The sequence below is a fragment of the Salvelinus fontinalis genome, chromosome 9, assembly GCF_029448725.1.
Source record: "Salvelinus fontinalis isolate EN_2023a chromosome 9, ASM2944872v1, whole genome shotgun sequence".
NCBI lineage: Eukaryota > Metazoa > Chordata > Actinopteri > Salmoniformes > Salmonidae > Salvelinus > Salvelinus fontinalis.
The window spans coordinates 51,240,713-51,384,891 of NC_074673.1; the positions used below are offsets into that span (position 1 = coordinate 51,240,713).

At 43.8% G+C, this 144,179-nt stretch overlaps 2 protein-coding genes across 3 annotated transcripts in view; both read right to left on the reverse strand.

Moving 5' to 3' along the window:
* Window positions 1–19,784: 19,784 nt before the first annotated feature.
* Window positions 19,785–87,571, reverse strand: LOC129862811 (GRAM domain-containing protein 2A). Its single transcript, XM_055934814.1, has 12 exons — window positions 87,214–87,571; window positions 69,811–69,924; window positions 50,224–50,281; window positions 48,455–48,527; window positions 47,054–47,157; window positions 38,719–38,817; window positions 32,860–32,931; window positions 32,132–32,194; window positions 30,293–30,473; window positions 26,931–27,024; window positions 26,175–26,282; window positions 19,785–23,888 (listed from the first exon to the last, which is right to left on the reverse strand). The coding sequence occupies exons 2-12, from the start codon at window positions 69,915–69,917 to the stop codon at window positions 23,885–23,887; spliced, it is 963 nt and encodes a 320-aa protein (XP_055790789.1). The 5' UTR covers window positions 69,918–69,924; window positions 87,214–87,571; the 3' UTR covers window positions 19,785–23,884.
* A 23,916-nt stretch (window positions 87,572–111,487) lies between these two features.
* Window positions 111,488–144,179, reverse strand: part of znf609a (zinc finger protein 609a) — a 173,963-nt gene continuing 141,271 nt past the window's right edge. For both annotated transcript variants that reach the window (XM_055934815.1, XM_055934816.1), the window contains 7 exons: window positions 135,905–136,136; window positions 124,009–124,096; window positions 119,164–121,579; window positions 118,490–118,967; window positions 117,971–118,309; window positions 117,599–117,677; window positions 111,488–117,234 (listed from right to left, as the gene is read on the reverse strand). In XM_055934815.1, the coding sequence (XP_055790790.1) occupies window positions 117,604–117,677; window positions 117,971–118,309; window positions 118,490–118,967; window positions 119,164–121,579; window positions 124,009–124,096; window positions 135,905–136,136 (3,627 nt within the window). In that variant the 3' untranslated portion in view covers window positions 111,488–117,234; window positions 117,599–117,603. The remainder of the gene's footprint in view (window positions 117,235–117,598; window positions 117,678–117,970; window positions 118,310–118,489; window positions 118,968–119,163; window positions 121,580–124,008; window positions 124,097–135,904; window positions 136,137–144,179) is intronic.

The window sequence follows — 144,179 nt, forward strand, 5'->3', positions numbered from 1 at the left end:
GACGGGCCTTTCTCAATAGCAAGGCTATGCTCACTGATTCTGTACATGGTCAAAGATTTCCTTAATTTTGGGTCAGTCACATTATTTGGTGTTTTACGTTGTACAGTACATGGAGGATATTTTTGCATAACTCTGCATGCAGTCTCAATTTAGTGATTGTCCCATTTTGTGAATTATTGGTTGGTTAGCGGACCCCAGGGCAATGGGTTCTATAACTTTAAAGTATTTTTAGCCAGATCCTAATTGGTATGTCAAATTTTATTTTACTTTTGATGGCATAGAAGGCCCTTCTTGCCTTGTCTCTCAGATCGTTCACAGCTTTGTGGATGTTACCTGTGGCGCTGGTGTTTAGGCCGAGGTATGTATCGTTTTTTTGTGTGCTCTAGGGCAACGGTGTCTAGATGTAATTTGTATTTGTGGTCCTGGCAACTGGACCTTTTTTGGAACACCATTATTTTTGTCTTACTGAGATTTACTGTCAGGACCCAGTTCTGACAGAATCTGTGCAGAAGATTTAGGTGCTGCTGTAGGTCCTCCTTGGTTGGGGACAGAAGCACCAGATCATCAGCACACCTTAGACATTTGACTTCAGATTCTAGTAGGGTGAGGCCGGGTGCTACAGACTGTTCTAGTGCCCTCACCAATTCGTTGATATATATGTTGAAGAGGGTGGGCCTTAAGCTGCATCCCTGTCTCACCCCCCGGCCCTGTGGAAATAAATGTTTTTTCCAATTTTAACCGCACACTTGTTGTTTGTACATATGGATTTCATAATGCCGTATGTTTTCCCCCAACACCACGTTTCATCAATTTGTATAGTAGGCCCTCATGCCAAATTGAATCAAAAGCTTTTTTGAGATCAACAAAGCATGAGAAGAATTTGCCTTTGTTTTGGTTAGTTTGTTTGTCAATTAGGGTGTGCATTGTGAATACGTGGTCTGTCTTACGGTAATTTGGTAAAAAGCCAATTTTGACATTTGCTCTGTACATTGTTTTCGCTCAGGAAATGTACGAGTCTGCTGTTAATGATAATGCAGAAGATTTTCCCAAGGTTGCTGTTGACGCATATCCCACAGTAGTTATTGGGGTCAAATTTGTTCTAAATTTTGGGGAATATGCCAGAGCTGAGGATGATGTTAAAGAGTTTAAGTTTAACCAATTGTAATTTGTGGTCTGTATATTTTATCATTTAGGATACCATCAACCCCACAAGCCCTTTTGGGTTGGAGGGTTTGTATTTTGTCCTGTAGTTCATGCATTGTAATTGGAGAATCTAGTGGGTTGGGGTAGTTTTTAATTGTTGATTGTAATATTTGTATTTGATAATGTATATGTTTTGGCTGTTTGTTCTTTGTTAAAGAGCCAAAAAGATTGGAGAAGTGGTTTATCCATACATCTCCGTTTTGGATAGATAATTCTTCGTGTTGTTTGTTTAGAGTTTTCCAATTTTCCCAGAAGTGGTTAGATTCTATGGATTCTTCAATTACATTGAGCTGATTTCTGATGTGCTGCTCCTTTTTTTTCCTGTCGTGTATTTCTGTATTGTTTTAGCGATTCACCATAATGAAGGCGTAGACTCAGGTTTTCTGGGTCTCTATGCCTAGGTTTGATTGATTTCTCAATTTCTTTTGTAGGTTTTTGCATTCTTCATCCAACCATTTCTCATACATTTTCTTAGGTTGTCTGCTTGAAATGTTTAGATTTGATAAGGAAGCTGAGACGTCAAATATACTATCTAGGTTTTCTACTGCTAAGTTTACACCTTCACTACTACAGTGAAATATTTTGTCCAGGAAATTGTCTAGAAGGGATTGCATTTGTTGTTTCCTAATAGTTTTTTGGTACATCTCCACACTACTTTTCTTGCATCTATAGTATTTCTTAATAATATTCAGTTCCTTTGGCTTTGATGCCTTATGATTGAGCATAGCTTTGTTCAAGTAGTGTGTGATTTTGCTGTGATCTGATAGGGGTGTCAGTGGACTGACTGTGAACCCATTGGGTTGAGGTCAGTGATAAAGTACTCTTTTTTTATTTAACCAGGTAAGTTGACGGAGAACACATTCTCATTTACAGAAACAACCTGGGGAATAGTTACAGGGGAGAGATAAATGAGCCAATTGTAAGGATTAGGTGGCCATGAAGGTATGAATGCCAGAGTGGGAATTTAGCCAGGACACCGGGGTTAACACCCCTATTCTTAAGATAAGTGACATGGGATCTTTAGTGACCACAGAGAGTCAGAACACCCATTTAACGTCCCATCCGAAAGACGGCACCCTACAGTACACATGACAATATTCCGATTCACTTACCTGGGATATTTTATTCACACCAGAGGAAAGGGTGCATCTTACTGGCCCTCCAACACCACGTCCAGCAGCATCTGGTCTCCCATCCAGGGACTGACCAGAACCAACCCTGCTTAGCTTCAGAAGCAACCAGCAGTGGGATGCAGGCTGGTATACAGTACTAGTGCCATATTGTGTACCTACCAAAGGAGTCCCCTCGAAGCCTGCCATTAACTATGTACATACCCAGTGTCTGACAGAGCTGCAGGAGTTGTAACCCATTTCTGTTGGTTATGTTGTCGTAGTTGTGTCTAGGGGGGCATATGGGGGAGGGAATGTTGTCACCTCCAGGCAGGTGTTTGTCCCTCTGTGTGTTGAGGGTGTCAGGTTCTTGTCCAGTTCTAGCATTTAGGTTGCCACAGACTAGTACATGTCACTGGGCCTGGAAATGTTTGATCTCCCTTCTCGGATGGAGAAGCTGTCATCGTTAAAGTATGGGGATTCTATTGGTGTGATATAGGTAGCACACATGAGGATATTTCTCTCTGTTGAAGTCATTTCCTTATTAATTTCTAGCCAGATGTAAAATGTTCCTGTTTTGACTAATTTAATAGAGTGGGTTAGGTCTGCTCTATACCAAATTAGCATACCCCCTGAGTCTCTTCCCTGTTTCACACTTGGTAGATGTGACTACCAGCTCTCTGTAACCTAGAGGGCAACCAGTCTCCTTAATACCATGTTCTCTCTCTCTCTCTCTCTCTCTCTCTCTCTCTCTCTCTCTCTCTCTCTCTCTCTCTCTCTCTCTCTCTCTCTCTCTCTCTCTCTCTCTCTCTCTCTCTCTCTCTCTCTCTCTCTCTCTCTCTCTCTCTCTCTCTCTCTCTCTCATGTATGTGTGATATATATTAATATAATAAAGGAAACACTTTAGTAAATGAGAGATACAAAGTATATTGAAAGCAGGTGTGATTCCTGAGTTAATTAAGCTATTAGCATCCCGTCATGCATACATTTCTTTGGCTACCATGGCTAGAAAGAGGGCTCTCAAAGGAGCATAAGGGGTTTAAAGTGTGTGTGTGTCTCAGTCATTCACCAGATCTCAACCCAATTGAACACTTATGGGAGATTCTGCAACTACGTTTTCCACCACCATCAACAAAACACTAAATTATGGAATTTCTTGTGGAAGAAAATTGTCACATCCCTCCAACAGAGTTCCACTTGTAGAATCTATGCCAAGGCACATTGAAGCTGTTCTGGTGGCTCGTGGTGGCCCAACGCCCTATTAATTAAGAAGCTTTATGTTTGTCACGTAGCTACGAGTGGTGGGTGTGTAGTCAGGCGCAGAGAGCAGAGGTTTCGGGAAAACCGTATTTATTTCGGTAGTAATGGTCACGCCAAAAACAACAGGCGAAAATAATGACCGACCCAAAACAGGAAACCAAACAGTCCGGAAAATACACAACATCACCATCCACTAACAAAACAGAGAAACACGCCCGCACAAAAGCAGGCGGACATAAAAGGCTTAAATAGCCCTGAAACAACCCCCAAACAAGAAACAGGAGAAACCAATACAGACATAACCAACAAAAAAAAGAAAAGGGAAATCGGTGGCAGCTAGTAGACCGGTGACGACGACCGCCGAGAGCCGCCCGAACAGGAAGCGGAGCCACCTTCGGTGGAAGTCGTGACAATGTTGGTGTTTATTTTGGCAGTTACCAGTATATTTTAACATGTACAGTGGGGTCCAGAATTATTGGATCCCTTGATAAAGATGAGCAAAAAAAAACTGTATAAAACTGTATACATATTGAATGGTCAAAATGATATCAATTATACACTTTTATTGTAATACAATTGCTTGGAGAGATTTTGTTTAAATCACATACTAATGGTACCAACGGATGCAGAAGAAATAGACTAATCCAATGGTGTAACCCAAAAGTCTGTACCTCAAACACACAATGTTTAAAGGGGGTTAGAAGTCCAAATCGCACTGGCATCGTGGTGGGACTCATTGGCTTAATAAGGTAACACATTTAAATGTTACCCAGCAGCCTGTGCTTGTACATCCTGGTACTGAGCGCCACACCATGACTATACGTTACAGTTGTTGTCGAAACAAAAATACAAATAAATCGTTTTTGCAAGCTGATGTTCTATGAACGAGTGACTGGTCCATTGAGTAACATTAGCTACCTGTTGACACCCATTCTCGACTGACTCCACCTTGACAGGGGTGGTACTATGTAATGGAATTGCTATGAATTCTGGATATTGTGGTTTTCCTACAACCAGGAAATATAGATGGCCCGTTTCTACCGGTGAGATGCAGAAAGGCTTGTCTTTGAGTGTAGTGAGGAAATGTAAAAAAAATTATGATATACATTTATAATTATATTAATGACATGTACAGTGAAAGAGCAGCAGTGAAATTTCTCTTTAACAAAATTTGGCAATTAAATTATATGTAATACATACACAGTAAAATCGCAAGAGTTAATTCAACCCATATGGAGTCAAATGTAACACTATTTTGGGGTTTAGATGGTCCCACCCCCATTTTGTGTAAAAACTACTCTGGTCATGGTGTTGATATTTTTGGAGTTAAAACGATACTAAATGGAGTAAATATCCAACTCTAAGACGTACTTAAATTTAACTCAAATTATTATTATTTTTCTTCCTTTGAGTCTTATTTTAATATTTCTTAATGTGTCACATAATGGTAGTTTGCAATGTGACAAACAAATTAAAGCAATTTTTGTTTTTTCTAAAGTCTAGCAACCTTGCCAGTAGGCATGCCAGCTAAGACTTGATTGATAACCTGAAATGGTTTTGTAGCTATGAGGTTGGGTGATTGGGAATCTGTCTAGCTGGCTAGCTAAAGCCAACTTCATAAAATTGTTGGGTGGCTAGTATTACAGAGAAACAACAAAACATTTTAATAGTATTTATTCATCAAGAAGGAATCAATAAATTGATCAAATTCATTTACAAACACAACGCGAGTCCTGCCCGTCAACGGCGGCTAAAATCAAATGCTGTGCGTGTCACTTGACTCTCTCTCTCCTCCTCCACTGACAATACTGTCTATATACTACTAGAGTATCTAGCTTCCTGCTTGACGGAAGGTCGACGTGACATAAAATCAAATCGAAATCCCATGTATTATTCACTTTCACTTTCTTCCTGTAAACAAAGCAGCTACATACAGCGGTGGAGCTGGACCTCCTCTTCCTGGCTCCCAGCCAATCTCAGCCCAGGAGAACAATATGAGGATATGATTATTTGTGGTAATCCCAAGGTCAGTTTACCAAACAGAACAGGGGTTATTGTGTGGATAAAGCACAAGAGCCCCAAACACGGGCTGGTTATAAGGACATGAATAGGCTTTGGGTTTGATTTTGTTAAAGTAGGGCTGGAAAATACTCTCTTCTCTGGAATGCTTCTGAAGACGGCTGTTGTTCGATAACAAGGGTTTGTCAGGCACAGCCAGCGGAGACTGCTGAGGGGAAAACGGCTCATAATAATGTCCGGAGCAAATGGAATGGCTTCAAACACCTGGAAACCATGTGTTTGCTGTATTTGATAGCATTCCACTGAACCCGCTACACTCATTACCACGAGCCCCTTCTCCCCAATTAAGGTGCTACTAACCTTCTGTGGTCACAACGTGGCTGACCCTACACAACCATGGTTATGGGAACATGAAGCTGTGGGGTAATGTCAAAATAGTACTGGATTATGGAGCAAAAACGCCCTCTTCTCTACCACGTTCGGTGGTCTTCTCAATGTGACGATGGTGTTGTCTGGTAACAAGAGTTTGTGGGGCTCGAGATGGTTTGAGGACACGGCTGGCTTTCTAGCGTCATGTTCCGAGGACGCTATGAGCATCAACAAGCTGTCATGGTGTCTCTCTTCTCATGTCTGTTTCCTAGAAGACGAGGTGTAAACTAGGGGACTGGACCACTTTGACCTCTGGTGGTGGGGGTGTATAGTGCTATGAAAGGATAAGAAATCCCCCATAGGCCCAGAGTGACGTGTTCCTCTGGTGAGAGTTGTGATACTAATGGATTTTACTTGTAGCTTCACTTGTTTCATCATACCCAGCACTCAATATCACAACTGTGATATTTTAAACCCTAAACTCTACCGTGTCTACTGTTGCTGCTCCTTATTGACAATACCCAGCAGTGGAGGCTCCTCAGAGAAGGAAGGGAAGGACCATCCTTCTCAGTGAATTTCATAAAAATAAAACATGTAAAACATTGAAAAAGTTATCCTTTTAAACACGTTGTTTTGCAAATGTCTACAGTAGCCTTAATAGCACTCTGTAGGGTAGCACCATGGTGTAGCCGGAGGACAGCTAGCTTCCATCCTCCTTTTGATACACTGAATTCAATACAAAACCTAAGAGGCTCTTGGTTCTCACCCCCTTCCATAGACTTACACATTAATTATGACAACTTCTAATTTGGACGTCCTCCAACCTATCAGAGCGTTTGCAGCATGAACTGACATGTCCCCCACCCAATCAAAGGATCCGAGAATGAGTCTAGTACTGAAAGCATAAGCTACAGCTAGCTAGAACTGCAGTGCATAAAATGTGGAGAGTAGTTGACTCAAAAAGAGAGAAAGACAACAAATTAATTGCTGAGAGAGAGATTGTCTTTTTTCCCTTTTCAATTTCAATTGCTTAACTTACAAATGCAGCTCGCTAGTTTAGTCTACTGAAACACCCGGCTCAAACAGAGGGATGCTATGTTAGCTAGCTGGCTATGACTATCCAACACAACATGGGAACTCTTCCAAGTCAAGGTAAGCTTTTGGTTTTATTAATTAATTGCCACGGGGCCCGCCGGTCTAACTGCTTACTGACTATACACTGTAACGTTACTGCATGATTGTAGAGGGTTACTTTAGCTAATATGGGGACAACGACGTAGGCTGTGTGTAGCGGTTATGACATGGTTTGGCTTGGAAAGGTTTTTTCGCCTGGTCACATACAGCTGATGTGTTGTTCATTGAAGTCAACAAACAAAGGGAAAATGTGAGGAGTAGAGTGCATAGAGGCTAGAATGAATACAACGTGGCTGCTATGAAAATGAACTGTGTTTGCGTTATCAGGGGTGTATTCAATCCGCCGATTCTGTTGAAAAAACGTTTCTTAAACAGAAGCAAACTCTCGTTTGCAACTGTTGGACTAATGATTACACCTTAGATAAGCTAGAAGCAGGCAAGAGTGTGCAAGGCGGTATTGAATGTGTCACTGTCTGTCCATGTGTCACTGTCTGTCATCTCAAAAACATTCTTGACCTGTGTGCACCTACGTTGTAAACTTTCATTCATAGGCTAGGTTGTAGCAACCTCATGATGGGTATAGGGAAAATTGAGTGTCATATAGTAGCCTAAACCTATCGATGTTATATGAATGGAATATGAATGACAGTCATCCAACATGCTGTAATAGAAATAAGGCCATGCTCATGAGAAAAAAATGTGTCCTCTCTCATCATAAATGGCTCTGACCGCCACTGATGCCCAGCAATACCACAACCAAACTGCCACTGTAAGACCTCAAGGGTTTTGCTGCTTCACATTTGTGTATTTACTCTCCAGGCTAGGGAGCTAGAATACACCTGTTGTCCGCAGACAGACAGTGTGAGATATCCGGTATGAAAGAGACTGTCAGTAACTCTCCCAGAGCGCTAAGGGAAGCTGGATACAAAGGGATTAAGTCCTGTACTGGAGTTATGTTAATGACATTTACCACCTAAGTGAAGATTGACACTTATGATGGTGTGCTGGGAAACCAGTCTCCACACTTGAGGCTCAAACACAAAATCATAAGCCTCTTGCTGACATCCGTTAGGCTTCTCCTAAATGTGATGTACTTTTCCTGGAAGCCCGATTTAACCAAAGTCCTCCTTCCTTTGATGAGATCTGTAGTCTAGTAAACACACAACCAGCTTTGAACCACAGTGTGTAAATAATTGGCTCATTCCAAGAGACAAGAGACGTTACAATCAACTCCACATGTGTCACGGCTAATGGCTGAGCATCGTGGGAAGCCGTAATGTGGGTGAGACGACAGACCTTTCTCATCTGCAGACCTGTGTTCAAATACTTGAAGATTGTTCTAATGTTTTTAGCGTTTGCTTATGTCTGCCTGGAGTGCCAGATGGGCAGGGATTGCATATTTATTTTATTTAAAAAAAAAATTCTCCCCTTTTCTCCCCCAATTTTCGTGGTATCCAATCGCTAGTAATTACTATCTTGTCTCATCGCTACAACTCCCGTACGGGTTCGGGAGAGACGAAGGTCGAAAGCCATGCGTCCTCCGAAGCACAACCCAACCAAGCCGCACTGCTTCTTAACACAGCGCGCCTCCAACCCGGAGGCCAGCCGCACCAATGTGTCGGAGGAAACACCGTGCACCCGCCCCCCTTGGTTAGCGCGCACTGCGCCCGGTCCGCCACAGGAGTCGCTGGAGCGCGATGAGACAAGGATATCCCTACCGGCCAAACCCTCCCTAACCCGGACGACGCTAAGCCAATTGTGCGTCACCCCACGGACCTCCCAGTCTCGGCCTGGGCGCGAACCCAGAGACTCTGGTGGCCCCTCGGGGATTGCCCGGGAGGCCCCTCGGGGATTGCATATTTGCTACTATTCTATAGGTTCCATTGCGCCAGGAAAGCTCAATCAAGCCCAGCTCAAGTATTTGAAATTATTTTCGGGTCTGCTCCCTTGCTACACTCTGCCCTCTGCTAGCACCTTGTTCCTGTCAAACACACCCATGGAGGGGTGTTTATACAAAACAGGTGCCTTGGACTCGAGTCCAATGCACGAGGACATGGGTACTAATCGTAACCCCCTTTCCCTTTTCTTTGCCCCCCTCCGAAAAAAACATTGCCTGTCCAATCAACACCCTAATTAAAGACCCAACTGTCAACCCGTGCATAAATTCACAGCCCCCAACCTATTTTTAGGGATGCACGATATATCAGTGAACATATAGGAATCAGCCGGTATAGGTAGGTAGCGGTCCTGCTGCTGGGTTGTTGCCCTCCTACGGCCTCCTCCACGTCTTCTGATGTACTGGCCTGTCTCCTGGTAGCGCCTCCATGCTCTGGACACTACGCTGACAGACACAGCAAACCTTTTTGCCACAGCTCGCATTGATGTGCCATCCTGGATGAACTGCACTACCTGAGCCACTTGTGTGGGTTGTAGACTCTGTCTCATGCTACCACTAGAGTGAAAGCACCGCCAGCATTCAAAAGTGACCAAAACATCAGCCAGGAAGCATAGGAACTGAGAAGTGGTCTGTGGTCACCACCTGCAGAACCATTCCTTTTTTGGGGGTGTCTTACTAATTGCCTATAATTTCCACCTTTTGTCTATTCCATTTGCACAACAGCATGTGAAATTTATTGTCAATCAGTGTTGCTTCCTAAGTGGACAGTTTGATTTCACAGAAGTGTGATTGACTTGGAGTTACATTGTGTTGTTTAAGTGTTCCCTTTATTTTTTTGAGCAGTGTATATACAGTACCAACAAAAGTTTGGACACACCCACTCATTCAAGGGTTTTTCTTTATTTTTACTATTTTCTACATTGTAGAATAATGGTGAAGACATCAACGCTATGAAATAGCACATATGGAATCATGTAGCAACCAAATAAGGCTTAAACAAATCAAGATATATGTTATATTAGAGATTCTACAAAGTAGCCACCCTTTGCCTTGATGACAGCTTTGCACACTCTTGGTATTCTCTCAACTAGCTTCATGAGGTAGTCACCTGGAATGCATTTAGATTAACAGGTGTGCCTTGTTAAAAGTTAATTTGCAGAATTTCTTTCTTTCTTATTGCGTTTGAGCCAATCAGTTCTGTTGTGACAAGGTACAGGTGGTATAGAGAAGATAGCCCTATTTGGTAAAAGACCAAGTCCGTATTATGGCAAGAACAGCTCAAATAAGCAAAGAGAAACAACAGTCCATCATTACTTTATGATATGAAGGTCAGTCAATAGGGAACATTTCAGTGCAGTTGCAAAAACCATCAGGCGATATGATGAAACTGGCTCTCATGAGGACCGCCACAGGAAAGGAAGAGATATTTTGCATTTTCTTTCATTCAACTTGGATAATTTGGATTATGTGCGTATTGTTTTGTATTGTTGTTTTGTATTGTTTTGTATTGTATTATTACTGTCCTGTTGGCGCTAGAAACACAAGCATTTTGCTACACCTGCCATAACATCTGTAAATCTGTGTACCAATAAACTTTGATTTGAAATCTTCGGTTGGAGTCTGTACTGTGTTCGCTTCACTCTAAGATGGGTGGAAAGAATTTAATATATTCCAATGCCTTGAGCATATCTCATTTGCATTTTCTCATTTATACAAGAATATAGCACAGTACGTCTAGGCTAAAAAGGAAGGGAAATAACATTCAGAATTGCAACCAACCCAGCGTAGAGACAGAAATGACACACACACTGAGCTGTCTATGGTCATATGTAGTAACTATCACGAGTGTGATACAACATACCTCCATAGCACCCATGGGTCACTGCCTGAGGTAATTTGTTTAGGACATGTACTCCTCCGACACCTCTCTCTCACTCTCTCTCTCCAGCAGGTGGTGTTCATTAGCATGTGGTGACAGGCGACCAGGTGCTGCAGGTTCGAGTTCCCCTGTCTCTGTCGCCACTTGCGGCCTTGGCGCCTCCACAGTCTCAGGACGGGGGGGGGCGGGGGGGGATCTGTGGTGGAGGGATGTGGACTAGAGATCCCAAACGGCACCCTTTTACTTACATAGTGCACTTCATTTGACCAAGAGCCCTATGGACCCATTTGGGACACAGGCTAGAGGGTCTGTAGCGCTGAAAAAAGTAATGAATGCCCTCTGAAAGGTAGAGCTCTCTGCGGGTGAATGATGGTTAGAATTAGACAGCTTTAATATGAGGAAACAGTCCAGTTCCATGGCTGACGGCTTGTCGACTACCTCGCCAACCCCCCAACCCCCCAACCGTCTCTCCCCATTAGGCATATCGAAAGCAGCAGAAATGGGCCCCGCACACAGGCAAATGCACCTCAGCTATGATCAAGTGCCTTGAGGTCTGTGTGCGTGTTGAGTTGATGGAAGGCATGTTCTCTCCTAATTAATCGTTCTTCGTAACTTTATCACTCAATTTCACGCGTCCCAATCCCCCCTATGCCCCCCCCCCCCCCAACACACACACATACGCACACCTCAGCTATGATCGAGTGCCTTGAAGAGGTGTGTGTGTTGCTGCGCATTAGCACATGTGCGTGTGGACGCGTGTGTGCGCTGAGAGCGACGGGAGGCAAGGCATGTTCTCTCCTGACTTTATCACTCAACTTCACCCGTCCCGACATCTCCATGCCTGCCCTCTGGTTTTCCTAAGGCCTCGACCGGATTTAGAGATTGAGGAGCCCCACATTCAGCCACGTATCTGATGGAAAACACATTTCAGAGACCACGTGCCGACGCCATAGTCAATGGCTGAACACATGTGCACATGTGCTCCACATAACATCCACACATTAGAGGAACGTCTATTACGTAAACATGAGATCAGATTCATCATTTGAAGACTGCTGTTGGTCGTCGCATGCTTTTCATTCTCATGCTTCTGCTGCCAAGAAAAACCGAAAGGCCTTTTTTGTCCTTTGCTCCCGTAACTGAACAAGAGGCCCTATAAAATCAAACAGTTATGTTCCTGTTATGGTCCAGCTTGAGACATCCGATTGGTTAATTTATACTCACAGAACATAATACTGTGGACATAGGATGTACAACTGCTTTAAACACAAAGAAACTGCCCAAATATCCCGGAGGCACTATTTATTTTCAGGCATTCGACTGTAAGACAAGGCAACGCTTCGTTCTGGAGGATAGAGAGGTATCTTCTTGCTAGATTTACATTAGGAAATTAAATACGCCAGAAAAGACCAATGTTTATCATTGCGCTGAGGGAGGGGCGGTGTTTGCAGCTTTTAGGCTGCCCATAAGTGTCCCAGTGTCTGCAGTATACCTGGGGAAAATTATAGAGTAGAACAGGGTTCCCCAAACTGGTGATTTTTTTTATCCCCCGTCAAGTTTTCTGAGCAAAAAAACCCTGTAAAAACACTAGCAAATCAGCTCCAAGTGATTTTAATTTTGAAAATCTGTTCCAAAGTAGTTCCACGTATAACAGAGAGATATGGGATTGTATACAAATGTAAACAAGGTTTGAAATGATTATGTTTTAGTCAAACATTATATCTGTTTGGGCTTCTTGCGGTCAATTTGCAGTCTACAAATTATTTGTAATTATGTTCTGGCCCCCTGAACATCCGCTTAGGAAATAAATCTGCCCGGGGCTGAATCTAGTTGATGACCCTTGGAGTAGAAGAAACAGGGCATGACTCTGAAGCAGTCAGGGCTTTTACATCACCATGGGTCATTCTGTTATACAGAGAAACTCATAATTTGGATTTTATTTGATGTGTTTAGTAAAGGGCCCTGAAAGAATACCAGTAAGGAAATACTTTACGGTAAGCTTTGTGTGTGTCCATTACACTTGTGCGAATTGACTAACTTTATCGTTGTATATATATTTTATGGAGCACCCCCTGCTGGCCTGGTAGTCTTTAAGCTGACGGTCGACTGGCTTGTCAGTAAATCCTCCATTGCACAACTCTTCATTCAAAATGAGTTCAAGTGCCCCTGTAATACTGATCCTTGATCAGATGTATCACTTTGAGGCCAGTTTACAGGGGCCTAACCCTTTACACTTGTACCCATATACGGCTTGAAAATGGAGAGCAGTGCCTGTACAGTAACATGCTGTACATGACGTCAGAGCTCTGGCTCTGCGCTTCACAGCACTTTATGGGTTTTGACTTACAGCCGTTCTGAACTTGAGCACCTCATCCCACCCACTAACTGGGCAACTTTAGCACATTTTTGTTGTTGTCTGAGTGCGGGACATGTTGTAAATTAAGAGGACTCTATGTATTTTGAAAGATGAGGCATTGAGGATTATAAGAATTTCGCTACACCAGCAATAACATCTGCTAAACACATGTATGTAATAATAATAAAATTAGATTTGATGGGTTTTGATAATATATACCACATTGATGTCAATACCAGCAAGCCAAACACCCGTGAGTCCAAATGTGCACTTCACGTTTCCTTATAATAAAACTCATGTCATATACAGTGTCAATGTTTATGATCACTATGTTTGATGTACAGTTAGTTACGAGATGACATGACATCACACCATGGGTTGTTCTGAACAGAATGAGCTTATGTTTGTGTATTGTGAAGAACGTTTGCCACGGCACGCACACCTGAATGCACTCAGGACTCCTTTCTATGCACACCAAGCGTATCTGTTTCCTTGAATTGTATTGTGAAAGACTAACACTGTAATATTGTATTTTATAACTTAGCCAGTCATGTTGGAAATAGAACAGGCTTACAAATGATGCCCACCTGACCCAGATTGTGATTTATAATGGACCGTATTTGGACTGCGTAAACAACGACAGTAATTGTGTGAGGGCAGGGATGCAGGGTTTTGTTCCAAACAAAACAACTGCAAGTGTGCTTGTTCTAGTTCCTCAACGGCACAGGAAGGAGAGCTCAAAAAAACACCTTATAGTTGAAGACTCTTCTTTGAGTCATAAAAGTGCATTGAAATGACTTAGGATCAGTGCACTTTGGAGAGCTGTGCGGCCACTTGGAGACACCGGTTAGTCCTCTCACCAAAAACCTTTGTGATTTTTTGGGGTCTTATGTTGCATCTACCCGACATTGTCCAGGAATATTCTTATCATGTTACTGAATGTATCCAGAGTATTTTCAGATTTCGTTATAAAGAAAATGTGGTGAAAAGTACAGTAAATGTAAAATGCACATTACTTCTTGTTTAAAGGTGAACTGTTGTGTCCTCACCTTTGGTATAATAATTCCCCCGTGATATCCAAACTGTTCCCTTTCAATTGCTACCATGGTTATGCATATGCATTTCATAATTCTTCTGTAAAAAACATTTAAATGTAGCCCTATCCATATAAGCCAATTTCAGGGTCTGACAGGTGTATAAAATCGAGCACACAGCCATGCAATTTCCATAGAAATACACTGGCAGTAGAATGGCCTCACTGAAAAGCTCAGTGACTTTCAACATGGCACAGTCATAGGATGCCAGCTTTCCAACAAGTCAGTTTGTTACATTTCTGCCCTGCTAGAGCTGCTCCGGTCAACTGTAAGCGCTGTTATTGTAAAGTGGAAACGTCTAGGAGCAACAACTGCTCAGCCGTGAAGTGGTAGGCCACACAAGCTCAGAGAACGGGAACCGGCGAGTGCTGAAGCATGTAGCGCGTAAAAATCATCTGTCCTCGGTTGTAACACTCACTACAGACTTCCAAACTGTCTCTAAAAGCAACGTCAGCACAAGAACTGTTCGTCGGGAGCTTCATGAAATGGCTTTCCATGGCCAAGCAGCCACACACAAGCCTAAGTTCACCATGCGCAATGCCAAGCGTCGGCTGGAGTGGTGTAAAGCCCGTCACCATTGGACTCTGGAGCAGTGGAAACTCGTTCTCTGGAGGGATGAATCACGCTTCACCATCTGGCAGTCTGACGGACGAATCTGGGTTTGGCGGATGGCAGGAGAAAGCTACCTGCCCGAATGCTTAGTGCCAACTGTAAAGTTTGGTGGAGGAGGAATAATGGTCTGGGGAGGATTTTGATGGTTTGGGCTAGGCCCCTTAGTTCCAGTGAAAGGAAATCTTAACGCTACAGAATACAATTACATTCTAGTGTATTCTGTGCTTCCAACTTTGTGGCAACAGCTTGGGAAAAGCCATTTCCTTTCAGCATGACAATGCCCCCGTGCACAAAGCGAGGTCCATACAGAAATGGTTTGGTGAGATCGATGTGGAAGAACTTGACTGGCCTGCACAGAGCCCTGACCTCAACCCCATCGAACACCTTTGGGATGAATTGGAACGCAGACTGTGAACCAGGCCTAATCGCCCAACATCAGTGCCCAACCTCACTAATGCTCTTGTGGCTGACTGGTCCCCGCAGCAATGTTCCTACATCTAGTGGAAAGCCTTCCCAGAAGAGTGGAGGCTGTTATAGCAGCAAAGGGGGACAAACACCATATTAATGCCCATGATTTTGGAATTAGATGTTTGCCGAGCAGGTGTCCACATACTTTTGGTCATGTAGTGTATGTGCACTGATTTGGTTCATTCTGGTATATTGTTTCTTCACTGCTTGTTCTAAATGGAAGAGAAAGACTGAGACGGTGTCAGTCATTTCCTTTGTCATCCGCTGTCTCGCCCACGGCTGCCTCATCTCGTACAGACAGACTGAGCAGAGCAAAGGTCCCTGGAAGAACATTCCAGAGGCTGAAGGGACTCCGGGGAGAGCTAGAGGCCGAGTCGAGACTTCCATCTGCTCAGTCAGCACATTCCCCATTCCCGAGTCTCACTGTGTTGCCTCTATCCACTGATCCTGGAACCGCCAGGCCTCACACAGATACTAGTATGGCTTGACACAAACACAAAAATGGATCTCAGTTCAGGAAGTTTCTACATAGATACCATCATAGATAGACACAGACACAGATCCCATGTCAGACAGACTCCCTGCAAGGAAACAGACACTGTCAGGTCATGGATAGTTAACCCACAGACATGGTTGTCCTCCCTGGTTGTTTTCCCGTTTTATTGAATTTGTGGCACGTGCTGCCCCCCACACTGAGGTGTGTGTGTGTGACCCCTGGCTCTACAGCAAATTACACCCAAGGGCCACATTGGCTGCAGCATGCATGGTATTTTTTCCTTCGCTTCACTGTTTGCCTGGACAGCGGTGTTTGGAGCATATCTGGCCTAACCACTCTGGCCCCATGGTACTCAGCCCAAGGTCTAGACTCTCAACAGTGGTCAGTCCCCAAGAACACTAAGGTAACCTGCCTAAATGACTACCGCCCCGTAGCACTCACTTCCGTAGCCATGAAGTGCTTTGAAAGGCTGGTCATGGCTCACATCAACAGCATCATCCCAGATACCTTAGACCCACTCCAATTTGCATTCCGCCCAAACAGATCCACAGATGATGCAATCTCTATTGCACTCCACACTGCCCTTTCACACCTGGACAAAAGGAACGCCTATGTGAGAATGCTATTCATTGACTACAGCTCAGCGTTCAACAGCATAGTGCCCACAAAGCTCATCACTAAACTAAGGACCCTGGGACTAAACACCTCCCTCTGCAACTGGATCCTGGACTTCCTGAATGGCCGCCTCCCAGGTGGTGAGGGTAGGTAACAACACATCCGCCACGCTGATCCTCAACATTGGCGCCCCCTCAGGGGTGCACGCTCAGTCCAATCCTGTACTCCCAGTTCACTCATGACTGCATGGCCAGGCACGACTCCAACACCATCATCAAGTTTGCCGATGACACAACAATGGTAGGCCTGATCACCAACAACGATGAGACAGCCCTTAGGGAGGAAGTCAGAGACCTGGCCGTGTGGTGCCAGGACAACAACCTCTCCCTCAACATGATCAAGACAAAGGAGATTATTGTGGACTACAGGAAAAGCACGCCCCCATTCTCATCGATGGGGCTGCAGTGGAGCAGGTTGAGAGCTTCAAGTTCCTTGGCGTCCACATGACCAACAAACTATCATGGTCAAACACACTAAGACAGTCGTGAAGAGGGCACGACAAAGCCTATTCCCCCTCAGGAGACTGAAAAGATTTGGCATGGGTCCTCAGATCCTCAAACGGTTCTACAGCTGCACCATCGAGAGCATCCTGACTGATTGCATCACTGCCTGGTATGGCAACTGCTCGGCCTCCGACCGCAAGGCACCACAGAGGGTAGTGCATACGGCCCAGTACTTCACTGGGACCAAGCCTCCTGCCATCCAGGACCTCTATGCCACTCGGTGTCAGAGGAAGGCCCTAAAAATTGTCAAAGACTATAGCCACCCTAGTCATGGACTGTTCTTTATGCTACCGCACGGCAAGCAGTACCGGAGCACCAAGTCTAGGTCCAAAAGGCTTCTTAACAGCTTCTACCCCCAAGTCATACGACTCCTGAACAGCTAATCAAAGGGTTACCCAGACCCCTCTTTTACGCTGCTGCTACTCTCTGTTTATAATCTATGCATAGTCACTTTAACTCTAACTACATGTGCATATTACCTCAACTACCTTGATTAACTGGTGCCCCCGCACATTGACTCTGTACCGGACCCCCTGTATATGGCCTCGCTATTGTTATTTTACTGCTGCTGTTGAATTATTTGTTATTTCTATATTTTACATAACACTTTTTTTCTTAACTTCTTAAAGCGTTGTTGGTTAAGGGCTTGTAAGTAAGCATTTCACTGCAAGGTCTACACCTGTTGTATTCGGCGCATGTGACAAATCAAATTTGATTTGTCTAGTCGTTTGGTCAAGTCTTATGTAGAATGGAAAAAGAAGATTGAACACGGACACACACCCACCCAGACATTCTCCACCACGGATGGTTGGTTGCCCTCCACTTGCTCTGCTCTCCCCCCACCTCCCTGGGGAGAGGCTCATAAAAACTGTCCCCTGAACCCCAGCAGCCAATTGCCACCAGACAGGAATGTCCTAGTCAAACTCCCTCGCAGTGCATATTAACTGGAGAGGAGGAAGGAGGGGTATGGAACCCTATACTGTCCCCACCACCCACACACAGTCCCAGCCCCATTATACAGCTTCCCGCACATACACACATGCACGCACAGGAATGTCATGTTGACGTTTCTTCTGTTGATCATTGGACTAGCTACCCTCTGGTTCCTACCGAAAAGCTAAGGTGGATACAAATATTAAATCGTACAGACCCTTCTGACTGTACAGTCGCCTCAACCCACCTTGTCATTTCGATATTAGCAGTGTTCCTGGAGTTGCACAATCTCAAATCCAGCCCGAGAACCTATGCACCTATGAAGATATGAGAGGATTTGATGTGTGTAAGCAATATGGTAATACGTTTCACCATATTACTTAGAGCTGTCCCATCCCCTCCGGTATCCACAAGCGCATCAGGCGTAGGGCCTAGCGGTGAATTTGGAATTGGGGCAATGGGCTGTAGATTTATCAGCAGAGAAGCAGATATATGTTCATAACAGCATCTCCAGTTCCTCTCTCCGCAGAGATGTGTAGGTGTTGACCATGAGAAGAGGCCTCGAGTCTGGTAGACGGGAGACTAGTAATGTAGCATAAACATCACCATCCGTCATAATCTACCGCCGTGAACCTCAGCTTCACCTGTGCATATCTGAAAACATTTCTCACCGCAAGTGGGAGAGAATCCCAGAAGGTTTTTGACATCAAATTTGAAAAACAATGTATAAAACGTCGATGGTGGTAGGTCTATCATTCCACAAACCGTGCTCCATAATCATTCTTTATACACAAAAAGTGGCAGGTTACTGCGCGCGAGGTATCCTCTCGCTCACCTCCAAGAAAAATGACCTGTTGAATAGTTGTGTCACGCAGATAGTTAATAGGTAGGGAGAGTTATTGTTCACATTCCTTGATACTGCTCGGGCAACACAAGATCGGAGAAAGCACAAGAGAGCATAAAAACAAAAATGACAATTGATGGACACGGGGCATCTACTTATCTAAAACATAGATGAGTAGATATCCTTCTGGAGAAATGCTTTGAGGAGAACAAGATCTATTTTAGTGGGTCAATTTCGATTGGTCACTCCTCTAATTTCTGTGTAATTTCTTCTATGTGGATGGAAACAAATATGATCTCTTGCTTGAATGAAGTGGCCTCTACTGTACAATCCCACTACTTGAGCACTCACAGCGACTACCAGGTAGACTCCCTTCACAGGTATGCTTTAACTTAGCATGTAGTGTGTGCACAGGGTGAAGTTTATAAACAAAGACGGGTTTGACTGAATCCCGGCCATAGTGCGATTATTTTTGCTATGATAAGAGACACAAGCAACTTCACACACGTAGGCTGGAAATGTTTGCTCCAAATACTGTTGCTGCTTGCAGTATTACCAATGGACTGCAGACAGTAATTCACAAAACCCAGAGCTGTACTAGACTCCGGATGAATTTGCTACAGCTAGAAACCATAGAACAGCCAACAACCAAGTCTAGATTTACCACAAGCCCATAACAATAACTATCTATATCAACTATATCTTCTTAGTTTGAGTTTGGGTCTGTTTTTGCTGAATAATATAATAATATACGTCCACAGACAATAGGGATCGTATTTCCATTGGGTATGCAATGTTTTGTAACCAATAGCAAAACTCCAGCTATTTTCCCCCTACTTTGTCAGTGGTGCCTCTCCCAATGTGTAGCCAGTGTCATGGGTGTGTCAGCAAAACAAAACTTCTGTACATCCCCCATCAAAGGCTCCCATTGACTGAGGTGAAGATCACTTTTTATTGGTCATTGCATACAAGGTCCAACACGAAATTTAACTTCCACTTTTAACCCAACCCCTCCAAAAGACACGCACAATTTTTGGAGGGAGAGGTGCCCGCACTGGGCGACCTGGGAGCTGTTGTTGTGGGGGGGTTAAGTGCCTTGATCAAGGGCATAACGGCAGGCAATGGCATCTAGGATTTGATACCAGCAACCCTTTGATTGCCAGCTCACTTCCCAACCAATTTTTTCCAATTGTACCTGGGATTCGAAATGGCAACCCTCCTGTTGCTGGCTTGCCTCTTACCGCTAGGCTACCTGAGGGGTGGGGGGGTCATAATCCAATAGTCACACCAATTTGGCTCTTTAGCTGGGAGAAAAATAAATGTAGAGTAGAATCTGACACTGTTAATATCCAATAGGGTTTCTTGAAGTCCAACACAATCCAAAAACTCATGAGAGACCATCTGATTGTATGGAGTAAGTAACACGGCCTATGTGCCTCCCCTCATAGACAATCAGCTCTTTGTCTTATCCATAACTTATTGCTGAGTAACACAAACAGATTTCTGCATACAACGTTATAAACTCTACTTTAGTAATAGTAATGTGCAGTGCCTTGGGAAATAATTCAGACCCCTTGACTTTTCCCACATTTTGTTACGTTACAGCCGTATTCTAAAATGGACTAAATAAAAATGTTCCTCAGCAATCTACACACAATACCCCATAATGACAGAGCGAAAACAGGTTTATAGATTTTTTGCAAATGTATTAAAAACAGAAAAACTTATTTACATAAGTATTCAGACCCATTGCTATGAGACTCGAAACTGAGCTCAGGTGCATCCTGTTTCCATTGATCATCCTTGAGATGTTTCCAAACTTTATTGGAGTCCAACTGTGGTAAATTCAATTGATTGGACATGATTTGGAAAGGCACACATCTGTCTATATATGGTCCCACAGTTGACAGTGCATGTCAGAGCAAAAACCAAGCCATGAGGTACAAATAATTGTCCGCAGAGCTCTGAGACAGGATTGTGTCGAGGCACAGATCTGGGTAAGGGTACAAAAAATGTCTGCAGCATTGAGGGTCCCCAGGAACACAGTGGTCCCAATTATTCTTAAATGGAAGAAGTTTGGAACCACTCTTCCAAGAGCTGGCTGCCCGGCCAAACTGAGCAATCGGGGGAGAAGGGCCTTTGTCAGGGATGTGACCAAGAACCCAATGGCCACTCTGACAGAGCTCTAGAGTTCCTCTGTGGAGATGGGAGAATCTTCCAGAAGGACAACAATCTCTGCAGCACTCCACCAATCAGGCCTTTATGGTAGAGTGGCCAGACGGAAGCCACTCCTCAGTAAAAGGCACATGACAGCCCGCTTGTAGTTTGCCAAAAGGCACCTAAAGACTCTCAGACCATGAGAAAGAAGATTCTCTGGTCTGATGAAACCAAGATTGAACTCTTTGGCCTGAATGCCAAGCGTCACGTCTGGAGGAAACCTAGCAACATCCCTACGGTGAAGCATGGGGGTGGCAACATCATGCTGTGGGGATGTTTTTCAGCAGCAGGGACTGGGAGACTAGTCAAGATCGAGGCAAAGATTAACGGAGTAAAGTACAGAGAGGAGAGATCCTTGATGAAAACCTGCTCAGGACTCACTGGGGCGAAGGTTCACCTTCCAACAGGACAACGACCCTAAGCACAAAGCCAAGATAACACAGGTCTCTGAATGTCCTTGAGTGGCCCAGCCAGAGCCTGGACATGAACCCGATCAAACATCTCTGGAGAGACCTGAAAATAGCTGTGCAGCAACACTCCCCATTCAACCTGACAGAGCTTGAGAGGATCTGCAGAGAATGGGAGAAACTCCCCAAATACAGGTGAGCCAAGCTTGTAGTGTCATACCCAAGAAGACTCAAGGCTGTAATCGCTGCCAAATGTGCTTCAACAAAGTACTGAGTAAAGGGTCAAAATACTTATGTAATGTGATATTTCACTCTTTTACTTTTAATATGTTTGCAAAAATGTATAAAAACCTGTTTTTGCTATGTCATTATGGGGTATTGTGTGTAGATTGATGAGGGAAACATTTGTTTATAATCAATTTGAGAATAAGGTTGTTTCGTAACAAAATGTGGAAAAAGTCAAGGGGTCTGAATACTTTCCGAATGCACCGTAAGCATTAGAACACATCTGCAAACAATAAATACATACATTTAACCCTCCGATACATAAAAAGGGAGTGGACATTTCATCACTGTGTTTACCATAGCCTCTCCCAACTAAACTAACATCTCATACACTTGTAATAAAGTAACCCCCTGCACGGTAAATAGGCTGTAGGTCAGTAGGGGGAAGACCTAGTGTTGATGTTCCTCCATTATTTCTTCCAGATGTTTCCATTTCCAGTGTTGGGATCCAGTTATATGAGGTGGAAGGTCGCAAGAGGCACGGGCAAAGAAGTGTGTGCACAAGAGGTCAAAGGTCACAAGAGGCACAGGCAAGGAAGGCTGTTTATTAGTCACTGCTGTCTCACAGTTACGCATGGCACTGCTGTGACTCCAGCCCTACTGCAAGACAGGGTCGTGTTCATTAGGGCACGATTGGACAAATCCAAGTAGTTCATTTCAAATCAGCCCCCCCCCCCATTTTGTGCAAAATGAACACGACCCATGTCAGAAATACGTCAGTGAACAAACACCCACACCGACTCACTAAAAACAACATGCCTTTCTGACTCAGTACAAAATTGCACACAAATAAATACATACAGGCTCTAGTAGTAAATACACTCTAGTCTACACAATTCTCTCTGCCCAGCCTCGGATACGCTTTAAAAGGTGCACCTAGTAGCTGAAGTGGAGGCCATATTTTTCCACACCATGGATTACATAAATACATAATCTCCTATGAAATGCATGATTAGGTTTCAAGTACTGTACAATCTCTATAGTACACACCTCCACATGGAACATTAAAGAACAAGCGAACAGCAACGACATTCACTGTCAACCTGCGTCTCTCACAATACCTTCACTGCTTTACTCTGCGTTAGTCCCACTCCATCGATAACATCCATGCAACAGTGTCACAGACAATGGCTTTACAATTCAGTCAATATCTAGTATTACATTACATGCAGGCATCGTTTGTCAGGTGGAGAAGCTGCACGCTACCTTGAGATAGTCCTAGCCACTTGTTAAGTTGCACACATAATGTTGAAAACACTCATACACACATAAACACGCACCCACACTGACACACACACGCGCACCTTTCACCTCATGACTTGTCGACCTCACCTGACACACACGGTACCGTGTTTTCAGTTTGCATGGCAAGACCGCTATAATTCAGCCCTAACTCTAGCATATCATCTCACAATTCTGACAGACAGATAAAGTTCTAATAATGTCTATTGAAATAGTTTCTTCATTAGGGTACAGGAGAGTTCGTGCCTTAGTGACCGTGCTCAGTAAACATTGCCTTGTGGGCTGCGGTGGGAACTGTTTGACCAGGTCAGGTTGAGTTCCTGATCAGAATGGAATGCCTTGTCTTCAGTCTCTCTGGCAGCAACTCTCCACAAAAGTGTACACAAAAAGTGTTCCTGTTGAAAAAGTCTCTGGGAAAAAAAGACTCTAGTCTCTGAAATCCTGAATGCGAAAGTGTCTGATCAGTCGAGTGGAATTGTAATTCCTTGGCAGTAAAATAAGGACATTGAGGTCAAAGGTCAAAATCAGGTGAACTTGGTTGGCACGGCCCTATTGACATCTACTCTGTAGTCCTCTACTTCCAATCCTCCTCCATTCTCCTCATTCCATCCTAGTCTCCTGTCCGTGGGGTCCATAGTCTTTCTAAGGAATGACAAGAGGATTATTGACTCATTGGCACCACCTACTAGGCTGTCTGTTTAAGTGCAGTTTTTGCTTCAGGTCTTGGCTTTTCTCAAGTCATTGTCTTCTCATTGAACCAGCAGGGCACTCCTCCACACCTACATGGTGGGACAGGTAAATGAACCGAGTCTCTGTTTGCCCAATCATCAGGAGAACCTCCGTGACTGACAGGTCCAATGGGGACGCAGCATACAGCAAGTGTTACCTGGGAGGAGACAAACATGCACGTTGGCATAGCAATAACACTATCTGAACTTGAAGTGGGAATATAATGTTATATATGGTAAAATATGACTATGCAGCAAATATGACTTATCAAAGCATTCAGCACTCTTGAGATAGGAAATGAGCAAAGGGACTGGGGGACAAAGATTAGTTTTCCGTCTTCTGGGTACATTGACTTCAAATACAAAACCTAGGAGGTTCATGGTTCTCACCCCCTTCCATACACAGTAATTATGACGACTTCGAGAGGACGTTCTTCAATCTATCAAAAACTCTTGCAGTATGAATTAACAACTTGTCCATCCAAGGATAAGAGAATGAATCTAGTACTGAAAGCATAAGCTACAGCTAGTTAGCACTGCAGTGCATAAAGTGTGGTGAGTAGTTGACTCACAGATAGAGATAGACAATAGGTGAACAGTTTTCAACAAATTAATTTCTTGAAAAATGAAGGAAGGCAGCAGCGAGAGAGAAATGGTTACTAGTTTACCTTTCACTAACCTAATGTGGCAGGCGTAGAAAGACGCCTGAGCGGAGTTCCCACTTCCGTTTTTCAGGGGAAACAGAAGTTAGGTTGCAAATACTGTATCCCTGAAAAACGTATGTTAGCATTTTCTGGTGACTCCAGGAGAAGAAGCATAGTTTACCTTTCACATACTTAGCTAATGCAGCTAATTTAGCCTATTCAACAACCTGAATCAAACAGAGAGGAATGCTATCTATGTTAGCTAGCTGGCTAAGGCTATCCAACACTGCAACTCTTCCAAGTCAAGGTAAGCTTTTGGGTTGTATTTATTCCACTGATTCTGTCGCAAAACATTTCTGAACGAAAGGACCTAGGGCTGGGCGGCATACCGTATTTGACTATATACCGGTATTGATGCACGTACCAGTTTGGGTTTTTACTTTACCTTGTATTACGGTATTTCAATGTATGGTTTGTTTAATGTGTCCACCGGGTGTAATGACTGTTTTTTTTTTATCGTTTACTCATTTTGCTACTTGAGTCGTCTCTCTCCCGCTCTCCTTCCACACACGCCAAGCCCCACCCCCTGTCACCCAAGGAGAGCGCTCTACCACGAGTCACAGCCACTGCATGGTCAATGCTGCAGATGCAACAAGACGGTGACAGCGGCGCTGCTTTCCACTTCGCTTCTTAACATGCTGTAAATCCACAAGCCTTCTATGACGACACTATTAGTTTGTGCATCTTACTGTCTGCAAACAACTAGTTTGTCTTTTCTTAGCAAGTTGTGGCTAAAATCAATTGTATTAGCCACTAATGTTCATCGATAGTTAGCTGGCTAAATGTGCTTAGTCAGAGCAAATGTAGCTAGCTAGCTAGAAAATGCAGCCTGTCTTCAGCATGTCTTTTGTGCAACTCTATATTCTAAATCAGAGAGGAATAGGTAAAACATTAATATTTTAGCTACATCAGTAGAGACCTATAATGTAACCTCTAATTAGGGTCCACTGGGAAACACTGACCAGCACTTTGGTTCCAACACGGTTAAAATAACCCCTCCCTGGATTTTTCATTCGTTGTCATGTCAAACAACACTGTATCCAATATATTCCAACTTTTGGTTGAAGTTTGATTGAACAGTATAAAACAATCAGAATGTAGAAATCCCCATTAAAAACATTTCAAATGTATGTGTTGCCGCCACCCTAGGGTTATGCTTTACTCATGAACCATATTTAGAACTTGTATTATTCAAAAACCTAAAATACCGTCATATCGTAATAAATTGAACAAATATCGTGATATGATATTTTGGCCATATTGCATAGCCCTAGAGGGACCAACCTGAATTTGTCCAATAGAAGCTCTCCTTTTAGTTGCAACGGTTTGGACTAATGATGATACTCCAGATCAGCTAGACGCAAGCAAGAGTGTGCAAGGTGGTATTGAATGTGTGTCACTGTCTGTCACCTTGATTACTCCAGTTTGTCTCTCGACCTGCGTTATAAACTCATTTGTAGGCTAGGTTGTAGCAACCTCATGATGGGTATAGGGCAAATTCGAGTATCATGTAGTAGCCTAAACCTATCGATGTTACATTGAACTGGGTGAATGGAATATGAATGACAGGTATCCAATATGCTGTAATAGAAATAAGGCTAAGCTCACTCATCTTGAACGGCACCGACTGCCACTGCTGTATATGTGTGTTCAGTGTGTGTGTGTGTATAAGTGTGTGCCCATGCCTTTATGTGTGTGTGTTTGTGTGTGCTTGTGTGTGTGCCCATGCGTGTCCCTCACCTCTCTCTCATGTGCACTGTCGGGTGTGTATTGAGGAAGGACAGCTGCTGCTCCAGACTACACACACGGAAGGCCAGGTAGCAGGAGGACATGATGAGCAGAATGATACTGAGGGAGACAGGAGACATACACTTTCACCACACAATTACCACATTGTTTTCCACACGTGTACACTGACAGCTATAATAAAAGGCCTATGGATCATTATGTGAGTAACGTGCCATGAGCTTCAACATAGTTTTTCCCCCCAAGCATGCTATAAAATTCATAAAAATCTTAACAGCCATGAAAAATAACAGTGTAATGCCATTTACAAAAAAGACAAATGTCTCATGTAAAGAGATGCAAATGTAATATGTACAATAAGTGTCATATGAACTGGTTAGAATTACTATGACCAGCAGGTGGCAGTATGACAGCAAGGGAGAATCGCAATTGCATCGCCTTTGTCGTCACTCCCTGTGTTTGTCAATACCCATGGGAAGAGAAGGTCAGAGGGGGGGGGACCTCTGACCTTCTCATCCAATGGGTTTTGAGAAGCAGATGAGGAGTGGTGACACCAGGAAAGAAGGCAATGCAATTTATATTCTTCCTAAGTGTATAGTATTAGGACATTAGCCCTGTGTGTGATGTGGGTGCATTGTGGTCCGTCCGAAGCCTGGTCCCAGATCTGTTTGGGCTGCCTTGCCAACTCCTATGGTGATTGTCACGCAACGAGAACACAAACAGCACCTGGTTAGTTTGTCCAGTACTCACAGAAGGATGAAGAACTTGAGCAGCTGGTACTCCATGTGGCCCAGCTCTGGCACTGGCTCTGTCAGGAGGATCTTCTCTGTCTCCAGACTCCGCTCTGCACACAACACAACAGACCAAAATGGGTTAGCGTTAGTGTTGAGCAATTGCTTCTCTATAGACAACACCACAAGAGAGAGCAATGCTAATTAGCGTTAGCATTAAGCTATTCTGTCTCTAGAGACGAGTTGGCTGACAACGTCACAAAAAATGATGCGTGCACATCGATGAGGCAGAAGGCCGTTTGGCGTTGTGATTCTGAATGGTCAGATAGCTAGCAACAATGACAAGACGCTACCATGTGGGGAGTCATAGGTGGCTTGTTACAGCTATTTGTATCTTGTTATTGATACCTTGTCTTGTTTTGCTAATATGGTCAAAGAATTGCTAGCTAGCTAACCAACAACTGTAACAATATATTTGAGAGACAACAAGTGCTCACATATGTATTTATGTTTTCAATAAACATTGTGCAAGTGCCGGTTTTGTTACCAAACAACCAACCCGTCTATAGACAACACACCACAGCATAATGGCCTTAGTGTTATCATTGAGCTTTTCTTTCTCTATAGACCACACAGTCAACACAGCGCTGAGTATGTGGGTGGCTAACAGCTAAGCGCCACTGCCTGTCTCCTATCCCAAGTCTGACACCAATGCAGCAGGAATTACACTTGAAGGCAGACACGTTGGACTCAGGGGGTCCATTTACTCAGGGGGTCCATTTACAACCTTACTTAGCCTACACAAGACCCTTTAAACCATAACCGTTGCTTTGAAGTGGTGCTTCCACATAGAAAGTAACAATACTAGTCTTGGAGCTAGTTTTACAGTAGGATATATTTTGTAGATTTGTATGTGTTGATTGTGCTAACATTTCATTCTAGCCATCTTTTTGAACAGGGCTGGGGTTGGCCTCTACAGGGTCTTGTTCATTATGTCACGCTATGGAAATTGTTTCAAAATGTTTCGCAACGGCAAACAGAAAATGGGCGTTTCTTATTGGACAAGTCAAGGTAGTCCCTCCATTTTTCAGTCCACTTTCTTCCATTTGGTGCCTAATGAACAGGACCCTGCTAAAAACTCCACACAGCGGGGCTTTTAATGATCTGAGAGAAGGTACAATTATGTATGAAAGGAGCGGTCTGTGTTTTTCCCGCCACTCTGAGGGCACCTCTCATACTTCTAGAACTACAGGCATGCCATAAGTACAACCAGAGATACTGGAAATAATGATGAGATGCTTGTGTCTTCGCCCTAACAATGGGATTTGTTGTCCACAGAGCGGAACAGCGGGCTGTCAAGCTCCCGCCTATTCCTGTCTTTGGATTGATGGTTACATCTCGTTATGTGAATACTTTTTTGAACTCTTCGATGAGGGGTGTTGACGTCAACCGCCTGTATTCAATGGAGAGTGAGATGCTAAGCTAGCCTCATGAATATGTACAGAACGTCTCGAATTTCAACAGGGACAACTCCGATGTCAAGTGTTTTTTTCTCAAAGTCGCCGGGATGTCACGTGCATCACACTTATATCAGTACACTCGTAACAACCCAAGCATGATGTTCCTTCTATTAGAGTAAATATGCCTCACGTATCAAAATAGCAATAAAAGTTTATCTTGACAAAATTCGACAATGTCATTGCCCCCCATACAAAAACTCCTCACTGGCTTAATAATTAATGCTATAATCCTGCTATCCTACACATTTTGCCATGGGGCGGAGAGAATACTTTGCTATTTTATAACTAATTTCAAGCAATTCTTCTCATTTTGCCACGGGGCGGATCATTTTTTTTCTTCAGTTTTACAGCTAATTTGCTGCAATTCTACACATTTTGCCATAGGGTGGAGGCAAACGTTTGCAGTTTTTACTATCTAAACTGCTTACTAGAAGTTTAAATAGCTGGCCACTAGACTAATTTACCAATCTGCTGATGCACAACCAAATTTCGAAATTGCACTTTGTGTACTCTATTATTCTAACTCTCAAGGAAAAGTTTGTTGAGTTCCAAAAAAAATTAAATAAATCCTTTTATTAATTGGTCCGCAGGCCTAAAAAAATGGGGTGGGGGGCACCAGTTGCCCATCCCTGCTCTAGTCAGTAGAAGGGGAAAAAAAAAAAAAAAGTTGCGCTCATACAAAAATCAAGAGTTCAGGTAGTTTATTGGAGAACGTACGTGGCTCTACGCACGCTGGTTAAAAAAGACTATCAGCTGGGTAATTAGTAGCCATAGATCCCTACTTATCAGTGTGAGTCAATAGCGTGTGACTTTTGGCCCAAAAGGTGACATTAGCAACAGCTTGCGTGTGGAGGAAGGAAGAGATATCAGCTAATAGTCCTCTTTTCTGTCAAGAATTATCTCGGTACCTGTCTGTCATGAGAGACTATGTCAGGCATAGAGGACCAAAACAGAGCCTAGCTTACATTTAAATGTTAGTCATTAAGTATGTATTATTTAGTCATTTAGCTAAGTTAGCCTGTTTCTGTTTTAGTTAGCTTGTTGTTGCCCGTCTTGCCAAGGGTATGTTGTTGGATAAATAAAACAAATCAGTCAGTCAGGCACCCATGCAAGCTACAACTGAGCCGGGTCTATTCAGAGCCTGCCACTGCTGTGTGTGTGTGTGTGTGTGTGTGTGTGTGTGTGGGGGGGGGGGGGGGGGGGGGGGTGAGTGAGTGAGTGAGAGGGAAAGAAACATGACAGGCTGTTTGTGAGAGTGCTGACAGTGTGATGGATGAAAGGTTGCCTCTATGGATCAGATTACCATCATCCCAATCCTAAACTAGGCCATAAAAGGGCTGGAAAATATCTGACCTTGGACCAGTGGTTAGGTTATTGTCCACTGCTGTACAATTTAGGCTTTGAGCTCAGACCTGACAGAGGTCCTAAAACATGTTCACCATTTGTAGGACTTGACAACAGCAACCTTCCAGTTGCCTGCTCACTTCCTTTTAGATGTTCCCCATAAGACCCGGGATTCAAAGTTTCGAACTGGCAACCCTCTTGTCACCGGTTTACCTCTCTAACCTCTAGGGGAAAGCAACATCGAGGGTTTGAGGGCCACATAAGGATTGAAAAATTCAAAAGGAAGGTTGTGAATACTTTTGTTTGGACTGATTTGTTTGTCAAAATCTATTTGTGGACTGGAAAAAGGGCAGTTATTACCAAATAAATAGGTCCATTATAATTTCTACATACTTTCTATCAGGTTTTACGCGTTTATGTGCAGCCTGGAGTAATTTTTTTATCCAAAATAATCCTTTCCAACCCAAGAAATTACTATCTGTCGCCCCATGATGATTAATGATTGAGCGGGACTTACCTTTGATCTTACTCTTCAATATCAGTGGAACCTCAGTGGGTAGGTAGGGGGTGTCCACTGCACTCAGGCTGCTGGTGGAGTTTCCCAGGAGGTCTGGGAGAGAGGAGGACACGGACGGAATGGACGGCTTTCTCCTCCACTTCAACACTGGAGGGAAGTCATTGACCACAGGGAACTCATCCTGAATGAGGGAGGAGAGGAGCAAGGGGAAGAGAGGAGAGGCCGGCAGAGGAAGAGAGGAGATGGAGTTGAGAGAGGCTGAAATGAAAACGTATCTTTAATTAAGTTTAGGTGATATAATCACAATGTTTTGGTTGACACGTTAGGGATTGTATTGCCTAAGCTTTATTAAATGATCACGTTTGGGAGCAGCGAAACACTGAGTGGGCATTCTCTTTTTCTATATATTGGCCTTATTTTTTTCCCCAGCGGCTGTTATTAATTTGGATATGCGTTAAAAAAAAATGAATTGTAACCTACCATTATGCCAGTAAGTAAAAAGATCAAGAGGAGAAAAGGCAAGAAGGGCAGTTCGAGTTTGAGGTCCCTTTTAATCACTCACATCACTGAGTGGATTATTATTGCTTTAGCTCTAAAAAACATTTGACTTTCGCCTGAGTAAAATACCAGCACGCTAAGCTTCTTAACCCATGATGACGTCAACAATCACAAATGGGTCTACTAAAGGATTAAAAACAGCAGCAAAAAAACAGCAGTTTGAGGCACTCTGCTTATCTTATTCTTAAGAGGACTTACAATTTACAAGGAAGGCCAGAAGCATGCTTCAGTGTATATACACCGAACAAAAATATGTTTCATGAGCTGAAATAAAAAATCCCAGACATTTTCCATATGCACAAAAAGCTCATCGATCGACATTTTTTGGCACAAATTTGTTTACATCCCTGTTAGTGAGCATTTCTCCTTTGCCAAGATAATCTATCCACCTGAAAGGTGTGGCATATAAATAATCTGATTAAACAGCATGATCATTACACAGGTGCACCTTGTGCTGGGGACAATAAAAGGCCACAGGTGTCTCAAGTTGAGGGAGCGTGCAATTGGCATGCTGATTGCAGGAATGTTCACCAGAGCGGTTGCCAGAGAATTTAATGTTAATTTCTCTACCATAAACTGCCTCCATTGTCGAAATCCATAGATTAGGGCCTAATGAATGTATTTCAATTGACTGATTTCCTTATACAGTGTGAACTGTAACTCAGTAAAATCTTAGAAATGATTGAATGTTGCGTTTATATTTTTGTTCAGTATAGTAGTGCAATTTACTACTACGAGTTACGTTGAGTAATGTGTAGGGGCAAATTCAAAACACTTAAAGTAGCACTCCAGTCTCTGTGCAGTAGTGTCTACAAAAACCTATTTTGCGCAAAAAATTTTTTTACCATAAAGTGTGTGTACTTTACTGTGCTCATACTTGGGATATTGCTTTCCAACCGTAAAAGTTCAAAAATAGATGTCTTTAACAAATGCCTAACTCTGACTTGCATAATGCTAATGCTACACCCCATCTATCTCTTTGACCCTACACACACTTAAAGTACAGGGATTCTGTAAATTGCACATTGCCAAGTTCAATTTATGGTCTTTGGCAGCTGGTCAACAGTAGCAGATGGATCTAGACTGTTGTGTAAAGCAGGGTTGGTTGCACCACAACTGTATCCTGGGTAAGGGTCTGTGTTTGATCTCTTGCTAACTCCTTGTCACTCATGCCATGAAGTGTTTGTAAGAGACCAGAATCCGCTTGGCACCCAGGCTACCATATCTATCCTACTGTACTGCACCCAGAGTAGTGTAGTTTAGTGCACTGGCTAGGCTTACCATAGATAGTGAGCTAGGCTCCTCCAAGTACTGCTTCAGGCTAAGGCTTTTCTTCCCATTCACCTAAGGAGGAAAATAAGGTTACATTGTAACTACAGTAATTATTAGTTCTCTATTGTGTAACTACACTACAGTATTGATATCCACGATATCTGCTCAATCTTACAGACCATAGATGAGGTAAAGAGGTCAATGGATCTCGACCAAAACAATGGAAATGCCATGGAAACGGGTGGGGGGAAAGATCCCGAATCGCCTCATTGCCCCCAAGCAATATTAGCCCATTCAAGCTATTGTTTATGTGTATTTCACACTATGTTGAGGTAAAAATCGGTGTATAATGCTTGTGTGGATGTCAACCCCAATACATGTACATTACAGTAAAAAAAGTCTGACTGCCACCAACAATTTCTGTATGCTAGCTATGCCATCAGTTTATACGAACGGGAGCTAGCATTTAGCAACCACTTTTTCTAAACCTGAAAAGGGACAACTTTCTAAATGTTATGCACTGAAAACAGCCAAATGTATCCAAATGGGACTTTAGTAACCACATTGTGGGCCTGTTACAATACAGCAATCATGATGGATTTGGAAAATATCAACTTGGTGCCAATCCGGCAAACTTCTTCTCTCCCCCAAGGTTTGCGTTCCATTGACCTTTTTACCGCATCTATTGGTATACTAAAGTCCCTTTGATAATGGCATATTGTGAGGTTATTTCGCACCTGAAGGTGTGTACAGATCCTCCTGAGGACATCGTAGACACTGTCTCGGGACAGCAAGGACACAAACACATACTGCAAGAGAGAACAAAACACTTGTGTAAAAAAAACAACAACAAAAACACTTGAGCTCCACTATCTTTAATGGTCTATTACAGCAGATGTGAAGACGCACAGGTTATCAACAAAGTTAGATTTCTCACTTGTCAACTGACATCGTTATGACATGCAATGACTGAGTAGCTTCAGCCAATTCAGCTGTGCACTAGATAAACAAAACAGACAATAGGTGTATAGTAAGTGTTACCCATTCATTTTTTGCTTAGACCACTATTCCCAAAACACTATTCCCATTGAAGTTATCTGAGAGCGGTCTCTCCCACTCAGCTTCTTTAATTCATGAAAGACAAAACAAAGCCAGGTGGCAGCCAGCAGCTTTAGCCGTCATCACTAAGGATCATAAAACCCCATAAAAGGCGTTTGCTGTGTCAGGAGCCCTGTTACATCACACCACTAACTTGTACAAGAACGAGAACAGACTACTGAGTTACCGTTTGAAACAGAACACAAGCACCCTGATCGCTGTACATTCCTTTTTATGATCAAATGTTTATATTTATAATAATAACTGTTGGCAAACAAGAATATAGATACACAGAATGAAGTTACAACCTCCCCTCCCCAACTCAATCCCACCACACCGAGGACCCAATGGATCTAATTAAATACAGAAAAGCAAACAAAACAGAATGAAGTTACAATCCCCCCCTCCCCCAACCCCACCCCATTGAGGACCCAATGGATCTAATTAAATAAAGAAAAACAACCAAAACAAAAAAACTCAAAGCAATACATCACAAAGTGATTAAGTAGCAAGAAGCCATTGGGTCGTGTCTTCTTAAGCTCCATGAATGCGAGCTGTAGACTACTCCATATAAATCACATCCAAAAATATTAAGATCCATTGAGTGTGGAGGCTTCCATCATACAGAAATCATTTTCTTGATTAGGCCAGCAAGAAGAATGGGCGTCTGACACAGAGATAAATGAAGTACAGAAAAAGCTGTTCATTCCTTTACAAATAAACTACTCATATCCCCAAAGCAAACACCTCTGAAGAACTGTACATCGTCAGCAAGGTGAACATGGATGTGACCTTTGACCTTTCAAGGTCCAATAGCGACATTTTTATCTCAATATCAAATCATTTCTGAGTAACAATTAAGTACCTTACTGTGATTGTTTTCCATTAAAATAGTAAAAAAGGAACAAAAATAGCTTTGAGCAAAGAGCAATTTCTCAAGCAAGAATTTTGCTAGGACTGTCTGTGAGTGGTCAGCGGGGAGGGGAAAACTAGCTGTTATTGGCAGAGAGGTTTGGAACTCTTTCTTATTGGTATATTAACAAATGTAATGCCTGGTCACCAAAACTCCATCCCACAAAAACAGGCTGAAATTTCAGAAGTCCGCGTCTGCGGTGAAAGGTGACAGAGCTAGAGCGGTGTTTGTCAGAGCATGAGACATCCTGAAAATCGGACTTCTCACAAAATCGTCTGTAGTTTCTGAACGGCCTACATACTATTATGATGAGACTTACGAACAAGATGGTGTTCTCCATTTTGCTCTACGACCCCCACAAGCGTTTTGGGATTCGTCTGAAGTCGGCACAGCCGATTTGTCAACTTCTGTCTGCAGTGTCCGAACAGTTTGACCTACACACTATGACCTAGAGGTCGACCGATTAATCGGAACGGCCGATTTTTTATTATTATATATATATCTATATATTTTTTTTTTACACCTTTATTTAACTAGGCAAGTCAGTTAAGAACACATTCTTATTTTCAATGACGGCCTAGGAACGGTGGGTTAACTGCCTTGTTCAGGGGCAGAGCGACAGATTTTTACCTTGTTAGCTCGGGGATTCAATCTTGCAAACTTACGGTTAACTAGTCCAACGCTCTAACCACCTGCCTTACATTGCACTCCACGAGGAGCCTGCCTGTTACGCGAATGCAGTAAGAAGCCCAGGTAAGTTGCTAGCTAGCATTAAACGTATCTTATAAAAAACAATCAATCAATCATAATCACTAGTTAACTACACATGGTTGATGATATTACTAGTTTATCTAGCGTGTCCTGCGTTGCACTTAATCGATGCGGTGCGCATTCGCGAAAAAGGACTGTCGTTGCTCCAAAGTGTACCTAACCATAAACATCAATGCCTTTCTTAAAATCAATACACAAGTATATATTTTTAAACCTGCATATTTAGTTAATATTTCCTGCTAACATTAATTTCTTTTAACTAGGAAAATTGTGTCACTTCATTGCAAGAGTCAGGGTATATGCAGCAGTTTGGGCCGCCTGGCTTGTTGCGAACTGTGTGAAGACCATTTCTTCCTAACAAAGACAGCGAACTTGAAACGTCATGACCAGAGTTCTTATGTGTTGTGCTTGTTTTAGTGTTGGTCAGGACGTGAGCTGGGTGGGCATTCTATGTTGTGTGTCTAGTTTGTCTGTTTCTGTGTTCAGCCTAATATGGTTCTCAATCAGAGGCAGCTGTCAATCGTTGTCCCTGATTGAGAATCATATATATGTGGCTTCTTTTGTGTTGGGGATTTTGTGGGTGGTTGTCTCCTGTGTCAGTGTTTCTGCCACACGGGACTGTGACGGTTAGTACGTTTGTTGTTTTATATTCTTGTCTAGTTTTCATGTCATTAAATTATGGAAACTTACCACGCTGCACATTGGTCCTCCGATCCTTCTCGCCTCTCCTCGTCTGATGAGGAGGACGACTTAAACTGACGTTATTGATTTAACAAAAGCACATTTGTGAAAAAAGCACAATCGTTGCACGACCGTACCTAATCATAAACATCAATGCTTTTCTTAAAATCAATACACAGAAGTATATATTTTTAAACCTGCATATTTAACTAAAAGAAATCCAGGCTAGCAGGCAATATTAGCCAGGTGAAATTGTGTCACTTCTCTTGCGTTCATTGCACGCAGAGTCAGGGTATTTGCAACAGTTTGGGCCGCCTGGCTCGCTGCGAACTAATTTGCCAGAATTTTACGTAATTATGACATAACATTGAAGGTTGTGCAATGTAACAGGAATATTTAGACTTATGGATGCCACCCGTTAGATAAAATACAGAACGGTTCCGTATTTCACAGAAAGAATAAACGTTTTGTTTCGAGATGATAGTTTCCGGATTCGACCATATTAATGACCTAAGGCTCGTATTTCTGTGTGTTATTATGTTATAATTAAGTCTATGATTTGATAGAGCAGTCTGACTGAGCGATGGTAGGCACCAGCAGGCTCGTAAGCATTCATTCAAACAGCACTTTTGTGCGTTTTGCCAGCAGCTAAGCATTGCGCTGTTTATGACTTCAAGCCTATCAACTCCCGAGATTAGGCTGGTGTAACCGATGTGAAATGGCTAGCTAGTTAGCGGGGTGCGCTCTGATAGCGTTTCACTCGCTCTGAGACTTAGAGTAGTTGTTCCCCTTGCTCTGCATGGGTAATGCTGCTTCGAGGGTGGCTGTTGTCGATGTGTTCCTGGTTCGAGCCCAGGTAGGAGCGAGGAGAGAGACGGAAGCTATTTGGTTACACTGGCAATACTAAAGTGCCTATAAGAACATCCAATAGTCAAAGGTATATGAAATACAAATCGTATAGAGAGAAATAGTCCTATAATAACTACAACCTAAAACTTCTTACCTGGGAATATTGAAGACTCATGTTAAAAGGAACCAGCAGCTTTCATATGTTCTCATGTTCTGAGCAAGGAACTTGAACGTTAGCTTTCTTACATGGCACATATTCTACTTTTACTTTCATCTCCAACACTTTGTTTTTGCATTATTTAAACCAAATTGAACATGTTTCATTACTTATTTGAAGCTAAATTGATTTTATTGATGTATTATATTAAGTTAAAATAAGTGTTCATTCAGTATTGTTGTATTGTCATTATTACAAATATATATATTTTTTAAATCGACCGATTAATCGGTATCGGCTTTTTTGGTCCTCCAATAATCAGTATCGGTATCGGCGTTGAAAAATCATAATCGGTCGACCTCTACTATGACCCCTAGGTTATTTTGCTCTAGGATGCCCACAGGCCTCACAAGACTCGTCTGAAGGTCACTCGGTACCAGCAAAATAAAATTATGGAAGTACAGTACAAGTCAAAAGTTTGGACACCCCAACTCATTCAAGGGTCATTTCTACATTGTAGAATAATAGTGAAGACATAAACACTACGCAATAACACACATGGAATCACGCAGTAAACAAAAAAGTGTTAAACAAATCAAAATATATTTCAGATTTTAGATTCTTCAAAGTAGCCACCCTTTGCCTTGATGACAGCTTTGCAAACTCTTGGCATTCGCTCAACCAGCTTTATGAGGTAGTCACCTGGAATGCATTTCAATTAACAGGTGTGCCTTGTTAAGTTCATTTGTGGAGTTTCTTTCCTTCCTAATGCGTTTGAGCCAATCAGTTGTGTTGTGACAAGGTAGGGTTGGTATAGAGAAGATAGCCCTATTTGGTGAAAGACCAAGTCCATATTATGGCAAGCAATTTGACCATGAAGGCCTGATTCATGCAGTCTCCTCTGAACAGTTGATGTTGAGGTGTGTCTGTTGCTTGAACTCTGAATAATTTATTTGGGCTGGTAACTCTAATGAACTTATCCTCTGCAGCAGAGGTAACTCTGGGTCTTCTTTTCATGTGGCTGTCCTCATGAGAGACAGTTTCATCATAGCTCTTGATGTTTTTAGCGACAGCACGTGAAGAAACTTTCAAAGTTCTTGAAATGTTCCGTATTGACTGACCTTCATGTCTTAAAGTAATGATGGACTGTCATTTTTCTTTGCTTATTTGAGCTGTTCTTGCTATAATATGCATTTGGTCTTTACCAGATTGTGCCAAATACAATTTTTCCATTAAATCATTTTTGTATATATTTATTTTGATACTTCAAGGGGTCTTCAAATTCAAAATCAAATAGCTAAATGATCCTCGGTATGACCTTATAACACCATCCCGGAGTCACCTCTTCACTGTTGACTTTGAGACTGGTGTTTTGCGGGTACTATTTAATGAAGCTGCCAGTTGAGGACTTGTGAGGCATCTGTTTCTCGAACTAGACACTAATGTACTTGTTCTCTTGCTCAGTTGTGCACCGGGACCTCCCCCTTCTCTTTCTATTCTGGCTAGAGACAGTTTGCGCTGTTCTGTGAAGGGAGTAGTACACAGCGTTGTACGAGATCTTCAGTTTCTTGGCAATTTCTCGCATGGAATAGCCTTCATTTTTTAGAACAAGAATAGACTGACGAGTTTCAGAAGAAAGTTCTTTGTTTCTGGCCATTTTGAGCCTGTAATCGAACCCACAAATATTGATGCTCCAGATACTCAACTAGTCTAAAGGCCAGTTTTATTGCTTCTTTGATCAAGACAACAGTTTTCAGCTGTGCTAACATAATTGCAAAAGGGTTTTCTAATGATCAATTAGCCTTTTAAAATTATAAACTTGGATTAGCTAACACAACGTGCTATTGGAACACAGGAGTGATGGTTACTGATAATGGGCCTCTGTACGCCTATGTAGATATTCCATTAAAAAAAATCTGCCTAGTCATTTACAACATTTACAACACAATGTCTACACTGTATTTCTGATCAATTTGATGTTATTTTAAATGGACCGAAAATGTGCTTTTCTTTCAAAAACAAGGACATTTCTAAGTGACCCCAAACTTTTGAACGGTAGTTTATATACAGTATATATATTTTAGAGCCATATATTGCATTGTGCTGCTGTACTATGCTGAGCCATACCTTCTGGCTGGTGTCCACAGTGATGGCCAACCCGTTAGGTACTAGGCCTGCTGTCCTGTGTTTCTTCACCAGCCGTACTGACACCACCGGAATGGCCACCTGTAGAGGAAAAGCAAACATGGTTAGCACCCGCACTTCATAATAGCATAGCATCCCTTTACTCCCGCAGCACTAGGAGAGCCAAGAGCGTCATGTTGACTAAAAACAAGTTAACTTTTTAAATGACTCTGCCATTTTTAAAGTCCCCCCCTGTCCTTCACATTTCCTAAAAAATACTTTACCCCAAAAAATACTTGAATTCGCAACACTCAAAGCACAGTGATCTATTTAACTCAAAAACCATAGCGGCCGTCAACGGACTTTCTTATCTAACAATAATATTTGTGTCAATATCGCAAAATGTACTAACTAATAAACCTGTTGTCGTATTTGCGTGGCTATTGTCATCAAGCAGAAACCGGAAACGGTATTCTGTCATTTAAAATGGTATATATTTGGGGCAGAAAAGTGATGATGTCAAGGTGATTGAAATAAGTAAACAGCAGATATATGTTTGGTGTTGTCGATGTTTGATGCTGTGAAACTTGTGGATTCGTTCTCAGATTAGCAAGTCATGTCATTTAACTTGGTTGGTACAGGTGAGAGCATCAGCGGTGGAGCTCGAATAATTGCTCTCTGTCTCTTTGAAATAGTTACAGCCTTTAGCTGTATATACTGTAATTAGCTAACTAGCTGGCTGTTTTGTTTTGAAGAGGAACATGGAGGAAGAGCATGTGGAAAAGGGACAGGAGGAGGAAGCAGAGGTAGAGGAGGAACCAGAGTGAGAGAAGGAGGAAGAGCGAGAGCAAACCCGAGGGGAGCCTACGTTTCCATGGAGTTTGTCTGCCTGAAGTCACAACATTCACCCTTGTACCACACAGCATGTGCCTAAAGTGAAAGGCAGGGGGTTTGGAGTTGTTTTTAAAAGTGGGAGAAACGGCTATCTCTTCCAGACCTTATAATGGATTACAACAAGAAAATGAGGAGTGTGGTTGACCATCTTGACCAAATGAGAAGCTATTCCAGTGTTGGATCCACAGGCAAAAAATGGTGGAAGAATATGTTTTGGGGACCCTGCAAAGGCCCCTTCCCAGAAACCGCAGGTGCTGGTCCCTGAAGGCATTGAAAATGCAGCTTGTGCATTCACTTTGTGATATGACTACAGTGGAAGGAAGAGGGGAGCCAAGAGGGTGGCACCAGGGCGTGTGAACCGAGTTGGATCTCATCATTTAAAAGCAGGTGAAGTTTGAAGGGCTTTTTACTTTTTAAAATTGTCTCTGAACAGTTGTTTTGTATCTTGTCTCTACCTAATACTTGTTGCATTCACTGAATTTTTGTCAAAGTAGGCTACTATTTCTACATTTTGTGTCCAGCCTGGTCTGTCCTAAATCTTACTGAGAGAGGTTATCTGCATTTTGAAATAGTCTCTGAATAGTGTGACGACCCTCCCACTCTGTCTGCCGTATTCTCTCTTTGCTCTTGTTTCCTTATTAGGATGTCGGTGGGCCCGGTGTCTTCCAGGATAAAGGCACCACTTCCCCGTTCATGGAGGAGACTCTCTCCATGCAGACACCTTTATAGATTTTGTTGTGGTTTTTTGTGACATTTTGGTTGTTTGCTTTAGCACCTTTCAACACACCGCATTATCACATTCATGCATGCCAAAACACTCACTTACACTACTGATTACTGATTACACACACCATTGTTAATGGCATTTAGGTTACTTTATTTAATAAATATATTTTCTTACTCCTTATCTCCACGTTGTCTCCCTTTTGTTACGGGCTCTGAGCCGGTTCGTGACAATAGTTGTTTGCATTTTTACAGAAGTAGGAATAGTTGTTAATCAAATAGCTTACTTTGTGTGGGTTTTGAAATAGTTTCTGAATATTGTCCTCTGGTCACATTTTTTATATATTTTTAAATATGTATATGTAAATAATATGTATAAGTATAATATATTATACTTGGTACATTTTGAAGGAGCAATTTAGTCAAATTCACTACAATTTAAACACTCTAGGGATTTTTGTTGGGTTGTGTGTTAATCGTTTTTTGATAGTGAGCGTCTTTACACAATTGACAAAATGAGTCTTATTCCTATTGACATGAATGTGGTGTAATACTAAATAAGAGGTTGTGCTCTTTAAAACTAAGGTAACTTGTAATTGTCATTTGTTCTTTGTTTTTGAGCTGTGTCTGTTTGTTTGAAATGTGTGAGAAAATTTGCATTCTTTTGAAAATTCTCAATAATCTACAGCAGCATTCTAGAATTCTATTGGGGCCACACACACACAAACACACACCATCATCATGACACTATACTATATATATATTGTTTTATGAAGCCCTTAGTGGCCAGATTGTTTCCCAGTTCATAATGTTCATCAGACTGATGGATAATCAGACAGGAGAGAGTACACAAAAAAAGACGTTCATGAATATGTTCATAGATGGGTCAGATTATAAACATAAAGGCTATATAGGGTACATACTTCAATACCCATGGTCAGATGACTTTTCATAGATGGTGAGAGGTCAAAGTAAGTGGTACAGAGTTCGCCAATCTTAGCTGATTAGTTACGGAGCTGGGACAGATTCCAAATGAATTGCATCGGTAGAAACACAACAAAACAAGCAACTTGCTAGCTGGCTATGTAAACAAATATCACTGCAACTCAATATCATATGAGCTCAACTGCGCGGGCATCTACCTTAACGTGACAGGTAAGCTGTCAAATAGTAGGGCAAGTAGGCAATGTATATAGCCTATGAATATCTGTATCTAGCAAACATGACAAACCATGACATAAACCCAACAGATAAATGCGAATTACTCTGATCTCTATTTTGATGGCGAGTTAGCTGGTTGTCTGTAAGGCTAGCTAGTGAAAGTGACAGCTGAGGTTGACGCTTACCAAATTTACCGCCACACACAACTTTTCTTGCCTGACAGACTAGCTGGCTAGCTAGCTATAGCAAGCCGCTTGAGCCGTTTCCATATCAATTACATCAGTAGAAACAAGACTTAACAACAAATTAGTTAGCTGACTATATACAGCTAAACCACGCCACTGCCCCTTGTGCCCCCTACTGCTGGTCAGGTGTATTCATTTGAAGGATCGGTATGATGTGTAATTAATAGATTGTTTAAATGTGAAATTAATATGGTTGATTTTTAAGGTTAGGGAGAATTTTAGGATGTCAATATAAATTAATGTATTTATAGTTGTTTGTAATTTTGGCATTCTCTTTCCCAACAGTCTTGAAGGAGTTCCCACATATGCTGAACACTTATTGGCTGCTTTCCTTCACTCTGCGGTCCAACTTATCCCAAACCATCTCAATCGGTTTGAGGTCAGGTGATTGTGGAGGCCAGGTCATCTGATGCAGCACTCAATCACTCTGTTTCTTGGTCAAATAGCTCTTACACAGCCTGGAGGTGTGTTCGGTCATTGTCCTGTTGAAAAACAAATGATAGTTCCACTAAGCGCAAACCAGATGGGATGGCGTATCACTGCAGAATGCTGTGGTAGCCATGCTGGTTAAGTGTGCCTTGAATTCTAAATAAATCACAAGACAGTGTCACCAGCAAAGCACCCCCACACCATCACACCTCCTCCTCCATGCTTCACGGTGGGAACAACACATGCAGAGATCATCCGTTCCCCTACTCTGTGTCTCGCAAAGACACGGCAGTTGGAACCAAAAATCTCATCAGACCAAAGGACAGATTTCCACCGGTCTAATCAAATCAACTCATATTTGTCAAATCAAATTGTATTTGTCACATGCGCTGAATACAACAGGACACCTTACAGTGAAATGCTTACTTACAAGCCCTTAACCAACAATGCAGTTGAGAAAACACCTAAACAAAGTAAGCGATAAACATAGCAAATAATTAATGAGCAGCAGTAACATAACAATAGCGGGGCTATATACAGGGGGTACCGATACAGAGTTAATGTGCGGGGGCACCAGTGTCGAGGTAATTGAGGTAATATGTACATGTAGGTAGAGTTATTAAAGTGACTATGCATAGATAATAACAGAGAGTAGCAGCAGCGTAGAAGGGGGGCGTGGGGGGGGGGGAAATGCAAATAGTCTGGGTAGAAATTTGATTAGATGTTCAGGAGTCTTTTGGCTTGGGGGTAGAAGCTGTTTAGAAGCCTCTTGGACCAAAACTTCAACCTCCAGTACTGCTTGCCGTGAAGTAGCAGAGAGAAAATTCTATGACTAGGGTGGCTGGAGTCTGACAATTTTTAGGGCCTTCCTTCCTCTGACACCGCCTAGTATAGAGGTCCTGGATGGCAGGAAGCTTGGCCTCGGTGATGTACTGGGCCATACGCACTACCCTCTGTAGTGCCTTGCGGTCGGAGACCGAGCAGTTGCCATACCAGGCAGTGATACAACCAGTCAGGATGCTCTCAATGGTGCAGCTGTAAAACCTTTTGAGGATCTGAGGACCCATGCCAAATATTTTCAGTCTCCTAAGGGGGAATAGGTTTTGTCGTGCCCTCTTCACGGCTGTCTTGGTGTACCATCGATGAGAATGGGGGTGTGCTCAGTCCTCCTTTTCCTGTAGCTCCTTTGTTTTGATCACATTGAGGGAGAGGTTGTTGTCCTTGCACCACACGGTCAGGTCTCTGACCTCCTCCCTATAGGCTGTCTCATCGTTGTCGGTGATCAGGCCTACCACTGTTGTGTCATTGGCAAACTTAATAATGGTGTTGGAGTTGTGCCTGGCCGTGCAGTCATGAGTGAACAGGGAGTACAGGAGGGGACTGTGCACGCACCCCTGAGGGGCCCAGGTGTGGAGGATCAGCGTGGCAGATGTGTTGTTACCTACCCTTACCACCTGGGGGTGGCCTGTCAACATGTCCAGGATCCAGTTGCAGAGGGAGGTGTTTAGTCCCAGGGTCCTTACCTTAGTGATGAGCTTTGAGGGCACTATGGTGTTGAACGCTGAGCTGTAGTCAATGAATAGCATTCTCACATAGGTGTTCCTTTACTCCAGGTGGGAAAGGGCAGTGTGGAGTGCATCTGTGGATTTGTTGGAGCGGTATTCTAATTGAGTGGGTCTAGAGTTTCTGGGATAATGGTGTTGATGTGAGCCATGACCAGCCTTTCAAAGCATTTCATGGCTACAGACGTGAATGCGCTGAATACAACAGGTGTAGACCTTACAGTGAAATAACTACTTACAGGCCCTTAACCAACAATGCAGTTAAGAAAAAAAAAGTTCAAGTATTTACTAAAATAAACTGAAATAAAAAATATATGTCCATTGGTCGTGTTTCTTGGCCCAGGCAAGTCTCTTCTTCTTATTGGTGTCCTTTAGTAGTGTTTTCTTTGGAGCAATTCGACCATGAAGGCCTCCTCTGAACAGTTGATGTTGAGATGTGTCTGTTACTTGAACTCTGAAGCATTTATTCGGGCTGCAATCTGAGGTGCAGTTAACTTTAATGAACTTATCCTCTGCAGGAGAGGTAACTCTGGGTCTTCCTTTCCTGTGGCAGTCCTCATGAGAACCAGGTACATCATAGCGCTTGATTGTTTTAGCGACTGCACTTGAAAAAACGTTCAAAGTTCTTGACATTTTCTCCATTTACTGACCTTCATGTCTTAAAGTAATGATGGACTGTCACTTCTCTTTGCTTGTTTGAGCTGTTCTTGCCATTATATGGAATAGGTCTTTTACCAAATAGTGCTATCTTCTGTATACCACCCCTACCTTGTCACAACACAACTGATTGGCTCAAACGCATTAAGAACTAAAGAAATTCCACAAATGAACTTTTAACAAGGCACACCTGTTAATTGAAATGCATTCCAGGTGACTACCTCATGAAGTTGGTCGAGAGAATGCCAAGAGTGTGCAAAGCTTTCATCAAGTCAAAGGGTGGCTACTTTGAAGTATCTCAAATATAAAATATATTTTGATTTGTGTAACACTTTTTTTGGTTACTACATGATTCCATATGTGTTATTTCATAGTTTTGATGTCTTCAATATTATTCTACAATGTAGAAAATAGTACAAATTAAGAATAACCCTTGAATGAGTAGGTGTGTTTGAACTTTTGACTGGTACTGTATATGAAATGTATTTACTAGAATGTTGACGTTCAAAAGACACGTCATTGGCCCGAAGGGGGGTCCAATGAGGCCAGGCTTTTCTAGTGTTAAGCGTAGCATCCCTTCACTCCCTTAGTGATCAGTCAGTCAACGAGGACACATTAAGATAACTGTCACGCCCTGGCCATAGAGAGGCTTTTATTCTCTATTTTGGTTAGGCCAGGGTGTGACTAGGGTGGGCATTCTAGTTTCTTTATTTAAATGTTTTCTGTTTCTATGTTTTGGCCGGGTATGGTTCTCAATCAGGGACAGCTGTCTATCGTTGTCTCTGATTAGGAATCATACTTAGGCAGCCTGTTTTTCCACCTTAGTTGTGGGTAGTTGACTTTGTTAGTGGCCTGTATAGCCCTAGTAAGCTTCACGTTCATTTTTTTTTTGTTTCTTGTTTTTGTTGGTGACATTCAACATTAAAAGAAATGTACGCTCACCACGCTGCACCTTGGTCCGGTCATTTCCACCCTGACGACGTTCGTGACAGTAACATTGTTATTTGCACATTCTCATTGCAATGGCATTATTGCATTATTGTTGCATATTGTTGCATAACATGGACATTATATTCTACCCAATCCATTTATACATGGGGAATCTGAACCGGATGACTTGCAAACATTTCGAACAAGCATTTTATTCTGTACAGAACAGTGTTTGGGATGCCAGTAGCTTAGTTAAGAGTAGACACACGGCACATGACAAAAATGAGCTGTGTGACCTTTACGCTACATAACTATGCACCCCAATCTTGGGACTTTGTGCCCATTTAAAGAAAGGGGGAGCGGAACGGGTCAAAACAAACAGTGTGAGAAAAGGAACAAATAAAGGACTATTCCTGCGGGAGTGTACACACAGGGAGTGATTGATAGTTGGGTTCAGGGTGAGTTGACACCGTGCTTAATCTTCAGTCACTTCAAATGACTGGCTGGTTAATGGGTCTTTGAGCTTAAAATAGCCTTGTTAGGTTTATGCTTTATCAATTCAATAGAATTCTGTTATTTCACAGGAATACAATACAAATACCCTTTCCTCTTGAAACCATTTTTACACTTGACTGACCAACAATTGTATTATTCAGAACTTATTTTCCCTTTCACAACTACATTTTGTTGTTTCCGTGATGTCATGGAAAGTAATGATTTGTAAACAAGGAAATTGGTGCTCAACTCAATTTCCCTTTACTGTAAATGGACTCAACATCTTGTAAAACTGTTTGCTGTTCAATAAATAACCTGACTATCATGTCACTTTATTGTACTTATTTCAATACCTACATCAAACAGGCCATTTAATTTTTCAAGCTCAATTATCTGAACTAGGAAACATAGGTAAATAAGCAGTTTCAATGATGGACTTAATAGAGGGGAACCTGCATGCGGTGCCATTCATTTGAATGCCTTTTGTGTTCAGGTTGTTAAGTGCAGAGGATAAAAGTCTCCATCAGACATCCTTATTCTCTATTTCAAAGAGAGAAACCTTCAGCAATTGAACAGAGAAACATCCATTTATATTGAATGATCTCTAGTCAATGGAAAGTGTGGCGGTAAAAATGAGAACCTGTTATCAACGGGAATGATCAAACCAACAACGCTATATAAACGTTGATAGGTATGATGATAAGTCTATTACTTATTTTCAACACAGGTCTTCATATTTGGTGTGTTTGTAAATTAAATCTGGAGTGCCAGAGTGCGCTAGCAAGCTAATGTTGACTAGCTTGCTAGCTACTTCCAGACACAAATGAGAGAACACCTCAATCTAACCATTTTAATCGCCCGAGCAGAGCTGGTTAGGCTGTTTTCATGTTATCCAGAGCGTTGGTGACTGTAACTGTCCTGCTGGCAACAATTTAATTACACTTTTTTCCCAACGTTTACTGACACAGGCCATTACAACGGGCGGTGAGCGTTCATAAATTCATCAGTTATTTTGCGCTCTGGCACACTCAAACGAGAGTGCTCTGAAATCGGAGTAGATAGCCAGAGTGAATTTACGAACGCGCCCATTGTTAGAAGAGAGAAGCCATTTTGTGTCAAGGCTGAGGGCAGTTGCAATTCCTTCCCATTGTCGAACTAGGCAGCATCAGCGTAACTGCTAACCAGGGAAGACCCACTGGAGCCAATGATCCACCACATCACCTGTGGCTGTTTGACACTCACCTTGATGTCCTTCCCAAAGAGGTTGGCATAGAAACACAGCCAGTTGCGGGAGATGTAGAGGCGGCCCTGAAGTAGGATGTCTCGGAGAAGAGCGCAGGAATACACTGGGAATGACAGAAAAAAAAACACAAATAAGACTGGGAATACCATAGAGATACAGTATAATAATGTTCTATTTCATTCTGTGGGGAATACACACCGCAGAGGGAGAATGCACAGAGCTGGAGACTAGCGTGGGATATATACGAGTTGGCTTCAAAACTACACATTGTGGCAGTGGGATACAGCTGAAGTTTATGGGATTGTAGAACACCGTTGGCTAGTGATGATTTCCTTTAGTATAGAAACACAACTCTCCTTGCAATATCTTTATGCCATTTTCCCGTAAATATGTTCTTCAGGGAATGCATACTAACACGTCAATCTGTAGACGCCAGTAACACAAATTATGCAAGAACCAAAAATAAACTCAATTCTGTTCTAACGCAGATTATGAACTAACGTCACAAAATATGAGTCATGACCAAAACACAAACAAACAGTCCATAATGGCAACGTGTGATTGGAGAGGCTTTTGATCATGGCCTCATTATGGCCCCCGCACCTCTCTGATTCAGAGGGCTTTTGGCTTAAAGGCGGTTGAATACATTCAGTTGTCCAACTTCTATTTCCAGCTGAATGCAGCATGCTGGTACAGGGTTCCCCACAGAGAGGAGAAAAGGGAGAGAGGGAGAGTGGTCAAAAGAGAGAGAGAGAGACGGAAAGAGAGAGATGTAAAGAGAGAACAGTAATGAAAGAGAAAGAGAAGGGAGAGGAAGACACTGTGGAGTGGAAAGCAGATGGCTAGGAAGCACTGTGAAGCCTGACGTAAGGAGATGAGGACGTGATTCTAACAGCCAGCTGACAGTGATTTGCAACGAAAAAGGAATTGATTGACTCTGGCTCAAGTCACATAATCCCAAATGAATTTGTAACCTAAAAATACCACTTTGCCAGCTTTTTAGCGACTAGCGAGTTTGACGTGGTTTATGATAGTGTGAATGTCCATATGCGGCAGAAGAAGTAAGGCATTGCAAGTTATATGAATAGCCTACATCTCAACTGTTGTACTGTAGCTGCACAGCCATATCTAGTTTAGTGTCAAGTCAACCCTTGCACATTAGAGTGATGCAAACTTTATTCAAACAAAGTGCAGTTCAGCACTCCCAATTCAAATGGTATTTTCTTGCACTGTATTTGATCTTCCCACAAATTTCATGCACACATTCATCCCAAGCCATCAGATGGCATACCACCTTGTATGAAGCAATGTACTGGGCATGCATTCTAAGTACAAGAGTATTCTAGTATTATAGACTGAGTGTATGATGTGTAGACAGTGTTCAATTTCCCCTGACTGACCTTTCATGAGGATCTCCTCCTTGGGCACTGTCTGGAACAGCTTGTGGTACTGGGAATTGTACTTGCTGACGGTCTGTAAGGGGGAGACAGGAGTGAGACGGGGATAGACAGGGGTGAGACAAGGGGGAGACAAGTGGGAGGTGGGTGAGGTTCCTTTCAGAAAATGTCCACTCACTGTTTAACTTCTCCCAAACGGAATCTTGTAATAAAGTTGATGGCCATGTGACTATATCACCTAAGCTTTATTAACAGATTATGATTCAGCTCCTGTAATTATTTTGGACGTGCATAAAACCCCTTCCAATCAATTAGGTTCCTCTCAGCCATGTGATCCTGCCCTGTCCTTTCCCTATGGGGGCTGGAGCTTTGGCATGGTAGCCTACAGGATCATAAACACACACACACACACACACAAAAAAAATGCACTCTTCCGCACACACATTCACACACACGTGCACGCACAAACGCAGGCAAGCGCACAAAAACACACACACCTGTTCCCTTGGTGCTGGTCAATCACTATACACTAGTCCCACACCCTCTCTGTTACACTGTGTTGTTTTATAACTCAGACACACTTCCTATGTCACAATGTGTTCTGACCCAATTGTTTATCCTGCGTAACATCTAACAGTGTTCCCTTCCCTTCTCTGTTCCTCTGTAGTGGTGCCACAGACAATCCCTTCCCCTCTTTGCCTCAACCTGGGTTATAACTTATAATTGTCATGGTTCCACCTGTCACCAGAGGGCGGCAGAGACCGTCCTAGAGACATTAACAACACTCAGGTGTGTCCTATTTACTCATTATGATTTCCCTGTTAAAAGAGGCGTGTTTTCTATTTTCTATTGTCCTTTGCTGAAGCTTGAGTTATGTGCCGTGTGCGTTTGTCGCCTGAGTGAGTTTTCGAGACTTAGTGTTTGTTGGTTTCCCAGCGTTACTGTGATCCTTCTGTTACTGTTTCTCAGTAAACTCTTATGTTCCTACTTAACCACTGATTCCTCATCTGGTCTCTTCTCTGCACCCGGGTCCAACCTCACCATGTCACAATAATAGATAAAGACGGAAACTCCTTTGCTGGAAATGTCTGCGGGTTATATGTCCAAGGGATCGTTTTCGTCAGCCATTCTGAAGGGGAGTGATTTGTTTGAATCAGTTTGATTGCAGGTGTGCGTATAAGACTGGAGAGAAGGTCATTTAAATCAGAAGACGTACGGTCTGATCCATTCCGAACTTAATTTAACCCTCACATACTTTTTTAACCGTGTATGTGTGGCTTGCACTAGAAAACCTTAGACAATTATAAACATTTGAAATCTTTTCAAATGCATATCCCTGAAACTCATACTGTATGCGTACAATATTACGTGGACTTGTGAGCGTACTGTTACTGTGCTAAAATCATGTAAAATAATAAACACTTCATAAGATTTCAAATGCATTAGCTGACACTCATTCTACGCACATACACTATTCTGTGGACTGGTGAACTGACTGTTACCATGCTAAATAACTTGCCATAAATTCTTTCCTTTGTTTTTGACAAAATACCATGTCTTGCTTAGAATCGGGTAAAGACAGTATTTCTGTATGATAGTTCAAGTACAACTACACACATCCTTACTTTGTCTCCCCTTGGACTATACTTAATATTGTAGTGGGTAGGAAATTTTTGGCACATGAACAAAGCGCTCCATTACTTCCTTATGCTGACAATACCGTGTAAACGTCCACAAACAGTGGGAATCGGGACGCGGTAAAAACGACTCACCGAGCCCCTGTAGCATTTCTTGACATCTTCATAGGTCAGGTCATCAATCAGTTGCAGCCTGTAGAGGAGAGAGAAACACCGAGAAGTTTAGGAGTGGTGACACAGTTTCTATGGTTTGTCACCGTCAGAAAAAATAAATATGTAGAGAAAAAAAAGAATCATCTGACTGTTGTGCCATGTTCAGCTCAGTCCGGATAGTTAACAGAACATTTTTGTTTCTGCTATTTTGTTAATTAGTCCACTGTCCATACAATCTCCCCAAGTCTACAAGATACAGCACTTTCAGTACAGAGCAAAAGCTGTGATGATGATGATGCATTTGTTCTTAAATGTATTCTCCATATAGTGTTTAAGCAAAGGACGACTATGATAGCATGTACTGTTGAACTGCTAATGATGGACAAAATGAGCCTTATATTTGAGTGGCACACACAAGCTCAGTCTTCTCTCTCTCTCTCTCCTCTCTCTCCTCTCACTCACTCACTCACTCACTCACTCACTCACTCACTCACTCACTCACTCACTCACTCACTCACTCACTCACACCACCTAAACAGTCATTACAACCATTAATCAAAGACAGGGACATGCAAATGGACACACAGACAAACACACACACACACCTCAAACAGGTCATCGGTGTGAATGTAAATGCTTAGGTAATATGAAAAGTCTATTTATGTAAAGTCAGATTGTGAAAGTCAAGTAAAAGACAAACAGTTTAGCAGATGTCTCCATTGGCCAAGTCCTGACCCGACACACACACACACACACACACACACACACACACACACACACACACACACACACACACACACACACACACACACACACACACACACACACACACACACACACACACACACACCCCTAAAGTGGTTGATACTGAACTCAGACCACTAGAGCCCAAAGTAGACTCCCTCTAATATCCCTAAGGGCCTATTATAGCTTGGAGAAGCTACTTCCCATTCACAGCTCAAGCCTGGCATGTTGTACTGTTTGTGTTTTCGGTGCCCCAATACTACACAATGAGGACGAGGAAGTCATTTGCTGTTTGGGGTAAGTTTTTCAAAAATGTGAAATCACAGAAAAGGTGTCTGGACCCTTCTATAACATGCTATTTAAATCAAAAATAGAGATTTGGTTGTAAAAAAATTACTTCTCTTTTAAACCTATATTGGACAAATCCATAATAATAATTTCAGCTCTATAGATTTTGGACGGAGGTCAATGAGGGACAATAAAGCCTTCAGACCGGTTGTGACTGGTTTTCATTGATAGGCCACTGTGTCATTATCACTCTCTCCAGGTATTCTATTGTGGTTCAGGGGCTAGACTAGAGCGTCATAGTGACAATCTAATGTGACAGGCAACCCCCTACTGTATTGTCCATTTCATGGCAGTAGACTATACAAACAGAGAACGTGCTAAATGGTTTCTACATGATACCAAAACAAACTGCACAATAATTGGTTTTCACTAGATGTAGGCTACTATAGAAACAAACACTGTATACTTAAGCAATAAGGGCCGTGGTATATGGCTAATATAATATACCACGGCTAATATACCACGGCTAAAGATTGTTCATATGCACAACGCAACGCGGTGCCTTATTGCTATTATAAACTGGTTACTAACATAATTTGAGCGGTAGAAAGAAACGTTTTGTCATACCTGTAGTATGCGGTCTGATATTTTTTTATTTATTTATTTTTACCGTTATTTTACCAGGTAAGTTGACTGAGAACACGTTCTCATTTGCAGCAACGACCTGGGGAATAGTTACAGGGGAGAGGAGGGGGATGAATGAGCCAATTGTAAACTGGGGATTATTAGGTGACCATGATGGTTTGAGGGCCAGATTGGGAATTTAGCCAGGACACCGGGGTTAACACCCCTACTCTTACGATAAGTGCCATGGGATCTTTAATGACCTCAGAGAGTCAGGACACCCGTTTAACGTCCCATCCGAAAGACGGCACCCTACACAGGGCAGTGTCCCCAATCACTGCCCTGGGGCATTGGGATATTTTTTAGACCAGAGGAAAGAGTGCCTCCTACTGGCCCTCCAACACCACTTCCAGCAGCATCTGGTCTCCCATCCAGGGACTGACCAGGACCAACCCTGCTTAGCTTCAGAAGCAAGCCAGTAGTGGTATGCAGGGTGGTATGCTGCTGGCATAAATATGATATACCACGGCTGTCAGCCAATCAGCATTCAGGGCTCGAACCACCCAGTTTATAATATAATATATACTCTATTAAGGAAACAGCAGCACTATAGTATACCTAGATCTCTGCGTGTCCAGCTTTCCTTTCCCTATATGGCTAGTGTTGTGGTCTGATTCTGTCACTCCCCTTCACCACCGCAACAACTGAAGCCGTCCCCAAAATAGCCTCTTCTAAAGAGCAGTGACAGTGTTTTAACCCCATGTTGGGACAATCCTGTCTGTCACGTGCCATCGGATATCTGTCAGTCAGCTGGTGTCAGTCCACATGCACCCAGTCGGGTCATTCTCTCCATCTGTCTCTCTGTCAGCCAGGAGGTGAGGTGAGGCCCCTTCTACCACCAATGTGACAATGTATGTTGTAAGTGAGTCACTGTTGTAAGTGACTTTGGCTAAAAGCTAAAGTTTGCTAAATCGCATATACAGTATTATTATATTATTTTCAGAGGAGAGCGGAGAGAAAGAAATGAGGACAGGAGCCAAGGAACAGAGAGGACAGCAGGGGCTGTCTAACGAGGGGGGGGGGGGGGGGGGGGGGGGGTCAGACCACAACAGTAGCTGATTGACAACATAGTTAAGGTGACAGGTTGAGTCTACCTCTGACTGAAACCAAGAACACTGTATCTGAGTCACAAATAAGAATGCAGAATATAAAACAATGTATTCGAAAAGATTTGACTCTGGTACCAGCATGATACCAGCATGATTATGTATAATAATACTGTGCAAATAATCATTTTGAATTTGATCCTAAATGGTTTTATAATAAAATGTGTGTCTGTCTTCAATTGGAACAGCTTAATTTATATTAATTATCCAGGCATAGTCACGTGCAAGGTCTCGGTTCAAGCCCTATATAACCGATTTGATAACTGCCAGGGTTTGAATTACATACTGACGCCTAAAAGTGCCCTAAAAATAGCGCTCCAATCCAATGTGGATATTTTTACAGTTTTTGGGTGTGTCCATGTTGATGTTACGACGCAACAGAAAACTGTAATTTATACTGTAATTTGGGCTATTCTCAACAGAAAAATACGACATCTCCTGACGTCCTCAGACATGGATGGTTGTCGAGTACTGACTTGCATCACTGGTGACCTGGCTGATTTTTGTTTCTGTCTCATTAACATATTTACAAGTGTGCCTTGTAATAGTGACGGGGGAAAAATCGTCACAGTTACGTATCGGGATATTATTTTTGAGGGTATATCGCAACATTCTTTTTTACAACGTCACAATGTCATTTTTGCGCTAGTTGGCTGTACCTGTTCCAAAGCGCAGGTATTTTTTAAACGGTGAGTCAATATGTTTTCGGCACTTTTATTACCATGACTCTGATCAAAAATAGTTTTCTCATGTGTCTCTCTTGTCCCTCTGCAGCAGACACATAGTGGGCAATATGTTTGGAACATCGAATTGCAATAAAATCACAGTACCGAATCACAATACATTTAGAATCGTGAGAATAGCAATACATTTCGTATCGGCACCTAAGTATGGTGATAATATCGTATCGTGAGGTCCCTGGCAATTCCCATCCCTACCTTGTAACACACTATATTTGTTGCACCCGTGAGTGAGAATGCTGTACCAATTTAACCCTTATGTGGTTATAGTGCCCCATCAATTTAACATGTATACAGATTGGAGTGGCAGCATGTCTTAAACCATAAATGATTGAGCATTTTGCCATGTCCTTTTGGTCTGTTTTGCCCTGTAGTAGCTGCCAGTTTGGAAGCCTATGTTAAGGCCTCTAAAGTGCAAGCAATATACAACACCAAATATGAATTAATATGCTAAAATGTATAAGCAGTTTACCTATCTGCTAACCTGCTTGCATCAATCCCTTGTAATTACAGTTAAATACTGTGAATTTTAAACCCCTCCCCTCAATCAATTGAATTCATTCATCCAATCACTCATTCAGATTACGGTAGCATTTACATTTTTACAGTATAATACAGTCAATTTTACAGTATTGTACTGTGTGTCATAACAACAACACTTGCTTTGATACCATATTTATATTAAAGTAGGTGTACTGTCATATGAAATATAGAATTTGAGATAATGTGAGATAATTACCCTTATTGTCCCATTTACATTGTGTAATTTATTGACTGTCCCGAACTAGCCCCACAGATAGGCTCTCCAAAGTAAAAACCAACTTTGCCACAGTCGCACACCGGCCAGCTGAAGCTAATTGGCTAAATTAGTTGGCTAGCCTGCTAGCTAGTGTAGGCTACTTCCAGACACAAGACCTGGTTAGACTGTTTCAGTTTATCTAGAAGGGTGAGTGACTGTAACTGTGTACTGTTTTGGCAGAGTGAAAGTTCAAACGCTTCCCACGTTCGAACACACACACAAAAGATCCCCACATCAAAGCATCCAAGAACCAAATCTCGTTCTCAGGCGCATTTCCTAATGAGGAGAATTGAAACAGAGGCTCAATCAGGAAGTTCAGCCTCCCTGTTAGTATTTTATTATTTATAAACATGAATATACATCTAAAAGCATTTATACTTTTTTATAATCATTACAATTCATAAGCATTTAAACGTCCATGAACGCTATTATTATAAAGTGTGACTAAAAGCCTCTATAGTCCCTGGATTTCTGAGGCCAACCACCGTTTGTTTGTTGCTTGCGGAGATGCCTTCCTTTAAAGAAATGCCAACCGTGGATCACGAGGCTAGGTAGGTATGATGACACCACTTTGGGCCGTGCCAACATTGCCAGACCAGACCTCCCCCCACTCCCTGCCTTCAGGGAAAAGAGAAGGCTGATCTAAACTGAAACAAGAATTAAACAGCTTCCTTTCCCCACAGTCCTCTGTAATGTACTCCATTCATGAGACACACGATCTACAGTGCATTCGGAAAGTATTCACAACACTTGACTTTATCCACATTTTGTTACGTTAGTCTTATTCTAAAATGGAATACATGGTATTTTTCCTCATCAATCAAACACACAATACCCCAAAATGACAAAGCAAAAACAGGTTTTTAGAAATGTAGTCAAAGTAAAAGACCACAATATTACATTTACATAAGTAATCAGACCCTTTACTCAGTACTTTGTTGAAGCACCTTTGGCAGCGATTACAGCCTCGAGTCTTATTGGGTATGACGCAACAAGCTTGGCACACATTTTTTATTTTATCTTTATTTAACTAGGCAAGTCAGTTAAGAACAAATTCTTATTTTCAATGACGGCCTAGGAACAGTGGGTTAACTGCCTGTTCAGGGGCAGAACGACAGATTTGTACCTTGTCAGCTCGGGGATTTGAACTTGTAACCTTTCGGTTACTAGTCCAACGCTCTAACCACTAGGCTACCCTGCCGCCCCCACATGTATTTAGGGAGTTTCTCCCATTCTTCTCTGCAGATCCTCTCAAGCTCTGTCAGGTTGGATGGGGAGCATAGCTGCACAGCTATTTTCAGGTCTCTCCAGAGATCAAAATAATTGAATCAATTTTAAAATAAGGCTGTAAAGAAACAAAATGTGGGGAAAGTCAAGAGGTCTGAATTCTTTCCGAATGCACTGTACATACAGTATATATACACAACAGAGAAGTTCTCTCTCTCTCTCTAACACACACACACACACACACACACACACACACACACACACACACACACACACACACACACACACACACACACACACACACACACACACACACACACACACACTCACACACACCTCCACCTAAGCACACTCTTATTCCTACGCAGAAACCATTGTTAATATTCTAATCTAGTGCAAACAGAGACCAGGAGAAAATGAAAGCAGAACAATACTAAACACCAGAGGATAAATAGATAGTCAGCTTTAGAGTTCCCAGACACTGTGTGTGTGTGTGTGTGTGTGTGTGTGTGTGTGTGTGTGTGTGTGTGTGTGTGTGTGTGTGTGTGTGTGTGTGTGTGTGTGTGTGTGTGTGTGTGTGTGTGTGTGTGTGTGTGTGCGTGTGTGTGCTCGATCAGAGTTCTCAGACACTGTCAACAGGAGGAGTGCACAGACTAACAAAGTTATTGGACACAGACCCTCAGGTAAGGAATTGATGTCAGATGGTCTGAGAGATATACTCCAGTTCTTGTGTGGGTTATACAAGATGTAAACTGCATTGCATAATGAGGTTAGTTCCCACAACATAGAATTGTGTTCCTTGTGACAGGGAATTATTTACTCTCCTCTTTTTTGTCATGGCAAGGGTGCTTTTCTGTGTTTGTGAGAGGTGTGAAGGGGAAAAGTGTGTGTATATGTGTGTTTGAATGTCAGTCTGTGTGTGCTTATCTGTCTTGTCTGTGTGTGTGTAGGCCACAGCCTGCGTGTGAGTGAGTAAGCGGCGTCAGTTTGTCCGTAGTGGTGAATGCAGCATTTGTTGTCCTCAAGAACTTTTGGGTGGCCTACATGTTGTTCTCACAGGAGACAATTGCTGGTACACACACACACACACACACACACACACACACACACACACACACACACACACACACACACACACACACACACACACACACACACACACACACACACACACACACACACACACACACACACACACACACACACACACACACACACACACACACACACACACACACACACACACACACACACACACACAGCCCTCTGACACGCAGCCAGACCCAATTTAGAGCTGTTCTATCGCCTATTCACCGAGGCTCTATAGCCCTCAGTACTGAGAGGTCCTTCACTCACACTGCCCTTCATAGACTCACTGTCCCTCCTGTAATTCCTGCAATTAACAACTCTCTTCCAGTAAACTGCTGTGTACCGTTATCTGTGTATACTTTCAGTTGGAGTTCCATCACAAATTAACGACACATAACAGAGGGGCCTTAAGTTGAACCGGTTAAAACAGGAATAGCAAGCATTTGCACATTTCATATGATTTTTTTTCTTGTTGGTAGCACACGGCGGACCTCGATTTCCAGTTGGCGAACTTTCGTTCTGAGAATAACAGAGCGAAAACGAGGCATTCAATTATGGTAATGGAAGACTACGAGACTACATCGGGGGGAAAGCTACCTCGGATATTTATATCAAAATAAGAATAGAGCTTCCGTCAACCTAGTATTTTTTCCTGGTTTAACCGACAGGTATACTGTATATACCGGTAGTAGGGGATATAGTAAGAAGGGAGACATAAGAGAAAACAGGGATGGAACCCCAGTCTCCAGTGGGGAGGCATATGCAGACTGGGCCGGTAGTGTTACCCACTCGACCACGGCTCTGCACAACCTAGCTAGGACACAAGCTGCAGTACTGTGGTCCTCTTGTCTAGTCCAAGGGTTTTCAAACCTCTCCTCAGGCACCCTCAGCAGTTCCATGTGTTTGAACAATCTGACAGCTAGCACACCTGATTCAACTTGTCAACTAATCATCAAGCGCTTGAATAGGTGAATCGGATGAGCTAGTTAAGGGCTACAACAAAATTGTGAAATGTCTAAGGGTTCCCGAGGAGAGGTTTGAAAACCACTGGTCTAGTGAAAGAGATGAGGGAGCCAGTTAATCCCAAACTGTTTGTTTGTCCTACAGTTCTGCAACCCACTGGCTTCTATAATGAGGGAGTAGCAGACAGACAGCAGAGGAAAAGAAGAGAAGATATTTCTGCTGGCAGTGGCATCAGGCCGGCCCAAGACAAACAGAGACTGGCTGTACTCTAGCCCTGTGGCCCAGTACAGAATTCCCACTGAGACAGAGATGGCACTGTGTGTGTGTGTGTGTGTGTGTGTGTGTGTGTGTGTGTGTGTGTGTGTGTGTGTGTGTGTGTGTGTGTGTCTGTCTGTGTGTATGGGCACGTGCAAGTGTGTGTGAGTGCATTTATTCATTCCTCATGTCACTATTTCTATATATAGTGCATTCGGAAAATATTCAGACCCCTTGACTTTTTCCACATCTTGTTATGTTACAGCCTTATTCTAAAATTGATTTCCTCATCAATATACACGCAATACCCCATAATGACAAAGCAAAAAAACGTTTTTAGAAAGGTTTACTAATTTATAAAAATAAAAAACAGAAATATCACATTTACATAAGTATTCCTTCGACCTCATAGCTTGGTTTTTGCTCTGACATGCACTGTCAACTGTGGGACCTTATATAGACAGGTGTGTGCCTTTCCAAATCATGTCCAATTAATTGAATCTACCACAGGTGGACTCCAATCAAGTTGTAGAAACATCTCAAGGATGATCAATGGAAACAGGATGCTCCTGAGCTCAATTTCGAGTCTCATAGCAAAGGGTCTGAATACTTATGTAAATAAGGAATTTCTATTTTTACTTGTAATAAATGTACAAAAATGTCTAAAAACCTGTTTTTGCTTTGTCAATATGGGGTAGTGTGCTGAGGAAATGTTTTTATTTAATCCATTTTAGAATAAGGCTGTAAAGTAACAAAATGTGGAAAAGTCAAGGGGTCTGAATACTTTCCCAAGGCACTGTATATAAGTAAGTGTTTCACTGTTAGTCTACACTTGTTGTTTTACGAAGTATGTGACTAATAACATTTTATTTGATGTATGTGTGGAGGGTGTGTGTGTGTGTGAGTGCGCACGCGGGCGCGTGTGTAACCCAGCCTCACATGGGCATCTCTATAGCACACTCTCATTAGAGGGAAAGGGAGAGAGTGGCCGTTGCAGCAGCGTGCCCTCTGGCTCCCTGGTAGTACAAAGACACTTTAGTACAAAGACACTACACCAACAGACACCCAGCCACACACAGCTACAGAGAAAGCGAAAGAAAGAGAAAGGAAAAAAGGAGAGAAAGGGAGGTATAGGAAGGAGGGAGGGAGATGAGAGTCAAAAGGAGGGAGACGGGGGGGTATAGCAATGGCTATATATGAATGGACAAAGCCATCGATCACGTAACACCATTCATTCCTATGTGATGACTCAATAGCGCATTGAAGCAAAATGAAGTCGGTTAAGATGGCGTCTCATGGAGACATAACATGCGCAGTTTGAGCTACTCCAGGAAGTGACGTTGTAGGCTAGCTCAGTGCTGTCCCCTCTCATTAAGTAGCTCAAGTTGGAGGCCGCCCGGGGTACTGCAGACTGAACAGCAACTAAATTATGCTTATAACTTCTTCTGTGTGCAATTTTTTACATACAACTGGTGTAATAGAAGAAATTATTGGTACGAAGATTGACCACAAAGATTACCATTTTGATTATCTATCCTGTTGCTTAGTCACTTTATCACTTCCTACACAGTATATACATCTCTACCTCAATTACCTCGTACCCTGCTACTTTGAAGAATCTCAAATATAAAATATATTTTGATTTGTTTAACACTTTTTTTGGTTACTACATGATTCCATATGTGTTATTTCATAGTTTTGATGTCTTCACTATTATTCTACAATGTAGAAAATAGTACAAATAAAGAAAAACCCTGGAATGAGTAGGTGTGTTCAAACTTTTGACTGGTACTGTATATATATTTTTGGGATTTGATATTCCATTCACTATAATGGAGGATCCTGTTTTCTGCTAACAATGCCTGCAGTACCGCGGTCGGCCTTGAACCTCTGTGGCTTCAATGAGAGGGGGCAGTCGTTCTCCCCTGGGCTAATAGGAAAGGGAGGGAAATCGATGAGTCATTATTAAAGTCATTCTACTGTATTTGTTTCAATCAATTTGGGAACATGTTAAAAGCATTATCTAGAGTGGCTTACTTTGAGACGGGCGCTGAATCAGTCTTGAGGGTAGATAGAGACATTTAAATGCCAATGTATGATGTGTGAGAGAGTAAGTGGCATGTATGTGCTGGTGTGTGGGACATGTGAGTGGTTTTTGAGAGTGAAAGAGGGAGGGAGAGCGAAAGAAACAAAATGGTTTGTAAGTAGCATGCATGCGTGTGTGTCAGCCTGACTGATGTAATACTCAACTGCTAAGGGACCACTGCCGCTGACGCAATGGGTCTGTGCCTGCGTGTGTTCTGTGCGCACTTGTGCCTCCATTTCTTCCGTGCTGTAAACAGGCAGTGCTAGGTCCCTTGCCAGTACTCAGGCAGCGCCGGGGCCGCTAATAGAAAAACACTGGCACTCCGTGGGGACGAGTGAGCTGCATCGTCCTCCATTATTAAACAGCTTTTAATTAATACTCGGCACAACCACAGCGTACACAATGTTTCTCGGCACCCATGCTACTGTCAACTATGCTAGTAATGGTGTATAGTAGATAGTGTGCTACCAGGATTTGAGTCCCCCATTCAAAATGCCACTGATATACCAAATCAGGTGTGGGTAAACATTAGAGAAAAGCACACAGCCAATTGTTGTCTTTTTCTCACCATTCTGGCAGGAAAATCAGTGTTTACCTACATCAAAGCCAACGCTGTTCACTAGTAATACCATCTCTGATAGAATTCAGTAGCTGGTATAAAACAATATGTTGATCACGACTACTCTCGGTGGGAGTGGAATTGGAAAAATGACACTTTTGGGAACTCCCCAATGCAAAATAGAATAGTCCTATAGAATTCACTGTGAAAAAAAACTGTTTCACGTGTCAATGTGATTTTCCTTAAAGGTACTTGGTTCCCATGCTTTCCCAGCACCCCTGATATAGATGCTGAGCCATGCTTCTCGAGTCAAAGGCTGGCAGTTCTCTGTGTTCCCTGGCAGTGGATTAGAAGCAGGTGTATGGTGTCTAATCTCAGTGTGTTTGTGGTGTCTAATGTCTCTATGTGTGTGTGTGTGTGTGTGTGTGTGTGTGTGTGTGTGTGTGTGTGTGTGTGTGTGTGTGTGTGTGTGTGTGTGTGTATGTGTGTGACAGGGCTATCATTACCTCCAATGGCATGGCTCCAGGCTCTCAGCTCTCACTGACTGAGATCTATCCAGCCGGTGAGTGGAGGCTCTTTGCTTTGTATTTGAAAGGTAGGTAGCAGTGTATGTGTGTGTGTGTGTGTGTGTGAAACTCATTCTCTCTCTTTCCCATATACAGTGCCTTCAGAAAGTATTCATACCTCTTGACTTATTCCACATGCTGTTGTGTCACAGCCTGAATTCAAAAAGGATTAAATATATTTTTTCTCTCTCCCATCTACATACTATACCCCATAACGGCAAAGTGAAAACATGTTTTTAGACATTTTTAGCAAATGTATTGAAAATGAAATAAGTATTTACACCCCTGAGTCAATACATTTTAGTATCACCTTAGGCAGCGATTACAGCTGAGTCTTTCTGGGTAAGTCGCTAAGAGCTGGATTGTACAATATTTGCACATTATTCTTTTTTAAATTCCTCAAACTCTGCCAAGTTGGTTGTTGATCATAGCTAGACAGTTCACACCCTGTTGTAAATCAAGGATTAGAACTTTAAGCTATCTCCCGCTCCAAATTCACACATAAATATAATGAAATTTGTTTCACAGACGTTTTCCCGCCGAAACTGTAACACGTTCTAAAGCGAATACTGGAACAATATTTCTAACATAGAACATGGAGAATGGTCAGAGGCAATCTAAAGAATAATAATCTCATTTCGGTTGTTATTTTGTGATGTCATTAAAAATGTTATAAAGGAAATACTGTAACTTGAAAAGTATATACACTACATGTATGAAGTCTGTATCCTCTACATTGTGTACGAAATATGAACACATATGAACGTGTTTTTGTTAAGAGAGGGATGTGATCTTAGAAATTACAAGAGGAAATTGTTTCTATAACTTTGTACAAGTGAGTAGTCACCGCCCCTTTAGTGAGGTCAGATAGCGTTTTTGAATGAACTGTATAAAACAGTGGGTTAAGAATTAACATACCAGGTTAGAGAGGCGTTGAGCTGCAGCTCACGTCCAAAGTGGTTAGAACTCTGAAACCTCAACACGAGGTAGAGACGATAACGTCACCTCTCGGACAATCACTGGTATGGCTGATTATCTGGGATCATTCTACTACTCTTCAAACCATCGTATGTATTCTACTACTCTCATCACCCCACTGAGAACCAGTGATATGACTGGCTTGCCTATCTTCAAATAATCATCTTCCAGAGCGAGTGGAAGCAGAGTGAGCTCTGTTGTTCTGTTCAGGACTACACGATGGATTGCCGGATGCCGGGCGACGGCAGAGGAGAGCAAAAGTAGAAGAGACGGGTGGGGACCCCTTTTGGACAATCAGAGCATTACAAGCGTGCCACGGAAAGGCCGAACCAAACACCTTTCAAAGAAGGCTTGGTTCCGACAGAGATACCCGGCGAACCAAGGCATTTACATGTAAATAAATTCATGATTTCTTATTCCAAACGGGCAGCGGTTCGTGTGCAAAGTATATGATTACTGTGAGAGTAGTTTCTAAATGTACCAAAGTATGATGTCTCTGCCCCTCTCTCCCTCTCGATCTCCTTAGTAACAAAACGCCATATTGTGTCAGTTCGCTAGGGACCTGTTTTAATGTATTAAATGTGTATGTTTATCCTGTGTTATCATTTAGTTCACTAGTAAATAAATAATTAAACCAATTTGTGTAGTACTGAATCATAAGTAAGGCTGGGGTTTATGCAGATGCAGGAGGTTATGACTGTTCAGAAGGATGATATGATATAAGGTTATGATTAATAAGTTGACTGTTTATGGATGTAATAGGTAAAGACCTTTAGAGTTTAATCTAGAGATGGTAACTCTTTTAAAAAATGCTCTCGTGGTGCCATAAAATCCTAATGAGTTAATAGTTACATTATGTATTTAATCGATTGACTTTTAAAGAGTTAGTTGATTTGATAAATAAGTCATCAGATTAATGAAAGTAAAGTCACAACATAGGTTAGTATTGTGGAGTAACTACAATGTTGTTGATCCATCTTCAGATTTCCCCTATCACAGCCATTAAACTCTGTAAATGTTTTAAAGTCACCATTGGCCTCATTAGCGAAATTCCTGAGCGGTTTCCTTCTTCTCCGGCAACTGAGTTAGGAAAAACGCCCGTATCTTTGTAGTGACTGGGTGTATTGATACACCCTCCAAAAGTGTAATTAATAACTTCATCATGCTCAAAGGGATATTCAATGTCAGTTTTTTTTACCCATCCCCTACCAATAGGGGCCCTTCTTTGAGAGCCTCCCTGGTATTTCTGGTTGAATCTGTGTTTGAAATTAACTGCTTGACTTAGGGACCATACAAATAATTGTATGTTTAGCATACAGAAATTAGGTAGTCATTCAAAAATCATGTTAAACACTATTATTGCACACAGAGTGAGTCCATTGAACTTATTATGTGACTTGTTAAGCACATTCCTACTCCTGAACTTATTTAGGCTTTCCATAACAAAGGGGTTGAATACTTACTGACATTTCAGATATTATTTGAATTAATTTGTAAAAATGTAGAAAAACATAATTCCACTGGGATATTGTGTGTAGGCCAGTGACACAAAATCTCAATTTAATCCATTTTAAATTCAGGCTGTAACACAACAAAATGTGGAAAAAGTGAATGAGTGTGAATACTTATGTATTTCTCTCTCCTTCTCCCTCTCTTTGCCATATATATTTCTCCCTCCTAGCCCCTCTTTTCCATAAATGTCTCTCCTTTCCCCCTCTCGTTCCATTATTTATCTCTCCTCCCCCTATTTCCCATCTATTTCTCCCTCAATCCCCTTCTATCCATCTCACTCTTCCTCTTCCATCTAACTCTTCCTCTTATCCTCCCCCTAGATATGTGTTACATAACGGGGTCTCCGCTCTTCTCTAGTAAACATGTGCAGGCTGCACGTGCGCTGGGCTGCAGCACTCTCTCTCTCTCCATCTATTCCTGTGATCCTCTCCCAGCACTCTGCATCTCCTGCAGCCTCTTGGGTGCTGCGTGAGAGGAGAAGAGGGTGAGGAGTGTGTGTGTGTGTGTGGTGTGTTTCTAGGGGTAGGATCTATCTTAAGGAGGTGTTTTTGAGCTCTGCTGGGGCCCAGTTCAGATCACACCACAGCCGCACTGATATGGCATTTAAGTGTGCGAGCAGCTTGAAGATGACATGGCTCCTGTCTGCACATTTTTTAGGAGATGCAAACATCTATTTCAATAACTACTAGCTAATTTACATAGACAACAGACAACATATACACATTTAAATAGACGTAGACAACATAGACAACATTACAGCCTTATTGTAAAATTGATACAAAATATCAATCTACACACAATACCCCATAATGACAAAGCAAAAACAGTTTTTGAAACATTTCTGCTAATTTATTAAATAAAATAAAAAACTGAAATACCTTATTTACATAAGTATTAACATACTTACATTCACCTTTGCTATGAGTCTCAAAATTGAGTTCAGGTGCATCCTGTTTCCATTGATCATCCTTGAGATGTTTCTACAACTTGATTGGAGTCCACCTGTGGTAAATTCAATTGATTGGACATGATTTGGAAAGCCACACACCTGTCTATATAAGATCCCACACTTGACAGCGCATGTCAAAGCAAAAACCAAGCCATGAGGTCAAAGGAATTGTCCATAGAGCTCCGAGACAGGATTGTGTTGAGGCACAGATCTGGGGAAGGGTACCAAAAAATGTCTGCAATATGGAAGGGCCCCAAGAACCCAGTAACCTCCATCATTCTTAAATGGAAGAAGTTTGGAACCACCAATATTCTTCCTAGAGCTGGCCGCCCGGCCAAGCTGAGGAATCGAAGGAGAAGGGCCTTGGTCTGGGAGGTGACCAAGAACCCGATGGCCTTTATCAGGCCTTTATGGTAGAGTGGCCAGATGGAAGCCACTCCTCAGTAAAATGCACAACAGCCCGCTTGGAGTTTGGATGAAGGCACCTAAAGGACTCAGACCATGAGAAACAAGATTCTCTGGTTTGATGTTACCAAGATTGAAGACTTTGGACTGAATGCCAAGCATCACGTCTGGAGGAAACCTGGCACCATCCCTACATTGAAGCATGGTGGTGGCAGCATCATGCTGTGAGGATGTTTTTCAGCGCGACTGGGAGACTAGTCAGGATCGAGGGAAAGATGAACGGAGCAAAGCACAGAGAGATCCTTGATGAAAACCTGCTCAGGACCTGAGGCAAAGGTTCATCTTCCAACAGGACAACCAAGCCAAGACAACGCAGGAGTGGCTTAGGGACAAGTCTCTGAATGTCCTTGAGTGGTCCAGCCAGAGCCCAGACTTGAACCCGATCGAACATCTCTGGAGACCCGAAAATAACTGTGCAGCGACTCCCCCCCCCCCCCCCCCCCCCTCCATCCAACCTGACAGCGCTTGAGAGGATCTGCAGAGAAGAATGGGAGAAACTCCCCCCAATACAGGTGTGCCAAGCTTGTAGCGTCATAGCTAAGAAGACTTGAGGCTGTAATCGCTGCAAAAGTTGCTTCAACAATGTACTGAATAAAGGATCTGAATACTTATGCAAATATGATATTTCACTTTTCTTTTTATACATTTGCAAAAATGTATTTTTTGGCTCTGTCAATATCGGGTATTGTGTGTAGATTAATGATGGGGGAAAAAACAATTTGATCAATTTTAGAATAAGGCTGTAACAGAATGTGGAAAAAGTCTAGGGATCTGAATACTTTCCGAATGCACTGTACATACCGGTAACTGCCAAAATAATGGAAACACTTCAGTGGTCACTGAATGGTTTGATTTGCATGAAAACAATGTAAACCATATGCCATTGCCATCTCAGTCAATAGATCTCAACCCAATTGAACACTTATGGGAGATTCTGGAGCGCTTGAGACAGCGTTTTTCCACCACCATCAACAAAACACCAAATTATGGAATTTCTTGTGGAGTTCCAAGAGTTCCAGACACTTGTCAAATCTATGCCAAAGTGCATTGAAGCGGTTCTGGCTCATGGTGGCTCAACACCCTATTAAGACACTTTATGTTGGTGTTTCCTTTATTTTGGCAGTAACCTGTATTTACATAGACAACATTTTCATGGGTTACATCACGATATTGTTTTGAACATTTGTTTTAGGCCTGATGTCCAGCTGAGCATTCTACTCAATGCAATCTCAATGGGTGTGAGTCTGAAGTGCATTACTGTGGCTTGGAAACACGATGACATTTCAAAAGGAGGCAAATAATTTGTAGGACAAGCTTTTGTGATCATTGCGATGTCTCCAAACAACTGACTAAGATTGAGGGGAGAGTGCTGAAATTTCAGCTCGCTAACGTTAGCATTGCTAGCTAGTTCTGACTAACTTTGCTAGCTCAAAGCAACATTTCCACTCCTCTAAATTAAACTTGACGACATCACAATGATGGCAACGTTGTTTTCTACTCTTTATTTGTCTATGTTAGCAATGTCACGATATTTCCAGGCCACAACAGTGTACATTTGACAAAACAGCCATTAGACCCCGTTCAGAAAGACTTGGTATTAACCATCAGTCACACATCAATAAGCAGCGGATAACAATGGCAACGATGCGACCGAGTGACGGAGGTGCAACATAGACAACATATTTACCTAGACATAGACAACATAGACAATGGACAACAAAGTCAATAGACATCATAGACAATGGACTACATAGACAACATATTTACCTAGACATAGACAATAGACAACATAGACAATGGTTTTGCCCACTTGTTTTCCAGCATTTTCCCTCTTAAAGAGCTAGCTCGTCTCTCTGACCAGGTCTGGTTTTCCCTCTTTGGCTCAGTGCAGTGAGCAGCCAGTATCACCACAGGGATTCTCTTTACACGTGAGCCTCTCTGAGTGAGCAGAGACACGACGCCTTTGTGTGTGTATGATAGCGTGCGTGCGTTTTGAGTGCGTGTGCCTTTTCTGTTTGTGTGATGTGTGTGTGTGTATGGGGCGGAGGGGGGGGTCCCATTTTCATATCTAATGATCCTAACTGCCTCTGTATTTTCTCCCTCAGCACGCACCCTTCTAGGCTTTCATGTGCTGCCAGAGAGCCTGTTTATCAGTCACACTCCCAAAACAGCACAGACTACTGCTGCCTCACCGTTAGTGCTGTTATTGTGAGCGCTTCAGACAGATCTCAGATCACCTGAAGGGTAAATTAGCCCTATAGCATTACTTACTAACATTAAGATGCTAGGTGGGTAGTTATCTGTAAGGAAACTCAATAGAGTCTGGCTGGTATTATGAAATCTGCCTCAACTCGCTGAAATTTACTGAATCCGAACCAAAACAACACTGGGGCTAAAGAGCTGATGTTTCATAATTCATAGAATAACATAGCTGTTAAAAACAAGGTTCATTATTGGTTATACATATTATAGCCCAAGTTCTCCAAGCAGTGTATACTATAGCCGCAGCACATGATATGATAGTCTGATGGTATGGATGAATTTTAGGACTATCGTGTTGTGTTGTATGTTCAAGATGTAATTCAAATCAAATCCAATTTTATTGGTCACATACACATGGTTAGCAGATGTTAATGCGAGTGTAGCGAAATGCTTGTGCTTCTAGTTCCGACAGTTCCAATTTATTTATTTATTCCAATTTATTTATATATGTCATTGTGAATTTGTACTCTCAATGATGCCTTCAAAATTGCTCCTGGGGGGGATTTCTAAAGTTATATTGTCATTGATTTCTATTGTATTATATTGTGTTGTATAGCATAGCATAGCATAGCAATGTACTGTATTATTGGACAGACAGTTAAAACCAGGACGCTGTGGTAACAGGCCTGATCTCTGACTCTGTTGGCTGTGTTCCTGACAGAGAGAACGTGTCTGTCTGTCTGTTCGTCTCTGCCAGTGAGAGGTTACCCCAGGTCTGACAGTGACTGGGAGTCACAAACCAGGGTAGGTACGGGTCTATGTCAGGACATTACTCCGTAACAGTCTCTCTCTCTCTCTGTGTGTGTGTGTGTGTGTGTGTGTGTGTGTGTGTGTGTGTGTGTGTGTGTGTGTGTGTGTGTGTGTGTGTGTGTGTGTGTGTGTGTGTGTGTGTGTGTGTGTGTGTGTGTGTGTGTGTGTTTGTTCTGTGCACTTTAGATTCATCACACCCATAGATAAGTTCAACTATACTGTATCAAAAGACTATGATGTAAACGGCATGTTGACAGATGGGTAGAATATAGAAATGAGATAGCATTAGGAAAAGAGAGCTTTTCCAGAAATACTATATAGTAATTGCTAGGATAGCATGTGAAAGCTAATCCTCATCCTGAGTCAAGGAAAATGTCACTATAATTACACTTTGGAAAAAGGGTGGGTCCCAGACCTCAAGACAGCATTCGCACCTCGTCATCAATGTTGAATCACGAGGTGTGATTCTATTCTACTCGATACCAATGTAAAACTAAATAGACCATAGAGACCTTTAACTGTCTTTGTATGCCAGGCTGCCGGCGTTTTCCAGACTTATTGTATCCTAAGCCATGAGCAATTATACCACTCCCGTATGCAGAGGAGACTGCAAGGTGGGGCAGAATGCAAGTGGGGGCGTGTAGGCTACCGAAGAGGAGAAGACAGTGTTGTTGAATATGGTGAAAAGAGGTGGAGATATCACTGTACATCATACTGCTAGTTGCTAATTTGCCTCCCTGTCCTTAGTCAGCGCAGCAAGCAATGACGGCAGACGGCAATGGCACATGGCGTCTTAATTACTTTCTTTTCTGGTTGAGAATTGGTTTTCTGATTCAGAAGATGTCATATAAACAGATTACAATGTGATTTTCTGGTTGCTAAAAAGATGTTAACGAAATGTCCTTATGCAACCAGTATAGAACCATGATAATGACGTCATTGCAACTAGTTTTGCTCGCTGGGGGTGCGGTGTGACCAGAGTAGCCACATTAACTATGACTGACTGAGTGTGTACAGCATGAGGTGACATTATCCATCTGTTTATCACTCTGGAGTCTGCAGGGAGGCAGACAACTTTCACACCAACAGTCGGAAGCCTCTTCTATTTGCCCTAACAATTGCTAAAATAACAGGGGAGGACAGACATTTTTTTGACCACTCAAAGCCACTCATATCCAGGATCTGTATAAGTGTACTGTATTTTATTTTGAACCTTTATTTAACTAGGCAAGTCAGTTAAGAACATTCGTATTTACAGTGACGGCCTACCCCGGCCAAACCCTAACCCGGACGACTCTGGGCCAATTGTGCACCGCCCTATGGCCTGGTATTGAACCAGGGTCTGTAGTGACGCCTCTAGCAATGAGATGCAGTGCCTTAGACCGCTGTGCCACTCAGGAGCCCTGTATGGGAAGGGAGTAGGTTGACTTGACCCTAGTTCAGTTCTTCTGAGGTCAGTTTTATAGCCCAACAATTAAGATTAGGCTTGAGAGGGTAGGGGGTTAGCTGATCCTAAATCTGTGCCATAGGTAGTAGAAATGCCTCACCTGAACTGTGGTTGGCAGTGTCCATCATCCTCCTTAGCGGCCTCTGCCAGCAACTCCAGCGGGCTCAGGACACTGATGTCATCACTCTGCTCCTGGTGTTCCATCATATTCAGCCTGAGGGGACAGAACAAAACACAAAACCCGTTCACACACTGACTAAATTATCAACAGAAACACTTCATTCAAGTACATACACATACGCTTTTCTAACTATAGTGCTGACTCGAGACAAACTGTGCTGGCAGATGATATTTTCCTTTCACATTGTCTTTTTCAGCTACAATGGTGGATGTGTAACAGGGCCAGCTCGGTACAGCTTGGTTTCACTCTGCTCAGTGGTGTGAAAAAGCCTATAATCTCACTTTCCCAGGATATTGTCCACAGCTTCAGCTAGGTCCATAATTATTGGCACCCTTGATAAAGATGAGCAAAAAAGACTATATAAAATAAGCTGTATAAAATAAATAATATATTGCATGTTCTAAACAATTTGAAATGTACTTTATATTAATACAATTGCTCAGAGAAAGAGATTGTGTTTAACAAGTAATATATATATATATATATGTATATATATATATATATATATATATATTTGTTTTTAAGATAGGGGACAAAATGATCAACACCCGTTTTCAGTACTCCAGCACCCTACCCTTTGATAACGACACTGAGCCTTTTTCTAAAATGTTTTATTAGATTGGAGAACACGCCGGGAGGGATCTTAGACCATTCCTCCATACATAATCTTCCCAGATCCTTGACATCCTTTGTCTGCGCTTATTGACTGCCCTCTTCAATTCAAACCACAGGTTTTCAATGGGGTTCAAATCTGGAGACTGAGATGGATACTGCAAAATGTTTATGGTGGGTTTGGCATTGAAAAACAGAAGCATATGCAGAAAAGTACCTCATATCTACGGTAAAATATGGTGGTGGATCTTTGATGTTGTGGGGATATTTTACTTCCACTGGTCCTGGGGCCCTTGTTAAGGTCAACGGCATCATGAACTTTACCAAGTACCAGAACATTTTAGCCAAAAACCGGGTAGTAGTATTTATTGGGTTCCCCAGTTATCCGCTACCAAGGCAGCAGCTACTCTTCCTGGGGTCCAAACAGGAAATAAAACACAACAAATAAAATACATAATATACATAATAATACTTTATCTCCTGACTCTGCCTGAGTCTCCTGACTCTCTCCTGACTCTGCCTCACTCTTCAGAAACAGGAGATGGCTCCTGCCCTAGGAGCGGTTCGGGCTCGCATAAGCCAAGGATTTGTGCAAGGCCACCCACCTACATAATACAATACATAATACAGTGTAAATTACAATACAAAATATATACACATTTCCGTGTCTCTTCACAGTCCCTATTGTGCCGTAAGGTGTTATTTTATCTGGTTTTTGAATCTGGTTTTAATTGCTAGCTTGAGTTACCTGGGGTGGCAGAGAGTTCCATGTAGACATGGCTCTATTTTTTACTGTACGTTTCCCAGCCTCTGTTCTGAACCTGGAGACTGTGAAGAGACTGCTGGTTGACGATAAATGTCCGAACTGTGTGCCAACTGCTTGAACAGACAGTTTGATACCTTCAACATCTAAGTGCAATACGTGCTACCCTGTTCTGGACCAACTGCAATTGACCTATGTCCCTCTTTACCGCACATGACCAGGACTGTAGGACATATCTGGTCGACTGAGATGTCAAGAAAGCAGAGCATGGACAGATCTCTTACCATTTTAGCCACCATAGAGTCTATATGTTTTGGTTGCCTCTGTCAGGATACTGACATTTGGCCGCAAGTGGATAACCCCAAGCACTAATCAAAATGGTTGACTTGTTTAATATGCTCATCTTTATCAAGGATGCCAATAACTATTTAGAAAGTGGGAAGGGTGCTAAAAATGCGAGAAAAGCACTTCTGAGGAAGAGCTAGTGACACCCATTTCGCATTTCCCTTGCTGTCCCTGGACCTTTCCTTTCATAAACAGTTTCAAAGGCTTAGTACTCTCTGTACTCTTAGCAGATCTGAAGTCAGTGAAAAATGTTGCACTGTGCAAATGACTAGTGAAGGGGGGGGGGGGATCAGTTACATATCGGGATATTCATTTTAACAATATATCGTATCGTTTTGACAACATCACAATATTATTTTTGTGCTAGTTGGCTGTACCTGTGCCTAAAATCCAGTATCTTGCCTTCATAGCTTGTTCTCCATCTTCTTTTTAAATTTGTTTTCAGCACTTTCATTCCCATGACTGATCAAAACTCGTTTTATTTTGTCTCTCTCTCGTCCCTCTGCAGTAGACATATGATTGGAACATCGAATCACAATAAAATCACAATATCGAATTGCAATACATATAGAATTATTGTGATAATATCATATTGTGAGATCCCTGGAAATCTCCAGCCCTAGTTGTAAAATGATGGGATCCCTCTCTTGGGATCCCTCTCTGAAAGCAGCCAAAACTGCTTTCAAAATACATTTGCAAAAACTGCTTTCAAAACTGTTTTCCCGCGATTGTATTAAGAATTGTTTAGCCAAGACTGCTTGTCTAAAAGACTACATGTTTCCCTCCCTATCTATGGCTCTCGCAACTTGAATGTGCCTCGAGGAATATTTTTCTCGCATACAGCACACAACAACAAGCTGACTAGGTAAATAGGTCAACTATTCTACTATATTCTACTTCTGATTTTGTTTTAATAACAACATTACATAGAAAAAAATTGTATCACGGGAAAGTTGCATCCTAAATGATAAAGTACAGGCTTTGAATTACTTTGGACCAACTGGCAAGTGTCTTCACTGACATTTTCAACCTCTCCCTGACCGAGTCTGTAATACCTACATATTTCAAGCAGATAACCGAAGTCCCTGTTCCCAAGGAAGCGAAGGTAACCTGCTTAAATGATTACCGCCCCGTAGCACTCACTTTGGTAGCCATGAAGGGCTTTGAAAGGCTGGTCATGCCTCACATCAACAGCATCATCCCGGATACCCTAGATCCACTCCAATTCGCATACCGCCCCAACAGATCCACAGATGACGCAATCTCAATCGCACTCCACACTGCCCTTTTCCGCCTGGACAAAAGGAACACCTATGTGAGAATGCTATTCATTGACTACAGCTCAGCGTTCAATACCATAGTGCCCACAAAACTCATCACTAAGTTAAGGACCCTGGGACTAAACACCTCCCTCTGCAACTGGATCCTGGACTTCCCGACGGGCCGCCCCCAGGTGTTAAGGGTAGGCAACAACACGTCTGCCACGCTGATCCTCAACACTGGGGCCCCTCAGGGGTGCGTGCTTAGTCCCCTCCTGTACTCCCTGTTCACCCACGACTGCATGGCCAAACACGACTCCAACACCATCATTAAGTTAGCTGACGACACAACAGTGTTAGGCCTGATTATCGACAACGATGAGACAGCCTATAGGGAGGAGGTCAGAGACCTGGCAGAGCAAGACAAAGGAGCTGATCGTGAACAATAGGAAAAGGAGGGCCGAACAGGCCCTCATTAACATTGACAGGGCTGAAGTGGAGCGTGCCGAGTTTCATGTTTCTTGGTGTCCACATCACCAACAAACTATTATGGTCCAAACACACCAAGACAGTCGTGAAGAGGGCACGACAACACCTCAGGAGTCTGAAAAGATTTGGAATGGGTCCCCAGATTCTCAAAAAGTTCTACAGCTGCACCATCGAGAGCATCCTGACCGGTTGCATCACCGCCTAGTATGGCAAATGGTCGGCATCTGACGTAAGAGGGTAGTGCATACGGCCCAGTACATCACTGGGGCCAAGCTTCCTGCCAGGAAGGACCTATATACTAGGCGGTGTCAGAGGAAAGCCCAAAAAATTGTCAAGGACTCCAGTCACCCAAGTCATAGACTGTTCTCTCTGCTACCGCACAGCAAGCGGTACCGGAGCGCCAAAGTCTAGGACCAAAAGGCTCCTTAACAGCTTCTACCCCTAAGCCATAAGACTGCTGAACAATTAATAAAATGGCCACCCGAACTATTAACATTGCCAGCAGCATACCACCCTGCATACCACTACTGGCTTGCTTCTGAAGCTAAGCAGGGTTGGTCCTGGTCAGGCCCTGGATGGGAGACCAGATGCTGCTGGAAGTGGTGTTGGAGGGCCAGCAGGAGGCACTCTTTCCTCTGGTCTAAAAAATATCCCAATGCCCCAGGGCAGTGATTGGGGACACTGCCCTGTGTAGGGTGCCGTCTTTCGGATGGGACGTTAAACGGGTGTCCTGACTCTCTGAGGTCATTAAAGATCCCATGGCACTTATCGTAAGAGTAGGGGTGTTAACCCCGGTGTCCTGGCTAAATTCCTAATCTGGCCCTCAAACCATCATGGTCACCTAATAATCCCCAGTTCACAATTGGCTCATTCATCCCCCTCCTCTCCCCTGTAACTATTCCCCAGGTCGTTGCTGCAAATGAGAACGTGTTCTCAGTCAACTTACCTGGTAAAATAACGGTAAAATAAAAATAAATAAATAAATAAATTGACACCTCCACCCCATTTGTTTTTACACTGCTGCTACTCGCTGTTTATTATCTATACATAGTCACTTTACCCTTACCTACATGTACAAATTAGGCAGAGTTGCAAAGAAAAAGCCATATCTCAGACTGGCCAATAAAAGTAAAAGATTAAGATGGGCAAAAGAACACAGACACTGGACAGAGGAACTCTGCCCAGAAGGCCAGCATCCCGGAGTTGCCTCTTTACTGTTGACGTTGAGACTGTTGTTTTGCAGGTACTATTTAATGAAGCTGCCAGTTGTGGACTTGTGAGGCGTCTGTTTCTCAAACTAGACACTCTAATATACTTGTCCTATACTTGTCCTCTTGCTCAGTTGTGCACCGGGGCCTCCCACTCCTCTTTCTACTCTGTTTAGAGCCAGTTTGTGCTGTTCTGTAAAGGGGAGTAGTACACAGCGTTGTATGAGATCTTAATTTTCTTAGCAATTTCTCGCATGGAATAGCCTTAATTTCTCAGAACAAGAATAGACTGATGAGTTTCAGAAGAAAGTTCTTTGTTTCTGGCCATTTTGAGCCTGTAATCGAACACACAAATGCTGATGCGCCAGATACTCAACTAGTCAAAAGAAGTCCAGTTTTATTGCTTCTTTAATCAGGACAACAGTTTTCAGCTGTGCTAACATAATTGCAAAAGGGTTTTCTAATGATCAATTAGCCTTTTAAAATTATAAACTTGGATTAGCTAACACAACGTGCCATTGGAACACAGGAGTGATGGTTGCTGATAATGGGCCTCTGTACGCCTATGCAGATATTCCATAAAAAATCTGCCGTTTACAGCTACAATAGTCATTTACAACATGAACAATGTCTACACTGTATTTCTGATCAATTTGATGTTATTTTAAATGGACAAAAAATGTGCTTTCTTTCAAAAACAAGGACATTTCTAAGTGACCCCAAACTTTTGAATGGTAGTATATGTCTGTTCAGTTCAGTTTACACAGCGTAACAGAGAAAACACAATATTTGAGAATACATTTATTTGGGAATATATTTCGTAGAACCGACATGCTTCTGTGTTCAGCTTTGTCACCTCCAAACCAAACTTTTTGTTAGTGAGAGTCACACACCTTGATGGACCCCTAATTAATTGGTTTGGCTGACAAGCTTTGGGTATCCACGTGCTAATAACTGTGGGATTCCAGTTGTTCTGCTCACGAGTTGAGACAACCGCAACAAAGTGTGGTTTTCTGCTTGTCATTAGTGGTTTCCTGTCAATCCACTAAACTGGCCCTGACCTGAAACAACAAAGCCCTCTTTCATTAGCTAATACCCTTCTCTAAGAGAGTAGAAAGTCACTAATGAGAATAACAACTGCAGACTGGGTGGCTGTATGAGGGAAGACAGGCACGCTAACAGTTGATTGGCTAGCATGGAATGGAGAGACAAGGTAGGTGACAGTTGATTGGTTGGCTGGGAATGGAGAGACAAGGTAGATGATAACTGACAAGACGGGCGGAGAAGTGACGTGAGGATCAGGCTGTCAGTTCAGCAAACAGCCCAGCTTATTGAAAAGGTGGGAAGGGGAAGGAGGGAGGGAGGGAGTGTGGGAGATAACGACTAAATATAGAGGTTCGACCATCGTTAAAAGACTGCAGAGAGAAAGGTTGAGGCGTGGGCGCTCGCACAGTTTCACAACCGTTAGCTTGGCAAAGCACGTAGACTCCTTCGACTGGGTGAACAATGAACACATTTAGAAACAGTAATTAGCGGGCACATCAAACAAAATACCATTGTTTCAACTTCCCTTCAGTGCTCTGAAGGGAATAAAACAGAGCCAGTTTGCTGAACAGATGCAGTTCAGACAGATGAGGAAGGCTGATAAGATGTGAGTGAATCTGAGATAAGACCACCACTGAGCTTGACCTGTCTCCATTCAAGCCCGTGTTTCATACCTGCTTTACGCACACCAAGAACAAGGTCTTTCAACCTCCCCCTGGTGTAAAATCCCTTATCACCCCCTAAAGCCTTTCAAGGACTTCAACTTTGTTCCTCTGAAGATGCTGAAGACCCCACATTCTTCATTGGTGTACATGATAAACACCCATTCTCGAGATATTCTTTCAAGCATTCAAAGGACAACGGTTAACACTGAAGGTTCAACCGGGGATGCCAGGCAGCAATGAGTTTACATTGAGACAGATAGGCCTACAGAGGATTACATGGCATGACAGCGAGTTGAGAACGAGAGATGACAAACACTGTGACAGGTAGTGATGCAGTGTAAATAGTGTGGTGGCAGCAAACGGAGAAGCAGCAGAGACACGATGAGTGCCAAAAGTAACTAGGTTGATGAGTCTGTATGTTTGCGCCTTATGAGATGAGAGAATGACAAATGCACACACACACACACGATTCAATGTGAAATTAAGTAACTACGCTCACATTTGAACTCAAAGGGCTGAATCAGCCCTACTTTAACCAGGGAGATGAGGCATTCACAGCTCTTGGTCTATCAACCCCATATTCTGTATTCTGTACTTAGTCAATTATATCTTGCCAGGTTCCCAATCCTCACCAATGCTACCTCACCCAAGGACACTGAAGAGGAGATAATTGTGCTTTTGTAGGATGTCCAAAACGCAGCTCAGGGAAAAGCTCAGGGCTGGTCCGGAGGACTAGCTGGCATTGTGTTTTCTTTAGTTGCAATGTGACGGGAGTCGGGACTGCCATGGGATAGAGTTGGCACCAGACACTGCCCGCCCGGACTGTACGGACACAAAGGAAGTTTTATATCCCCACCATGACCTCAAAAAAAGAGAACCGGTAAAATGAGACGGAATAGTGATCTTATTGTTTGAGGGAAATATTACAGGAGATGATGAGGGTAGATTACAGGCCACCAACACGTTTCGGGAGGACGATGTTTTTTAATAATGGCAGTGAAAAGAGAATGGAGCAATATAAGGAAATTACTCTCTACTGCATGCCAAGCCTGGCTCGTTATTCTCTGTCCAGTGGCCCTGCACCACGGATAAACAAAGGCTTCCTTACTCGACAAAGACCAAACGCATCACCACAAAAAAAACTCTTGGCAGTACCGTGACAGTGTTGCACATATTTTGCACATATTGTCAGTGGGCTTTCTTTTGTCCCCACTGCTTGCAAAATCTCACTCTGCCACACAGTCACGTACGGCCGCTATGCACGCAGGTATTTTCCTCTCTCAGTCGCCATGGCAACAGCATGAGAAAAGGCCATTCGAGTCGGGCATTTTCTTCTTCTTGTTACCGAGTTCTAAAGTGGACATGAGGAGATACGTTGTTTAATGGTCAACCGATAGAAACCCAGTGCAAACACAACCTGGGCTATATGAAGAGTGCAGGTTAACTCACGAAAGGTCAGGTAGCACACAAAACAGGACCTTGAGAGTGTTTGCGAAACGAATCATCTGTGAGCAAGTGTAGCCTTTCCGTTCCCTTAGACAAACATGAATGCCTTCAAAAGGGAGTCACAATTTAAAACGGCGCTAAACAGAACAAAGACCCACTTCTAAAAATAAATACATAGGAACAGAATTCTGATAATAGTGAAATAGTGGATAGAAATAGTAGAGTGAATGTGCCGAAATGTATTTCAGAGTAAAAACATGGGATAAGATGTGAAAAATATTTAGTCAGTCTGTTGTCGTACTATATAAGTGTATCTGGCTTCCTGTTCCTGTCGGCTTCAGCTGTCATTAAAGTGATGCTCCAGAGCTTTTGTATATTGTTACCCATTAGTTATGGAAGTAGTGCTCACAAGCAAAAACAGGTTCCTCGAAAATTGTGCACAATTGTGTACTACGCCATCCATTTCGTATGAAATGTTCCGTACAATATGCTATGAAGTAAGTGCTTAAGGTCCCGGACAGCATCTTTAAGAAGAGTTGATGCCTCTCTGTTCCCCTCCTTTCCTTTCTCTCCAGTCCACCCATCTCCTGCGTGATCCTATCTGCAACAGCTGCGGACATCACACACACTGCCTGAGTAGACAGGTACAAGCTCCATCGAGACAAACCATGACTACGGTTTCCATGGCTCCCTGATTCTTGGAAACCCATTTCCTGTGATGTGGCTGGGAACATAAATAGATCTAATTAGTCTCATCCCCATTTCTCTTCTCTAATCACAGTGGCGTAGGGTGAAGGTGGTGTATTGGTTGATTTGGCCTTGAGTGTGGAGATCAAGGAGAGTGTCTAAGCACGGCTTTATCGATCGCAGCTTCCTGATGCAGGTTGACGTGTGACCACTGACGTGTGATCACTATGATACGGGAACTAGGGGTGTGAACATTAAAACTTTGAAACGAAATTGGGATCCTTAACGTTAACAAAAATCCCTAAATGAAAAACACAGTGCCGTTATCACAAAACATATTATTTTCCGTTTTATAGCCTAACAAGACGATAGGCTATAAAGGGCAAGACGCGTAATTTAAATGTAGACAGCGATATTAAGTATTGTTTTATATATTTTGTATTTAACTAGGCAAGTCAGTTAACCTGCATCAACCCGGCAGCATGACTGTGGAAGCTGCGATCGATAAAGCCGTGCTTAGACACTCTCCTTGATCTCCACACTCAAGGCCAAATCAACCAATAAACCACCTTCACCCTACGCCACTGTGATTAGAGAAGATGCAGAAAGTAAACAGTATAGTGGGTCAATTTCCGCAGCAACTAAGAGTGTCGAAGCACGAGGCTCTGGTGTCCTGGCTACCACGCTGTGAACAGCGTGAAGCGAACTGTGTGTGACTGGGAGAACGAAGTGTTGCATCTCGATATCCTAGCCTATTCATTGATGATAGGCCCTGCTTGACTGAAGTTGCGAGACATTGCAAGCCAAAAAGAGATACAGCTGTCCATTGCGAGAAACAGCTTTTGATTGTCCATAGATGGGCCTCGTGCACAGTTCTGACTCAGTCTGCCTGGTGGTCTACCTGCCTATACTGTGCCCCTCCCATCTACCTCTTCGTCCCTCGCTAGCTCGCTATGAAAGATGCAAGTGTTTCTGTTTTCGGAAGTACGGCAACTAATCAGTCTCCTCCGTTCCAAAAATACTGAATCTTAGGAGTGGAGTCCCAGCGGAATCGAATCTTGACACTCAGAAATGAGAGTTTACACCGGGAGTCAGCATGACAGGAGTCAAGGAATCAATTAAATTGGAGTCGACTCTCCACCACTACGTCATCGTCGTTAACAACAGTTGGAAAAAAGGCAAGGGACAGCGGTGAAGTCCTGTATGACAATATTTTGGGGAAGATAAATGAGAATGAAATGCAAACTTTGCAAGGTGGAATTGAGGTATAGTAATGGTAGTACAGGTTCAATGCTTAACCATCTGAAAGGGACACACCGTGAGGCCCAAACTGTTGCTGGCAGAAGCGCAGCTGCGTTGTGAATTCATGTGGAAAACCGATTTTAAAAAATGGTGGTTTAAACATTTTAATTTGTTACATTCCTAGCATTAACAAACTATCATTCAAAGTGTCTGCGCCTGCCCTGTCTGTTCCCTTCGGATTTAATCAGGATACACGGCTTACAGCAACGCATTCCCCTTTGAGAAATCAAATCAAAGTTTACTTGTCACGTGCGCCGAATACAACAGGTGTAGACCTTACAGTGAAATGCTTACTAACCAACAGTGCAAATAAGGTATTAGGTGAACAAAAGGTAAGTAAAGAAATAAAACAAAAGTAAAAAGACAGTGAAAAATAACAGTAGCGAGGCTACATACAGGCACCGGTTAGTTGGGCTGATTGAGGTAGTATGTACAGTGGGGAGAACAAGTATTTGATACACTGCCGATTTTGCAGGTTTTCCTACTTACAAAGCATGTAGAGGTCTGTAATTTCTATCATAGGTACACTTCAACTGTGAGAGACGGAATCTAAAACAAAAATCCAGAAAATCACATTGTATGATTTTTAAGTAATTAATTTGCATTTTATTGCATGATATAAGTATTTGAACACCTACCAACCAGTAAGAATTCCGGCTCTCACAGACCTGTTAGTTTTTCTTTAAGGAGCCCTCCTGTTCTCCACTCATTACCTGTATTAACTGCACCTGTTTGAACTCGTTACCTGTATAAAAGACACCTGTCCACACACTCAATCAAACAGACTCCAACCTCTCCACAATGGCCAAGACCAGAGAGCTGTGTAAGGACATCAGGGATAAAATTGTAGACCTGCACAAGGCTGGGATGGGCTACAGGACAATAGGCAAGCAGCTTGTTGAGAAGGCAACAACTGTTGGCGCAATTATAAAAAAATGGAAGAAGTTGAAGATGACGATCAATCACCCTCGGTCTGGGGCTCCATGCAAGATCTCACCTCGTGGGGCATCAATGATCATGAGGAAGGTGAGGGATCAGCCCAGAACTACACGGCAGGACCTGGTCAATGACCTGAAGAGAGCTGGGACCACAGTCTCAAAGAAAACCATTAGTAACACACTACGCCGTCGTGGATTCAAATCCTGCAGCGCATGCAAGGTCCCCCTGCTCAAGCCAGAGCATGTCCAGGCCCGTCTGAAGTTTGCCAATGACCATCTGGATGATCCAGAGGAGGAATGGGAGAAGGTCATGTGGTCTGATGAGACAAAAATATAGCTTTTTGGTCTAAACTCCATTCGCCGTGGTCAGAGGACGAAGAAGGATGAGTACAACCACAAGAACGCCATCCCAACCGTGAAGCATGGAGGTGGAAACATCATTCTTTGGAGATGCTTTTCTGCAAAGGGGACAGGACGACTGCGCCGTATTGAGGGGAGGATGGATGGGGCCATGTATCGCGAGATCTTGGCCAACAACCTCCTTCCCTCAGTAAGAGCATTGAAGATGGGTCGTGGCTGGGTCTTCCAGCATGACAACGACCCGAAACACACAGCCAGGGCAACTAAGGAGTGGCTCCGTAAGAAGCATCTCAAGGTCCTGGAGTGGCCTAGCCAGTCTCCAGACATGAACCCAATAGAAAATCTTTGGAGGGAGCTGAAAGTCCGTATTGCCCAGCGACAGCCACGAAACCTGAAGGATCTGGAGAAGGTCTGTATGGAGGAGTGGGCCAAAATCCCTGCTGCAGTGTGTGCAAACCTGGTCAAGAACTACAGGAAACGTATGATCTCTGTAATTGCAAACAAAGGTTTCTGTACCAAATATTAAGTTCTGCTTTTCTGATGTATCAAATACTTATATCATGCAATAAAATGCAAATGAATTACTTAAAAATCATACAATGTGATTTTCTGGATTTTTGTTTTAGATTCCGTCTCTCACAGTTGAAGTGTACCTAAGATAAAAATTACAGACCTCTACATGCTTTGTAAGTAGGAAAACCTGCAAAATCGGCAGTGTATCAAATACTTGTTCTCCCCACTGTACATGTAGATATGGTTAAAGTGACTATGCATATATGATAAACAGAGAGTAGCAGTAGCGTAAAAGAGGGGTTGGCGGGTGGCGGGACACAATGCAGATAGCCCGGTTAGCCAATGTGCGGGGGCACTGGTTGGTCGGGCCAATTGAGGTAGTATGTACATAAATGTATAGTTAAAGTGACTATGCATATATGATACACAGAGAGTAGCAGCAGCGTAAAAGAGGGGTTGGGGGGCTGGCACACAATGCAAATTATCAAATAATTTGATTACCTGTTCAGGAATCCTATGGCTTGGGGGTAAAAACGGTTGAGAATCTTTTTTGTGCTAGACTTGGCACTCTGGTACCACTTGCCATGCAGTAGTAGAGAGAACAATCTATGACTGGGGTGGCTGGGGTCTTTGTCCATTTTTGGGCCCTTCCTCTGACACCGCCTGGTGCAGAGGTCCTGGATACACTGAGTGTACAAAACATTAGGAACTTTTTCCATGACAGACTGACCAGGTGAATCCAGGTGAAAGCTATGTTCTCTTATTGATGTCACTTGTTACATCCATTTTAATCAACAGTTTCCTCTGTGTATCAATAATGGTCCACCAACCAAAGGACATCCAGCCAACTTGACACAACCGTGGGAAGCATTGGTGTCAACATGGGCCAGCATCCCTGTGGAACGCTTGACAAGTTCTAGAATCCATGCCCCGACTAATTGAGGCTGTTCTGAGAGCAAAAGGGGGTGCAACTCAATATTAGGAAGGTGTTCCTAATGTTTTGTACACTCTGTGTATATGCTGTGCTTGGTAAGATTTTCCTTTTATTAGTTACACAACCTTGCTCTCTCCATCTCTCTCCCTAGAACTTTATCCTAATTTGCCAGTCAGGTAGTCAGGTAGGAAGAACTGGATCTGAGGTCAGTGTAGGTGAATGCCTGTGACTCCGCAGACCAAGTATCTCCTGGTTTCATCTGCGAAACATGCTCTTCTCTTCCCACTTTTATTCAAAGCGTCATGTTCTCTGAAGTTCAGTAAGCCCCTTGGTGACTGACTGGCTGTCTAGCGTCCTAGTTCCGCCAGGACCAGAGTGATGTGCAATGAGATGGCCTGGTCCCAGATCTGTGTGTGCTGTCTGGCGTCCTAGCTCCACCAGAACCAGAGTGACGTACACTGAGATGGCCTGGTCCCAGATCTGTGTGTGCTGTCTTGCCAACTCCCATGGTCATTGTCACACAGAGATCGAAAGACATCTAGGACCAGGCTAGCATTGAGATGATGGTTAGAAATAATCTAGATACAATATGAAAAACAACCACTGGATGTTCAAAAGTATATTTCATTCAGAGATTTTATCAATAATCCAGCCTCACCTGTGCTGTTAAAGGAAAGGCTACACAATATATATTCCACAAATCTAAAACAACGTCGACTGATTATATTCCATCGAAACGGTCTTTACGCAAAAGTTTATAAAAAAATACTTCTGTTTTCGCAATTTGAATTACATTTATCAAAAACTCGTATACCAACAATACACTGCAGCTTTGAAGTCACGAAAGGAACAGCCTGCTGGTGGCTTCAGGTGATGGAGGCGAATCAAGTAAGTAGGTACTAAAGTGCCCAAAGAGTTATGTCATGTTATGTTGCTAGTAGATGATTAAAAAAACGTGCCATGCAAAACAAACTGGCCCACTCGGATTTAACATGGTGTATGGGGATGGAATAAGCCAGCTAGCTAGCAAGCTACAACAACTCCATCAACACTGCAAGTTTTGCAGAAATTAACGGTCAAATACCAATCGGATTAATGTCAATGTTTATTTCAAGATATGTCTTTATTTTTGATCAACTGCCTGATCTTTATTGGCTGATATAACTTGCAGGATATTATGGTAGCCACTGACCACATTTACATGCACACCAATATCCCATTATTATTCGGGGTACTCAAGTATTCTGTTTTTGAGTTGACGCATATAAACATCATATCCCATTTACAATAACATATCCCATTTACAATAACCCGAAAAAGCTTGTATCCCGGTTATGACAAACCCGGATAAGATGCCTGGTCTTAGATGGGATACTGTTGCATGTAAACATCTTATCGCATATACTGTAGTTTTTTGTGGTCTGTGCAGGCTCAGGTTCGCATATCATGGTTGTTGTGGGATGTTTTCATCATTGTCAAACAAATCACTTTGAAAAGTAGGGCACCTGTGCAGTTAAATCCACCATAATAATTCCATAATAATTTATTTTGCTGATACTCCGTACTGGACTGTAAAGCCTACTGGCTACTTTCACCCCTATTTTAGAAAAGTTTCTGCTTATAATTTCCGACATTTGGTAGGCCATATTATAATACAACAAGTGTAGACATTACCGTGAAATGTTTACTTACAAGCACTTAACCTACGGCGCAGTTCAAGAAGAGTTAAGAAAATATTTACCAAATAAACTAAAAGAAAAAAAGAAAAAGGAACACAATAAAAAAACAATAACGAGGCTATATACCAAATTTCCAACACTTTGTAGGCCATTTGTTTGTCAGCTATAGTTAGATAAATGCAGCTTCTCTTCTGTCATAACTTGTTGCCCCAGAAGACTAAATAAAGTAGCGCTCACCTGAAGAATGTCTTACATCGATAGAATTAATGCATTAGTAATCTAGTTAACACCGGTAAAGTTGTCTGTTTTGTTTAGGTCGGCGTTTAGGGACCGGCAAGAATGCAATAACTCCAAAACAGTGGAAAGACTGGTCCTCTGAAAAAATTTCCAAATGTCATCAGTTTGACCGGTTTTAAGGAAATGAAACGCTGAGAAAACGATGAAACACGTTTCTGATAAGACTTCAGTTCATCTTGGGTGCATTATTTATGTGGTTGAAATACTGTCTGCTTGCATAACAGTGTCAAAGAAAATACATTACACGCGCATTTTCTGAAGAGATGCCGAAACAAATAAATAATATTTCTCCAATCCTGTTCCCGAGACAAAATTAACATAAGTTCTATCGTTTTACTGCAAGAAGTGCATAATTCTGCCAGAGTTAATATTATATTCGACTACACGTGAGAGGTTATAGGCCCTACAGTCAGTGTCCAGATTTCAGTTACTATTCCATTTAACCCATATGAACTTAAATGAGGAATATTCTGTTTATTCACGGTTAAAGAGATACTCCTGAGTGGGATATTAAAGGTGCATGTAAACAGTTTATCCCGAATAAGACCTTAATCTGGATATGAGCTACTATCCGGAATACTGTGCGCATGTAAACGTGGTCAATGTTTGTGTTAGCCATTATACCTGGACTTACTATTACTGCTGCTGGTAATGTTAGTGGCGTTAGAACTCAGGTAAACATGTGTAGCTATAGCTACCATCGGCCAACAACAGAGTTTTAGCCAGTTTGGTTATGGATGTTTAATGTCTTCTATGATAGTAAAGGTTCACCTTGATTTTGCGTAACAGTACGAGAAACGCTGATGTGCTGAACTGCTAATTAGTGATGATGCAAAATGGTTCCGAAAATAATATTCCCCTCGCTGGAATCAACACCCATCTACTGTACTGAAATTAAATTGATTCAATCTTTGAGTCCTGTTCACTGTTATTTGACAGACGATAGAACGATAGATAATGGCTGCTCTTCGGGAGTTCTAATGAGTAGTAACTTTGAGTCCAAAAGACACACAAGGGGCGGCGGTTTTACAACTAAACAAACACAAACAGTTCTATTGTGTAGTGCTGCTACTGACTCCAAATCAGAGCCAAAATGCTTCTAAACCTCCTCAATGGGTCTCTTGTTTAAGTGTCCTTGAGTGATCTCATCCCTTCAGTGCTCCCTGTCCCCAAACGAGGAGTCCATTCCAAACAACGCTAGGGGAAACGACCACATTGTGCCTGTCTCAACTCTGTGGAGGGGAACCATTTCCCCCTAGAAAAAAAGATTTTGGCTTAAGCCTAGTGGACCGGAAACTGTAAACAACATCACACCAGGCCACACAGTAAATCAGTCATTATGGGAGAAGCATACCAATAGACAGGGGGCATGTGTGGTGGATAGGTCTAAGGAAGTTGCATGACAAGCAATAATTCAATAATTTACTAGTTAAGTAATATCTTCGCCCACAAAGTCCATTTTACTGTTTGGTTTAGTTGAGGCTGATCTGTCCAACTTGACTTTCAGACAGCCGTTATATCTACAAAACAAGCAGATACAGAACCTTGAGATGTAAATTACCTCGCCGCCGAGAGCTGTGTCCACAGTTTTATAAATGGGTTCTCTTTGACGCTCCCAACCTACTTCACTTTAGAATATTAGGCTGGCCAAACATAGCCTGCAGTGCTCAATTAGCACCTTTCATTTCCAATACAAGTACAATAAAACGGACTATTCCCCATTATAATGGGACATAATAATTGATCCATCTCTTTCGGGCCATATGCAATGTTAACATGTTTAACCTTTCAATAAAGAGGGCTTTTACAATTCTGATGGCTGTAATTGGTATTGTGTGATAGGCTTGGGCGATATACAGTATATACCGTACACCACGGTATTTGGAAAAACCCACAGGATGGTTTTTCAATACCGTCAAAAGTTTTTCATAATATTCAAGCCCAAGGGAGAACTGGGCTAGATGTTGCAGCTGGATAATACATTGTGTCAGAAGAATCTAATAATAATCATGTGGTTCAGTCTATGAGTGGTTACATGGAGATAAAAGAGGATGCTACACTATATATACAAAAGTATGCCAAATGGTTTCAAACACACTTGTGTCTAATTATTAACCCCTCTCTGGAATGTATGACCCGTTTGATACTAACCATTAGAAAATGCATGTCATTCCCTTTCAGACAGACACTAAATGTACATGGGGCTGTTGGCTAAACTAATCACAATACCCCCAACTACATATCTGACATACCAATGAGTGGAACATCATGTGCTGGGTGACAAGTTTCCATTCCCAAAGTAGAAACTACTGAGAACCGTGCAGTCTATTTTAGCAGCCATGATTTCATATTGTCAGCACACTGGAAATCTCTCTGCACACCTTTTTCATTGTTCTAGAAAGATGAACACTGCACAAAGTTGGCACAGAAGAATGACTTATCAGTTTTGGTTTCCTTTGTAATTATGTATAGCTAAATGGGCAGGATGAGTGCATAGACTACCACCGCACAGTGGCACGAGTGTCGAAGATCTGCATTATGTAATTCAAATGGATAATTCAATGACCAAGCACGAACCTAGATGTTATGTAATAACATAATAATAATAATGTTACTGTCCGACTTGAATCATCTGTTCATTACCATAAGCTGTCTGTCATATTTCCAATTAACTTGTCTATCTTGTAAAATAACGGGTAAATACAGTACCAGGAAAGCGAAGCAGAAACAAATCTGCCTCTCGTTGACAATGTCTGCGGTCTCGACATGGATAAAACCTACCGTGGAAACTGGGTAGATATGCTGTCGAGTATATCATTTCCGCGGCGGGCTCAGAGAAGAGAAATTAGGGTCGAATGTCCACATAATCGTATTCTAAAAGGAAGAAGTCCGTGGGTAAAGTGAAAATGGTAGACAAGACTGGAAGGGGGGAAACGGTTGTCAGAGTTGTCGCGCTGTCAACACAAAGGCGGGAGCACCGAGTAGATGAAATTTCGGCTGACTAACAAGCTAACTTGTTGCGCTGAGCATCCACGAGCGCTGGGCACTGGCTTATCTATTTACTGTTCCCGCCTCCTGCATTTTTTTGTGCCTTACTACTGTGATCTCTACGGTCCATCTACTACGTGCACTCGTGCAGAGATCGCAGAACACATAACTTCTAGTGGTTGATCAACTGTACTGCAAGCACATATTGTAAATTAAGGGGAAAATGTAGGTGTTTTAATGCACGGGAATTCTAATAATGGTAGGCTAATAAAGACATTCAAATGCAGGCCTAAGAGATGCATTTACCGTTGGTTAGGAGATCACAAAGCAGCACAATACAATTAACATTATGGGTAGGCTACAGTATTGCTTTGTGATAGGAGCCGACATCATAGCATATTTAATCTCAGAGCCTACTGTATACTAAGGCAGGAGATAGTAAACACATTAGGGCAATTTTAGCATGTACATCTTGGTGGGGCAAAAAATATATATACTTGATACATGCCAGCAAAGGCACTACACAACACAACACTAAAACAGTACATTAATTGCACTGTAACGGTGACAAACGGTGCCCACAAATTGTTGTCCCAACAGCAGAGCTTTCCTTTCAGCACCATGGAGTTAATCCTTACCACTGCTACACCTGGCTATCAGCGGAGCCTTGTCTAACAGCGAAACAGTTCATTCAGCCTCATTTACTGCCTTTCTAAAAAACATAGCTGATATTGCTGACTTGCTTAAACAAGTGGGGTTTCTACTGACAATTGAGATGTGCAAACTATGGCATAAGGGAAAAATTTGCGGATAAGAGGCAATCCAAGATAGGACGGACGTATTCAATATAACTATTTGTTCAGCACTTTTGAAATGTACAGTGACAGAATTCAGAACAGGGGCCGTTCTTACAGTATTTTTCCTGTACACCAAGTCAAAACTGTAGGATAAATAAAGGAGGATATAAGCAGAAAATTAAAGCTCTTAAAAAATGTCATGATGACTCCGAAAGCCTTTTGGAGTGGGTGTGTGGACTTTTCCATGTGAATATTAAAATCACCAAAAATTTGAATACTATCTGCCATGACTACAAGGTCCGATAGGAATTCAGGGAACTCAGTGAGGAACGCTGTATACAAAGGCAGGAGGCCTGTAATCAGTAGCTATAAAAAATTATTGAGTAGGCTGCATAGTTTTCGTGACTAGAAGCTCAAAAGAAGAAAACAGTATTTTTTTGTAAATTGAAAGTTGCTATCGTAAATGTTCGCAACACCTCCGCCTTTGCGGGATGAGCGGAGGATATGGTCACTAGTGTAACCAGGAGAAGAGGCCTCATTTCATCAGGCTTAAGCCATGTTTCAGTCAGGCCAATCACATCAAGATTATGATCAGTGATTAGTTCATTGACTATAACTGCCTTGGAAGTGAGGGATCTAACATTAAGTAGTGCTATTTTGAGATGTGAGATATCACAATCTCTTTCAATAATGACAACCTACTGAAACATTCTGGGAACCTTTAAAAAGATTAAATGTGTTCTGGGAACGTTTTTGTAACATCAGGCAAATGTTTTATACAAACATTGTATAATCATCAGCACGACTTGACAGTTGTTGTGTTATGAGAACCGCAACCTAACAAATGTTCTGGGAACAGTGGCTATCTGAAGAAGTTCACATTCCGTATGTTTATGTTCAATGTGCCGCCTCGCTCTATTTGTCGAGGCGACTGGTTCACGTCAATCAACATGCAGGACTTTTTTTCTTCATATAAGCAGCCTCCCAGGACACACATAGGTTTCTAGGGTTAGCTTTTCAAGGAACAGCCAACAATTATCTCTCTGTTCCATTCGGGCTAGCACTAGCTCCCTGAAAGTTCAGCAATGTGTAGAGGCAGCTTTCACACCCCTGAGAAGCGGTATGAGACACAACTTCCCTTGTAACCCACCTCTCCAAGCTAGGGTTTAAGATCAATCAGATGAAGTGCTTTTTGGTGACAACTCAGAGAATAGAATAGATGTAGATGTAATGCTGGATTCTTTCTCTTATCAGGCAACACTCTCAGGCAACCGCATAGCGTGGGTGTTTGCCCAACGGCTGTGTACACGGTGTCACCTCAATCGTCAGATACTAGCTGTTAGATATGCTATTTCCTCTGTACTGTGTGTGGGAGGGCTCAGAGGCTGCCGGGGGATCGCCATGCATATTTAACAGGAGGATGAGTACATCCACTGGAACCATACTAGACTACTAGTATTAAAACGACATATCCTGCATCATACAGTACTTTTAGCAGGTTGCAATACGAAGCTCGTCTTACCAACTATGGAGGCCTGTTTGAAGACAAAGGTACAGTGCCTTCAGAAAGTATTCATACCCCTTGACTTATTCCACATTGTGTTGTGTTACAGCCTGAATTCCAAATAGATTTTCTCTCACCCACCTACACACAATACCCCATAATGACAAAGTGAAAACATGTTTTTAGAAATGTTTGCAAATTTAATGGAAATGAAATGCAGAAAGATCTCATTTACGTAAGTATTCACACCTCTGAGTCAATGCATGTTAGAATCACATTTGGCAGCGATTATAGCTGTGATTCTTTCTGGCTAAGTCTCTAAGAGCTTTGCACATCTGGATTGTACGTTATTATTTTCAAAATTCTTCAAGCTCTGTCAAATTGGTTGTTGGTTTATTGCTAGACAACCATTTCCAAGTCAAACCATAGATTTTCATGCAGATTTTAGTCAAAACTGTAACTCGGCCACTCAGGATCATTCACTGTCTTCTGGGTAAGCAACTCCAGTGTAAATTTGCCCTTGTCTTTTAGGTTATTGTCCTGCTGAAAGGTGAATTAATCTCTGTGTCTAGTGGAAAGCAGACTGAACCAGGTTTTCCTCCAGGATTTTGCCTGTGCCTAGCTCCATTCAGTTTCTTCTTTATCCTGAAAACATCCCAGTCATTAATGACTACAAGCGTACCAGTAACATGATGCCACCACTATGCTCGCAAATATGAAGAGTGGTACTCCGTGATGTATTGGATTTGCCCCAAACATTTGTATTCAGGACAATAATTGAATTGCTTTGCCACGTTTTTTTGCATTATTATTTAGTGCCTTGTTACATTATACAGGCTTCCTTCTTTTCACTCTGTCAACTAGGTTAGTATTGTGGAGTAACTACAATGTTGTCTCAGCCTCCAGTATTTATGCTGCAGTAGTTTGTGTCAGGGGGCTAAGGTCAGTCTGTTATATCTGGAGTATTTCTCCTGTCTTATCCGGTGTCCTGTGTGAATTTAAGTATGCTCTTTCTAATTCTCTCTTTCTTTCTTTCGCTCTCTTGGAGGACCTGAGCCCTAGGACCATGTCTCAGGACTACCTGGCATGATGACTCCTTGTTGTCCCCAGTCCACCTGGCCGTGCTGCTGCTCCAGTTTCAACTGTTCTGCCTGCGGCTATGGAACCCTGACCTGTTCACTGTGATTACTATTATTTGACCATGCTGGTCATTTATGAACATTTGAACATCTAGGCCAAGTTCTGTTACAATCTCCACCCGGCACAGCCAGAAGTGGACTGGCCACCCCTCAGAGCCTGGTTCCTCTCTGGGTTTCTTCCTAGGTTTTGGCCTTTCTAGGGAGTTTTTCCTAGCCACTGTGCTTCTACACCTGCATTGCTTGCTGTTTGGGGTTTTAGGCTGGGTTTCTGTATAGCACTTTGATATATCAGCTGATGTAAGAAGGGCTATATAAATACATTTGATTTGATTTGTTGTTGATCCATCCTCAGTTTTCTTCTATCACAGCCACTAAACTTAGTAACTGTTTTAAAGTCACCATTGGCCTCATGGTGAAATCCCTAAAGAGTCATTCAAAAATCATGTTAAACGCTATTATTGCACACAGAGAGTCTTTGCAACTTATTATGTGACTTGTTAAAAACCCCTAAGGTTGATGTCTGCGCTCCTGTGGAAATCAATTGGCATAATAAAACAATCCCCATAAAAATCTGTCAGTTTTGGTATTTTATTCGGATCCCTATTAGCTGTTGCAAAAGCAGCAGCTACTCTTCCTTGAGTCCAACACAAAACATGAAACATAATACAGAATGACATAATACAGGACATCATTAGACAAGAACAGCTCAAGGACAGAACTACATACATTTTAAAAAGGCACACGTAGTCTACATATCAATGCATACACACAAACTATCTAGGTCAAATAGGGGAGAGGCGTTGTTATTTGAGCAATATGAGATGGAACGGAGTTCCATACAATAATGACTATATAATACTGTACGTTTAACTTGAATTTGTTCTGGATTTGGGGACTATGAAAAGACATCTGGTGGCATGTTTGGTGGGATAAGTGTGTGTGTCAGAGCCATGTGTAAGTTGACTATGCAAACAATTTGGGATTTTCAACACATTCATGTTTCTTATTAAAAGAGTGATGCAGTCAGTCTCTCCTCAACTCTTAGTCAAGAGGGACTAGCATGCATAGTATTTATATTAGCCCTCTGATATTAGCCCTTTGTTCTTAATTACAATTAAGAACAAAACATGCCGCTCTGTTCTGGGCCAGCTGCAGCTTAACTAGCTCTTTCCTTGCCGCACTGGACCACACGACTGGACAATAATCAAGATTAGACTAAACTAGAGCCTGCAGAACTTTCTTTTTGGAGTGTGGTGTCAAAAAAGCAGAGCATCTCTTTATTACAGCTAGACCTCTCCCCATCTTTGCATCCATTGAATCTATATGTTTTGACCATGACAGTTTACAATCTAAGGCAACGACAAGTAATTTAGTCTCCTCAACTTGTTCAACAGCCACACCATTCATTACCAGATTCAGCTGGGGTCTAGCACTTAATAAGGAATGATTTGTACCAAATACAATACTCTTAGTTTTAGAGATGTTCAGGACCAGTTTATTACTGGCCACCCATTCCAAAACAGATTGCAACTCTTTGTTAAGGGTTTCAGTGACTTCATTAGCTGTAGTTGCTGATTCATACAGTGGGGCAAAAAATATTTAGTCAGCCACCAATTGTGCAAGTTCTCCCACTTAAAAAGATGAGAGAGGCCTGTAATTTTCATCATAGGTACACTTCAACTATGACAGACAAAATGAGGAAAAAAAATCCAGAAAATCACATTGTAGGATTTTTTATGAGTTTATTTGCAAATTATGGTGGAAAATAAGTATTTGAAACTGAAAAACCTTACTTACAAAAATATCCAGACCCTTTGCTATTAGACTTGAAATTGAGCTGTTTCCATTGATCATCCTTGAGATGTTTAAACAACTTGATTGGAGTCCACCTGTGATAAATAAAATTGATTGGACATGATTTGGAAAGCCACACACCTGTCTATATAAGGTCCCACAGATGACAGTGCATGTCAGAGCAGAAACCAAGCAATGAGATCGAAGGAATTGTCTGTAGAGCTCTGAGACAGAATTTTGTCGAGGCACAGATCTGGGGAAGGGTACCAAAACATTTCTGTAGCATTGAAGGTCCCCATCATTCTTTTTTTTAACACCCCTTTTTCTCCACAAATTTCGTGGTATCCAATTGGTAGTTAGAGTCTTGTCTCATCGCGGCAACTTCCGTACTGACTCGGGGGAGGTGAAGGTCGATTACCGTACGTCCTCCAAAACACAACCCAACCAAGCCACAGTGCTTCTTGACACAATGCCAGCCGCGCCAATGTGTTGGAGGAAACACTGCACACCTGGTGACTGTGTCAGCGTGCACTGCACCGGCCCGCCACAGGAGTCGCTAGTGCGCGATGGGACAAGGACATCCCTGCCGGCCAAACCCTCCCCTAACCCGGACGACGCTGGGCCAATTGTACGCCGCCCCATGGGTCTCCCGGTCGCTGCCGGCTGCGACAGAGCCTGGACTCGAACCCAGAATAACTGGACTGTTTGTATTCAATCATATTCCCAGTCACCTTGCCATGGTTAAATGTGGTGGTTTGCCCTTTCAGCTTTGTGCGAATGCTGCCATCTATCAATGTTTTCTGGTTTGGATAGGTTTTAATCGTCACAGTGGAAACAACATTCCTTATACAGTTCCTGATAAACTCAGTCACCGCTTCAGTGTATACGTCAATGTTATTCTCAGAGGTATCCCGGAACATGTCCCAGTCCGATTGGTCAGACTAGCGTTGAATAGACCTTTGCACAGGTACTTCTTGTTTGAGTTTCTGCTAATAGGAAGGGAGGAGCAAAATGGAGTCGTGATCTGATTTTCCGAAGAGAGGTTGGAGGAGGGCCTTGTAGCCATCCTGGAAGGAGGAGAAACAATAGTAGATAACTTTTGAAGCACTAGAGCTGCAGGCGATGTGAAGACTTCGGTAGCGTTTTCCTCAGATTTGCGTTATTACCCACTTACTAGCTGCCACTGATTCTTTTCTCCCCCTCCTTATGTGTTTATTGATTACACCTGTTTTGAGTTTGTTGTAATTAGTTGGGCTTTATTAGTCAGCCGGCCCGCCCGTTTCTTTGTGCGGGATTGATTATTGTAAGCCTGGTGTTTGATACAGACGAACGTGTTGGTTTATGTTCGTGTACAGTGCTGGACTGTTTTCGTTCCCCGTGTCTGGGGCAGTTTGTTTTGAGCGCCCAGTGTTTAGTGGGGTGGCCGTGGTTCACCGTGTGCGCATTAAAGGAGCACTATATTGAACTCTCTGTTTTCCTGAGCCTGACTTCACACTCACGACACCCAGTACCTTACACGTGCCCAAAGTAAACTTCCTGTTACTCAGGCCCAGAAGCTAGGATATACATATACTTGGTAGCATTGGATAGAAAACACTCTGATGTTTCTAAAACTGTTAAAAATAATGTCTGTGAGTATAACAGAACTGATATGGCAGGCAGAAACCCGAGGACAATCCACCCGGATTTTTTTTTTTTTGAGGTCACAGGCCTTTTCAATGCTAGCCTATGGGATATACAAAAAAGGACCCAGATTGCAGTTCCTATGGCTTCCACTAGATGTCAACAGTCTTTAGAAAGGGTTTCGGGCTTGTTTCTTGAAAAATGAACAAGTAGTTGTAGTTTATCCAAGGTGTTCTCATCAGGACAGGGAGACTTTTGGCGCGAGTGAACGAGGGCGCGCTCTTCGTTATTTTCCTTTTCTATTGAACACTGTTCTTTCCATCTGAAATATTATTGTTTATTTACATATTAGGGTAGGTGAGGATTGATTAGAAACGTTGTTTGACTTGTTTGGACTAAGTTTACCAGTAGCTTTTTGGATTCCTTTGTATGCATGTTGAAGGAGTGGATTACTGAAACCAATGGCACCAACTAAACAGAGTTTTTGGATATAAAGAAGGACTTTGTCAAACAAAACAAACATTGATTGTGTAGCTGGGACCCTTGGGATTGCAAACAGAGGAAGATCTTCAAAGGTAAGTGATTTATTTTATCGCTATTTGTGATTTTTGTGAAGCCAGTGCTGGTTGAAAAAGTATTTTGATGTGGTGCGCTGTCCTCAGATAAGCCTTTTTGAAATCTGACAACGCGGTTGGATTAACAAGAAGTTAAGCTTTTAAATGATGTAAGACACTTGTAAGTTCATGAATGTTTAACATAAGTATTCAGATCCTTTGCTATGAGACTCAAAATTGAGCTCAGGTGCATCCTGTTTCCATTGATCATCCTTGAGATGTTTCTGTAACTTGATTGGAGCCCACCTGTGGTAAATTCAATTGATTAGACATGATTTGGAAAGGCACAAACCTGTCTATATAAGATCCCACAGTTGACAGAGCAAAAACCAAGCCAGGAGGTCGAAATAATTGTCTGTAGAGCTCCGAGACAGGATTGTGTTGAGGCACAGATCTGGGGATTGGTACAAAAAAATGGCTGCAGCATTGAAGGTCCCAAATAACACAGTGGCCTCCATCATTCTTAAATGGAAGAAGTTTGGAACCACCAAGACTCTTCATGAAGCTGGCCGCCCAGCCAAACTGAGCAATCGGGGGAGAAGGGTCTTGGTCAGAGAAGTGAACAGGAACCTGATGGTCACTCTGACAGAGCTCCAGAGTTCCTCTATGGAGAAGGGAGGACAACCATCTCCGTGAAGCAGGAGTGGCTTCGGGACAAGTCTCTGAAAGTCCTTGAGTGGCCCAGCTAGAGCCCGAACTTTAACCCGATCTAACATCTCTGGAGAGACCTGAAAAAAGCTGTACAGCGACGCTGCCCATCCAATCTGAGAGAGCTTGTGAGGATCTGCAGAGAAGAATGGGAGAAACTCCCCAATACAGGTGTGCCAAGTTTGTAGCATAATTTTTTTATTTAATTAATACAGGTCGCTATGGTGGGTAATATATGGGGCTTTGGTGATAAAACGGATGGCACTGTGATAGACTGCGTCCAATTTGCTGAGTAGAGTGTTGGAGGCTATTTTGTAAATGACATCGCCGAAGTCAAGGATTGGCAGGATAGTCAGTTTTACCAGGGTATGTTTGGCCGCATGAGTGAATGAGGCTTTGTTGCGAAATAGAAGCCGATTCTAGATTTAATTTTGAAATGGAGATGTTACTATGAGTCTGGAAGGAGAGTTTACAGTCTAACCAGACACCTAGGTATTTATAATTGTCCACATATTCTAAGTCAGAACTGTCCAGAGTAGTGATGCTAGTCGGGCAGCAATTGGTTGAAGAGCATGCATTTAGTTTTACTAGCGTTTAAGAGCAGTTGGATGCCACGGAAGGAATGTTGTATGGCATTGAAGCTCGTTTGGAGGTTTGTTAACACAGTATCCAAAGAAGGGCCATATGTATACAGAATGGTGTCGTCTGCGTAGAGGTGGATCAAAGAATCACCAGCAGCAAGAGCGACATCATTGATATACACAGAGAATAGAGTCGGCCCGAGAATTGAACCCCGTGGAACCCCCATAGAGACTGCCAGAGGTCTTGACAACAGGCCCTCCGATTTGACACACTGAACTCTATCTGAGATGTAGTTAGTGAACCAGGGGAGGCAGTCATTAGAGAAACCAAGGCTGTTGAGTCTGCCGATAAGAATACGGTGATTGACAGAGTTGAAAGCATTGGCCAGGTCGATGAAGACATCTGCATAGTACTGTTTTTTTAATCGATGGTGGTAATGATATCATTTAGGACCTTGAGCGTGGCTGCGGTGCACCCGTGACCAGCTCGGAAACCAGACTGCATAACGGAGAAGGTACGGTGGGATTCGAGATGGTCGGTGATCTGTTTGTTCACTTGGCTTTCGAAGACTTTAGAAAGGCAGGGCAGGATGGATATAGGTCTGTAACAGTTTGGGTCTAGAGTGTCTCCCTCTTTGAAGAGGGGGATGACCGCGGCCGCTTTCCAATCTTTAGGAATCTCAGACGATACGAAAGAGAGGTTGAACAGACTAGTAATAGGGGTTGTGACAATGGCGGCAGATCATTTTAGGAAGGGTCCAGATTGTCTAGCCCAGCTGATTTGTAGGGATACAGATTCTGCAGCTCTTTCAGGACATCAGCTGTCTGGATTTGGGTGGAGAAGCTGGGGGAGGCTTGGGCCAGTTGCTGCCGGAGGTGCAGAGCTGTTGGCCAGGGTTGGGGTAGCCAGGTGGAAAGCGTGGCCAGACGTAGAGAAATGCTTATTGAAATTCTTGATTATAGTGCATTTATTGGTGGTGACAGTGTTTCCTAGCCTGAGTACAGTGGTCAGCTGAGAGGAGGTGCTCTTATTCTCCATGGACTTAAGTGTCCCAAAACTTTTGGGAATTGTTGCTGCAGGATGCAAAGTTCTATTTGAAAAAGCTAGCCTTTGCTTTCCTAACTGACTGTGTTTATTGTTTCCTGACTTCCCTGAAAAGTTGCATATCGCGGGGACTATTCAAAGCTAGTGCAGTACGCCACAGGATGTTTTTGTGCTGGTCAAGGGCAGTCAAATCTGGAGTGAACCAAGGGCTATATCTGTTCTTAGTTCTACATTTTTTTAAAGGGGCATGCTTATTTAAGATGGTGAGGAAGGCACTTTTGAAAAACAACCAGGCATCCTCTACTGACAGGATGAGGTCAATATCCTTCCATTGAGGGCATCTAGCTTAGATTGTAGGACGACCGGGGTGTTAAGCATATCCCAGTTTAGGTCACCTAACAGTACGAACTCTGACGATAGATGGGGGGCAATCAATTCACATATGGTGTCCAGGGCACAGCTGGGAGCTGAGGGGGTGTCTATAAAAAGCGGCAACAGTGCAGGACTTATTTCTGGAGAGATGGATTTTTAAAAGTAGTAGCTCGAACTGTTTTGGCATAGACTTGGATAGTAGAACAGAACTCTGCAGGCTATCTCTACAGTAGATTGCAACTCCACCCCCTTTAGCAGTTCTATCTTGATGGAAAATGTTGTAATTGGGGATGGAAATTTCAGAATTGTTGGTGGCCTTCCTAAGCCAGGATTCGGACACGGCTAGGACATCAGGGTTGGCGGAGTCTGATAAAGCAGTTGTAACAGTATAACTTTAGTCCGTCCCCTCGCCGGGCGCGAACTAGGGACCCTCTGCACACATCAACAACTGACACCCACGAAGCATCGTTACCCATCGCTCCACGAAAGCCGCGGCCCTTGCAGAGCAAGGGGAACCACTACTTCAAGGTCTCAAAGCGAGTGACGTAACCGATTGAAACGTTATTAGCGAGCACCACCGTTAACTAGCTAGCCATTTCACATCCGTTACACTCACCCCCCTTTCGACCTCCGCAGGCAGAACAGTTGAAACTGGAGCAGCAGCACGACCAGGTGGACTGGGGACAGCAAGGAGTCATCAGGCCAGGTAGTACTGAAGCATGGTCCTAGGGCTCAGGTCCTCCGAGAGAAAGAGAGAGAAAGAGGGAGAAAAAGAGAGAGAATTAGAGAGATCATACTTAAATTCACACAGGACACCGGATAAGACAGGAGAAATACTCCAGATATAACAGACTGACCCTAGCCCCCCGACACATGAACTATTGCAGCATAAATATTGGAGGCTGAGACAGGAGGGGTCAGGTCAATTGAGTTAACTTCCAAGAACACCCGAGAGTTTTCAAGGAAAGCAAAAGATGCTCAAACAGTAAATGCAGTGAACAAAAATGCTAAAACATTTCCCAGGAGAGGATGACAGTTCAAGGGCAGAAATTACACTGGAGAGAAGCAGTATCAGAAAAATGACACAAAGCAAGAGAATGCTGGTCAGCAACCATGCTACAGGGGCAATGGAAAACATTCTGCTTGTGACTGCAGATTCAAAAATGAGAAATGCTGTGTCTGTTCTAAAGTTGGACACATAGCCTGTGCATGTAGGAAACGCAGAGCTGGATAGACGCAGTATGTTGAAACTACTGAGATTCATAGCTGTTTTGGGTGTATACAGTTTACACTACCTCCAATGGGAAAAAGGGCATTACAGTGAATGTCACTAGATGGAAAGGACTTGGACATGCAGTTAGACACTAAGAGGGGCCGCTGTCTCTCTGGTCTCAGAAGTGTGTTTACCAGGGAGCTCTGTCTCAACTGCCACTAAAGAAAACGCAGTTACAGCTACTACCTACTCGGGTGAGAAAATCCCTTTGCCAGGTTATGTTAACCCTTGTGTAGTCTTAAGGGTAAAAATGAATCGCCACTATGTTCAACATCAGAGAAAAGCCCCTAAATTATATTTTTTCAACTTGAAATTGTATTACTTTTCCTAGAGTGACCCCAACATTGGAAAAAGTGAAACATCGCCTTTGTTCATATTTCCATGAAGGCTGTACACCACCAGGGTACAAGGATTGTCTTAGGGTCATTTTTGACCCGGCAGTTATAAAATCATTTACACACCACAAAAAAATACAAAATTGAATTCGCTACAACGTTCTGCTGCTGTGTAGCCAAGGGGAACACCTGCAAAAAAATCTTTGCATAATGGAAACATTATCCATGGTGCTTAGTAACAGTACTATTTCCCCCTTATGGCAACTATCCTTCTAATGACTATAGGCTCGTAGGCCAACACTGCGTAGGCTACGTGAACACACCCGATAAAACAAATTATCTTGGGATCCTGGAGACCAGGGGCTATGAGTAAAGCTGCTCTCCAAATTTGCGACAACACCGCTATTGTGCAGCCCATTTATAAACCTAGAGTGGCCCACTAGATTGAGTACCCTAACTTCTAGGTGATTTGGGGAGGCAGGTAGCCTGGTGGTTAGAGCGTTGGGCCAGTAACCAAAAGGTTGCTGGATCAAATCCCTTAGCTGACAAGGTAAAAATCTGTCCCTCTGAACAAGGCAGGTAACTCACTGTTCCCCGGTAGACTGTCATTGTAAATAAGAATTTGTTCTTAACTGACTTGCCTAGTTAAATAAAGGTTTACTTTACAGTAGGTAAGTGAAAGTAAATTATAGGCCTATGACTGGGGGAGGAAGGAACAATGAAGCAGGGGTTTTACACAAGTGTCTGTGGGATGAGAGGCAACTCAAGGACCACCCATGCATGTGCAAACTAGCTAATTTGAGGCACTGCTTGAATATATTGTAGCGAATTCAGGGGTTAGCCCTGACCAAGACTTGAACAAGGGTCCAGTAACTGTTAAGCCAAAACCTTAAAGCCAAGAGGTCCAAACCCCCTGACGAGGTCGCTAGGTGTTGGGTTAAGGTCGTTCATTACCTCCTTCCTTCGGGTGAGCGTGTCCCCACGGTTCTCTACACCAAGTCCCTAAAGTGGACATTCCTCTCTGATTGTCCCACATCCACTTTCTCACTTCGGACACCAATGTAGCGAACTCAGGGGTAGCCCCAATCTGGACTCGAACCCGATCCAGAAACTGCCAAGCCAACGCCTTCAACCGTTACGCCAAGAGGTTTGAACCCCTTGACGAGGTCGCTAGGTGTTAGGTTAAGGTCACCACAATATTCATGAATAGATTCTCCCTTTCTTGAAATAACAATTGATCTAATCATAGGCCTATTAGATGATAATCGCTGATCTGACATAAATTGGTTGGTAGCCTAGTGTTACGCGCCTAGTACTGAGACGTGATCAGCAGACAATAAACCTGTCATATTGCACTTTTGCACATTATATACCTAAATTAACAGGGTAAAATGATGAGACGGAGAAACATTAGTACTATTCAGAAGTTTTTAAAATATTGTTCACTTTTGTTAATCTTTTTTTGTTGTCAAAATCAATTATACATAACAACTCTATTTCAGAATTAACTCTTCACAGTCCATATTCCAGTATCAAAAATAAAAGGTCTTGGGTTAAAAAAACTATCCCCATACATCTACACATTCACATTGTACTGTATATAACTCACTGTACTATCAGTTTCCATTTCCAAAAAGCCATAAATTACTTGTGCTAAACAATGCTACAACCATGTAATTATAAACCATTTAACATGTAAGCTAACCTTAACTGAAACCAAATAGCCTAGAGCTAGCCAGCACTTTGCTTTATGAGTAGTACATGACCCTAGGGTGACAACACATACATTCTAAGTGATTTCAAGTCTTTCTATTCTTCTCTATTTTAATTGTTTTATTCTGTTCAAATCAACTTCAACCAAAAATATTTTCCTGCATTTTCATACATTTCTGCATTTCGGATGGTTGAGGTGCAGCTCTCAGGGAACTGTGGGGGGGATCTTGGAGGGTTGGTGGCCTGGCGGTTGGGAGCTTGGGCCGGTGGCCGATAGGTCGCTGGTTCGGGTCTCCGTTTTGACTTGGTGGGAGACCTGTCGACGTGCCCTTGGGCAGGGCGTTGACCCTGATTGCTTCTGTGGGTTTGCCCTGGATGGGAGTCTGTTAGATGACTGAATGTAATGTAAATGTTGAGCGGCTTCACTGCAGGTAGATTGTATGTTTTAATATTCAATAAATATCTAATAAAACACAAATAAACAAATGCGCTCCTTGAATGAAAGGGGAAGGGGCTAGGTTTGTGTGGAAAGCCCCATGGAGAGCAAGAGAGCAGAAAGAGATGACTCGAAGTTAACTATACACACTGCATATCACATTTAAAACTTCCTTTTTCTCCACTTCCTGCCTGAATGACGTGTCCAAAGTAAGCTGCCTGAAACCAGGCCCTGAAGCCAGGATATGCATATAATTGGTACCATTGGAAAGAAAACACTTTGAAGTTTGTATAAAGGTTAAAATAATGTAGGAGAATATAACACAATAGATATGTTAGGAGAGAATCCAAAGAAAAACCAACCAGAATTGTTTATTTTTTGAGAGACCATCCTCTTAGAAATTCAAGAGAAAGGTCATATTGAAAATGATCTCCCTGGATGCAATTCCTATGGTTTCCACAGGGTGTCAGCAGTCTATGTTCAATCTTTCAGGCTTGTAACTTCAAAAACAAATAAGAAATAACAGTTTTAGTAGAGGGACTCAGTCTTGGAAATTCATATCTGCGCGCACCATGAAGACATTACGCACCTCCTAAAATCAGTTTCCTATTGAACATACTTCTTCCCGAAAGAAATATTATAGTTTGATTACATTTTAGGGTATCTGAGGAGTAAATAGAAACCTATTTTGACTTGTTGAAACTAATTTTAGGGGTAGATTTTCAGATTCCTTTCTCTGCAAGTTGAACGAGTGGATTACTCAAGTCGATGGCGCCAACTAAACTGACTTTTTGGGATATAAAGAAAGATTTTATCTAACAAAACGACACTACATGTTATAGCTGGGACCCTTTGGATGACAAGTCAGAGGAAGATTTTCAAAAAGTGAATATTTTATCGTTATATGTGAATGTATGAAACCTGTGCCGGTGGAAAAATATTTTGATGTGGGGCGCCGTCCTCAAGCAATCGCATGGCAGGTTTTCGCTATAATAGCTACTGTAAATCGGACAGTGCAGTTAGATTAACAATAATGTAAGGTTTCAGCCAATATAAGACACTTATATGTACCTAAATGTTTAAAATCCATAATATTTATGATTATTTATTTGAATTGCGCGCCCTCCAGTTTCACCGGAAGTTGTCCTAGCGGGACACCAATCCTTAATTAACAAACCAAACATTTAAATACCATTATAGAACCAGTCTGTGCTTCAATACTACCCAGCCCTAGTTAAAACTTCCTTCAATTGCCTTCAAACATCACCAAACTCATGGACTATATAGTTAACCATGTTATATCAATATTTCTTGAGTCATATTACACTTGTGCAAATTTGTAAGTTAACCTTTCGTTTCAACATACAGTACCAGTCAAAAGTTTGGACACACCTACTCATTCAAGGGTTTTTCTTTATTTTTACGATTTTCTACATGCAGAATAATAGTCAAGACATCAATAACACATATGGAATCATGTAGTAACCACAAAAGTGTTAAACAAGTCAAAATATATTTTAAATTTGAGATTCTTCAAAATAGCAACCCTTTGCCTTGGTGACAGCTTTGCACACTCTTGGCATTCTCTCAATCAGCTTCATGAGGATTGCTTTTCCAACAGTCTTGAAGGAGTTCCCACATGCTGAGCACCTGTTGGCTGCTTTTCCTTCACTCTGGAATGTGTACACACACCTTCATACACACACAACCCACCTGTCTCTACCTATGTATATAACCACACAGACAGATGAAATCCTACCTCATCCGAGTCCGTTTGGTTGGTTCCTCCTTCTGAAAATAATCTGTGGCACAACCTCTTCCAGGTCCTAATAGGCCTACTTATAATAATAGGGTTATGTGCTAAAAAAGAAAGAATTTCCTTGTTACTAAAGCCAATTCTAAAATATAGTTTCACCAGGTCATCTAACTGCAGGCATTCCAACGGTGGCGCAAAGCAACAGGGGGCCAGGGAGACATGCAGTTAACAAAATCACAGAGTTGATTCTTGAAATATTGCCACTTTATTCTTGAAATATTGCCACTTTATTCTTGAAATATTGCCACTTTATTCTTGAAATATTGCCACTGCATTCACAATGTTTGGGGGGAACTTTGTTCCCTGAAATATTGCCACTTTATTCTTGAAATATTGCCACTTCATTCACAATTTTTGGGGGGGACTTTGTTCCCTGAAATATTGTCACTTTATTCTTGAAATATTGCCACTTTTTTAAAGTACTATAATGCAACAACAACAAATATCCAAGTACCACCACCCTTCACTGTTTACTTTTGTTTCACTTGGCCCTAATACTTTTCCATAAAAATATCACACAAGGATTTGAGTGCACAACAAATTATCAAACTGTGGCACGCAACATACAGTATAAGCATGTTTCCATTGATAAAGCAGAGCCATACTATATTTTTGCGTTCATGAACAAGCCTGTGGGGTGTTACAACCCCGCCTGGAAAATGCCCTCCATTCACCTTTTATGGTAACAAAAACACCCTCATTTGCTGTAAACTCTAAAAAGAAAAGGTTCCTGGAGTATCCTTTAGGGGTTCTTCAAATTTAAACTATGGGGAACCTCTATAAGTTCTTTGAAGAACCCCTTTTAAAGGATCCTCAAAGAACCTTTTGAAGAACATTTCGGGGTTAATTTTTTAACTACCCATCCCCTATTATTATAATTAATATTATTAATAATGCGCATAACAATAACACAATATTTTAGTTGTCCGTGTTTATTATGATTTTAATGGCAAAGCAGAATAAAATATCCAAATATGAGGTAAACTCTCAGTAGAACCCTAAGTCCAATGGGTATATCTTCTGGCGTGTTGATGTTAATGTGCTGATATTCTCCGTATCCATAGCCAGAATGATTTTGCAGTGCAGGGTGATCGAACAGGTTTCCTGGTATATTCATCTGTAACGTTCGTCATATTCCTCCACCTCGGACGAGGAGGAGCATGGATCGGACCAACACGCAGCGAGGTATGTAGACATAATGAATTTAATAGAACAGACGAACACTGACACGAAATACACTTGAATAAACTATAAAACAACAAACGACGTTAAACAGACCTGAACATGAGAACTACATAAAAACGAAGAACGCACGAACGGGAAAAACGAATGAACGAACGAGACATACCGTGTGGTGCAACAAAACACAGACACAGCGACAATCACCCACAAACAAACAGTGAGAACAGCCTACCTTAATATGGTTCTCAATCAGAGGAAACGTCAAACACCTGCCTCTAATTGAGAACCATATCAGGCAACACATTTAACCCAACATAGAAACACATAACATAGAATGCCCACCCCAACTCACGCCCTGACCAACTAAACACATACAAAAACAACAGAAAACAGGTCAGGAACGTGACATCATCAGATGTGTAGGGAGGGTGAAGTCTGTGAATCTAAAAAAATAGTAATTATACAGATGTTTAATAAAACAAGCTGTCACGCCCTGGCCATAGAGAGGTTTTTATTCTCTATTTTGGTTAGGCCAGGGTGTGACTAGGGTGGGCATTCTAGTTTCTTTATTTATATATTTTTCGGCCAGTGTGGTTCCCAATCAGAGGCAGCTGTCTATTGTTGTCTCTGATTGGGAATCATAATTAGGCAGTCCTTTTTCCATCTTTCATTTGTGGGTTCTTACTTTTGGATTGGTTGTTATTTTGCCCTGCAGAACGTCACGTTCGTATTGTTTTGTTGTTGTCGGTGTTCATTAAATAAATAAATAGAATGAACACGTACCACGCTGCGCTTTGGTCCACTTCTTCCCATGACGATCGTGACACAAGCACACGATCGTATTCATACATTGTTTTTTTGTGGTAAATGTGAATGGAAAAAAAACTGTCATACACATACCTTGTCCATAAAGTAGAGGCCTATGTGATTTTCATTGAAGAGGATGTCACACGTGATCTGCATAACATACCAATTGACACACCTTTGCATGCCTCCTCGTCTGTATACCTGCAGACACAGACACAAAAGTGAGCAATTCAGTCATCTGCACCCAATTCAGCTAGCCTTCAACACATTCTTATAGCATATATACTCTTCCCTCTTCGTTGATTGATATCCAGTCAATTGTGTCAATTTTCTGTTTTACAAAGATTTGCACGAATATGAAATGATAGATGGTATCATCATAAAACAAAATCAATTTAGATCATATAAGGGACAAACCTTACATTAAATTAAGGAGATCTTTACATTTTTCAGTTAAGTGCCTGTGCCTGCTGTCCTTTTAAATTCAAATCCAAATGTTTGTTGGGCAGTTAGGTTCCTGAAAAAACCCACCAATTAAGGAGGTTCCTCGATGAACCCCACCTCCAATGGGGTTCTTGGAAAAAACTTTTGGGGGCAATTTTCAGTGCCAAGAACCCTAAGGTTCTTCGAAGAACTTTGAGGATCTTAGAAGAACCCTTGTTGAACCCCTAATTTTTAGAGTGTATGATTTGGAGATGTTGGAACTGGGCCATGACAGTTTCTTAAAGAAAGCGCAATCACAAATTTTATCACAATTCTGCAGAGGTGTGGGCAGAATGTTTTAATCTTTTGCAGTGACTTTTTTAAACTAATGCATGCCGCTTATAGCGAGTGCCAAATACTGGCCACACATTCTGAAAGATTAATTGTTTATTGAACAATTTATAAGTAAATGCTGCCTTACACCTTACAGTGAAAATGCTTACTTACAAGCACTTAACCAACAATGCAGTTTTAAGAAAATACCCCCCTCCAAATGTATAATAAATAAAAGTAACAAATAGTTAAAGAGCAGCATTAAAATAACAATAGCGAGTCTATATACCTGTACATGGGGTACCGGTACAGAGTCAATGTGTGGGGGCACCGGTTAGTCGAGGTAATTTAGGTAATATGTACATGTAGGTAGTATTATTCAAGTGACTATGCATAGATAATAACAGAGAGTAGCAGCAGTGTAAAAGAGGGGGCGGGGGCAATGCAAATAGTCTGGGTAGCTATTTGATTTGATGTTCAGGAGTCTTATGGCTTGGGGGTAGAAGCTGTTTAGAAGCCTCTTGGACAAAGACTTGGCGCTCCGGTACCGCTTGCCGTGCGATTGCAGAGAGAACAGTCTATGTCTAGCGTGGCTGGAGTCTTGAAATTTTTTAGGGCCTTCCTCTGACACCGCCTGGTATAGAGGTCCTGGATGGCAGGAAGCTGGGCCCCAGTGATGTACTGGGCCTAACTGTCTTGATGTGCTTGGACCATGTTAGTTTGTTGGTGATGTGGACGCTAAGGAACTTGAAGCTCTCAACCTGCTCCACTACAGCCCCGTCGATGAAAATGGAGGCGTGCTCGGTCCTCCTTTTCCTGTAGTACCCAATCATCTCCTTTGTCTTGATCACGTTGAGGGAGAGGTTGTTGTCCTTGCACCACACGGTCAGGTCTCTGACCTCCTCCCTATAGGCTGTCTCGTCGTTGTTGGTGATCAGGCTGTTCAGGCTGATCAGGCTACCACTGTTGTGTCATCAGCAAACTTAATGTTGGTGTTGAAGTCGTGCCTGGCAATGCAGTCATGAGTGAACAGGGAGTACAGGAGGGGACTGAGCATGCACCCCCGAGGGGCCCCCGTGTTGAGGATCAGCGTGTCGGATGTGTTGTTACCTACACTTACCACCGGGGGGCAGCACGTCATGAAGTCCAGGATCCAGTTGCAGAGGGAGGTGTTTAGTCCCAAAGTCCTTAGCTTAGTGATGAGCTTTGAGGGCCTTTCCTTTTGTCCAGGTGTGAAAGGGCAGTGTGGAGTGCAATACAGATTGCATCATCTGTGGATCTGTTGGGGAGGTATGCAAATTGGAATGAGTCTAGGGTTTCTGGGATAATGGTGTTGATGTGAGCCATGACAAGCCTTTCAAAGCACTTCATGGCTACAGATGTGAGTGCTACGGATCGGTAGTCATTTAGGCAGGTTAAATGTTGGTATTACAGACTCAGACAGGGAGAGGATGAAAATGTCAACGAAGACACTTGCCAGTTGGTCAGCGCATGCTCGGAGTACACATCCTGGTAATCCGTCTGGCCCTGCGAATGTTGACCTGTTTAAAGGTCTTACTCACATTGGCTGCTGGGAGCATGATCACACATCCAGAACAGCTGATGCTCTCATGCATATTTCAGTGTTACTTGCCCCGAAGCGAGCATAGATGTAATTTAGCTCGTCTGGCAGGCTCGTGTCACTGGGCAGCTCTCTGCTGTGCTTCCCTTTGTAGTTTGTAATAGTTTTCAAGCCCTGCCATATCCGATGTGCGTCGGAGCCGGTGTAGTACGATTCGATCTTAGTCCTGTATTGATGCTGTGCTTCTTTGATGGTTCTTTGGAGGGCATAGCAGGATTTCTTATAAGCTTCCGGGTTAAGAGTCCTGCTCCTTGAAAGCGGCAGCTCTAGCCTTTAGCTCAGTGCGAATGTTGCCTGTAATCCATGGCTTCTGGTTGGGGTTTGTACGTACAGTCATTGTGGGGACGACGTCATCGATGCACTTATTGATGAAGCCAGTGACTGATGTGGTGTACTCCTCAATGCCATCGGAAGAATCCCGGAACATATTCCAGTGTGTAATAGTAAAACAGTCCTGTAGCTTAGCATCTGCTTCATCTGACCACTTTATTGACTGAGTCACTGGTGCTTCCTGCTTAATTTTTGCTTGTAAGCAGGAATCAGGAGGATAGAATTATGGTCAGATTTGTCAAATGGAGGGAGAGCTTTGTACGCGTCTCTGTGTAACGAGTGCACTGAGAGTCAGGAGGCAAGTTCAGGGAGTTAGTGTTTTCAATAAACTAAACACAAACAACTCACCGACATGAAAACAGAGTCAATAACAGCTGAGGAAAGAACCAAGGGGAGTGACAGATATAGGGAAGATAATCAAGGAGGTGATGGAGTCCAGGTGAGTGTCATGAGGCGCTGGTGTGCGAGACAATGGTGACAGGTGTGCGGGATAATCAGCAGCCTGTTGACCTAAAGGCCATAGAGGGAGTAAACGTGACAGTACCCGTCCTCGGTGCGCGGCTCCATCCGCAGGATGCCATCAAAGGGGACGAACCCGGGGATCAGGCACGGACCGGTCACCCCTGCTGATGCACGGGAACCTGTCACGCCAGCTGATGCACGGGAACCTGTCGAGTCAGCTGAGGCGCGGGAGCCTGGCGATCCGGCGGAGACATGAAAGCCCGACGAGCCGGCTGAGGCAGGGGAGCCTGGCGATCTGGCATGAGAGTCTATAGCAGTTCCCGGATCTGACGTCATTTACTCTGACACAAAAACAACAACAAAACACTCCCTGATGCTTCCCTTAGGTGAGGTGTTATTCTGTAACAACTGTGCTAAGAGTCAGGAAGCAAGTTCAGGAAGTGAGTGTTTTAATAAAATAAACGGAACATAATACAAAACAAGAAACACTAACTGCACAGACATGAAACAGAAACAATGACGCCTGGGGAAGGAACCAAGGGGAGTGACAGATAAAGGGAAGATAGTCAAGGAGGTGATGGCTCCAGGTGAGTGTCATGAGGCACTGGTGAACGAGACGATGGTGACAGGTGTGCGGGATAATCAGCAGCCTGATGACCTAGAGGCCGGAGAGGGAGTTTGCGTGACACTCTGTGTGTGGAGTAAAGGTGGTCTCGAGTTTTTTCCCTCTGGCTGCACGTTTAACATGCTGGTAGAAATGAGATTAAAAAGGATTTAAATTCCCCGGCCACAAGGAGCGTCATCTCTGGATGAGCATTTTCTTGTTTGCTTATGGCCATATACAGCTCATTGAGTGCGGTCTTAGTGCCAGCATCAGTTGGTGGTGGTTAATAGACAGCGCCGAAGAATATAGATGAAAACTCTCTAGGTAGATAGTGTGGTCTACAATCCAGAAAATCTCATTGTAGGATCATCAGCAAGACTGGACAGTTTATGTGTTATGAGAACATTTTCCGTGACGTAACAAAACATAGCTAGATGATGCATCTATAGTATCAAATCGGCATGGTAAGCCAACTGTAGGGAGGTAACGTTCAACGCCCGTACAGAAAGGTATGGGCAGGCATAAGCTACAGACCCAATTGCATTTTATCCATGGAAATTTAAATGCAGAGATATCGTGACGAGATCCTGAGGCCCATTGTCGTGCCGTTCATCCGCCACCATCACCTTATGTTTCAGCATGATAATGCACAGCCCCATGTCGCAAGGATCTGTACACAATTCCTGGAAGCTGAAAATGTCCCAGTTCTTCCATGGCCTAAAGACATGTCACCCATTGATAATGTTTGGGATGCTCTGGATCGAGGTGTACGAAAGCGTGTTCCAGTTCCTGCCAATATCCAGCAACTTCGCACAGCCATTGAAGAGGAGTGGGACAACATCCCACAGGCCATAATCAACAGCCTGATCAACTCTATACGAAGGAGATGTGTCGCGCTGCATGAGGCAAATGGTGATCACACCAGATACTGACTGGTTTTCTGATCCACGCCCCTACCTTTTTTTGATGCATCTGAACAACAGATTCATATCTGTATTCCCAGTCATGTGAAATATATAGATATGGGCCTAATTCAATTATTTCAATTGACTTATATGAACTGTAACTCAATCTTTGAAATTGTTACATGTTGTGTTTATATTTTTGTTCAGTGTAGCTCCTACACACCTTCAACATTTTTCACTCCTTCAGCTTTGGGACACTTGGGCAAATGGAGAGTGGAGGGTTTGATTTTGGAATGAGCTTAGTACACTTTGCGAGGAAGAGGTAAGAATGACCAGAGGGCGGGCGAGTGGCTCCTTATGAGGGGAGGGGCTCGGCACGTCTGTCTCCGACAGACCTGTGTGATTGGTTCTTCGAGTTTATGAGATTCTGCTGAATCAAAACAAATAATTTTTAAAACCATGCCTACATTAGTGATGCATCTGTGGAAATGCATCTCTATACTATAAATATACAAACCAGTCATTTTTGTTTGGTTTAAAGCACACATTTCCTTCTCAGTTAGGCATGAGGGGGAAAAAAACGCTAAAATATTTATTGGCAAGTTAAACACCATTGCATTCACCACAGCCAGAGGCAAAGACTCCAGTAGCCTACAGTAGGGGTATTCTCTTGAGACTGCGCTCAGGGTAGGTCATTCATTCAGGTACAGGGCTTCCTTCATCCCATCCACTTTCAACAGTGTCTCCATAGCAACCGCTGTGCACGAGGCTGGAGTGTTTGCAATGTGCTTTTATCTTGAGCCAGTCAGGCTTGGTCACCTGATTTCTCAAAAAGCTGAAAAGAAGCCTGGTATTGAGCTGACAAATCCCCAACTAGACTAAGAAAACAGTGTGGCCCATATTCTTCAAACTCACTTTTATAGTGTGCAGTGTGCGTGGATAGCAATCCTTTCAAAGCAAACCACTAGCGTGCAGCCCGTCGACTGCCCGAACAGCTCTCACAACTTGGATGGAGAGGAGAATACTGTCGGTAAGCCAGAGCCCCTCTGTGGTCAACGTGCGCTACTGCATCACAAAATGTATCACCAGTGCCCAACTGAATAACAATGAAGTTAAAAATGGATAAATGTAGTGGACTTCGGGTCACGCTTTCGATGATGCACACACGCCTTGAAAGTGCATTGACAATGCCTTATGGTACACTTATAATGCATGATAAAACCTGCTTCATAACAACTCATAATTAGTAACATCTTGATAATACATCATCCCTCTGGTGCATCGTAGCTCTACCGGATACGTGTATAGGGTAACCAACCCACTGAGTTGGGTAATACAACATTGCATTGTATGCGTTCACCTATAACACTATTTTCAAGTTGGATCTATGATGCATTATGCACTTTGGTCATATAATGCATCAAAGTGATGCATTGTAAGGATGTTAGAACTATTTATGAATTATGACAACTTATAACAAGCGTTAAAATGCACCACAAGTATATAAGTGTGCCTGTAGTTAGTAAGTGTCAGCGGATTTTGTTGGCATGGTGAACCATTTTTGAACACAAGCAAGTACCAGAATGTTGAAAAAGAACCTTATAATCTGATAGGTTGGTGCACCTGTGTTTCCCAACAGCAATAGCTACGGTGATCCACGTGCCCTTTACTTTCCTGTGGGGAAAAAAGACAAGACAGACGGGACAGGAGTGATTGTCTCATAAAAAGATTTATTTTTTGCCTAAATGTACAAAGGCAAGTTACAGTATTGTATAAAAAAAAAGAGAAACGTGGCAATGTACACTTTACATAAGAGAGAAACCCTTGGGGAAAGGACAGCGGGGGAGAAGAAGAGGTGTGGGATGAACCAAAACAAAACATAGCAATAAAAAGAAGCTGTAAACATCTTTCTTTCAAGTACCGATGACTGATACCGGTGACTGATACCGGTGACTGATACCGGTGACTGATACCGGTGACTGATACCGGTGACTGATACCGGTGACTGATACCGGTGACTGATACCGGTGACTGATACCGGTGACTGATACCGAGCCACTGCTCTGGGGGCGGGGCTGAGTGTGATAGGGCAGGGGGGTTTAGGGGGCAGGGTTATGAAGAACAGGAAGAGGACATCCTACACAAGAACATTCCCTCCTCCCCCTGCGGGAGGAACACAAGGATCGACTACCCAAGCACCATTTGAGACAACGCCTCAACAATGGCTGCCGTGGGCGTATGATCAACAAGTCATTTCTCTGGCTGGCGGGTGTCAACGTACTAAAAAAAATGATCCGCAAACTAGATTCTCGAAAAATAAAATCAAGTGCTTTTTTCCCTCATCATTTTTTAACAGCCTGCCACCAGCACAGGGTATCTGGTTTAACAATGAGATGTAGAACAGCAGAAAATGACATTATCACTATATGACCTCACCCACCTTCCGTCTCACTCTGTACAGACTGATTAAAAACAAAACACTAGCTCCTCCCCCATTGTATTATGGACACATGTCAACAACAGAAAAATCGACAGTGAAAAAAAAGACATCTGTGCCAGTATCCAATCATGGCTGAGCATCAACAATCATGTGGTGAGAGAAAAATGCACCCCCCCTCCCCCAACGTAAAAAAAACTTTTCACGACACTCACCTTGCACTTTAAAAAAAATGTGCACACCCTTGAATTAACCCTCCCATTAAAAGATTACAACCACAAATAATAATAAATGTAGCGACCCGTCTTTATAAACGGGGATATCGACTCTACCACTTTAGCATACTTTTACAGCACAGTCGATGTCACGCAGGGCTACGGGCCAGAAGGTTCAGGGTTGGCCGACCACCACGGACGAGATTCTCCCTGCCGGTCTCATTACACTACAATCAGAGTCTGGCAGACAATGATCAGCTAGGGGGAAATCAGATTTTCAAAATGTTGATGCTATATTTATAGAAAATATATGCAACTAATTGTCCACCAACAGGTTTCTGTGCCAATGCCCCACACAACCAATAAGCAAAGCATAACTGCACACGGATTACCAATTTCGGGCCCTTCAACATCATGTTTTGTGTTTTCAACACCAAAATTAAATGGATTATGTCAATCTCGACAAACAGAAAATGCATCCCTCCCTATGTTGTACCCAGTATCGAAGGCTTGGCTTGACAGTCTCCGAATGTTATTAAACATTTTGGTGTTATGTAACAGATGGCTCTTTCTATTCTTTCTATTCCTCAAATGGGCTCCCGAGTGACGCAGCGGTCTAAGGCACTGCATCTCAGTGCTAGAGGCGTCACTACAGACCCTGGTTCGATTCCAGGGTGTATCACAACCAACAGTGATTGAGAGTCCAATAGGGCGGCGCACAATTGGCCGGCATTGTAAATAAGAATTTGTTCTTAACTGACTTGCCTAGTTAAATAAAAGGTTAAATGAAATAAAAATAGCCAGTGCACAGTTCGGATGGCGGAATTATATTAGAGTGGAGTGGACGAATGTGTGCAGGTATTCTACGGGAGACTTTTGAAGTAGCCTAATCAGATTGAAACATTGTGACTGGTTGTGTTTATGCCACACATAAAAGGTAATACATTTAAAAAGTTAAATGACAAACATTTAGGCTATATTGAAGCGCTATGGTTCTAGTTGCGCGAAGAATAGCCGTTCGGATCAGAGAGGAGGCAGAACGCAGGTGAATCTTTCCTGAATCACTGGGCCTGCTGGGAGCATAGGCCCATGTGGCTATATTATTATAGAACCACTTGGGAGAATGATGATCCGCAACAGACAGCGCATTCGGTACCAGAAGGAGAAAGTACAGCTGGACTGTCCTGCTACTGTGCTTTTCTAGACCCACAACTGGTCCAAATGGAATGAAAACCTTCATATAAACAGGGCTTTTGCGGCGTTATCGAAATGCCATTTTCACTACAGTTTACAGACTAGAATGTTGTGGTCGCTTGAAAACATTAATGCAATTATTCAATGCATTGTGGCGTTGTAGGCTAGTCTAGGGTAGGATCATTTTTTATTGTCCCTAAACAAGATCTATACGGGAGCTTCATGTCTTGACTGTTTCATGTGCAATGAGACACCTGGCCTCTCTGCTGCCTATCAGCTATTCCTCTATGTTCTTGTGGATTTATATAGAGAATTGGTGCAGCTTTGAATAATTTTTATGTGTGCTATGATTGCTAGTTAACCAGATCTGGACAAACGATCCACCTACCATTATTGTCACTATGGTGAATAGAGGGAAGGATATACTGTTAGACCATACTGACCTGTGGTACAGTAAGAAGTTAGCACATGGAAAAGCGTAGTGCATAAAAGAAGTACCGAAAAACCTTGACATGCAAGCAGATGAGGACATTTGGCTAGGATGGAAGAAATGATATAGTAAAAGCTGCTAAATGGTGAATGTAAACTACCCTCCCCTGTACCCAGTAAAAAAAACACACAACCCTCCTCTAAAATCCGACCCCACCCCAACGTAAATTTTGACCCGGCCCTAAATCACACAACAATACAAAAACCACAAATCTAATTGATTATTTCAGACTTTCCGTGCTGCGCTCCCGAGCAAGCCGGATCCATGAAGGGTAATAAAAGCATCAGAGCGAATCAGATTGACTGTTTTTAGCGGGCGGGGCGGGTGCTGTGTGGCGGTGTTGGGATCGATGGGCACCATTAAACGGGAGAGGAGTGGACCGGGTGGGAGAATCTGCTGTGTTTTACCTCTCTATCAACCCTCTAGACAGCTGCTCTGCTCTCAGCCCGTCTCGCTCCCGTCCTCTACTTTGTCTAGCACGGCAGAAAGTCATCATGTACCAACTCCCAGCCAACAAACTGCATTCACGAGCAGCATCTCGTGGAACCGAAAAACAACGCCAACAAAGGAGTGACGGTTACAATGACATGTGGAAATGTGACATTGTTTTCCTTGAGGCGGCCTGGGAACGTGCGCGAAGAAGGGAGTAAAATGGCGTCATGGGCTTCGAGGCGGGACAACAAGCTTCTGAAGGGGTGGGGTCCAGGGAGGGAGGGGAAAAAATTATCACAACACTTCAATTCTAAAGCTGTTACGCCAGCTACAGTTTGTCATATTATATCAAGAATGTTAGGGAAAAAAGAGAAGGCTAACAGACCCCAAAAAAATTAAAAGTAGGACATTTTTTCAATAGCATCGAACAAACCTTTTTAAAATAATTCCTCTGTACACTATATACAGAAAACCACAATAGTGAGTGCGTGTGGGAAAAAGAGAGAGAGCTGATAGGAAGTGTCCCAAAGCAACCGTGCACACGGCTTGCTCCGCTGGGAAGGACTATGTGTTGGGCGTTACAGTTCCGTCTTACACCATGCAGGCACACACACACCACACACACACACACACACACACACACACACACACACACACACACACACACACACACACACACACACACACACACACACACACACACACACACACACACACACACACACACACACACACACACACACACACACACACGACAGAGATAGTTGGAAAGGAGAGAGAGATATGATGGGAGGGGATGTGGGCCTGCAGGAGAGATTCCATTTCACAATTGCTTTCATTCACCAAATATAGTACAGGGGCATGTGCCAACTCCCAGTAACACAGCACTCCGTGACTAAAAGTCCTCTAATAAATATACAGGAGTGAGCTGCCTGTCTCTCCCGCACTACACACTAGATCAGAGGGATAGCGAGTGCAGCAGCTGCCATATCTACTGAGCATCCATCGACAGCTCTGGAGAGTGCCCGGCGAGAGCCTCCCTCTGTGTTCTTAGATGTCCACTGATGAGGGAGGACTGCGGCCATCCCATGATGCAGTTTGGTGAGACTAGCAGCAGTAGCCAGATTGTGGCTTGCAGACAGTTGCCAACTGTTCACATACAAAGTCCTGTGGGTTCCAAACAGCTTCCATGTCCACAAACTGACACTTGGGGCCCACAACAGCCAAAACAAATGCCATATGTACTGTAGGAGCTGGATGGATGGCTCTATGGACCCTCTCTCCTCTTCCAGCCTCTGCAGTGTCCAGTGAGGATGGATGGCTTGGATAGATGGTTCTATAGAACCAGAGGCCGCATCTGAAGAATCCAGACGGCCTTTCCGATCAGTGCATCTTTCTCCTTCCCTTTCCGGGTCACAGAGCTTGGAGAGCCGCTGAATGGTGCATCTGTACTCCTCTCCTCCCCCCCTCCGTTCCTCTTCTCTCTCGGAGCCAAAATACCTCCTGGCACAGATGTGTCCTCTCCCTCTAAGGCGGGGCCCTCGCTGAGCAGCTGGGAGCTGTAGCCGTAGCGGATGCATTGGTGCTGCTTTGTAAACTGGATGACCCTTTGGAAAAGGAAAACCGCGACACAGCTGCCGCCGCCAACGCCACTGGGAGGCCAGTAGTGTTCGAAGCAGCAGCAAACAGCCAAGGGAGTTTCCTTACTGGGTCAGAGTGAGATGGAAACAGGGTAGTCAAGCCAAGACGTGGAATGAACAACTCACAAGAGCCTCATACAACAACAAAAAAAGCAACAAAAAAAACTAACACGGATATTGTTTACTCTCTGAACAAACTCAAGTAGGCGGATGATAACTTTTCACAAAAAAAAAGAACCCATTGTGAACTTGAAAGTTCCTCCCCCTGAAACTGAACAGACAGAGAGGAGGGCTGTTTCTGTCAGTGTATGGAGATGAGCAGCTTCGGCTTGCATAGAAAGCCCAGAGTGGTGGAGAGGGATGAGGACACCAGTAGGTCCCTCCTCTGGCCCAAACAACAACCACCCCCCCCAAAAAAAACACAACCGAAAAAAAAAAAAATGGATCCATTGCAATGAATGTCTCAAGATGTCCTCAGGGTCAGTGGGTAGGTTGGTGGATGGACGAAACAACCCACTTCCTCAAGTTAAGCTGCAACTCTATTACGCTAAGGCCCAGGATCCGTGAACAATCCATTAAGTCCATATTTCCATGTAGTGATTTCAAACTTAATCCAGTTTGTTTCTGATCAACCTCCTCTCCCTTTTGCACGCTCTAGTTCCAAAATGGCCGTCGATGGGCCTCACCCCATCAGAACATGCCAGTCTCATCAGGCCTTTTTTCAGGCCTTTTAGTCCTTCCTGTGAATGTCTCAGCAGTGCAAAGGAGTCAATGGACTGGCTGGGTGGGTGGTTGGTTGACCGCGCGGTACCAGAGGAGGTGGGCTCGGTGAGCCCTCAACCAAGCCACAGGAAGCCTTGCTGTGGGGGTGGCCACCAATGAAGCTGAGGGAGGAGGAACCAGATCAGCCGGAACAACCAGGCAAAATCAACTAAAAGTACAACAAACACCATTGAACTGATGTCTAAAAACGAGCGCCGCAGCACGCTTCCTCATGTGATCCAGTCACATGGCTCCAGGCAAGGTTGAGGTCAGCCAATCAGGTCTCCCTGTGGGGGGGGGGGGAAAGACACAGGGAGAGTTATACAACAGCAACAGCAAGAATTTTTAAATCCACATTCAACAAGATGATTGGCCTGTATTTAGGATGGCTAAATCAAGCCTATATTGTAGTAACGCCCTACGGAGAATCACACATTCTGTTTTCTCGAATGATGCTTGGAATAAAATGTAGTTGACGTTCGTTCATATTGTGTCCAGCAGAGGGCCCCATAGAATGCAATGTATGTTTGTCATCAAACAACTGGAAATCCTTCTAGTAGTCAGTAGCAGCTTTGACTAAGGTACTAGCTGTGTGTGTGTGTATGCAGCATTTTCTGTCCTCTGGAGCTGTGAAGGGGTTCTGATTCTTACCATTCTCACCTCCGTGCAGGGGGGTACATGGAGGGGGCGGAGGCTTGCTGACTGGCAACGATGGCTGATGAGGAGAGCCCTGTGAAGGAAGAGCTAACGTTAGATATGCCTCCATATACTAATAATGACTCCAACTTTTGTCAATACACTCCTACACCAAGTTTGGCTACTCATGGATTGCGTCTTACTACTGTACCTTCTCTATAGTGCCTTAGGTGGGAGAAAAGGGCCTTGCAAAGTTATATAATTTGACAGATGTGATTAGCATAGAAAAGCGCTCCATTTGAGCAGTTAGCTAATTGAACACCAAAGGCAGAGAGAGATGTGTTCCGTGTGCTTGAGCCCGTTTGTGGGCGTCCATCCGTTACTCACCTGTGGCATAGGACAGGTCGTACTGCCCCGAGAGAAGCGGGTAGCCCAGGTGGTGATGGGAAGGCAGGATGCGCTGCGAGGGCGAGGAGCGCGGCCGGTCCATGTCTCGGTCTCGTTCGGAGGCGGCGCGCTCCCGTTCCCGTTCGTGCAAGGGGGTCTTGTCGCCGACTGTCGGCGACTTGCTCTTGTACTGGCTGGCGTGCTGGTGAAGGATGTCCAGGGCCTTGGCCTCCGAGGCGGACTTGCCGCTGACCGTGGGGCTGGCGCGTGACGCCTTCTCGCCGCCCTCTTCGCCTGGCCCCATTTTACTGCCATAGGGAGAGAAGGAGAAGTAGGAACCTGGGGGTGACAGAGGTGGTTAGACACCATGACACGAGTCGATTCCACGTTTCCATTTACAATCAAAGCAGGAAATGTCAGGAATTAATACACCAAGCCATTTTTGTACATATCATAGTACAGAGTGAAAATACAATCCCATTGGAAGAGGTGTATGTATCCCAAGGCATTAACTCTTACCAGGATAGTTCTGCATCATGACCGAGGGCATCCCGCGGTAGCCCGGGTGGCTGGGTTCATAGCCCTGGCCGTAGCCGTAGGCTCCGTGCATGTAGGGAATGTAGCCCTGGTGCTGGGCCAGAGGAGAGGAGAACTGCATGTGGGCAGCAGTGGCTCTCGGGTCCTTCACCATCCCCCGGTGCTCCTCAGAGGCCGCCAACGACGACCGGGGCTCAGCCACCTCTTTGATCTCCTCCTTGGGGGTGGCGTCTTTGGACCGAGCCCTCTCATCCCTGCCCTCCTTGCCCTTTCGGTCTCTGTCTCGGTCCCGTTCCCTGTCTCGGTTGTCTCGGTCCCTGTCCCTTTCTCGGTCTGCTCGATCTCGGTCTCTTTCCCGTTCCCTGTCGCGTTCCTCTTTCCACCGCTCCTCGTCCTGTGGTTTCTGGGCCTCAGGGTACTTGCTGGGGTAAACGTAAGGCCACAGCCGCGAGTCAGGCTCCTGAAAACACCACAACATATATCTCATTACAGACAATATCTCAACAGTTGTGTCTTACACATTTTTTAAAATTCACTCAAACATTTCCCAAAATACACAAAAAAAAAATGTATACTGCAAATTTTGAATGGGTGGCTCATTACGTTAAAACATCCAATCCAAATCAACAGATTCAAACAAAGCTGGGTCATGTTACCTGTCTGTACCACATGCCCTGCTCCATGGCCGAGGGCCTGCCCGACTCTATGCCCGCCTTGAGCTCCTCCCTCTTCCCATGGTGCCCTCCCTCGCTCAGCTTCATCTTCAGCCCCTCGGCCTGCTGGGCCGGTGCCTTGGCATCCTCACCCTTGGGCATGATGACCGAAGACTTGGCCTGCTCCAAGGAAGACGAGGGATCTTTGGACACCTTGCCCTGGGGTGGCCCTCCTTTGCCCAAATCTGTGAGACTGGGGGCCTTGGAGAGGGTGGGGGGCACCGAAGCCTTCTGCTTCCATTCCTCACTTTGCTCCTTTCCCGAGGAGCCCTCTCGATCCCTGTCCTTTCCAGCAGCGTCCGATTTCTTCTCGGCGGCGCGGTGCTGCTCGGCTGTTGCCTGACGCTGCCTCTCATCGTACTGCTGCCGGTAGGCTGGGTTAGTGTTCATCAGGTGGTTGTGGTAGGCCTGGTCCGGGTGGTAGGCGTACGGGGGAACGTAGGCATACTGGTTGTAGTAGAGAGGCTGCATATACATGTTGGAGCGCTGCTGGATGACTGAGGCCTGCTGCTGTTGCCCCGGTCCAGAGGCACCCATCTCAGGCTTACGGTCCTCCTGCAGCTCCTGCTTGACCTTACGGTCCTCATCACCTGGCTCCTCCTGCTCCTCTTTCTTTACCTTGACCTGGGCCCCCTCCTGCAGTGTGGCCCCCGTGACCGACACCCCCGGGCTGGGGTTGGGGTTGGCGTAGTTCGGGGAGTAGTAGGTCTCGTAGCCGGGGTAGTAGGGGGACTCCTTGCTGGGCGTTTGGGCGGGGAACAGGGCCTTCTTGGCCCCCTCTCGGATAGCCTGCTCCTCGGACTTGATGCCCTTGGCGCCCTCCACCCGACCTTCGCCGTCCTCGCCCGCATCTGAGATGTCCGAGTAGGCCGGGCTGTTGGTCTTCACTGAGGAATTGTCGGCTCCGTTCTGCGTGACCACGTGGAGCGGGGTGAGGGGTTGGGCCATGCCTCCAGCCTCTATCCTGCTGGCCACACCGATGGATGGACTGGGGGCGTTGTCGGTGAAGCTGTAGATCTTGTCCGCCTCTGCCTTGATGCTGGCCAGCCGGCTCTGGTGGGGGTCCGATGAGCCATTCAGGAGTCCATCACCTTTGCTCCCCGGGTCCGAGGATTCAGAGTATGGGCTCTTGCCTTCTTCCGGCTTCCCCCCTTTCACTGGCCCTTTGGGGCTGTCTCCCTCCTTTCCCGCCTCTTTCTTCTTCTTGTCTTTCTTCTTCTTGTCCTTCGAGCCGCTCAGAGCTGGGTTCACAGACGAGGGGTCTCCCGGGGCCGAGGGCTTGGGCTGGATGGCTTTCAGCTGCGGGCTCTTGGGAATGGACTGAACCACTGAGCCCAAGGCAGGGGTGGAGCCGGGGCTGGCTGCAAGGAAGCCGCCGGCCGTCTGTAGGGAGTACAGCTGCTGAGGTGGTATGGCAGTGGCGATGGGCCGCGCTGACTTCATGCCCTTCTGGGCCAGCTTGTCCACCTTGGAGCCGCTACCCGTCTTCTTGGCCCTGTCTTTCTTGTCGTCCATGCCATCATTGCTGGCCTCATCTGTTAGGCAGGGCCCGTCTTCGCAGCCGTCTATGGCCATGCCAACTGCCTCCGGGTCGGCCTCGCAGGGCTTCTTTTTACTCTGCTTGGAGCCAAACTTCCCAGAGGAGGGCGATGGAGTCTGGGCCTCGAAGCCCCTGCCCTTGGGTGTGACTGAGCGGGCCGGGGACAAGCAGCCCTTCTGAGAGATGGAGGCACCGTTGCAGCTGCCCGGATCGGGGTGGAGAGTGGAGTCCTCTCCGTACTCACTGTCTCCATCCATGTCCAACTTCATGTCATCGTCGTTGTGGGCGCGGGCCTGGTGGTACTTGAGGCCGTTGATGTGCTTGTATTTCTTGTTGCAGTTGGGGTGCGGGCAGTCGATGAGCACCGGCGAAGGGCAGTTTCGGTCGAGTTGTGGCGGGGGAAGGGGCTCTGCCTTAATGGTGGGAATGCTGGGGAGGACGATGTGGGGCAGGTGGGGCACTCCTCTGGGCCCGCTGTTGGAGTTGGTGCGCATGCGCTTGCTGCCCTTGGTGTCCTCAGAGCTGGAGTTTGGCTCCATGTCCGAGGCGGGCTTGTTCTTGCGCTTGTTGGCCGACGACGAGCTGGCCTTGACATCCTCCGTGTTGCTGTTGGGCGGTGTGCGGCGCTCCGACGACGTCTGGCTGCCCCGCCGGCTCTTGCTGCTGTTATTGGCGGCGCGCGTCTTGCTGGTGCCGCTGCCCTTGTTGTCTGAGGAGTTGCTGTTCTCGTTGACAGGCGTGTTGCCGTTAGGCCTCATCCTCTTCCCCCGGCCCCGGCCGTTCCTCATCTCCAAGTCACTGGTGGGGGACTCACAGAACCTAAGAGAACCGAAACCAGAGAATTAGACCTATTGGCCATTAGCCCCCCCCCACCTTCCTCCTCCAACCAGAGAACTCACTGCCCTCCTGAAATCACCAACAGCCATAAGGAACTGTCACAGCTGATATGAAACAATACAAGCCAAAGGTGTTGAACCACTCAATTGAGCGCGCTCAATCCCGTTGCCATTCTCGGTCAGCAGAGAGACACTCAGATGGGAATGCCTCTCTTTCTCTCTCTCTCCCTTTCACTTTTTATGTCCAAACTCAGAATCAAATAGGCTTCCCAAAAATAACATGGTGAACGTTTATTTTGATTGACAATTTTGTGCATTTATCAAAATCCCATCAGGTAGCCTGATTTCAGATGTGTCATGTAAACAAGATTATTAGGGAAATCATTCTTCTTGAAAAGCATGTAAACGTTTTAATCAAACTATTACATTAATCTGACTAGTCACAAGAATCATATTAATGTATGCATACTCAGTACCAGCAGTGTCTCTATTGTTCAGTCACCGGGAACGGCTCGTAATACCAGCTACAATACACGATAAAGGCTCAACATTTCTGACACTGACGGAGCTTAATCGTCAGACAATCGTTTACTACCTAAGAATTTGCCCAAGATGCAGAAATGTTGTCTGGGACCGCAAAATCGTGGCATAAGAAAGTCTCTCTCTTACATAAAAAAAACTATACAAGTTTAAGGTGGTGAACGACTCAATCCTGTTGCATCTCTCGTTCTAATATCGCCGCAGCGATTCCAGAGGGCTCTTTTTTATTTGTATTCTTTTTTTAACAGGCCCCAGACGTGTGCCGGATTCTGATCCTCTCGTTATCCCCCCCAATCCCGACAGCCCAGTGTGTTCTGACAGATCGCCAAGCGCCACGGGGCTCGGACAGATTAGACCAGGGTGACGTGGCAACTGATCAGATAGGAAGAGATAACATCCCCCCCTTTACACACCAGCCAACAGGGAACAGAGCGAGAGAGACCGAGAGAGAAGAGTCACAGAGCTTTATAAAAAGACGTGTTGCACGGCAGGAAAGGCGGCCGCAGTGTAGATCTGATCTGGGACGATGGCATGCGAGGCTGGGCTTTTTCTACATGAACCACTGACAAATTGCAACCTGGATTATGGATGAATACACAGTTAAATGGCATGAGAAGATTACTGTGGGGCACACAAAGCTATGGAGATGAAGGACGATTGCTTACAGCACTATAGCAATTGTTAATCTTACTTACCAACACATGGTGAAACAATTACCCATCGACTCTTTATATTTGCATATCCACTGTAGGGTTGGGGAATATTATGATAGCATCGTCTATTGACGATGACTGACAGTCATCGTCGATGGTGACGACATCGTGATGCGACAGAGGATAGTTCAGCATATTTGAACTTGACTGACGCGCACGGCAGGGCAGCACTCAAGTGACATTCCGAGTAATTTGCCCATTCCCATTTGCTATAGCCTATTTCTTTAAATATGGTATATACAGAACTCAAGAGAGGATTGTAGGCCAGACAGAGTGGAGAATTCCACCAAAGCAGCACAAAATGTCCAGTACATAAAATATTGTTTCTCTCTCTCTCTGTCGGATGCATGGGCCTTAAGGACAGAACAGAGCGTACAATTTTAGCCGTCTTCTGCCACGATTTTGCCGTCCCAGACAACATTTCCACGTCGTGGGCAAATTCTTAAGTCGTAAACGTCTTGGCTCGTTCATTGTGACAGGGTCTAAGGTCTGACGCTTAAGTTCTGGCAGTGTCAGAAATGCTTTGCAAGAAGAACGATTTCTCTAATAACCTTTGTTTTACATGACACATCTGAAATCAGGCTACCTGACGGGATTCTGATGAACGCACAAAAATTGTCACTCAAAATAAACGTTCACCATGTTATTTTTGGGAAGCCTATTTGATTGTGAGAGATAAAAAGTTTGTATGGGAAAACTATTTATGAGATACTTTCAGTTTTTCCCGAACTCACTTCACTCGTGCATAAGCATAGGAGACCTGCGCTGCTGCTGCTTGCACACAGTCATTGCACGTGTTTAGTCGAAGTCTGTGAAAGGCTCAGCCAGCAGTATGGTTCCTCTTGACAGGATCGATGGCAGAGGAGAAAAATCTATCCAACCCCTGATGTTGCATTTCAAAATTCCTGTGTCAGCGGGGGGGCGGGGCTTCTGAGACGTTACCCTATGATATTTCATTCATAATGGCTGGCTCCGAGGACAGGAAAAGCTGTGGGGGAAAATCTGCCCCAGAGGCCCTTCACACCAATATCTGTCTATTTTCAAGTGTCTGACAGACCAGACCGCATGTTCTGTTTGAACGTGTGTGTGTGTGTGTGCATGCGTGGGTTTGTATGTTTTGAGTGAGTGTGTGTGTGTATTTGAGTTACTGTATGCTTACCTTGGCGGGGCCCAGTCGTGCCTTGTGCAGTCAAGGAGGGTTCCCACATAGGTCTTGTTTCTCCAGGTCACGTTTACCACCAGCATACCTGGTAGGAGGAGGAGAGAGGGGGGCACGATGAGTAATGAAGATTACAGAGGAATTCTCATCTCATGTCCTCCTTCATCAGCCAAGAGTCTAAACCCCCACGCAACACACACACACACACACACACACACACACACACACACGCAACACACACACAATAAACAGATCATATCAATCCAACCGCTAATTGTTGGCAAAAATACGTATATATGCTACACAGTATAGACTGGTAAACATACACCACCGTACTAACATCTGGTATTCTAATCATTGGTTTCATATAAATTGCTAAAGGGAAAAAGACAGCACTAAGCAACATTCAGGTCAATCTGAAACGAATGGCATCTCAGAGTATTGAATAAAATAGTGGGACTGTTTAGTATTCCGCATGCTGGTTTCCCTGTCGGAACTGCTAACAAACACACCTCCCCCCCTCCATTAGAACAGAGCAGTTCCTGATTACAGCCTAAGAGCAGCACAGTACACTGACAGACGGCCATTTGTATGCAGCTGAGCGAGGGATGAATGAGGGAAAAAAAACAGGGGCATGGTGTCCTCCATCTGACATTGCTGCCTGCAGACTGCAGAGGCTCCACAGGAAAAAAAAAACTACGTATTTTCGTGTCGGGGAAGGAAACAGCTGAGGCATATAAAAGAGTTCCCTGGTCGTGAGAGCCCAGGTCTGTCGCCTTCAATTTGTCTCTCGAATGGTTTGCGCATTGGATGGCAGACACTTTGATACTAGAAGAGTGAGGGGGAGTGGAGGATTGAAGCTCGGCTCATCTGTGCGCTTGGCTGCTGAGAGAATCAGCCATGCGCTCTTGGGCCACTAGGGGGCAGTTGGTATCACAGGATGAGCTTCCATTGGATCACTACCACACACACACACACACACTCCATTTCATTGAGACATTCCCCCGAGGGCTTGTCTTTCATAATTGACCTGAACTCTGTCAGCCGACCGTTTTGCCTTTAGCAGCTTCTCTCATAAATCTCAGTCACAATGATTGTGTTTACACAGGACATTCAAGATAATGTTGCTTAACTCAAGTGGACAATATTGTTTTGGTTTCAAGAAAGGGAATACGCACAATTAACTGAATAGCTAATAGCTGTCCAACATTGTACAACCGTTCCAATAGATTTTCACTATTCTACGCCGTGCATATGGTTTTTGTCAGAGCAGCAAAACGCCAGTAGAACAAAAGTTCACTACACTACAATGAGAAAAACATTTATTTTCGACGAGACGAGCCGTTCAAACAAACAATGATAAATGTGCGCGCATTTATGTCCAGGCAGACGTTACACAGAACCGCCTTAGGAGCAATTATCCCATCTGCAATCAGTTAGCATGACATCAGCGCGTTGCTGGAAAGGTAACCATGCAAGACAAACAAAGCCCTCTGCCAATTCCATGTCATTTACTCTGGCGCGCAAATGTCATTTCAAATGGCCTGCAACGCTGACGTTCAACACCGGAGCCTCGTAAAGAAAGTCTGAGCCAAGGCATAAAAAAAAAAGATCTGCTTCGCTCCATTTCTGAGCTTATTACACACACCATTCATGTAGTCCCTGAAATCACATAAGTGCTTTAAGCAGGTGAGGGAAGTCCCTAAATTCACATACATAATTGTAAAAACACAGGTGTGGGTTGAAGTGTGTGAGCTGTGTGTGTGTGTGTGTGTGTGTGTATATGAATAAGTATAACCTAGCCTATGTTCTCGTAGCCACAGCGTGAGGGATAAACAAGTGGTAAAAAAGCCCAGACAGTGCTGCTTTTCAGGCCTGAAAGCCTGCAGCTCACGTCAATCCTCTGATAGTGACCTCTGTGTGCCAGATAAGTCGTTGGTGGTGACCCGAGTCTGCCAGCATTAAAGCTACATGTCTGACAGCGTCTTGAAGACTAATTCCTTTTTAGAAGCTCAGAGAGCTCTCGGCCCCTGCCTCCGTCTCCTTTAAAGCTTGGAATGCAGTAGTTGTTGCTGGAAATACTGCCGGATTCTCAACCTGTAAAGCCATTGTTCTTACCCTGGTCTTTCACTTATTGAAGATATCAACTCATTAGTGTGAAACTGATAAGACTCACACAAAGCAAAGACGTAAACAAAGTCATCTCTGTACTTCCGCATGTTGAGCTTCGAGGGCTGCTGGGGTTTAGGCCGACAGATTACGAGTTTATTCCTCACTGAAGAGATAAGGGCGGGGTTGCGGTGGGGGCAGGGCTGGCTGGCTGGCTGGCGCACTGGACAATGAGAGAATTCAGAGACGACTAGTCTCCATCTGTTGTAGCGTTAGCCTAGCTTTAGTGTAATATAATGCCATTTAGCAGACGCTTTTACCCAAAGCGACTTACAGTCATGCGTGCATACATTTTACGTATGGGTGGTCCCGGGGATTGAACCCAGTACCCTGGCGTTACAAGCGCCATGCGCTACCAACTGAGCTACAATGGACCAGGTGACCCACCACATAAGCACTGGGGAGTTTTTCGAATAGAAAACAACCAAAAACTCACTCACTTCCACACTACACATAAGCCCCAGGCACTGAACCTTCCCAGAACAGAACAGAGTCAGAACATGGAGGGAGACTACGCAACATTAAGTCTTCTCAGGCTAACAATACAAATGTGTGTCAGTCTCTCGCTTTCTCTCCGTGTGCAGATGTCTTTCCCCTCCCAGCGAGTCTGCCTGGGGTGTGTAGGGCTTGTATAAGTGAGACAGTCCTGTTGGAGAGTTGCTCATTGTAGAGAGAGTGAGAACGCCTGGCTGTTTTTTTTCATACTTGCGGTGTGGGACTGTCAGAGGCTGTTTTGCATACCTCTCAGCAGACTGCGCTTGCCAAGAGCAGCAAACTGGAGCGGCAGACAAGCCCAAACTCAGACAAAAAGCTCAGCTCGCCGGGGTTTTACTCATCCAGAGAGCATAAAGAGCAGATCTCCGGATAGGGTTGGAGGATTTGGGGGCAATTCCTTTTCCTTCTTCATGGCTGAGTTGCAAATCTTTCAGGACTTTATAAGGGTGTGTGTGAGGGGATGTGTGAAGGAGTCAAGTAGTCTCTGTGAACTAGGCAACCAACCCCCCTCTGAAATCTCTAAATCCCCCACCTGCTCCATCTTGGTTTATCCCCTTCCCACTGTTTGCTAAAAACATCTGCGTTAGCCTGGCACATTTGTATCAAACTGAGGAACCAGAAAGAGTAAGTAGACAAGAGCAAAAGAGGAAGAGGCAGAGAAATGTAGACAGAAAAGAGCACAAACAAAGTGAAATGGCGAGATGCACAATGAGTGAGAAAGAAGCCAGGAGAGACATGAACCGGTTTCCCCCATGTTGATTCTTAAGTGCAGCAACTAGGAACCTTGTCATTTCACATCCCTTCCCTCCCACTACCCCCGCTGAGCAACAAAGACCACCTCCACCACCACCTCCAGCCCTGCTCCCCTAACCCCTCCTCGCCTCCCCCATCAAAGGCCTCTCTAATGGCAACAAAGAGCTGACAAGCTCCCAGAGGGAGCCTGGGGGTCCGGGGGCCTCTCCTGACTGGGTCACCAGTTTAATAATCTTTACCCCGGTGGACGCCCTTTCATTAATGGGTGGGCATGGCCCCCGTAATCCTCCTCCCTTGCACCCTTGAGGCCCCCCTACCCCGCGGCGGGTCAAGTCTGCAGGTCCTCGGAGGCCCCCAGGCACTGTGACCCCTGCTACCGGGGGTACCATTCTCATTTAACTTGTCGTATTATACTTTATCCATTCACCAACTGCAGGTCAAATAGACCACAGTGGACAAAAGGCATCTATGTAAATGGAGGAAGGGCGAGAAAAGGGCCTGTGCTATTGTCACCTGCTAGTGCACAGTCCTATAGCCAGCCTGAGAGACAGAGAGTGTATGTTCTTAATGGCTGCCTAAAAGGCATTGTAATGACGGGAGCTGTGTGGGATTATTTAATATCGTTGACAGTGCTGACAAGAGTGAGACAGGATTATGAGTGTTTGACAAAGGCCTTAATCTGTTTGCTCAAGTGAGGAGGGGAGAAGGAACAGTGGCGATCGACTGCGGGGATAAATGAATCAAATCCCTTTCCTGTTAAATGGTAACTGATAAACTCCACCATCGTGACTCAGCCTTTCTGTGGCATTGGATTACACTCTCCCACACACACACAAAGCTAGCTAGAACATTATAGCTTTGACTTTGGCGCTTAGAGCTGAAACCTGCGGTGGTGCTGGCCTTTCAAAAGTGATCATGTTATCATCTTGTTCCAATGAGGACCAAGCCTTCCCTTACGAAAAAAAGATTGAAGTCAGAGTGCAGTTGAACTGCAGTACAATGCAGTATAACTGCAGTTATTCCGCAATTACTGTGTCCAAAATACCACAGTCGACTGCAGTTACTGCACTTTTACTGCAGTTTCCAAACTGCTATATTTTTTTGTAAGGTTTAACACAATATGGCATTTCAATTAAATGTGTCTCTGTAAACGTGCCAATATGGATACCTCATGCCACATTGGTGCTTCTCCTATTTTTGTTCAAATAATTGGACGTAGCCTAATAACTGACATCTGGGGAGGTAGACGACATAAACTTGTTTTTTTATTTATTTATTTATTTTATTTTACCGTTATTTTACCAGGTAAGTTGACTGAGAACACGTTCTCATTTGCAGCAACGACCTGGGGAATAGTTACAGGGGAGAGGAGGGGGATGAATGAGCCAATTTACCTCAGGAACAAATTAAAATATACCACCTCAGCAAGCGTCAGCAAATGGATGGGGTGAAGTTGCCATTCACAACACATATCTGTGACGTCGATAAGGTCTTGATCCTGTGGCGCGGCGGCTACGGCCACTGCCTCCTCTGACTAGCGGGATCACATGACCAGGGTGTGGGGGTCTCCCACTGGAGAGAGTTCCTCTTTTGTAATCACCCCACTAGTCATTCAGCACAGTTGAGTGACCCGCTTAATGGGAAGAGGAGAGTGAGAGAATAGCCCCTTTTTTCCCCAGTTCTTTTGAGGGCCTGACTGTCTCCTGCCCGCTCCCTGTTGTACTAGTCCTTATTAACTGTTCTCATGTGTCTGGCCATTGACCACACACGCTGTATACCTTTAATCTCCATCTCAAAATGTCAACACCTAACTAACACACAAGCCACCGTATTCGCAGAGTTGACCTCCCACCCCAATCTAGCTTTTTTAGCATGCGTATGAAAATCATTGAGTTGTCAACAATGGAGAGGGGGGGGGGGGGGGGGGGGGGAATTGTCATCCGGCCAGTGTCAATTTTCATTCAAAAACTGTCTAGTGCAGCGGGGCTGGGTTGGAGCTGTGCTGGACTAGGTTGAATGTACACTAGGGCTGGCTAGCTGCCTCGCTGCGGGTTGGTCCGAACCCAAGAACGAGTGAGATAGACCATGGATGGAGTGAAGGGAGGTCTAACTGGACAGATGGGGTAGACTGATTGAAAAGGAACGAGAGAGCTGAGAACGGAGGCCAAAACCACGGCTCTGGGAGAGGCAAAGTGAAAGACTGAGGGGTGTAGTGGATGAGTAGGGAGCAGGCTTCACTGACACACAAACCACGAGTGAATAAACGACCAGGGAAACTGCAGAATCCCCTCAGGGCTCCTCGCAGTGTGTGTGTGTGTGTGTATTTGTCTGTTCAGACTGGCTCGCCTACATAGACAAAGTAGACATTCACAGTTTCCATCATCATTACATTCTTAGTGGACAGGGACAATAGCAAGCAGCGGTACCAGCTGTTCTCTCTGTAGTAACATCTCATGGGACTTTCTGACAAGCCAGGTTGGACCGAGTGACAAGGCTGAATTTTGAGCTCTGAGCTTGAAGGGCTTTCTCAGCTGTGAGGCCCAGAGCCGCCTCTTAGCGGGCTTCGCAACCAATTGTTTCAAACAGCGTGGCAGTGCTCCAACAATAAACATCTCACTCCCCACAGCTCTCTCCACTGCTCAACTCTCCGTTCCCTCCTCTTGCACATTTTTTCACCATTCTTTATCCAAACAACACGGAATTCTTCGGCAAAAAAAGCTGGCGTGCGTTCAATGTTGACTTAATCCCCAAATCATAACACATTAAATACAAATATGGCCGGGTGCAGACGCTCGTAGCCATGGCAATCCCACAGCGGGGGCGTGAGCGTGGGTCTTGGCCGTTTCTCTTAGTTGCTCTCAAACCTCTGACAGAGGTCTGCTGCCGGGTCATTGGTGTGGGCACTGTGGGCACTGCCTGCACTGTGTTGGCACACTGTCTGCTTGACTTCTCCCTGGCATGTAGCGCCAGCCGGCCCTGCAGTGAGGGAAGTGTTGGTGGGGTGGAGGCTTTTCTGGGCGGCACTTTAAGGGCACTAGACTTTTAGAGCAGTGGTTCCCAAACTTTTTATAGTCCCGTACCCCTTCAAACATTCAACCTCCAGCTGCGTACCCCCTCTAGCACCCGGGTCAGCGCACTTTCAAATGTTGTTTTTTTGCCATCGTTGTCAGCTTGCTACAAAACACACTATACAATACATTTATTAAACATAAGATTGAGGGTGAGTTTTTGTCACAACCCGGCTCGTGGGAACTGACAAAGAGCTCTTATGGGACCAGGGCACAAATAATAATAATCAATCATTTTGCTCTTTATTTAACCATCTTGCATATTTGTTCATCGAAAAATGTGAATAATTCACCACAGGTTAATGAGAAGGGTGTGCTTGAAAGGATGCACATAACTCTGCAATGTTGGGTTGTATTGGAGAGAGTCTCAGTCAAATCATTTACCACAAAGTCTGTGCCTGTATTTAGTTTTAGTGAGGGCCGAGAATCCACTCTCACATAGGTACGTGGTTGCAAAGGGCATCAGTATCTTAATAACAGCACGATTTGCCAAGGCAGGATACTCTGAGCACAGCCCAATCCAGAAATCTGGCAGTGGCTTCTGATTAAATAAAACATTTCCACTGGATGTCACCAGTCTTTGGAAATTGGTTGAGGTTATTCCTTTGTGTAATGAAGAAGTACGGCCATCTTGAATGAGTGTCACTTGAAGAGTACTGTTTGAGAGAGGTGCATGACTCGAAAAGTACCGTCAGTTTGTTGTCTTCCTGTATTGAACACAGATAGTCCCGTCTTCAATTTGATCGATTATTAACGTTTAAAAATACCTACAGTTGTATTACAAAAGTAGTTTGAAATGTTTTGGCAAAGTTTACACGTAACTATTGAGATATTTTGTAGTGACGTTGCGCAAATTGGAAGCTGTTTTTTTCTGGGTCAAACGCGCCAAAAAAAATTGACATTTTGGATATAAATGGACGGAATTAATTGAACAAAAGGACCATTTGTGATGTTTATGGGACATATTGGAGTGCCGACAAAAGAAGCTCGTCAAAGGCATGATTTATATTTTATTTCTGCGTTTTGTGTTGCGCCTGCTGGGTTGAAATATGCTACACTCTCTTTGTTTACTGTTGTGCTATCATCAGATAATAGCATCTTTTGCTTTCGCCGAAAAGCCTTTTTGAAATCTGACATGTTGGCTTGATTCACAACGAGTGTAGCTTTAATTTGGTATCTTACATGTGTGATTTAATGAAAGTTTCATTTTTATAGTAATATATTTGAATTTGGCGCGCTACATTTTTCTGGATTTTGGCCAAGTGGGACGCTACCGTCCCACCTATCCTAGAGAGGTTAACTTCTTATGGCTGCAGGGGGCGTATTGAAAAACTGGAAAATATGTGCCCATTTTCAAACGGCCTCTTAATCAATTTTTGCTCTTACAATATGCATATTATTACTACTATTGGATAGAAAACAGTCTCTAGTTTCTAAAAACGTTTGAATTATTTCTCTAAGTGGAACAGAACTATTTTTTACAGCCCATTTCCTATCCGGAAGTGAGTTTTCCAAAATCGATGTCTCTCTTCAAGACCTTGTCTATAAAAGGGCATGTCACTTAGGACTGTAGAAACACGTCATACGCCTTCCACTGGGTGTCATGCGGAAGTGAGAGCAGAAAGGACTTGAATATCTCGTCCTGGGACTGAACACAACCTCTTGGAGTGAGACTTGCGCACTTTATTTTTTTTTCTGGGCGCGAAGTAGAACCTGGACTCGGCTCCTGGAAAACGCTCGTTAAAGGTGAATATGATCTCCGACTTCGATTTGATTTGATACATGTCACAATATCATCCTAAAGTATGTTTTTTCAATATAGTTTAATTATATTATTGAAATTTATTCTGGACTTTAGACGTGATGCGACGCAAGAATTTTGTCAAGATGGAGAGGTTAGCGTCGCACTGCCAGTGTGCTTGCTAATTCAAGAGGGAAATCGTTCGTTCTGGATCGAAATAAAGACGTTTCTGAACAAAGGACCCCTTGGAGAAAATTCTGATGGAAGATCAACAGAGATAAGGACCCAATTTGGGATGCTTTCTCATATATCTGTCGAACTGTGCTATGCTACCGTTTGACTAGAATCAATGCTGCTGTGTGCTAGCTAATGTAGGAAGCTAATATAACGATATATTGTGTTTTCGCTGTAAAACACTTCAAAAATCGGAAATATTGGCTCTATTTACAAGATCTTTGTCTTTCATTAGCTATCCACCATATATTTTTCTGAAATGTTTTATGATGTGTAATTAGTAGTTGACGTTGGTGTCTGTATTTTCTCTGGCTACTCCCGTGCGATTTCTTACTGTAGCTATGATGGTAACAGTAATGTAAAACTGATTTATAGCTAAAATATGCAAATTTTTTGAACAAAACATAGATTTATTGTGTAACATGTTATAGGACTGTCATCTGAGGTAGTTTTTTCTAGGTTATTTAGGTTGGTTCTAGGTTAGTTAGGTTGGCTTGTGCATGCTACTTGCATCCTACTTGTGCTGTGAAAAATGTCTGTCCTCTTTTTTATTTGGTGGTGAGCTAACATAAATATATGTGGTGTTTTCTCTGTAAAACATTTAAAAAAATCGGACATGTTGGCTGGATTGACAAGATGTTTATCTTTCAAATGCTGTATTGGACTTGTTAATGTGTGAAAGTTAAATATAAAAAAAAAATAGATTTTGAATTTCGCGCCCTGCACCTGAGCTGGATGTTGTAATAAGTGTACCGGTGTCGGGCTGCAGCCATAACAGATTTTAAGGAAGCTGGGGATACGGAGCTGACGAGCTGAGTGATGTGCAATTGCACCAACAAAGGGGAAAATACGCAGAATATATTGACTAACGACGTGTATTAAATCGCCAGCCTCTAGCGCCAAGAGAAATCCGTGAAGAGGCAGATGACGTCACCGAGGGGGGTAACCTTGCCATGGCTGCTCTCCTTCCACACTCCTTGCGCCTCTCTCCTGCTCTAAAGCAGATGCTGTTGAGCCTCTGATGTCGATGGCCTATTGTTTATCCGAGAGGCTGCCCCCAGTGCTTACTCTCCGCGTTTGTCAGGCGAGGAGGGGGAGCGGGGGGCTGCTGCTGCGGTAGAAAGAGTCCTTGGGGGGACGGCTCACGCCGCATGAGCCACACGGCGACCGCCTCAAACGAGCCACTGAATCAACACTAGAGGGAGAGGAGGAAGAAGGGCGGGGGACATAGGAGAGGGGAGGATGGGATGAGGAGGATGAGAACCAGCTAGTCGCTCTCTCTCAGCTCCCCCGCAGCAACCGCCACAGGGTGAGCTGTGAGTTAAGCCGGAATCGCACAGAGAAATGCCGTCAACTGCGTCAAAATGTGTACGTGCGAGAGAGCGTCAATCGACGTACACTGCCTAGCGCGTTATTGTCGTGCCAATCCCTAATAAACAGTTGTATTTGTTATGTTCGCTATGTAGGAATTATTGTTGTGCGTTCCTTTTGACTCCCCGTGTACGTCCTACGGGAGCGTCCGTACCTGCCTGTGTGAGGAGAGTTGTAGCTAATTCACCCGAGCAGTTTTTAAAGAATTTAGCGAGTCTCGTTCTTTCTTACATAACAGTGTTCTCTTTTGAAACCGGGAGTTTCTCGAGTTTCCCAGCCGTGAAAGGAATGCCTGTGATCGAAATCCACACAGATGGGCATAGCGTCATTTTTCCCCCCAAACATGTATTGTTGGCACTGGCAGTTAAACTTATCAACACTAAATAGACACTTTTTATCTATACATGTCACAATTCCAGGTGTAACAATGCATCGTCTATTTTCTGGCAATTTATTTGCTCATTTGACCAGCATTGCTTTCTAAACAACCAAGTCTCGTTCTTCTACATACAGTAAACAGTATTCTCTTGAGTCCTCGAGTTTTTCCAGCCGTAGCCTGCCTAGCCTATATGCGATCGAAATCAACACAGGTCGGATGAAATTGTTGTCAAATATATAGCCTATTTCCCTTTGATAAACCTTAGCTTACAGTCCAATACATTTTAAACTACATCTTTAGACTACTTAGCATAGGGAAGATCATAACGATTCCTCTAACTCTAACGACACATGCACTTGATCTGCTTATTTTACCAGCATTGCTCTGCGTAGTCGTGAGAAAAATAGACTTGCTTTCTAATTTCACAAGCTATGATGCCATAGACGCTCACTGCCTGTCTGTTTTCTCTCATGCAGTCATGTGCATTCCATTTCCGGCGTGAGCACGTTCGTTCGCGTACTGTGTTGTCACACCATGGCAGTGGGGGTGATGGAACGCGCGAGACTACGTGGGCACACCTTGCGGCGAAATGCCTCCTGACAACATTCGCTGCCAGTAAATCACGGCCATTTGAACACGCTGCTGCGAGTCTGACCGGTGCCATTAGCGGGGGAATAAATGACCGGCCCGACGCTAGCCACCGTCGGTATCCTCTCTGTTGATGTATTTCCCGATAAAGCTCCAGATACTCCGGAGCCCTGATTTATTCATGGCCGTTAAAGAGGTTGGGAGTAAGTGGCTTGCAGATAGCACCACCTCACTCAGTATCAGGATGGGGGTGCGTTGCTTTTTCCCCCTTCCTCCGGAATCGGATAAGTCTGTAAGCGAATGTAAACAATACTGTGGATGCGCCATGTGTTCTCCCACCCCTGCGCTGAATCATTAAAGGCAGTCTGGTGTGCTGAGTAGTCCTTCACTTTAAACACATTAGCGGCCCTGTGGGGGAAGAGCATGTCGGAGCAGGCGTGCTAGCTGTTCCTGCGCCGGGGAATTACTCCCCGACGAGAGACCTGAAGCTTTTGTGAAATGAGGTTTCAAATCTGTAATGGCTAAGTGCTGCCGTGGTGATGAAAAAGAGGAGGCGGCTGAGGCAATTTCTCGTCGAGTCGTCGACTGCCTCTGCTTCCTTTCTCCATTACCAAGCGAGTGAAGAGGGAAGAGGAGCAAAGTACTGAGGGTAAACCGGCTCACTGTGAGAACACACAATAAAGCAGACAAGACCCTTGGCCCTCAGAATGCTGATAAGCTAGCTCCAATTGTAGGCGATGGTGTAGCTACAATAACCGCCTAATGCACCTCTTTGAAGAATGTCTCTTCTGCATTAATCAATGAATTATTCATCCAGAGAGGGCTTACAGTTCTCACACCAGATGAAGCCTATTTATGGCAGAGGATAAACGAAAACAGAACATCTTGCTTTCCCCTCCATCTTGGACCTTTTATTGGGACGTCCTACATAAAATATAGGCCGAAGGATTTCAGTGGGTGAGCACACACTTAAGCCACTGAACTAGGGTTCATCATGAAATAAATCCCAGCCAACATTTCCTTTTTCCACAAAAATAAGAAAAAAAATCCATATACAGTTTATCCCTTTATTCCCTTTGCCCAGAGATCAGTCCTTACCGTCCTCGGTCTCCTGCCAGACGATACCCTCCAGGTTGACGCTTGTCCCGGGCTCGCAGGGCCCCAGGCACTCGGGATCAGTGGCCAGGGCCACGTCCGTCGTGTTGGACGCCACTGAGCGAGTGCGCACCATGATCTGCTCACAGGGCGAGGCGATGCTTTCGCTGCGGTTGCCCACCGGCGCCAGGAGATGCAGGGGTGGAGGGCTGGGTGTGGAGACCAGAGACTCCATCTGCACCGGGAGAAAGGAGACATTTTGATTAGAGATAACATGACATCGATATGCTTAATGTGGTCTATGTCCACACAAAGGAGGCCGGCCTACATTACGATAGGCACAACGAAATGTGTAGGGTGGCAAGAAATGATTAGGCTAGATGCTCTGATACAGTGGTAGTCAGCAGCAGTCATTGCTTGTTGTTGGCAGCAGCTGCGGCGTTTCCCCTGCTGTGTCAATGTTGCCCATTGAAGATGAGGGTCATAGATATTGAAACCCCCCTGCGGAGCCCCCCTCCCCTTCCCTTCAGCATACTGGCTCAGCTGCAGCACTGACAGTGCTACTTCCCCTTCAGACCTGAGCTCTCAGCCTCTCACAAACCCACTGAACCCGCCTGGATGCCTGGGTTATTTGAAAGGGACATTTCATCCTGGGGGAATCGGGATGTGTCTTGATCATGTCCATGGGTCACTCATTGCTATTCTCGTTGCAACCCACTATTGGGACAAGAGAATCGGCTCGAGTCCCCTCATCTAAAGAGCTGGCTTTAGGGGGGTCTAGCTAGGAAACCTTCTCTCCTGCTGTGTGAGCTAGTCTGCCATATTCAGAGAGCCGTGGTGGAAGTAGTACTCCACTAGCTTATTTAACCTTGATGGTGGGGATCATTACCATCCTCCATGATTATTATTCATGGCTGAGGACATTTAAGTGCACCGAATCATGAAAACAGAAGCTATGGCTGTAATAAAGCAGCCTTCTTCCTTCTCTTTTTTTCCTCAGCTGTAGCTTCTGAAGCCATTTGAAAATGTTATTGCTAGTTCTCGCTCAGGGTTGCGCGGGGAGCCAACTTGGCAATCTAATTAGTGGTGTTTATTGACTCGCCCCACACGTGAAAGTGCAGCATTTAGTAAGAGATCTCTTTTAGCGTGAAATCAAACCAAGCATAGCGAGGAGAACAACAGACTGACATAGCGGTACTAGGCTTATGTTCCAAACAGCGACATTACCAAAACCAAACAGCAGAGAAAACACAAGACAGTGCAGTAGATCAATCCGTACGCTGTTAGAAACGTCAACAATGAGGCCATACTTTATGTAATGAGGTCTTCCTATTTACTTAACAGTAGCTGCTATTCCGTGAGGTAAGGGGGAAATATGTACAAGTAAGACTACTCCTAAAACTACACTCATCATAGAATTGCTATTTCAACAAGAGTATTGAGGGGACTTTAGGGAGAATTGTTTAAGACATCGCAATTGCTTGGTGTTTACTTACAATGCAGAGAGGAAGGTGCATGTACAGTGGCAGGTAGCCTAGCGGTTAGAGCATTGAAAGGTGGCTGGTTCGAATCAGAAAGGTGGCTGGTTCGAATCCCGAGCCGACAAATGTGAAAAACCTGCCGATGTGCCCTTGAGCAAGGCACTTAACCCTCATTTCTCCAGGGTCACCGGTGACAATGGCTGAACCTGGCTGTGAATATGCAAAACACATTTCCAATTCACACGTGTATAACACACACACGTACATGTGTGAAATAAGACAAATATAAGCAGCCACCAAATGATTATCATCACAAACGGAGACTTCCTAATCCACTTCAGTCAACCTGGTTTCAATTTACAGCCTTTGGGAAAAGCCTGTGTGTCAAGCGCTTCAAGAGAAAGGTTGAACACACGATAACACTGCTTGGAGAAACCAGGCGAAGGTCGCGCTGTGGCGGATTCCTGATTCCAGACGCCAACATAATAAATCCTGGAGCTAGCCAAGGAGGAGCTGATAGGGCCGTTTCACACCGCTGAAACGCAGGGCTAATCAACGAGGATGTGTTCAATCAAGGCCAAACCGCAGATGGCCTCCCTCACCACTGTAGAGAGAAAATAGGGCTGGCCCTTTGTTCCCACCACTTTCCCAGGGGGGGGGGGGGGGGGGGGGGGGGCAACGACCTGTAAACAAACAACGCAATAAGCCCTGGAGCAGGGTGCTGAAAACTACTGGGGCAGTCAGTCAACCGAACCACTAGTAAACATACCAGTGTGTATTAATGGAAACCATAGCCAGCATCCGGAGCACTCATTTTCTCGAGAACGTACGCCCTTATCGTAGGCAAACCCCTGTGACGGCACTGCTTACGTTGTCAACTTCTCAGAGCACACCTGTTATTTAGGGATTGTGTAGTACTGTTTGTACTCCAGAGGCTAAAGTGATGTGAAGGTTGACTTGTATGTTTGGAAGGTGGTGTGTAGGCTACAGTGAGTTGTCATGAGCTTCGGCCTAATTTACACAACAACAGATGTGCTGCGAGTACGCGAGTACTGATGAGCTTGACTCTACATCACACCCTCATTAGGCTACAAACAAACCCCCATGACAGCGTTGCTTACTGACTGGCGAGCCTAATTCATTTGAATAAACACCAAACCGTCTTGCTGTGTCGAGTAAAATACAACACAATTGAAGAAGAGGCAAACGCTAACTCCACAAAATTTGACGCGTCTTAAAGCATTGTGTTAAAGGGGATTTTGGGAATACAAGCCATCATCTGAGCGACAGAAAAGTCCTATGTTGAAAAGGACACTTCACACTAACGTGGGGGATGTTTGAAACGCTGCCACCAGGGACGGGGATAAAACCCCCATTAATGACTTCCACGCCTAGGTGGTGGATGACATAGCCGCTTCTGTTTGACTCTCGCAGGTGGCAGCCCACTCGGCAAAGAGGCTCTATCGTGAGCGAGCATACGAGAAAGGGGAGTTGTAGAAACTAGAGAGAGAGGGGTGTACCCGAGGACGGTCACAAAAGGACCGCCGAGGACGGTCACAAAAGGACTTTTTAGGGGCCGGTTGTTGGGATTGTTGCTCTCGCCGTGTGTTTCGGCGGTAAGCAACAAGCTCCCTAATGAATTGAGCCGAGAGAAGTGGAGTCTTTAATTGGAGCGCCAGGCAGCAGCTGGTGCCTTCAGCAGCCCAGGGAGCTCTGGGACCGCCTCTTAAAGGCCCTTGTCGTCAAGGATATCATTGAGCCCTCTGAATATCAGAGATGGCGCTGGAGATGACTGCGGAGTGCATCATATAGATTGGGTTGGGGGGGGGGGGGGGTGCATTTGGATAGTCTTGTCCTTTCAGAATTTAGATAGTGATTGTCGCTGTGGCGCTACTGTAATTGAGCCAGTCGCGAATGTTGTTGCAGCAAGGCTGGCAGGCTGACACACAAGGAGGGCTCGTCTATGATTAGCATCCAAGAGAGCCCTATTTCATCAGTCAAAGCCAAATCCTCCAGTCTGGGGAAACTCCTGTGGTTGTGTGATCACTCACTCAGTGGTTGTCCTTCGATGCTAAATTCAATGTCTCTCTCTCGTTCGCTCCATCACCGTGCTGGTCACGACTGCAGCTCCCTGGATTTACAGTTTGGCTGCAACAAAAATAAAAATCAGACGACCACACTGTTTGAGAGGGCTCTGTGCGGAGTCACGCTCTCTCATTCCGGGGCCTGGCGAGAACCACACCGTCTGAGTGACTCATCACCCCACACCCTGCAGGGGAAGAGTTCCTTCGGCCAATTCTGAGATGAAGCTTCATTTTATACTCTGGCATGAGGCAAGACTTCACTCTCTCCACCTTTATAAAGCCTACAGAATCACAGGGCGAATTGCTCAAACCTAAACCTGTTGCCCTTCAGAACCTGAAGACTGAGTCCACTGTAAAGCTGCTGCGGCAGCCCGTCTGCAGGACGGACACCTCACCCTGTTTAATCAGGCTGGGGAGAAGTAAGTGAGCCCATGGCCTCAGACAGGATTACTGGGGGATTACAGTCAGGGCATCGTGCTCAGCCACCTGTGCTGCTCTCATGAAACTGGTGCTTGTAAAGGCAAACCAAACGTTTCAATGCCAGAGGCTCAGAACACAGTCGAGTATTAATTTGCTGTTGTCGGCTAACGAGACAATGCGTATGGAAAAACAAGCGACACGTTATCATAAGCTAACGGCTAACGCTTGTTTGCAAGTGTAGGCTCCATAGAGAAGAAAGCGAACCTGAAAACAGCAGTGGTCGAAAAGGAATTCTTCCAACCGTCGACCAAAAGCATGCTTACATACCCTAGCGTCAGATCCTTCCAAACCAAAGATGCTTACGGCTGGCGGGAGAGACCACCGAACACAAACCGAAAGCTTAAGTGGAGACACCAGGAAAAGACTGCCAAACAGAAACCCTGCCTATGCATACACTTTTTCTTTGCAGAAGCAGAAGGGAGGCCCAGTCTCTAGCCGGGGGAAGCAGAAATCTAAATGGATACAAAACCTCAGTGGTAGCAACAGCCCGAAGCCTACAACAAAAACATCCACTATTCCTGGACCGGTTTCTCCTTTTGTGGGCTCAAGTGCACTATTAGTGGTCGTTTTTCTCTGCAAAGTTTTCACTTCGCCAAGCCTGCACACACACACACACACACACACACACACACACACACACACACACACACACACACACACACACACACACACACACACACACACACACACACACACACACACACACACACACACACACACACACACACACACACACACACGCACACACACACACACACCATGTGCTTTGTCCACACCCTGCAACCGGGACTCTGAAGATGTAAACGGATTGCGTCTGTCCAACGACAGACAGTTTAATCCCAAACATAAACCCTTTATGGGCTTCTTTTTACTGTTCAACATATGATTTAAGTATTGCAAAATCCAAATTGTTGCAGTGTGCCATGTTTACGAAAAGACTGCTGTGGAGATGTAGGCCTACTGGGTAAAAAGCATTTGAGATTGATCGAAAAGTGAAATAATTCTGTGCCCTTAATAGGCATAGGTTCCAATAGAACCACATCGCTGTTCAGTTGGTAAATATTGTCTTTATATCAATGTACAGCTTCACGAAGCTAATAAGGCCATACCAAAACGGGAAAAAGTGAACAGCCCTTTACTTTATAAGCCTTTTAAGGGGTAACACCCCTGCTCATGACTGTTTTTCCACATGTCATTTTGCTGGCTGCAAAAGACCAGACCCTCGGTCTGCTAAGCCCCTGGGCATTATCTTAAGGGTCCCACAATCCAGTGGTCTGGAAAGCATCAAACAACCATATCCACTTTCACCCTGGCAGAGTGAGGAGAATCAATGTTCCCTTGGACAGCCTTTCAGAGGCGGAAAACAATCACTCAAAAACAAGGGGAAGGGGGGAAAAGAGGTATGGAAAAGGTCTGTGGCAGAAGACGACTGGTATAATACGACTGGTATAATACGACTGGAATACCCCCCCCCCCCCCCCCCCCCCCCCACCCCACCCCCCCCCCCACGGAACACAAAATTAGGTTTTGGCAGGCGAGTGTGTTACAGCCTCAATTCCAACGAGTTCCCAGAACATTCCTCTGCGCCCCCACGCCCTCCTTTCCGCTGCCGGGTAAGTGTTTCGGGTTCAGGAACAGATCCCCGAGGCCCCCGGGTGGGTGATGTCACCTTCCCAACATCCCTCTCGGAGGGGGGTGACCCGTCCCTGCTGGGGAGGTCGGAGTCAGGCAGTGGTGAGGGAGCAGAGTTCAGGCCGTGTCAAGAGTCTCCAGTAACATCAGGAGAGGGAAAATACATCTGCCATACAAGTCCCCCTTCATCATAATGACAGGGGAGAGAAGTGCCCTCTGCCTAGAAACAAAAACAGAGAGAGCGATGGAGGAAAACGATAGGGATGGGGGGGGGGGGGGGGGTTTGATACCGCAATATTATTATATAGATGGCCAATTGAGATATTACAAAAAGCCTGCGTCAACATTTATGCTAAGTATTAGAAACTAAAAAAACTAAAATAAATGACTTGACGCAAATTAGAAGTGAACAAGAATAAGAAATCAAGCAACAATTCTCAATCATTTCTTTGAGAGTACATTTGTCTTGGTCCACTGGCCTCTAGGCTCATTTGAACTGATTGGCGGCATTCTCCATGTGTTTACAGGCTTAAATTAAAATTAGAGTCACCCACTCACCTTTCACCATACCATGACCTTCCCCTTCTCTGACCCCGCCATTAACTGATGTAGGTAGTAAAACACCTGTTGACATAAACGTGGCAACGTGCCTGGGATACCTTACTACCAGAATGCTAAGTAACACTACTATATTCAAGGACCTTACACTCCCCCCCCCCAGGACAGTATTTTAAACACCTAACTGAAAAGAGACACCTCGCTTAATCTTTGCAAAGGTGTAGAAATAGCGATCAAAGTGCATCTTTCATCAATCACTCGCCAACCTTTCAACTTAACCCCGTTGGTGTTGACAAAGTTGAACTAATGTCACGCTATGTTTAGATGGACCTCTCTCTAAGCAGCCTTTCAGGTTAGCAGCTCTAATCCCAACTGTGTAAACAAGCAGGCAGTGAGGACTTAAAAGTTCAGGAAATTCAAAGAGGATGACTTCCAGGGATCTAGACATCCCCAAACGGCCTTTGTCACTTTGATGCAGATCATGAAAAGGCTTGATAACGTTCCCATTTCGGAAACTGGCAGAAAAAAAGAAAGACTTCTCTTCAACAAGTTTAACAGTCAAGGTATTAAAAAACAAATAAAGACCTTGGACTATGACTTCTCGCCATAAAAGCAATACTTTCACACCACCAGTCATAACAGTCATTGGCCTAACGGGGGGGGGGGTTATTGACTTAGCAGACGCCCTGGGTAATTAAGTGTGTCAATTGACTTCAGCTTCGTGGCCTAAAGTCCACCATTGAACCAAAACCCGGGAGGTGGAACACCGTGCAAAGAAAACGGAGTGTGTTCGAGTTGGCATGCCGAGCGGCTTCCCTGTGCATGTCAAACATTATAAATGTAGGTTACATCATTTTAACGAGCTCGCCTCCAGATCAAAGGTTACCACAATTTATTCACTGCACTAGCAGTACCAGAGTATCGAAAATCTGGGGGGGGGTGGCCATTTCCCACAGACGCTGTCCGTTGCAGGACACAGTGCAATTAATCACCGTGCTGTGGTGATACTGTGTAAATCTGTGCCCATTACCCAACATGCCTCCCTTCGCCCACACTGGGTCCATTGAGCATGCCCACACCAGCACTTGGGGAAGAAGTGATGAGTCATGCACAGATGATAGGACTAGAGGGCTGCTCAACACCTGACACACTGACACAGCGCCTATTAGACACGATTCACACAGAGCACTCAACATGACTCCAAATAGCATACGACAAACACACAACCCAGAGATCTGGACAAGACAGATTCAAACTTATATCATGGGGTGTCCGATCTCTAAAACAGACTTCGACCACGGAACATAACCAGAAGTAGCATACTTTGCATTTCTCATATGCCCCAGAAACAACGGTCAATACCGTTCCCGCCACTGATCCTCCGATAAGAAGAGTCGAAATATTGATCTCTCAGTGTCAGAGGAATCACTATGGTCAGTAGCCTAGACAGTGGTCTGTAAAACCCACTACCTTCCCAACAAGTCTGCGCAGAAAGGGGAATGAGCGGTCCGTGTTCATGTTGTGAGTGGTTACACAGTTTATGTTGAGCTAGCCGGCACCGGGCCAGAACATTCGGAAGAAGGCCATACCACGGGGGCCGTAAAACAAATCGGGCACTAACTGCCCTTGCCTATAATTAGAGAGGAGGATTGATTGAAAATCGGATTCATGGAAACCCAAGGCTGCCTGTAATTTGAGTTTCCCTGGGCCCTGGTAGCCGCTCTGGTGACCACACTGGAGGCACCAAATTGAGTGGTCGGGAGAGTCTGCTCCAGGCACTCTCAACCAGCCTTCCAAGACACTCTCAACCAGCCTTCCAAGACACTCTCAACCAGCCTTCCAAGACACTCTCAACCAGCCTTCCAAGACACTCTCAACCAGCCTTCCAAGACACTCTCAACCAGCCTTCCAAGACACTCTCAACCAGCCTTCCAAGACACTCTCAACCAGCCTTCCAAGACACTCTCAACCAGCCTTCCAAGACACTCTCAACCAGCCTTCCAAGACACTCTCAACCAGCCTTCCAAGACACTCTCAACCAGC

What these genes read in the sequence shown, in the direction of transcription:
- LOC129862811 (XM_055934814.1), bottom strand. Translation starts at nt 69,917, where the DNA reads ATGATGGAACACCAGGAGCAGAGTGATGACATCAGTGTCCTGAGCCCG. An exon ending in GGAGGAGATCCTCATGAAAG is followed by an intron (nt 47,158 to 48,454) that starts GTCAGTCAGGGG and finishes TGTCATTCCCAG; the next exon opens with TGTATTCCTGCGCTCTTCTC. An exon ending in ATTGAAGAGTAAGATCAAAG is followed by an intron (nt 27,025 to 30,292) that starts GTAAGTCCCGCT and finishes TGTTGTGTGCAG; the next exon opens with AGCGGAGTCTGGAGACAGAG.